Genomic DNA, 105,850 nt, shown 5'->3' with positions numbered 1-105,850 from the left:
GGCTTCGCTAGATTTTAGCTCAGATTCAGTCTGAAGAGCTAACGCTTATTCTCCACGGCTTTCGTTGGACCTATGCGCGTGGCATCTACTCAGAGAATTCTTCGTTGAATGGCAGGGATCCTCGTGTGCACCTGGTAGAACCTCTTGCTCTGGCGCCTCACGTTTTCTTCCTGTCTCCTTTTTGGGAACCAAACCTGTCATGACCAGGGCCCTGGGCTCTTCTTTGCATAAAAGGGAGCGTTTCTGCCTGCTGCCGCCAATTCCTTTAGGAATTGATTAATAAAACTAAGTTAAGGCTGGACTCAATGGCTCACGCCTGTAATCAGCACTGGGGGAGGCCGAGGTCGGCGGATTGCTTGAGACCAGGAGTTCGAGACCAGCCTGGGCAACATAGTAACAGCCTCTCCCCCTGCCTCCCGCCACCACCACCACCACTGCCACCCAATCTCTAGCAAAAAAAGAAAAAAAGCTTCCAACAGCTGTTGTTGCAGAGCGGCCCCTGGCTAAATGTCTCACTCCTAGGGCTGATGGTGCAGCAGCGGGAGTGGCTTCTGCTCTTGCAGGGTCTCACCACCGCCCCAGAGGTGACAGGTGAACTCAGGACTTGAACCGCTGCTGGGCGGATTCCCCAGCCCAGGCTCCTGCCACTTCCTGGGGAGGCTTGGGCAGCTTGGGGAGGGCAGCGCTCCTTTCTCCCCTGTAACATCCTTTAGGTTAAGCTCTGAGCAACCTATGGTTATGGATTTTATTTTTATCCTCCACTTTTATTTCCAACCTCTCTACAAATGTCTACATTTTATTATATTTGTTTCCCCAGAATTTAATAACCACACGGCAGAATGTAATTGCTTCATGCTTATTATTAGAGAGCAGCCCTCCTGAAGAGAAAGAGCACTTCGCCAGGAGCTTTGCTTAGAACTTATTTAACTTCCTTTCTTCCTCCCTCCTGGCCTTCCATTAACAAGCTCAGGCCGAGTGCCTTCCTGGGGGTGCTGGAGATACAGGAACCAATAGACCCTGCTGCAGAGAGATCACAAATACCGTAATAGCACTGAAGAGTCTTTTGAAGAAACCGAACTGCATCTCTGAAACTGTAAATGTGTCGGCATTCTAGCAGTGGGAAAGTAATTGGCAGAAGCCTAATTTTAGATGCCTGAAGGTCAGATCTGATCTGAGAATCACAGGTGCTTCAGCTCCCACCTGAGAAGGACTTTCCCATACCTCGGAGCCTGGCTTTGCCACCCCTTCCCATCTCAGGCAATGCCTGTCTGGTCTTTTCTATCCCACTGCTTCTCCACAAGCAACCACCCTTTCAGCCAAGCCGAGGGGCCTCTTCACGTAGGAGGCACTTTCTGCCCTCCAGGCATTGGCTCTGCTGTCCACTCTGATGCCAAGTGCACCTGGTCCTTCAGAGCTCAACTCCCACACCCCCCCTTTTCAGGCAGGACCCTTCACCCTTGACTTATGTCGCTTGCTACTCATTCAGTGGTTCCTTGCAGTCACCTCTCTGTAGGCTTTGTGGAGGTGTTTAACTTTTCATACATGTGTACCACTCTTTTTTAAAAAATTATTTTAATTTTTGTAGGCCAGGTGCGGTGGCTCATGCCTGTAATCCCAGCACTTTGGGAGGCCGAGGCAGGTGGATCACCTGGGGTCGGGAGTTCGAGACCAGCCTGACCATCGTGGAGAAACCCCATCTCTACTAAAACAAAATTAGCCAGGCATGGTGGCGCATGCCTGTAATCCCAGCTACTAGGGAGGCTGAGGCAGGAGAATCACTTGAACCTGGGAGGTAGAGGTTGCAATGAGCTGAGATCATGCCATTGTACTCCAGCCTGGGCAAAAAGAGTGAGACTCTGTCTCAAAAAAAAATTTTTTTTTATTTTAGAGACATGGTTTCCCTATGTTGCCCAGGCTGGTCTCGAACTTCCAGGCTCAAGGGATCCTCCTGCCTTGGCCTCCTCAAGTGCTAGGATTACAGGTGTGAGCCACTATGCCCCACCTTACTACTTTTCCTTGAAGGCAAGGACGGGGCTCAGCATTCTGTGGATAAGTCTTGAAGTGCCGTCCCCATCTGTATGGTAAGTGTTCAGTGCTAACGTTGCAGTATGATTTGGCTGGATGTGGCATTGAGATCACTCACTAGATAAAGGGGTGGAGGGAGCGAGGAATTCAGGGAGGGATAGAAGAAGGCATGAATGTGCCCGAAGCAGTGTCTGGCATGTAGTAGGTTCAAAAACTATTTGTTGAGTGAATGACTGGTGCTTCTCCGCCTCACTGCAGGCCCGACAGGACAAGGACAGACACAGGAGGAGGAGCTGCACCTCCCTTTTGGCAGCGATCCCAAGGAGACAGATGTTCACCCTCTTGAGCTGTATAATTTAACCGTAGATGTGTAGTATCAAAACACAATGGCAAATCTGATCAAGTACCAAAGACCTCCAGCTCCCCAAGGGGGACAAATAGCAAAATAAGCTGCAGCCACTGAAAGGTGAGGCGAGGTGCACAGAGGGCATGCTTCCCTGCTCCATGGGAAGATGAGCCCCAGATGTCCTGGAGTGGTCGGGGACTGTCAGAGACCACGGGGGCCAGAGCCCTGGCCCTGGGTGTCACAGCCTGCACCCTGAGCTGACGCTGCTCCAGACGTGAGCCTCCTTGGTGACTCCCATACACACACGAGATGAAACTCTCCAGGGCCCAGTGGGTGCTGCAGGAGGGGAAAGCCCTGGAGAGTGCCAGGCTGCCTGTTACGGTCACTCTCGCTATTGGTGGGCTGGAATGCCCAACGCTGGCACTGGAGGGATGGTGAGGGCTATTGCCATTGTCAAGAGGCGGCGGGGAGGGTCTCAAGCAGGGTGTTACCGCATGGCTGGAGGGGCACAGAGGGCATGTCTGGAGCTGCAGGGCACAGTCCAAGCCTTTCTCCTCCTTCCCTTCCCACACTCTGCTGGCTCTGGGCAGAGAGGGTCTCAGAAGGCACAGGGCCTCCCCTCCTCCCTCTAGCAGCCCCACTCCGGACACCCCTGAAGGCCAAACGGTTTAGAGTTCTCTCCTCAGTTTTCAGGGACACATTGGAAAGAGGACCAGGGTGGGTCAAAACCCCAATGCCCCAGCTCGCAGGTGGGGAGAGCGCTGGCAAGGCAATAGCTGGGAAGACCTCCCAACCTCCAGGATTTTCTCCCATTCAATCCATTCCATTTACATGATGGACATGACTGAGCTCCTCCTCTAAGGCAGGCACTGGGCTGGGCCTGGGGATAAGCAGAAGGTGGCTCCTGCTCTAAACATTCCCAACTGGGATCTCATAATAGCTGTGGAGGATGCCCAGAGGCTGGGAGTGTTAATTCCTCCTGAGGGAGGCCTGGAAGGCTTCATGGAGGAGGGGACATAGCATGCAGCCTCCGAGAGGGGTGTGCAGCAGCTTGCCAGGAGAAGGACTTCCAGGCAGAAGGAGGGAGGGAGGGAGCTAACATCAGCCAGGGGTCAGGAGAAGGCAGGGTGTTTCTGAGAATTATTGTGAAGTTCTGTGTGGCAGAGGTAAGGTGGCTTGGGGAGAAGAGGTTGGAGGGGGAGTTGGGCTTGAGTCCAAGGCCTTCGGGGGTTCCCCTTGCAGCCTCACTGATGCCCACTGTGGTCACTGTAATGGAAGTGCCCATCCCTGGGGTCCATAGCACCTCCTTCACTGCCCAGCGGTGATCTTCCTAGCCTTGGTTTCCTGGTTTCCAAAGCTGTGTGTGTGTGTGTGTGTGTGTGTGTGTGTGTGTGTGTGTGTATGCGCGCGCGCGTGCAAGTGTGTGCATCTGTTGAGGGTGGGGTGCGTGTGCTGTCATCTCTCTCCCGCCTCGAAGGCTACAGCGAAGCTTCCATAGGGTAGTTTGCGAAGCTCCAGCCCGCACCTCCCCGGTAGGGCCCGCCCTGGGCGCTGTGTCCACCGGCGGCCGCACGGGGGCGCCGAGGCAACGGCTGGAAACGGAACAGCCTCTTCGCGCGACTCCTGGGAGCCCAGGCGAAGAGGAATGTACATAAATTTTCGGGAATATTTGTATGCGATTTCATACCTGGTGGAGTGCTTTCATATCCACCACCTCACTGAATCTCCAAGAGGCGCCCAAGAGGCTTCTGCCTTTGCCTGCCAGCAGGGCTGGCCTTTAAACCATCTCGGAAGGAAGTTGTTTATTAAACCTTAAAGGTTGTCAGGAGGCGGGAACTCTGGTCCCTGGCACTGAACTCCTGTACCTGGGAAAGGATGGGGAGGGATGGGACGGGGGAGGGGAGAGTTGATGCCCCCCCCCCCGCTTTTTTTTGAGACAGGGAGACAGAGTCTTGCTCTCTTGCCCAGGCTGGAGCGCAGAGGTGCAATCATGGCTCACTGCAGCCTCGACCTCTCCAGCTCAAGTGATCCTCCCGCCTCAACCTCGCAGGTAGCTGGGACCACAGGCCACAGGCATGTGCTACCACGCCAGGCTAATTCTTTTTTATTTTCTCTTTCCCTTTCTTTCTTTCTCTCTCTTTTTTTTTTTTGTTCTATCTTCCTCCCTCCTTTCCTCCCTCTCTCTGTTCCTCCCTCTCTTTCTTCCTTTCCTTTCTTCTCTTTTTGTCTCTCTCCCTCCCTCTTTTCTTCTTTCCTTGCTTTTCTTTTCTTTTGGAAATGGGATCTTCCTATGTTGCCCAGGCTGGTCTCAAACTCCTGGGCTCAAACGATCCTCCTGCCTTGGCCTCCCAAAGTACTGGGATTACATCTGTGTGTCACTGTACCCAGACGACTGGTGTTTTGGAAACCAGAGATGGTGAGATTAAAGGGATGCCTGTTACCCACCCCTGGCTCCCAAACAGCCCGGGAGCCCCTGAGAGGTAGAAGGGTTTAACATTCTCCCTGCTGCTGAGCTAGAAGCCACGAAGCAAAGCCAGGCCGACTGCAACAGGGGTTGTCACGCCCCGCACGGTTGACCTTTGTAGATGGGGTCACTTTCACTTTCTGTTTGAGGCTGGGGCTGCTCTGAGCCTTGCAAGCCTCCCAGGCCCCTATCCAGTTAAGGCTAGACCCTCACAACTGTGAGAAACGAAAATGTCTCTAGACATTGCCAAATGTCCCCGGGGAAGCAGGGCAGTGCCACTTCTGGTTGAGAGCCACTTGACGAGAAGGCCAAAACCACGAGAACATTCTTTGTCATGATGGGTATCTCGGTTCTGTGCCTATGGCTGAGTAACTCATGGGCTCAGGCGACTGTCTTATTTGCACCTAGCCTGGGGTTTCAAAGCTTTCCCGTGGGTGCTCTAAGGAGGACCGCGCTGGGTGCTGCCTCTGCCTGGGCTCTGTGGTGGCAAGGTGGGGTGCAGTCAGCTCTGGTCATCAGCAGCATCGTGGTAGCCCCATCGGCTGGGAGCCTCATCCTCACTCTGGGAATCAAAGCAGCTCATGTCAGCCGGGAGTGGTGGGAGCACCTTTTCCAGTGGGAGGCCTTGGGTTGGGGTGGGGAGCTGGAGTGGGAGAAGGGAAGAGAGCCATGGGGCCCATTTTTAAGGTGTCTCTATGTACCTGAGTGGTGAAGATGCAGAAATAAGGTCCTGTCCCTGTTCCCATCTCAAGGGACTCACGGACTAGTAAGGGGGAAGTCACGTGATTGAGCCCTAGATATAGGAAGTGTTTGGATTTGTGGGTCCAGATGGAGCCTTGGGGGTCTGATGCAGGCTGGAGAAGGGCTGGGCCAGGAACATCCTGGCATTGATGGTGATTCACAAAGAGGAGTAGACTATTGCTTTATCCTGAAAACCCATCCAATACATCCAGAGGAGCCTGCCAGAACATACAAGCCCTCATAGTAAATAAGTTCCAGGCTGACAAGAACGAAAGAGCCATCCAGTTGAGTGGCATTAATTCAGGTGGTCTTCCTGGAGGAGGCAGTGTGATATGGTGGGAGGAAAACTGTTCCTGGAGACAGGCAGTCTTAGATTCAAATTCAGTGTCTGGCTGGGAGCATTGGAATGAGTTGCCTGAGACCTCTGAGCCCCGGTTTCTGTTAAGTATTAATTTCCTGCTAGGATCCAATTGTGTGCAGCCTGAACAACTGTCTGCTGCCACCCTGCTTATGAGAAACCAGAAGGCACAAAGAACAGAAAAATGCTTAGCCCAGCAGCCGGCTCTGTGGCTGTTAATTGAAAGTAAGTACCAGGCAAGAGCTGCCAGTGGATTTGGTGGAAAAAACCTGCAGCCAGGAGGAGGCACGGGTGGGAGCGGAGAGCAGCCCCCCTTGCCCAGACCTTGCTGAGGCAGGGGAGGGCTGCTCCAAAAGCCTCTCGCTGTCTTCTCCATGGGGGGCAGAGTCAGTTTTGACAGATGACACATCCCCAGCTCCCCACTTTCCCCTACTGGCCCCTTTCACTCCAAGAGCTGCTTCCTGGGTGTCCAATCTGCTAGCGCAGAAAGGACAGCTGAGGCTGCGTCCACCACCAGCGAGGAAAATAACACTGAAGCAGAGGAGAATGCATCTTCAGCGTGAGGGACAAACACCCTCCTATAGATCAACATATGCCGGGTGAGGGGACATCAGAGTGAGAAAAAAGGGCACAGTCCCTTCAGAGAGGGCCAGCCTATCGGCTTGTGTATATCTAGTGTGATGCGGTGGGAGAGAGGAAATCAATAGAGCTGTCAGCGGCTTCATGCATTCAGCCTCGCAGACGTCCCCTCCTCGGGATGCTCCAGACGGATGCTTCAAATTAAAAAGCGGGGAGGGGGGTGCTGGGGGGTTGGGAGACAAACACCCTGACAGGCCAGAGGGAAAGGAGGGACGCCACTGAGGATCTGGGGAAATTAAAGTCCATAAATCATGAGCGTCTCGGGTGTGAATGACAGCAGCATCTTAGCTGTAGGGCTGGACGGGTTGTAGGTCCTTCTGCCAGGCGGAGTCCCCCTGGGGGAGGCTGTTGACCCAGTGGGCGGGCTTCTCTTGCCCAGGCTTGGACCCCCTGCAGAAGGAGAGGGGAGGATGGGGCAGGCCTCTGGCCTTGCTGGGTCAGTGCGGGTATGGAGGGTGTGGCTGTGAGCTGGACTGGGGCATGGCATGGGGTGAAGGGTGAAATAGAGGTGATCTCATCACCTGGGTTGTGTGACTGGGTGTCCTCTGGGTGGGCGCAGGTGGATAGGTTGCAGGATCTCCACAGGAGACAGTGCTTTGCTCCCTGGTAACTGCTCCTGGGCAGCTCTGTCATCTGAAGGGTGCAGCTGTGTCCCTGACCCTCTCCCTGGGCCCCAAGAGTCCGCCCCATGGAGAGCCCCACAGCCTGCACTCAGCCCTGCCCACCTCTCCTCTGGCCGCTGCTGCTGCCTGTCTGTCTGCTCCTCCCGCTCTCCCTGTCTGTGAGACCATCCTGCTGCCGGGCACCTGCTCTTCCCTCTGCCACAGACGCTCCCGCCTTCTGCCTCTCTCACTTTGCAGCGGAGCTCCCAGGCGCTGCTTTGTTCCCTTGTTTCTTTCTTTTTTTTTTTTTTTGAGCTGGAGCTTCAGTCTTGTCACCCAGGCTGGAGTGCAATGGTGAGATCTTGGCTCACTGCAACCTCCGCCTCCCAGGTTCAAACAATTCTCCTGTCTTAGCCTCCTAATTAGCTGGGATTACAGGCACATGCCATCATGCCTGGATAATTTTGTATATTTAATAGAGACGGGGTTTTGCCATGTTGGCCAGGCTGGTCTAGAACTCCTGACCTCAGGTGATCCACCCACCTCCACCACCCAAAATGCTGGGATTACAGGCATGAGCCACCATGCCCGGCCTGCTTTGCCCCCTTCTTCCAGCTGTGGGCCAGTGGTCCTTATGGGGAGGCCTGAGTGGTCGTGGGCCACCTCTGTGTCTGCCCAGGGCTGGCCAGCCTGGCTTGGGTGTGAGGGAGCTGGTGCAGAGCCTCGGGAGGGAAGTGTTTGAGGGGTTGAAGGGCTGAGTGACTCTCCCTATCTCCCCGAGGTAACTTTGTGCCTCCCTCACCCTGGGCATCTGCCCATGGGGGCCCAACAGAGAAGAAAACCAAGGAAGAAACACCCGGGAGAGGAGGGGCTGCGTCCCCCAAACGCTGTTTGCCCCCCACCTGAGGGATCCTTTGAGGTCCTAACAGGAAGCAGAGGCACAGCCAGACTCGGTGCTTTGAGGCTAATTTTCATAAAAGGCCTGTTTGCAGGTGTGGGCAGGAGCACGCCACCACAGAGGAGAGTGCAGTGCTCCAGCGAGTGTTAGCGGGGACATCACTACCGTGAAGGAGGGGAGGGGTCACCAGACCCAAGACAGCTATTGCTGTGAGGAGGGGCCTGCCTGATGGAGCTGGGACCTTCAGCCAAGTGATGCCCTCAGCCCGTGGCTGCCTCTTGGGGGAATGAATACGTCAAGTTCACAATCTCCCCTTCCTCCTCTCAGTGTCCTGCCTGGGTGCCCCACTGGCTGAGCCCAGCAGGTTCAAGGTGCTCTTCCTTGGGCACAGAGCAAGATTTCCAGCCCACCCCTCCTCCACACAGGGCAGGGAGCCCATCAAAGGCAGTGTCTGGATGGCATTGTGAGAGATCTCCTCTCTTCTTTCTAGTCCCAAGGTGGAGAAGTCCCCCAGGGCTTGGACTGGTGCTCTTCCATCCTGTGCCATCAGCTCTCAGGAGCCCTTCACTCCCTTATCCCCCGAATCCTGGCCACGCCTTTAGCTGAGGTTGGAGACACACTCTAGCTAGCCTGCACAACACGCAGGTGACTCCAATGCACAGGTGAGCCCAGACACATTTCTCTAATGCACAGGTGAGCCCAGACACACTTCTCTAATGCACAGGTGAGCCCAGATGCTCCTCTCCAATGCACAGGTGAGCCTGGACACTCCTCTCCAGTGCACAGCTGAGCCCGGACGCTCCTCTCCAGTGCACAGGTGAGCCCGGACGCTCCTCTCCAGTGCACAGGTGAGCCTGGATGCACCTCTCCAGTGCACAGGTGAGCCCGGACGCTCCTCTCCAGTGCACAGGTGAGCCTGGACGCTCCTCTCCAATGCACAGTTGAGCCAAGACGCTCCTCTCCAGTGCACAGGTGAGCCAACACTCCTCTCCAGTGCACAGGTGAGCCCAGACGCTCCTCTCCAGTGCACAGGTGAGCCCAGACACACTTCTCTAATGCACAGGTGAGCCCGGACACTCCTCTCCAATGCATAGGTCAGCCTGGACACTCCTCTCCAGTGCACAGGTGAGCCCGGACACTCCTCTCCAGTGCACAGGTGAGCCTAGATGCTCCTCTTCGATGCCAGGTGAGCCCAGACATACCTTTCCACTGCGCAGGTGAGCTCGCATGCATGCACAGTCACATGCCTTCCAAGGCATCTGGAGAAACAGATAGGCCCGAGGTTGCTTGGTGGTGGTACACCGCCTAGGACAAGTTCTACAAATTAAACTCGTACCATGTTTCCAAAAGCAATTACCAGCGTGCTGCAATGCCTCCCAAGTGAGGAGATTAAAGAGACGGCTCCTGGCTAGAAGCAGGGATTTGAGGGGTCTGTGCGCTGCAGACATCAGAGGCACCACGAACAAGCCCATGAGTACATGTCTGTGAGCACACACGTGCTTAGAGTGACCAGACTTGGGAGGGAGTTGCGAGGAGACACACCAGGAACGCACCTGCAGAGACCAGCAGCCCCTCAGCACAGGTGGGGCCTGGGCCACGGTGTTCCTTCTTTTTTCTCCTGTTTTCTTCCCTGGTGTGTGCAAACAACAACAATAACAACTAAACAGTTTGATGCTGGGAGATGAGGAGATGTACCTGCTTGTTAAAAAGGGAGGAAGTGGCTGCCATTGGCCTAAGTGGCAAGAAGCCACCTCCTCCTCAGATTTCACCAGCAGCTGTCGGCTCCCATGTCACAGGAATCCCATGATCTTTGGAAAAAGAGGGATGGAGGCAGAAGTGGCCCTAATCCCTAGCCAGTCTCCTGCCTGGCCAGGTCTTGGGGAGGAAGGGTTTCTGCAGTGGGCATGGCTGCTCTCCACAATCTGGACCTCCAGGCAATGGCTCTGTCCCTAACCCCCACCTGCTGTCAGGAGCACCTTGGGGGTGGGCCTGGGCTGTTGCCATCATTCGGTCACCTTTCCCCTTCTCTGTAGCCTGTGGCTTCTGGAAAGTCAACCTCAGGGGTAGAGGGAGGAGAAGGGGTAAGAGGAGGGGTGGAGGTGGAAGAGCAGGCTGGACACCACTGCGTCACATGCCTGGTCCTGTCCACTTCCTCCTCCTCTGCCTCCTCCTCCTCCTCCGCCTTCTCCTCCTCTTCCCCCCCTTTTTCTTCCTCCTCCTCTTCCTCTTCTTCTTTCTTCTGGAGATGGAGTCTCAGTCTGTCACCCAGGCTGGAGTGCAGTGGGTATGATCTCAGTTCACTGTAGCCTCCACCTCCCAGGTTCAAGTGATCCTCCTGCCTCAGCCTCTGGAGTAGTTGGGATTATAGGTGCATGTCACCACACCTGGCTAATTTTCGTATTTTTAGTAGAGACAAGGCTTTGCTGTGTTGACCAGGCTGGTCTGGAACTCCTGTAATCTGCCCACCTTGGCCTCCCGAAGTGCTGGGATTATAGGTGTGAACCACTGCACCTGGCCCACTTCCTTCTTACCTTTCTGTTCACAACCTCCCTGTCAGCCCTTGCCTGACAGGCTGATGTGCTATTAATGGAGCAAGACAGCTGCAGTTGGCTTGTTAATTACAGCAGATGAAGTCTTCAGCCCAGGCTCCTGGGGAGGGCGGAGGAAGCGTGGCTGCAGTTGGTTGTCAACATGGCCTTCCCCTTGCATTTAACACCTTGAGAACAGAGGTCTGGCTGGGTTGGTAGAGGGTCAGCGTGCATGGCTGGCTGGAGTCACATCAGACCTGGGGAGGAAGCCTGCCAGTGGAGCAGAGAGGGACCCTGTCCTGTGGTTTCAGCATAGAACAGGGAACAACGGCTCTCGGTGTATTCAGTGCATGCTATGCGCCAGGAGGCACACCAGCTGCTCCACAAAGACCCTCTGTAATCCTCACCATGGCTCTAAGTTAGGCACAATTGCAACCCTCTTTTATAGATGAGGCCTCTGATGCACAGAGAGGTTAAGTGACTCGCCCAGGGTCACACAGCTGGTAACTGGAGGGCAAGGAAGCCTCATGACCAGAGTGCAGTATTGACTTATTGAACGCCTCAAAGCCTTTTGCCTCCTTCTCCAGGGAGCAGCTGGGTTTGTGTTGCTCAGAGCAGGACCCAAACTGTGAGGTGACTCATTTATTCTACAAACATTTACTAAGCACCTTCTCTTAGCTAGTAGATGACCTTCTCTTAGAGATGAAGAACATATTCCCTGTCCTGAGGGAGTCTGCCCTCCAGCCTGGGAGATGGGCTGTTTTCCCAGCTCCGCACCCTGCCTGATGGCTTCAGGTGATTCGACTATTCTGGGACAATCCTGGGGTTGGGACCGAAACTCAGGGACTCTCTGGTTTGTGGTTGATTGGCCTGAGATTTCATGCAAACCAGGGGCAAAGGCACTAATTTCATGCAAACCAGGGGAAAAGGCACTACTTTCATGCAAACCAGGGGCAAAGCCACAAGGGCGGTTGCAGGCAGAATCCAGAGAGTAGGTGGCCCTAGAAAAAGAGCAGCTGTGGCCTGGCATGGTGGCTCATGCCTGGAATCCCAGCACTCTGGGAGGCCGAGGTGGGTGGATCACCTGAGGGCAGAAGTTCGAGACCAGCTGTCACTAGGCTGAGTTCAAGTGATTCTCCTGGCTCAGCCCAAGTAGCTGGGATCACAGGCACCCACCACCATGCCTGGCTAATTTTTGTATTTTTAGTAGAGACGGGGTTTCACTTTGTTGGCCAGGCTGGTCTCGAACTCCTGACCTCAAGTGATCCACCTGCTTCAGCCTACCAAAATTTAGGTGTGAATCACTGTGCCTGGCCTAAAATCCAAATTTTGGACCAAGAAAAGCCAAAAAGCCTTTAATTGGTGGCATTTGCAGATTCCTGTGGTATAAACTCTCATCATGGCTGATTTCAAGCTGTCAATTGCCTTGCAAAACTTTTGGGTATGTGAAAAACAGCTCTCACGAGCTGGGTGCTGGTATGAGCCAGCTTCAGCATGCCACAGCATCAGGTCAAAATGCAGAGGCAGATGGGGAGGATAGGAGAAGAGGCTGGAGAAGTGGACTGAGAGAGGATGGGGAAGGGTTTGAACATCACATTTGGGAGTTTGAACTTTAATATGAAACAGCAAAAACCCAGAACCTGATGGGGTGGCTCTGGGTATATATGTGAGCCAACAGCTGTCCTGCTATTTGTTTTTCTGCTGTGCCCTGGCCATCCCTTAAGCTGGTCCTCTGAATAACCCCAAGGGGCCTGTTTGGGCTTGGTGGTAGACCTGCAGAGGGGTGCACAGAATGTGAGGTGCATTGTTTTCTAGTAAGGAGGGAGAAGGAGAGTTCTAGCTCATCTCAGCCAGCTGTGCTGTGAGGCCATCCTTCATCTTAATGGGTTCATCCAAATCTCGTTTGCTAATGAGGAATTTAATGGTCACAGACTGACAAGCGAGATTGAGAGGAGAAATGGGAAGGTCGTTATGAAAATGAAGTGTGTAGCTAAATATCACCTCACTTCCATCCCACCAGCCCACCCCTGTGTGCCAGCCTAGAGTGGGTTGGTTGGTGGGAGAAACAGGGACTGGCTTGATCTCACCTCAAAACTGGGCTCGGGGTGGGGCCTGTGTATCAGCACCACGGACAGGGACAGCGCTTCTCTTCAGTGTCCTGTCCCCTGGAATGCCTTTTCCTCTCTGTTTGGCCCCAGCCAGTTTATTTGACCAAGACTCAGATGGGGTGTCACCACCCACTACAAACCTTGCACGCAGCCCCAGGTGGATGAGGGCCACAGTGTTTGCATGACTTCTGCACATTCTCATAGTGCCTATGCCATGGTGCTAAAATGATACATTTCCTTGGCTGTTTTCCCTGCTAGCTTCTGAGTAACTTGAGTGCAGGGTCTGTGCCATTACCTACATAACTGGAATGCTGACCACATGCCCGGCACTGCGAAAGACATAGGAAAAGAATTTATGAGGATAAATGAATGCACTAGTGAACAAGTGAGTAGGTAGAGGAGTGAGGGAAAGAATCCATGCATAATGGGTTTGATGAGACAACCAATAGCAGTGGAACCATAGGTCAGGGTATTGAAAGGGAGGATAAGGATCTGGATTCAAAAGAAACATTCCATCCCTTAAGTTGCATACACGAGACAGGCAGAGGGAAGTTAGAACAGAGATTTCCAGAAATCTCCACATCCACTCCTCCATCCACCCATACAGGGCTATTCATAATAAAACTACATATCCCAGCATTCTTTGCAGTCGTTTGTGACCACGTGACTAACTTATGACCAATGAGGTGTAAGGAGAAAGGCCCGCTGTCTTAATCTGTTCTCTGTTGCTATAATGGAAAATCTGAAACTGGATAATCTATAAAGAAAATGAATTTATTTCTTACTGTTCTGGAGCCTGAGAGGTCCAAGGTCAAGGGGCTGCATCTGGTAAGGGCCTTCTTGCTTGTTCGGATTCTATGTAGAGTCCCGAGGCAGCACAGGGCAGCACAGAGTAAGACGACAAGAACGTGTCAGAATAACTTTTGTAATAGCCCGCTTGTGATAACTAACACATTCCCAGGATAACTCATTAACCCATGAATTTATCCCTCATGACTCAATCACCTCTTAAAGGCCCCACCTCTTAATACTGTTACAATGGGGATTACGTTTTAACATGAGTTTCGGAGGGGACAAACATTCAAACCATAACACGTGTCCTTCTCCTTCCCTTCCTCCTTCCTGTTGGCTGAATGGTGGGAGTGATGACTGGAGCTGAAGCAGCCATCTTAGACTTGGAAGCCAAGCAACAACGTGATAGAAGTGTGAATCTTTTGAGGATAGTGGGCTTCCGTCCTCATCCACCCTGGAAGAGCTTAGTTGCATCTCACCTTGTGCTCAGTATTCTGAGAAGAAGGAAGGTAACAGGTCAAGGCTGCTGGGTCAGGGCAGCTAGGAATCCTGGCTGGTGCTTGGGACATAGAGGAGACCATAGCTCCGTGAGAGTACACCTGGTCTGCTCTTAATGAAGGCTGGCTGCTGGATTATTCATTGGGGTCAGTTCACAAAGCTGGGGCTAGGGAGGCCTGTGGGGGTGAGGATGGCTCAGGAAGGGATGTCTTTTCAAGGCCTGGCTCTGGGAATATGGGCAGCAGTGGCTGGAGAGAGTGTTCTGATGGAGGATGAGTTGGGCAGAATTGTAGAATTGTAGGAGGCAGGGAAAGAATGTAAGATAAGCCCCAATGACTTACACACCATTGTATGATTCCCTCCCCTTGTGTGTGGGTGAGACATGTAATTTGCTTCTAGTTGATGGATTATGGCAAAGATGACTGGGCATGGTGGCTCGTGCCTGTAATCCGTGCACTTTGATCCGCTTGAGTTTAAGAGTTTGAGACAAGCCTGGGCAACATAGTGAGACCTTGTCTCTACTAAAAATAAAAGAAAATTAGCCAGGCATGATGGCACACACCTGTGGTCCCAGCTACTTAGGAGGCTGAGGTGGGAGGATTGCTTGAGCCTGGGAGGTCGAGGTTGAGGCTGCATGACAGAATGAGATCTCCTCTCCTAAAAGAATATGGCAAAGTTGAAGGGGTTTTGAATAATTACAAGGGAATTATTCTGTGTGTGCCTGGCCTAGTCAGATGAGCACTTTGTTTTATTTTCTTATTGGAGACAGTCTTGCTCTGTCATCCAGACTGGAGTGCAGAGGCACGATCTCAGCTCACTGCAACTTCCACCTCCCGGGTTCAAGTGATTCTTATGCCTTAGCCTTCCGAGTAGCTGGGATCACAGATGTGCATCACCATGCCTGGCTAATTTTTGTATTTTTAATAGAGATGGAGCTTCACCAAGTTGCCCAGGTTGGTTAAGTGATTCTTCTTCTACAGCCTCCTAAGTAGCTGGGATTACAGGCACAAGCCACCATACCCAGCTAATTTTTTTTTTTTTTTTTGAGACGGAGTTTTGCTCTTGTAACCCAGGCTGGAGTGCAATGGCACGATCTCGGCTCACCGCAACCTTCGCCTCCTGGGTTCAGGCAATTCTCCTGCCTCAGCCTCCTGAGTAACTGGGATTACAGGCACGCGCCACCATGCCCAGCTAATTTTTTGTATTTTCAGTAGAGACAGGGTTTCACCATGTTGACCAGGATGGTCTCAATCTCTTGACCTCGTGATCCACCCGCCTCGGCCTCCCAAAGTTCTGGGATTACAGGCGTGAGCCACTGCGAGATGTGGTTTCACCATATTGGCCAGGCTGGTCTGGAACTCCTGACCTCAAGTGATCTGCCTGCCTTGGCCTCCCAAAATGCTGGGATTACAGGTGTGCACCTCTGCGCCCAGCCTGTGAACCACCACACCCAGCTCAGTAAGCACTTTGAAAGAAGCTTGGTCATCAGAGACTCTCTCCTGCTGGTTTTGAAGAGGCAAGCTGCCATGAGTCTACAGCTGTAAGGAAGTGAATTCTGCCAACGACCCCACGTGCTTGAAAGAGGACCCTGAACCTGGGACCCAGTCCCAGGAGGCACGCTGAGGCCTTTACGGACCCTGAACAGAGCACCCAGTTGAACCATCACCAGGCTTCTGACCCACAGAAACTGTGAGACAATAAACGAGTATTGTTTGAAGCCCCTAAGTGTGTGGTCACCTGTTACACAGCAATAAAATGTTCGGAAGAAGGTCAGATGTGCCCCGACTTCCCTGCTTTGTTTCAGCCCTACCACCTGCCTCTGTGAAGCTGGGAGGTGGGGCTGGATCACAGCTTAGGGTGATGTGACAATGAGAAAGAAAATTAAAATCCAAGATGGAGCGATTCAAAACTGTAATCTCGGCAAACAGTGGCACTTAGGTTTCCCATTATTGATCCCCTCCGCGGATATTCTCCAATCTCGTAATTACAGGAGGACTTTTTCAATTTGGGCTGAAATGCTTCCCCTCCCCCCTGCCCCTCCTTTATTTCTTTAAACTCGAAATAACAGGCAATAGATTGTATGCAGCTGTGGAGTCTAAATAAACAGAGCTAATCATTTTAATTGAAATCCGATCTCAGCAGCAGGAAGGCCGTTCGGCTGTGATATTCTTCCCCTTATCTCCCTAGAGCAGGGAGGAAGTCCTGCTCCTGGCTTGGGACCGCTCAGGGGTGCACACACACACACACACACACACACACACACCCCTTTCTCCACCTCTGCTTCACATCTGTTCATCCTCCAGGACTTGGTTCAGACATCACCTCCTCCTAGAGTCTTCTCCATGCCGTCGGCTGTGTGACTTGTCTCTCCTCTTTGCTCCCAGTCCTGGGACTGACCCCCTTTAAACTCCTAGGTGGCCACTGGTTGCTGGGAGATGCTGACCGGTGCTGAAAAAGTCCCCCTGCCTCCAGGCACAGGGAAGGCCAGTCTCTGCCAGCACCCTCCTCACAGCTCATACACATCCTTTATTCACCACGTTTTTGGGCACTGGGTAGGTCTCCTCAGCTAATCTGGAGTTCTCAGACAGAGAAGAGCAATTTTGTCTCCCACTCCCAGGAACATTGGGAGACATTTCTAGTTGTTACAACTTGGGAGGAGAATTTCCGCTGGCATCTAGTGGATAGAGGCTAGGGACACTGCCAAACATCCTACAGTGCACAGGATGGCCCTGCAATAGAGAACGACCTGGACTGAGATGTCAGTAAATAGCGTGGAGATTGAGAAACCCCAGGCTAACCTAAGTTGCTGCTGTTTTTGTTCTTTTTTTCTTTTGAGATGGAGTTTTGCTCTTGTTGCCCAGGCTGGAGTGCAATAGTGCAATCTCAGCTCACTGCGACCTCCACCTCCCTGGTTCAAGTGATGCTCCTGCCTGCCTCAGCCTCCCGAGTAGCTTGGATTGCAGGCGCCCTCCACCACGCCTGGCTAATTTTTATAGTTTTTAGTAGAGATGGGGTTTTGCCATGTTGGCTAGGCTGGTCTTGATCTCCTGACCTCAGATGATCCTGGCCTCCCACAGTGCTGGAATTACAGACATGAGCCACTATGCCCCTAAATTCTTCTTGAACTCATTTAATTTTGTAGAATGGAAAGAAGATTAATAGCCAGAGGTGGAAAGTGGGGGGTTTGGAAGCAGTATACCAGGATGATGACACACACTACACACACACACATGCGCGCACGCACACACATCCACATACGCACACACACCCTTTCTCCACCTCTGCCTTCACGTCTGTTCATCCTCCAGGACTTGGTTTAGACATCACCTCCTCCTGGAGTCTTGTCCAAGCCGTGTGTTGTGTGGCATGTCCCTCCTCTGTGCCTCCAGAGTCCCTCATGCATGTGATTTCCTCAGCATTGACCATTTCCAGTGGCATTACCAAGTTTTCATGCAAAACTCACATGATGACAAAGGTCAGGACGAGGGTCACCTTGTGGGTGGGGAGTGGCTGGAAGGACTCCTGGGCTTCTGCGGGGGCTGTTCTCTTCTATTTCTTGCTCTGGGAGCTGGTTTGCTGTAAGGTTCACTTTGTGAAAATTTGCCTTGGTAAACACTGTGATCTGTGCATTTTAGTTACGTGTTTTATAAACATAAAAACTGAAAAAATTCTTTCTTGTAACCTCATCCAGGTAGAGACCCAATAAATGACAATGATCAAACCTGAAGCACTGACACACAAAACACACCCCTGCCTTGGCTGCCCTGAGCCCTGGCCCCTGGGGCGCTGTCATCCTGGGTTGGTCCAGGTGTGGGCGCACCTGTATCTCTTCCTCCTCCCTCCCTTGGCTTCCTCCAAGAGATGCCCTTGGCCACAGCTTCCTGACCTGGTCCCTCTGTCCAGAGCCCCTCCCTACCTCCTGCCCAGGAGACTATTAAAGAGAGATTGTCCCACTGAAGTAATTACCACCACAAGCACCAGGGAGACATTTAGCACTCACTAAAAAATATTTTCCCTAGCACGCCCATTAAACCCTGGCATTTAACCAGGAACTATAAATCTCAGCCCAAGGGAGACCCTGCCACTTAGTAATCCAGCAACCAGGGGAGCCACTGGCCTTACACGGCTTTTGCTTCTCATCATTTTTTTTTTTTTTTTTTTTTTTTTGAGATTGAGTCTCACTCTGTCACCCAGGCTGGAGTTCAGTGGCACAATCTTGGCTCATTACAACCTCCACCTCCCAGGTTCAAGCAATTCTCGTGCCTCAGCCTCCCAAGTAGCTGGGATTATGGACGTGTGCCACCATGCCTGGCTAGTTTTTCTATTTTTAGTAGAGATGGGGTTTCACCATTTTGGCTAGGCTGGTCTCAAACTCTTGACCTCAGGTGATGCACCTGCCTCGGCCTCCCAAATGGCTGGGATTACAGGCATGAGCCACCGTGCTAGGCCCTTCTCATCACTCTTCTTTTCAAGTTTTCAGCAGGAAAAGATGACTCCTTGGCTGACTGCCTCTGGCCAGTGACAAGCTCAAGACTCTTTGGTTTCTAGGAAATCCAATTGCCTGTTGTTACCGGGGTGTTGAGGCATTCATTCATTCATTCATTCACTCAACCAACACTCATGGAGTACTCACTAGGCTGGGTGCTGGGGTACAAAGACGAAAACCTCAGTTCTAGTATGTGGAGTCCCGATAAGTAAGCAACAAGGAGGAAGGGGTCTGGGGTGGGGGGGTGGAGGGGTGGGTGGTGGGCTGAAGGGGTGGTGGGGTGGAGGGGTGGTGGGTGGAGGGGTGGGTGGAGGGATGGAGGGGTGGGTGGAGGGGTGGGTGGTGGGGTGGAGGGGTGGGGTGGAGGGGTGGGTGGTGGGGCGGAGGGGTGGGTGGAGGGGTGGTGGGGTGAAGGGGTGGGTGGTGGGGTGGAGGGGTGGATGGAGGGGTGGGGAGAACAATTGTTCTAATCACTGACAACCTGTTAGCACAACTAGCTCACTCCAAACTTAGCATCAAAAACATGACCCTGTGAAACGTCCCTGCAGCCCCTGCTGCTTTTCAGACAGCCCCTTCTCTGCTGTATGTTGTGTTCTTGCAACATACCTCCGTACTTTCTCTAATAAATCTGCCGTTCTTTACCTACGACAGCCTTGTCACATTCTTTTACTGCCTGCAAGGCCAGCCCCAGCCAGTCACACACACGACATGGCAGACAGCCCGCAAGACTCGAGGGTACCTGATCCACTTGCGTCGCCTTGTGAACTGAGGCAATGGGATCCCGGCTTCTCTCATCTCGTACTCTCCACAGCTCTCAAAACTTGGCCATGACTGTTGGAACCCAGGATCAACATCTAAGCCAAAAGCAACTGTGTAGAAGGACAAGAGAAGGCCATCTTCTTGGGATGTAGGGATGGGTGAGATTGCTCAGTGGGGTGGTCCACCTACTGCTGGAGAAAGAGGCCATGGCACTGGTGTCTGAGGAGCATGAATGGGTCCCCAGGGCTGCAGAGGACCACTTGCGTCCTGAGTGAGGGGATCTGTTGCTCTGGCCTCCCCAGTGCTGGTCACTTCCTGATCTCTTCCTGTCCCTGTGTTTTTCTCATAGATCCCTCCCTGGGACTGAAGTTTCTGACAGAGTGACTGCACATCCTTGTTTGCCCGGGACAGCTCTGGTTTATGCCTGCTGTCATGGCATAATCATTAATAGCTCCCTCTTTCACTCTTTTAAAAAAATATCCTGGCTTGGACTTTAATTTACACCGTCACCCATGACACGGTCGCCCTTTGTCTTGGATGCTTCTCTTTCTAGGAAGAGCCTCTGCCCTAAAGGAAGCTCTAATCCTGGAGGAGAGAGAGGCCAGTCAGATCATTACAAAGCAAGTAGGGTAGTAAAAGCGTTAAGCTTTGTAACTGGGAGGGCTTTGAGGGGGCGCCCAACCCAGATCCAGGGTGTTAAGAGGGCTTCCTGGAGGTGGCGATTTGGCTGCCAACTGGAAAAAAGAGGGATTAGGCTGGGCGCGGTGGCTCACACCTGTAATCCCAGCACTTTGGGAGGCCAACATCAGGAGTTCGAGACCCACCCTGGGCAACATGGTGAAACCCCGTCTCTACTAAAATACAAAAAATTAGCTGGGTGTGGTGGTGTGTGCCTGTTATTCCAGCCACTCTGGAGGCTGAGGCATGAGAATCGCTTGAGCCCCGGAGGCAGAGGTTGCAGTGAGCTGAGATTGAGCCACTGCACTTCAGCTTGGGCAACAGAGCGAGACTCCATCTCAAAAAAGAAAAAAAAAAAAGAGGGATTAATCAGTCCAAGTGGGCAGGAAGGGAGTCCTGGGGATAGCATGACACGTGGTGTGGCTGGTGTGCAATGAGGCTGGAGAGGCTCTTGTTGGGTGGGGTTGCCCTTTATGCTGGAGGCAGTGGAGGGGATGCGGTCGGTCCAGGCTGCTCAAAGCATGGCCCAAGGGCTGGTGCCATCCGAGACCTGTGTGTTACCCGTCACTGACCAAGCAAGTCTAGAAGCTGAGAGGAAGCATTTAGAAATGATCGCGGCAATTTGACAAGGTAATTTTTATGCCTGTTGATTTAATAATATAAATCAGGCTTACGTCTTGTATGTTATTTCAAATTTCATTATTTCTAATAATTAATATTCATCTTGTTTTTGCAAATGCAGTGATGGTAACACCACTTTGGGAATTCCTAAAAACGTTAAACCTGGAATCACCATAGGAAACAGGAATTCTGCTCGCAGGTGTATACTTGAGAGAATTGAAAACTTATGATCACGCTGAAACTTGCACGTAAATGTTTGTTACAACATTATTAACAATAGTCGAAAAGTAGAAACAGCCCAGATGTACATCCACTGATGAATGGATCAACAAAATGTGGTATTTCTAGGCTGGGCGCCATGGCTCAGGCCTGTAATCCCAGCACTTTGGTAGGCAGGTGGATCATTTGAGGTCAGGAGTTTAAGACCAGCCCAGCCAACATGGTGAAACCCCCTCTCTACTAAAAATACAAAAATTAGCTGGGTGTGGTGGCGGGCACCTATAATCCCAGCTTCTCAGAAGAGTGAGGCAGGAGAATCACTTGAAACTGGGAGGTGGAAGTTGCAGGGAGCTGAGATTGTACCATTGCATTCCAGCCTGGGTAACAGAGCGAAACTCCATCTCAAAAAACAAAACAACACAAAAAATAAAAAACCAATGTGGTATATCTACGGGATGGATTTTTTTTTTTTGAGACAAAAGTTTCACTCTTGTTGCCCAGGCTGGAGTACAGTGGTGCAATTTTGGTTCCTGCAAACTCTGCTTCCCAGGTTTAAACAATTATCGTCCTGCAGCCTCCTGAGTAGCTGGGATTATAGGCATGCACCACCGTACCTAACTAATTTTTTGTATTTTTGGTAGTGATGGGGTTTTATCATGTTGGTCAGGCTGGTCTCAAACTCCTGACCTCAAGTGATCCACCTGCCTCAGCCTCCCAAAGTGCTGGGATTACAGGTGTGAGCCACCATGCCCAGTCTATAGGATGAAATATTATTCAACTACGAAAAGGAATGAAGTTCTGATCCATGCTATGACATGGCTGAACCTTGAAAACTTTGTGCTGAGTGAAAGGAGCCACATATTGCTTGCTTCCATTTATATGAAATGTACAAAATAGACAAATCTACAGAAACAGAAAGTAGCTTAGTGATTGCCAGGGGCTGGGGGAAGGAGGAAATGAGGAGGAACTACTAATGGGTGTGGATTTCTTTCTGGGCTGATGAAAATGTTGCAGAATTAGGTGGTGGTGACGGCTGCGCAGCGTTCTGAAACACATTGAAAGCCACTGAATTGCACATCTGAAAAGAGTGAACTGTAGAGCGTGTGAATCATATCTTAATAAAAATATTTTAAGGTATTGATCTGTCACAGACTGATAATTAAAAAAAAACCACAGGTCCTGCACTCGGGCAGCTGCAGAAGCACTGAATTAGTTCATTTGTCCTGCGAGAAGCTGTGTGCCAGCCAAGGGGAGGAGTGACCAGCGTCCGTGGTGAGAAAGGCAGACAGCCCAGGGCTCAGGTCTGACTCCCAGGCAATAACCAGCACTGGGGAAATCAGCCAAGTGTCTGTCATGTTCTGCAATGGGGTGGTTCTAGGCAGAGGTCAGCTCATGAGAAACGGGCACTGGGGATGTTGTGACGATTCTAGAAGTCTGTACCTCACAATAAAACTTTGTTGTTGTTGTTATTGAGACAGAGTTTCACTCTGTTGCCCAGGCTGGAGCACAACAGTATGATCTAGCTTATCGCAACCTCTGCCTCCCAGGTTCAAGTGATTCCACTGCCTAGGTCTCCCGAGTAGCTGGGATTACAGGCACTCACCACCACATCTGGCTAATTTTTGTATTTTTAGTAGAGATGAGGTTTCACCATGATGGCCAGGCTGGTCTGGAACTCCTGGCCTCAGGTGATCCGCCCACCTCGGCCTCCCAAAGTGATGGGATTACAGAAGTGAGTCACCACACCAGGTCATCAAAATAAACCTTCTACAATACTTTATCTGGGAGGAGGTGGGAGCAGACTGGCCTTCCTGACCTTGTCTCTCCATCCACTTCAGCTGGGAGTTGGCCACTCCGGAGACCGGGCCTCCTCTGTCAGTCAAGGGCCAGTCTGCTGGGATCCAGGGGACCAGGAGCTGGCCTTTCTCTGCCAGGAGGAGTGGAGACCAGGGGCTTGTTTTCTTGCCCTGTGGAGGATCCATTATTTTCCTGTCGAAATCCAAAGAGGTCTTCGGCCAGGAGCAGGTGTGGGCGGCCCCTGTAGCCAGCTGCCTGCCTCTGATCTGCACGGGGGCAGCCGGTGTACTGGACAGGAGGTTGGCAGGGGCTGGGGAGAAGGGACCAGGTCCCGGGGATCTGCCAGGAGCAAAACTAAACCAGCCTGGAGCTGGGGTACATAATGACAAACCATGACCATGCTTCCCTAGGGTTGAATAGGTGCCCATCCTGTGTGTGCCTCGGTGCTCACTGCTTCACCAATGCTGCTGTTACTAAATAGCGCAGGCCTCTCAGGTGAATGTCATTGTTTTCTGTAAGTTACTGCTCGGGAAACAGTCTGAGAGAAGCCGGGTGGCAGCACCCTCATGGAGGAGATGGTGTAGGCTTGCTTGCCTCCACAGCACACAGGCCGTGTTCTTGAGGTGCTGCACACAGAGTGGAGAGCTGGCAAGCAGTGAGGAAGGACAGCCTGAACACGGCAGGGTCCCCAGCCCTGGGAAGGGTCACCGGCATTCTCCCTATCACTGCCGGCCATGGGGCGAGGTGGGGAGAGCTGGTGTTGGTGCTGAACAACTTACCCAGGGCTCTGGAGCTCCTTGTTCTGGAGCTGGGAGGGAGGCAGGGGGATGGATCAGGTGACCTGTAGCCCTTCCAGACTCAGGACTCCGTGTGGCTGAAACAGGGAAAGTTCTGGGAGAATCGGAGGCTTCAGACACGCTCTGCCATTTCCAAGCTTGGAGTCTGGCCAAGCGTGCTGGGCGGGACCTGGGGTTTGTGATCCAAATGTGTGGAAGCAGGAAGGCCTTTCAGCCCCTTTTTGGGGTTACAGGGAAACAGGAGGGCCTGCTGAGGCCCTATGCAAGAGGCTCCTCAATACAGGAGGGCCCCCCAAATGAGCAGACCGAGGCCTCTGGGGCCAGGAGGAGCAGTTACATGGAGGAAGCTTCTGGAAGGCAGCGCTCTCGGGCAGGGTCTAGAAGAGAAGGGAGGGAAGCCTGCCGGAGGAGGGAGGCAGAGGCTGGGGGGCAGAGGGCATTTTGGGACATCTCCACCATTCTTTAACTTTCATTTTGCAACTCCACCATCACTCACTCCGAATGCAGATCATAAAAATTACAATTGATGTTTCAATTAGTTATAATTTACAGAGCGATTACATTTAATTCCTCTTTTATTGTATTTTAATGGCTTCAAATTTCTTGTTGATGAGATTCAGCCCCATGCTCTGAAGCTACAGGCCCAGGGTGGGGAGGGGGCTTGGGTTCTTAAGGGGACAGGTAGGCCACCTGCAGCTCTGGGGACACTGGCCTCGGTCTCCCTTAGCCAACCTAGCAGTCTCTCACCAGTCTTCCCAGCCTCGGGTGCGGAATGGGGAGCATAGAGAAGGAAAAGCTGCAGGGCCTGGGGTGGGGGAGGCTTCGGGGCCTGCCCCGCAGCCGTCTGTTTAAATGATGCTGCTAATGGAGAAGGAACGTTTGCCTCTTCTTAACTAAGGATCCAGGAGAATCAGGCAGAGACGGGGAGGGGCCGGTGAGGAGCGCAGGAAAGAATCAATGATCTGTGCCCCTTTCCCAGGCTGGAGGAGCTGGAGACAGCCTGGGCAGGGAGCTCAGCAGCTCAGAGCCTAAAGTGCAGAGGAGAGAAGTTGGGGAGAACAGAAGTTGAGCCTTTGCATAACTTCCATTTTCTTCACATGCCTAGCTCAGTGTGAGACAGCACAGGGGCACCTGGCGCTTAGTAAATATCAGATCGCTGTTCACGGGAACTCCTCAGGTGCCGTTCTTCGGGAGAAGTTCCTTGCAGACTCCCCTCTCTCTTCCTGCTCTTGGGTGATGGTGGGCCCTTGCTGCTGGCTGCAGAGGAAGGGGACACCAAGGGCACCGACAGGGTGACGGTGGGCTTGGTAATTAGAGGTGGCCCAGAGCTGCGGGGACTTTCTGCTGCATGGTGGCTGCTCACATCACAGTTGGCTTTGAAGAGACTTCAAAGTGTCTCCCAGGAAGGTCACCAAATCACCTGAAAAGTAACTTGGATTCCGTCAACTCCAGGAATTGGGAGAGAGGTGACAGCTTTGCTGGGATTCCCAGGTGGGAGGCAGGAGTCAGTACATCAAAGTCTCAGGAGCTGGGGGCTTGGGGGAGAGCCGAGGTCCTGAATCAGGCTGTGGAACCACCTCCTGCCTAGAGAAGCTGCCTGGGAATAGGCTCTGGATTTCTGTGTGGAGGGGGCTGGGAGGGTTGCAATCTTGCTGGAGTGAGAGCTGGGCTCTCCGTATTCTGTATCCACTCTTCGGCTTGGGGGCTGATGGAGAAGATGCAGGAGAGGCCTGATCTTAGCACGTCTCTCGCCTCCCTGAGCCTCCGGGCAGTGGCCATCATCCTGCCCCAGCCCAGTTCTCCCAGCAGGGGCAGAGTCGCAGGCAGCCAGGCAGAGGCTGCAGTGAGCAGCCTGAACATGTGCATAGATCGCTCAGCACCGGGGCAGAGGCCCTGCAAACCGTATCAAGGAAAGAAGGCTGTTTCAAGGAATGAAATCTCAGCCCGGAAAAGAGGAAACTAGAAAGCCACTGCACTGTCTGACTTCCAAACAATTAAATTAGACAAGGAGAGTGAAGGCTCAGTGAGGGGTTGAACGTCCTCTTGACCCTGTCAAAATCTTAGGCCAGAAAAATGCCCGCTTCATCTCTAGCGCTTTGCCCGTTGCCCAGAAGCGTTTAGCTTCCCGACGATTCCACTGTTCTCAGCAGCGACTATCAAACACTCCAGCTTTTACTAATTAATCAGATTTTTTAACAAAGAAGAAAGAGGTCATGTATCAATTTTACTGAAGAATTTTCCCTTTATCCAGAAATTCTTCTAACTATCTGAAGGGGACAGGCTGTTTAGCTTCTCTGGGCCTCAGTTTACTCATAAGTGGGTTGATAGTCGGGGAGGGGTCCTAACATCTCTGGACACTTTAGCGTCTTCCATGTCACACATGTGTGCAGGCTCTGGACAGACAGCCCAGGGAGGAGTCATCCTGAGCTGAGTCTCTGCAGCAGAGCTGGCAGCCTGGTGGGTGTGGCTCTGGGAAGTGAGCTGGCACCTCTGCCAGGCACTTTCCAGTCCCCCGAACCATCCGACACCCCAGAAAATGGCACGGTGGACGTCTTTTGGTCTTGGCCTCCTGGGTTCTCTTTCTAGGGCTGCCATCACAACTGATCTTGCACTTGTTGGCCTAAAACAACAGAAATTGGTACTCTCCCAGTTCTTCAGGACGGAAGTCTGAACTCCGGGTGTCTACAGGGCTGTGCTCCCTCTGAGGCTCTAGGGGAGGGTCTGTCCTTGCCTATCCCAGCTGCTGGTGAGGCTCCTGGTGTCCCTTGGCTGTGGCCAGATCATTCGAGTCTCCACTTCCATCTTCATGTGACCTCCATCCTGTGTGTGTGTGCCTCCTTTTCTGTCTCTTACAAGGACATGCTCACTGCATTTAGGACCCACCCTGAATCGAGGATAATTTCTTCTTTTTTTTGGCCCCAGGCTAGAGTGTGGTGGTATGAAATTGGCTCACTACAACCTCAGCCTCCCGAGTTCAAGTGATTCTCCTGCTTCAGTCTTCCAAGTAGCTGGGATTACAGGTGTGTGCCACCACACCTGGCTAATTTTTGTATTTTTAGTAGAGTTGGGGTTTCACCATGTTGGCCAGGCTGGTCTCGAACTCCTGACCTCAAGTGATCCACCCTCCTCGGCCTCCCAAAGTGCTGAGATTACAGGTGTGAGCCACCCAGCTGGCCATGATAATCTTTTCTCAATCTTCACCCTAACCACATCTGCAAAGACCCTATTTTCAAATTAGGTCACATCCCAAGGATCAGGTGGATGTGAATTTTTTTGGGGACACTGTTGAAACACTGCACTTTCTCAGCTTGTCTCCCTCCCTCTTCCTGGTGAGATACCCGCCCTCATTTGGGAGAGTCTTCTGTCCTGTTCCCCACTGCACATGATTCTGATGGGCAGGCAATGGCAGTGTCCTTCCCCTCCCCTTGACCACAGGGGCAGACCTGTGCCCCTAGAACACTGTACCTGTTTCTCAGGCCTTGAGAATGGATGGGAGGTTGGGCAGTGGGGGCTCATGGATCGGAGCTGGTTCAGACAGATTCATCCCTGGGATTCAAATATTTCTCAAGGTATTACTGGACGAGGTGGCTCACGCCTGTAATCCCAGCACTTTGGGAGGCCGGAGCGGGCAGATCACCTGAGGTCGGGAGTTTGAGACCAGCCTGGCCAACATGGCAAAACCCCGTCTCTACTAAAAAAATATAAAATTAGGCCAACAAGGCTTGGTGGCGGTAGCCTGTAATCCCAGCTACTTGGGAGACTGAGGTGGGAGAATCACTTGAACATGGGAGGTGGAGGATGCAGTGAGCTGAGATTGCATCATATTCCAGCCTGGATGACAAGAGCGAAACTGTCTCAAAAAAAAAAAAAAGATGTATTCACCAGGAGAGGGAGAGGGATCCTGTGCTAGGATTGTGCAAGCCTGGAGAAGCCCGTGGCCACCTCCCTTCCTCCTGCTGCATGAAGGCAGCTGGCATGCAGAAGGGCTGGCTGGGGCCAGCAATGCACAGAAGCAGAGCCTGGAGATGGGAATATGGGTGTGGTAGGGGGCTAAGGAAGACAGAATGAGGATGGAAAATGAGATATGTTCATCCAGGCCTGCCAGCACCTGACTTGGTTCTCTCTCCTGCCCTCAATCCATGCCTGCCAGCCTGAGTCTGCCTTGTCTCCCTGTGTGGCTCCCTTCTCTGCTCCAGTGAATCCGAGCTGCTCTTCTGTCCCCTGCCACAGAGCCCTGATGGATACAACAGCATATGGAATAACCAGTGGCCCCTGTTGGCAGCATTTGAGGGGGTGCTGCTGGGAGGGCAGCCATCACTGACGTTATCGAAGGTATTCCTGCTTTGGGCAGGCACTGGACTGGATTAAAGACCTCAGTAAGCACATATTAGGCCTATTCTGTGTGCTAGCTCATGGGGATGCAGAGATGCAAGCCAATGGTAAAACTGTCTTTAACATATGCAAAGTAGGTTAACTGGAGGGTAGGAGGGCGGGGGAGACTATTTTCAGGTAGCTGTCAGGTGGCAGGGTGGGGGTGAGCCCTGGGCGGCTTGGGAGCAGCTCTCTCTGGTGCACAGCAGGTGTTGGGAAGTATTTGTTGAATAAATGAATTTAGATTATTTTATGGTTCACTTGCTTGTGTCTGCCAGTGACTCATGCTGTGTGCATCTTCCTTCCTCTGCACACATCTCTCCCCGTGCTCACCCATGCACGCACACACACATGCGCGCACAGTCCACAGCCTGGTAGGACAGTGGGCACCTGGGAGTGCTGACTCAGCGTCTGGGGGTCACATGATGGAGTGGCTGGCAGATGGATGATTGGCAGCTGCCGTGGTAGGAAGCTGCCCTATTTGCCTGCCCCTCCCTGCATTGGGGATGGAGGGTGGGGCCCCGGGTGGCTCCTGGAATTTGGGGTTGTGCTCAGCTCCGAATGACTCACTTTGTGGATCGGCCATGGGGTGTTTCATCCTCCCCTTGTCACCAGGATGAGTCTGGGTGGTCTTCTGCAAGGACTGGGTCACATGCCATTTCAAGACTGGTTCTTGACTCCCATGTTGTCTGGGGGTTTTGGGGGTTCTTGGGGGAAGAGGGAGGGACGCTGCAGAGGGAAGCACGAAACAGGGGGCAGGCTCCCTGTTTCTAGATAGTAGTGTCAGAGGCTTCTTCATCGGTGGGCCCTGTCCTTGGAAGCTGGGTCTGCACTGCAGGTCCCCAGTGTAACCACTAGATGTCAGTGTTTCTTAATGGATGGAAGGGGGAGCCTGGGAAGGGCTGATGGAGAGGGACCGTCTAGATGGTCTAACGGATGAGAATAGTGAGTCCTGGGAACTTAGCTGAGGCACAGGTAAACTTCTCTGGACACCATGCAGTGCATCTGATGAAAGCCCCAGGGTGCCGTCTTCCACTTCCTCCTTCAGCCTCTTTACTGGGGATGTCTCTCCTGTGCTGACCCGGAAGGGCTTGCAGACAGGTAAGTGGGGAGGGGCTGGAGTGGGTGAGGGTGGTTCTGGAGAATCCAGCTTGGGAGGAGTGGGGCCTGACAATGAGAGAGGGGGTGAGAGGGAGGACTTGGGGGAGCAACAGCTGTTCATCCCCTTCCGGCATTCCTCTTTTCCTTCCTGCCTCTCATCCTCCTATTTTAGATTGGTGTCTCAGAAGGCAGAGAGAGACACACACAGAAAGAGAAGAGGAGAATCAGCCAGGTGAGGAGGCTCCACTGTTTTTTTTTGAGACAGAGTTTTGCTCTTGTTGCCCAGGCTGGAGTGCAATGGCATGTTCTTGGCTCACTGCAGCTTCTACCTCCCAGGTTCAAGCGAGTCTCCTGTCTCAGCCTCCCAAGTAGCTGGGATTACAGGCGCCCACCTCCACACCCAGATAATTCTTTTGTATTTTTAGTAGAGACAGGGTTTCACCATGTTGGCCAGGCTGGTCTCGAACTCTTGACCTCAGGTGATCCACCTGCTTCGTCCTCCCAAAGTGCTGAGATTCATGGGAGAATCCATCCTGTGCTGAACTGAAGTGCAGGCTGTGGGACTTCTGTGCTGTTCCCGTTCCTAGGCCCAGCTCCCTGTCCCTTATTCCTGGTGGAGGGCCAGGTGTGCAGAAGGCCCTTGGTAAGTGTGTGGCCCCAGAGTGTGGCCAAGGACAGGAGATGAAGGTCCACCAGTATAGCTCCTTCTGGCCTCCCATAGGGCAGACCTGGGGATTCCAAAATGTGAGGCAGGAATTGATTCCTGAGCCCCTAAATATAGTACCAGCAATGTCAACACCACTCAGGGAAGTCACAGTTAAACAAGGGGCCACGGCCTCTACTCAACCCCACTGGAGGGGAGGAGTGGGGGTCAGGATGGAGGGCAGACCAAGAGAGATGCTAATGTGGTTTAACCAGCGATCAGAAAGGCTGCCTGCTGCCTGCAATAATTCCCTGTGAGCCTAGAATTCCATCATTAGAGACTGATTTATTTAGGTCAAGCCATGACTCCCCTTAGGAGTTTTACATACTTTCTTGCATGTAATAGACTATTCAGTAAATATTTGTCAACCGAGTCTCCTTAAAATGAAAATACCCCGAGGAGGGATAAACCAGTTTCATTTGCTAACACTTCTCTGTGAATTAGTTTATCACACTAACTAGTGCCCTAACAAGGTTTCTGAGGGCTAATCTCAGCACAGATGTGTTCTGAGGAGGCACCCGCCTGGGAAGAGGGGGAGAGATTTGGAGCTTGGGCAAGGGCTGGAGATGATGTTCCTTGGCTGAGAGCAAGGGCCAGTGTGCTCAAGGTTGGCACAAGTTCGCTGGGTGTCTGCCGCCGGCCAATACAGTCACGCCTCTTCCCTGCTGAAACTCTCTAAGATCTTCAGAGTCTCTGGGGAAATGCCCCAACTCCTCACTAAGGTTCAGAGGTCCTTTCTGATCCAATCGCCTCTCTCCTCCCCAGCCTCCCTTCTTGACACTATCAATGCTTCAGCCGGACTTTTCCCAGAGGAAGTGACATCTAAACAAAGTGTGAGCAATCCGTTGGAATTAACCAAGCAAAGAGGGTGGGATAGTTTTCCAAGATTAAGCTGGTGTGGAGGGGCCTCTTGTTCTAAATGACCAGGCAGCACTCTGTAACTGCAGTCTCCTTGCCATTACATTGCAGAATTGGAAAACAGTAACAAAAAGCAGTATCCGAGCAGAATTTAAACAAATTCCAACTGTATAGGATGCTTATGATAAAAAGGTACAGTTGCCTGTTTGTATCAGTCAGAGTTTGGTCAGGAAGATAGAAACCACAGCAGTAATCTTAACAGAGAGAATTTAATATAGAGAATTGGCCAAACAGGTATTGGAGGACTGAAAAAGCCAAAGAGGATACTGAAGCAACATGGTTAGAGGAACGATAGAAAGAAGCCGTCATCCCTTGAACTGGCAGAATAAAAGGGAGACACCGTGGTTATCTGACTCTACAAGCTTGAAGAAGAGGCCCCATGGAGCTGGGTTTGGGCCTCAGATGCTGTGGCCTGGCTGACTGGGGCTGCTGTCTCTGCAGGAGTGTGATGAGATTGTGGAGTAAAAAACTGGCTATTGGAATGCACTGCTGCTGGGGAGAGCTGTTGCTGGAGAGGCAGGGACAAGAAGAACAAGCCGGCAGAAGCGCATGCCTCTTCTCTCCTCCAGTCTTTGGGTTTCTCTCTGGTCCTCCTACGGGCAGAACCCAACAAGGAGCCAGTTGACAAAGGAGAGATGTGATGTGCAGAGCCCCACCTTAGCATCATAAAGCAGAGTTTCAAAGAATGAGCTTGGGCTGGGTGTGGTGGCTCACGCCTGTAATCCCAGCACTTTGGGAGGCTGAGGCAGGCAGATCACCTGAGGTCAGTAGTTCAAAACCAGCCTGGCCAACATGGCAAAACCCTGTATCTACTAAAAATGCAAAAATTAGCCAGGCGTGGTGGTGGACACCTGTGGTCCCAGGTACTCTGGAGGCTGAGGCAGGAGAATCACTTGAACCCGGGAGGCAGAGGTTGCAGTGTCTGAGATTATGCCACTGCACTCCAGCCTGAGGGACAGAGTGAGACTCCACCTCAAAACAAACAAACAAACAAATAAATAAAAATAAAAATAAATAAATGAAAAAATAGAAGGGCGAGCTCAGAGTTGAGAGATGATAGCTTGATATCTGACACAGTCCACCCCTTTGGCTACTTGGCATCATTTACGTGTACTGAACTCCACCTAACGATAACAACAAACGTGTACCTTTACCTTAAAAGATGCAATTATCTTTTGTGCAAAGACACATTGTTCTCAAGGAGAGGAGGCACAAAATCCCAAGAGCTATTATATCCCCCTCTGAGTGACAGTCATGGTATTCGTTTCTGGATGATGTTGATCACCCCTTAAAATTAGTTATGGTCCCATCTGAATATTTTGTAACTAAAGATGAAATTGTGAAGTTAACCACTGCTAATAATCTTTACATAAAATAAAAATGGCAAAGGAGAGAGAAGAGACATTCGTTAATACGTGCAAGTGCAAACATGTACACATATACAACAGGCAAGGAAGAAAATCTTCCTGCTTTCTATATTCTTGTTTTTATGAGGCCATGTTGATTGTAACTTCCTTCTCTCATTGCTCATTCCACATCCATTATACTTCCCGTAGATGAGGAAGAACTACATGAGTCACCAGAGAATTTCCTGGGTTCCTTGTCTCCCTTATATAGTAGCTACCTAGTTTTTCTTTGGTAACTAGGAAAGTAATTCTCTTCTCGGCCTGTTTATTCAGCAGCATGAAGAGCCTATAAAATGTCCAGGTGTCAGCCTTGATGGCCAGTTTGGTGGAACCATCACCGGGTCTCTGGTTGAACCATTCCTCCCTTGGTTCCTTAAACCTCCAAACCAGCAGAGTTCAAAGGTAAAGACGGGATAGGAAACAAACATCCATGAGAGTCCTTAGGTATGATGGTGAGAGGTGGCTGGGTGTGGTGGCTCAGGCCTGTAATCCCAGCACTTTGAGAGGCTGAGGCGGGAGGATCGCTTGAGGCCAGGAGCTTGAGACCAGCCTGGGTAACATGTGAAATTCCTTCTCTATAAACATTAATTTTTAAAAATAGTAAAGGAGTCACTTCCACTTCCACTCCTTGTCTCCCTGGCCTGTGTATTCTGGTGTGGGAAAAACATGGCTGTAGATGGGACATGAATTCACAGCATATGTTGCATCCTGTAAAACAGACCAATCTTTTGGAATATCATTGTCCAGCTGGCAAACTGAGATTTCAGTGGGCCATTTGCTTGTTCTATCAGACCAGCTGCTTTTGGGTGATGGGGTATGTGGGGAGACCAGTGATTTCCAGGGTCCAGGGCCCATTGCTTTACTTCTCTTGTTTTTATTTTTTCGAGATAGAGCCCTTGCTCTGTTGCCCAGGCTGGGATGCAGTGGCACAATCATGGCTCACTGCAAGCTTGACCTCTCCAGGCTCAGGCATTCTACTTCAGCCTCCCAAATAGCTGGGACTACAGGTACACGCCACCAAACCTGGCTAATGTTTTTTTCTTTTGTAGAGGTGGGGTCTCACTATGTTGCCCAGGGTGGTCTCAAACTCCTGGCCTCAAGAGATCTTCTTGCCTTGGTCTCTCAAAGTGCTGGGATTACAGGTGTGAGCCACCTCGCCCAGCCCCATTGCTTTACTTCTACAAAGTGAGTTTCTTGATCAGAAAGAAACTAGTCTGTTTTCATGCTGTTGATAGAGACGTACCTGAGACTTGGGAGAAAAAAAGGTTTAGTGGACTTACAGTTCCTTGTGGCTGAGGATGCCACATAATCATGGTGGAAGGTGAAAGGCACGTCTCACATGATAGCAGATGAGAGAAGAGAGTTTGTGCAGGGAAACTCCCTTTTACAACCATCAGATCTCGCGAGACTCATTCACTATCATGACAATAGGTTGGGAAAGACCTGCCCGCATGATTCAATGACCTCCCACTGGGTCCCTGCCACAACACATGGGAATTCAAGATGAGATTTGCGTGGGGACACAGCCAAACCATGTTCGTGGACTATCATGATGGTGGATATCCTTATCCTCACAGGATAGGACACCCTATGAGGTCATGGATGGTAGTACTGGCAGAAACTTTGTTGGCAGGGAAGGTACATCTATATCCTGAATACATGTTACTCTAGGGAGGGCAAATTGCTGCCCCTTTCAGTATAATGAACCTGTTACCACATGTCTGGCTAATCCTCCTGAAGAATGGTAATATACAGAAGGCTCAGCGTTGGTCTCTGCGGTTGTCAGGTTGGGCATTTGGTAAAGGTGGTAGCCAGGTGGATTTTGTGAGAGGAGTTCTTATTACTAAGCCTACACATGGACCCTGTCACTGGCACTGTGACTGTTTTGTATACTCTCTTATTGCACAACAACCAAGGAGCTTGGGGGGAAATGCAAATGGGTATCCACAAAATGTGTCATCTTGTTGAAAACCTCCTCTACAGTGGCTAAACTTTGGTGAGTATTCAGACAACACGCAAGCATATTTGTCCCTGTGCCTACTCCAAGAAGTCCATCCACATACCTCCTTCCCAGATCTGCTCGCCTTCATCTACCAATCTGGTTATTCCTAAATCCCTGAGCATCCAGGCCAGCCATTCACCAGCGCCCAGCCATTCACCAGCGCCCGTGAATAGAGAGATGATCAAAAGTGTGAATTAGTGTAGATCCACCCTTTTGATCATCTCTCTATTCAGCCCAAGTAGACAACCCAAGATAATGCTTGAACTTCTGTCTATTGGGAGGATTTCTCTTAACTACTGCCTTTAAGAGATGCTCTTAATTGCAGTGATAGCAATATTCTACTGGTTGATGCCAATATACCATGCAGAACCATCTGTAAATTAGATCTGTTTTATTTCCTTTTGAGTCAGCTGATCATAAGGAACTGCCCATGAGTCCATAGGTGTAGTTCTGTCTTTCAGAGGCAGCCACTGTAGTGTGTGTGTGTGTCTGTGTGTGTGTATATGTGTGTGTGTCTGTGTGTGTGTGTCTGTGTGTGTGTGTCTGTGTGTGTGTGTCTGTGTGTGTGTGTATGTGTGTGTGTGTGTGTGGTCTTTGGTGGCCTTTAATATTGTTATACTTCCATTTCATGATTTGTTAAGTTTAGACCCATATTGGTTCCCTACTGTCAGATATAGAGACTTTGCTTATTTCCCCCATCTACGTCCTATTTTGGTAATTATTTCTTCTACTGGTTACTTTAACAATTTTAATTAATATACTTACAATATTCAATTCTGTTGGTGGCTCACATCTGTAATCCCAGCAATTTTAGAGGATAAGGTGGGAAGATCACTTGAACCTAGGAGTCGAGACCAGCCGGGACAACATAACAAGACCCCATCTCTACAAAAAGCAAAAAGTTAGCCAGGTGTGTGGTGGCACATGCCTGTAGTCCCAGCTACTCAAGAGATTAAGGAAGGAGGATCACTTGTGCTCGGGAGGTCAAGGTTCCAGTGAACCATGATTACACCACTGTACTCCAGCCTGGGCAACAGAGTGAGACCTGGTCCCAAAAAAGAAGTCCAATTCTTTTTTTTTTTTTTTTTCGAGACCGAATCGTGCTGTCACCCAGGTTGTAATACAGTGATGTGATCTCAGCTCACTGCAACCCCTGCCTCCTAGTTTCAAGCAATTCTCCTGTCTCAGCCTTCCGAGTAGCTGGGGTTACAGGCACCTGCTACCATGCCTGGCTAATTTTTGTATTTTTTAGTAGAGACGGGGTTTCACCATACTGGTCAGGCTGGTCTCAAACTCCTGACCTCAGGTAATCCGCCTGCCTTGGCCTCCCAAAGTGCTGGGATTACAGGTGTGAGCCACTGCCCCTGGCCTAAAACATTAAGGGAATTCTTATTCCCTTAATGTGAGACAGTAATTCTGTGTGCTCATTCTGTAACATGAAGACATTAGTAGATTCTTATTCTTCCTTTGTCCTCTTCTCCCTGCCCCTTTTAACTCCGAAACTTCTGCATCCTTATCTTTCACATTGTCAAAATTGACGATGTTGAAAGTCTGGTGTTTAAACACATTTATGTCATTCATATTTTTATCTATACAACGATTTTAAAAGTTGAAATCCAGTCAACAGCCTTTACATTTTGATGACACATTTATAAGTATTGTTTTCTGCAGTGAACCAGTAGTATAGTATAAAGGGATTATGTTATTTTTCTCTCTCAATCTTATAACCCTTGTACAAAATCCAACTTTTTTGCATTCTCCATCACTTGTTCAAAATCATGGCATACTTTAATTTGCCTCATGCTTCAGATCAGGATTGTTTGGTGCAATTTTTTCCTGGCATTTTTAAGTGTGTGTGTGTGTGTGTGTGTGTGTATATATATATATATTTTTTTTTTTTTTTTTTTTTTGAGACAGAGTGTCACTCTGTGGCCCAATTTCTTTCACTCTTTGCACTCTCTCAGCTCACTGCAACCTCTGCCTCCCAGGTTCAAGTGATTCTCCTGCCTCAGCCTCCCGAGTAGCTGGGATTATAGGTGTGTGCCACCACGCCCAGCTAATTTTTTGTATTTTTAGTAGAGACGCAGTTTCACCATGTTGGCCAAGCTGGTCTCGAACTCATGGTTTCAGGTAATCTGCCTGCTTCGGTCTCCCAAAGTGCTGGAATTACAGGCATGAGTCATTGCACCAGGCCTCAAGTATATATTTTTATTCTTTTTGTGGAAGTAAAATTATGTTCCTCATCATTTCACAAACATTTTCCAATTTCTTATTAAGTCCACATATCATTTGGAATTTATTTATTTATTCATTTATTTGAGACACAGTCTCTGGAGCGCAGTTTTGCAATCTCGGTTCACTTGCAACTTCCACCTCCCAGGTTCAAGCGATTCGTGCCTCAGCTTCCCAAGTAGCTGGGATTACAGGCACGTGCCACCATGCCTGGCTATATTTTGTATTTTTAGTAGAGATAGGGTTTCACCATGTTAGCCAGGCTGATCTCAAACTCCTGGCCTCAAATGATCTGCCCGCCTCAGCCTCCCAAAGTGCTGGGATTATAGGCATGAGCCACCGTGCCCAGCCTCATTTGGAATTTATTGTGCTCTTCTTGAAGAACTTCTCTTTAGAGTACACTGACCTTTTGTTTGAACCAGCCATTATCCCGAAATTTCCTTTTTAGTGAGAGTTCTGCTTTTTCTTGAATCCAACTTTCTCTCTTGGTATCTTGTTCATATCGTTAGAGTGCCTTTTCCAGTAATTTCTTCGGAAATAATGCAGAGGAGATAATTTGTCTACATTTTTGGATGTCTGAGACTTCGTTTTCCCTTCATTGTTAGTTTGGGTGGGCATTGATTTCTAGCTGAAAAAAAGTTCTCCCTGGGAATGTTGAAGGCCCCACTTTACTCCTGGATGCTGTACTGCTGATGCCTCATTCCTTTGTAAGTAAGTTCTTCCCTCTCCCTGGAGACTTTCAGGGTCTTTTTGTTTGAGGAACTAATGTTTCCCACTATTATATTCTGAGAGCTTCTTTCTGCCTTAAATAATAGAAAACCTTCTGCTTTTATTTAATAGTTTACTTATAGCTGTTTTTCTCTCTGCTCTCTTTCTATAGGGTCTATTAGTCAGATGTTGGACCTCTTGGATTGATGTGCTGTCTCTTATTTTTTCTTTTTTTTTCTGCATACATAGGTTTTCTATTTTTAAAAACATTTTGGAAATTCTCTCAACAATACATTCTAACCCTTCTAATGTATTTATATTTCATCCACTATATTGTTTCTTTTTTTAAACTACTTTATTGGGGTATGATTGACACATAAAAGCTGTACATATTTAATGTGTACAACTTGATTGGTTTGGGGATAAGTATATACCAGTGAAACCATTCCCACTATCAAGGTCATAGATATAGCCATCACTTCTCCAAATTTCCTCTTATTGACTTTATTTTTTTTGTATGTGTGATATGAACACTTAACATAATATTTACCCCCTTTGTTGTTCTGAACATATTTTAGGATTGTTTTAATATTTTTGTGAAAAATGACATTGAAACTTTGATGGGGATTGCATTGAGTCTTAGATTCCTTTGGGTAGTATGGCCATTTTAACCATATTAATTCTTTCAACCCATGAACATGGGATATCTTCCCATTTATTTGTGTTATCTTCAATTGCTTTCACTAATGTTTTATTGTTTTCAGCATAGTTAAATTAACTCCTGTGTTTTTTGATGCTGTTGAAAATGGGGTTGTTTTCTTCATTTCTTTTGCAGATAGTTTGTTAGCAGTGTATAGAAATGCCACTGATTTTTGTAAGTCAATTTCGTATCCTGCAACTTTGCTGACTTCTTTTATCAGTTCTAACAGTTTTTCGATGGAGCCTTTAGGATTTTCTATTTATAAGACCATGCCATCAGCAAACGGAGACAATTTTACTTCTTTCTTTCCTATTTGGATGCATTCTGTTTCTTTTTCTTGCCTAATTGCTCTGGTTAGGGCTCCTAGTAATATGTTGAATAGAAGTGGCGAAACTGGGCATCCTTGTCTTGTTCCAGATCTTAGAGGAAAGAGCTCTCCACTTTCTGCAATTGAGTATGATGTTAGCTGTGGGCTTGCCATATGTGGCCTTTATGGTAACAACCATATGGTTTAAATTCTAAGAACTTTTTCTCGTTCTCTGATAATTCCTTTTTCATTGCAATCTGTCCTCTTTTTTTGGACGTAATCGGCTTCCACATTTCTTTGATGATACATTTGGATTGCTGTTCATTTTCTTTTTTAATCTTAGAGTTTCTCTTTCATTTGTCACATGTCTAGTGAATCTCATTTGTCTGTTTCTATTTAAGAATGAAGGAAGGGGGTAATTATTCTAGGAGGTTGGCGTGGGTTTCCTGATTTTTATATGTGGTCTTATTTTCCCATTGAGTACCTTCCCTATATGGAGATGCTCCCGAGGAGCTCTGGGTTCATGCTCAGGGCTGGCCTACTATCTGGCTTTGCTTTGTGAGGACTGGCCAGGGAGGTGGCTGTGAAGCTAGCTTGTGGGGATGCAAAAATGGCAGAAAGAGATAGACTTTACTACGGAACACCAGCGGCCACAACAGCCACTCCATTCTCTCTCTCTTTCTGTTTTAGAGACAGGGTGTTGCTCTGTCGCCCAGACTGGAGTGCAGTGGAATGATCACAGCTCACTGCAGCCTCGAACTCTTGGGCTCAAGTCTTCCTCCAGCCTCAGCCTCCTGAATAGCTGGCACTACAGGCACACATCACCATCCCCAGCCAATTTTTAAAATTTTTGGTAAAGATGGGTCCCCCTTTGTTGCTGAGGCTGGTCTTGAACTCCTGAGCTCAAGTGATCCTCCAGTCTCGGCTTCTCAAGGTGCTGGGATTACAGGCATGAGCCACTGTGCCGGCCTCCCCTTCTCTACTAGCAGTTTCACTGATTTAGCCAGGAGTCCTTTCTTGTTTTTGCTGCGTTGCCTATTGCTCTGTTAGGTGGGAGTGGGGTTGGAGGGTAGTGAATGACAAATTTGTTCCACAGAGTTTCAATTAACCCCTGTGTTTTTAGCACCACCTCCCCGTTCCCCTCCCACCACAGGTTGTATTTGACAACTGCAAGCCCCAATCTCTCCAGTGTTCTTTATGCAAATTCAGCAGCTGACTCAACCCAGCCTCATGGGAGCATATTCCAGCCGCAGCTTCCTCCATCCACACACTTCCATCACTTCTCAATTTCCACGTATTTGTGGCACTTCTTCATCCACAAATGACCTTTTTTTTTTCTTAACAATGTTTGGTTGATTACCCTTTTTGCCCCTTTACTATGTATGATTTTCTTCTGTTTTGTTAAGTGCTAACTATGTGACAGGCACTGTTTTGGACATGGGATAGAAGAAGAAATGAGTTCCTCCTCTCGTGGGGATTGCATTTTGGTGAATGGCAGACCACAAGGAAATAAACATATTAGAAAGGACAGATGCATAATCAAATACACACATTTGAAAAGCACCGATTTCTATGCAGAGAAATCAATAGGTAATGGGTACAGATCCACTGGCAGCTTCCTCTTTTTTTCTTTTTATTGGAACAGGGTCTTGCTCCGTCGCCCAGGCTGGAGAGCAGTCGTGCAATTACCACTCACTGCAACCTCGACCCCCAGGACTCAAGCAATTCTCTCACTTCTCCCAAGCTGCTGGAAGTACACAGGTGTTTCCCACCACACCCAGATTATTAAAAAAAAAACAAACCAAACACCCTTTTTTTTTCATAAAGTGATGGGATCTCATGGCGTTGCCCAGGCTGGTTTTAAACTCCTGGGCTCAAGCAATCCTCCTGCCTTGGCCTCCCAAAGTGTTGGTATTATAGACATGAGCCATCATGCCCAGCCTTGAGCAGTTTCTTTAGATAGAGCAATCAGGGAAGACCCACTGGAGGGGGTGATTTTTCGGTCAAAAGCTGAAAGATCAGAGAGCTGGTCCCATAAAGATGGGGCTTTAGGGTTTGGTGAAAGGTATGGAGGGGGAAAAGCTGTCTAGGCAGAGTGGGTGGGTGCGAAGGCAGGAATAAGCTTGGTGTCTTAGAGAAACAGAAGCTGTTTAGCATACCTGGAGCAGAGTGTGGAAGGAGGGGAGGGCGTGCAGTAGCACCTGAGGGGTGGGCAGTGGCAGACCCTCTGGGACCTTGCCAGTCAGAGTAAGGAGTTAGCATGCTGTCCTGGGTGCTAAAGAAAGGCATTTCAGCAAGGACATGACATCATCTGGCTTACACATTTGAAATCATTGCTCTGCTGTTCAAATGGAGAATGGATTGTAGGGGACAGCAGAGAAAGCGAGGAACCAGTTAGGAGACTACTGGGGTAGGGCAGGCCAGAGGTGATGGCTGCTCGGTAGCAGTGGAGATGGCTGGAGAGAAGTCGATGAATTCAGCCTATGACTGATGAGCAAAGCTTGGAGGACTTGCTGATGGATTGGAAGTGGGGGGTTAGGGAAAGAGGGGAATCTGAGATGACTCCTATGTCTGTGAATGTTGTTTCAATGGCATAGGGAAGTCAGGGTGGAGGGGGCTTAACTCACTCTGCTGAATTTACAACACCCACGTGAAGATACCATGATATGCAGGCCTTGGATAGAGGTGTCTGGAGATCTTGGGGGGAGTTAGGGATGGAATGGAGATGTGAAAGTCATTGGCCGTAGTTGACAAAATCATGGAAGTGGACGAGGCCCTTGGAGAGTTACTGGCTAGAGAAGCAGATGGGGTAAGGGCTGAGTCTCGGGCACGCCAGCACAGAGAAACAGAGGCCGGCAGAGGCGGAGGAAAACTGGGAGGAGGCGGGATCCCAAGCACCAAGAGATGGATGTGCTTCAGGAAGGACAGAGTGGGCAGTCATGCTGAACACTGTTGAGAAATAACACAGGAGAAGAACAGAAACGTTACCTCTGATTTTGGTGATCTGTAGGAAGATGGAAACTTGGGAACCTGGATGAGCGTGACCACGGAGATGCGGTTTTAGTCCTCGTGGAGCATCAGGCAGGGAACGAGACATAAGGAAGTGAAGACTGTGGCCCTGAGCTCTAAGGAAGTTTTGCTGGCGATGGAGATTTAAAACATGGCAGGTGTCAGGTCATAGTCGCTGGAACCCTTGATTGCTGTTGCTGTGGGTGCTTCGCCAACATGATCCCATTTCAGGGGCTAGGTTTTGTGGTGCTCTGTTTGTTAACTGCCCAGCTACAACCTCCATTGCTTTTCTGGGAAGAATGTCTCTCCTTCATTCAACACACACACACACACACACACACACACACACACACGCGCGCGTGTTCCAGGATGGGGTTCTGAGAGTGGAGTTGGCACATCACAACCTTGCCATGACTGCAGGTGCTTGGTCCAGCTAATCTAAGTCACTCAGGCTTCTCTCCCTAGATTATGGGAGCTGATTGGCCCACGGGTGTCGCTTGACCCTCTGGGCCACATACTAGCAGGAATTTGGAACTGGGACAGAAGATAGACAGACAGATACACACACATCCACACACACCTACAGAAAGGAGTGAGAGAGAGACGGACACTGATGTCTCTCTAAAAGAAAGCCAAATCTTTTTTTTGTTTGTTTGTTGATTTGCGATGGAGTGTCACTCTTGTTCTCTGTGGAGTGCAATGGTACTGTCTGGGCTCACTGCAACCTCCACCTCCCAGGTTCAAGCAGTTCTCCTGCCTCAGCCTCCCGAGTAGCTGAGACTACAGCTGCACACCACCACGCATGGCTCATTTTTGTACTTTTAGTAGAGACGGGTTTCACCATGTTGGCCAGGCTGGTCTCAAACCCCTGACCTCAGGTGATCTGCCCGATTCGGCCTCCCAAAGTGCTGAGATTACAGGCTTGAGCTGCTGCGCCCAGCCAGGAAGTCAAAGCTTAACATGTAAACTTAGGCTTTCTTTTCTCTCTTCTTTTTTGAATCACATCTCCCTCTGGAGTGCAATGGTGCAATCACGGCTCACTGCAGCCTGGAACTCCAGGTTCAAGCATTCCTCCCCTTTCAGCCTCCCAAGTAGCTGGGACTACAGGTGCACGCCACCGCGCTCGGCTGATTTATTTTTATTTTAATTTTTTTGTGGAGATGAGATCTTACTATGTTGCCCGGGCTATAACCTAGGCTTTCTTTTAGTTTTCTGGACTTTCCCCCTACTGGCTAGAGACACAAAGAGAGGAGAAGAAATGAGCCCCTGTCTTGTTCGCTCTGGAAGACTCCTGGTGTTCTATGAGAGCAAATTCCCCTCCTCATCTTAAGGTAGTTTGTGTGTGTTTCCTGTTAATTGTGACCAGGAGTCCTAACGAATTCTGTATTATTGTCTTATTTTGCTAAACACTGAAATTGAGTTTTGGCGAGGTTAAGTAACTTGCCCGTGGCCATTCAGCTAGTGGTGGTGGATGCTGGAGAGAGGCCAGGTGTGTTGGTTGCAAAGCTCAGTGCCTCCTCACACTGCCCATCTCTGAATTCTTCTCCTCACATCCTGGAGACGGAAATTCCTTCTTTGTCTGACTTTTGCAATTTGGATTCACCATGCAGTCATGGCAAACATATGTCTCAGAACACTCTCAACAGCTCCAATTTCAAACCTTCAAGATGTGAGGTTTGGCTTGAGGAACAGTGGACACTGGTTTCTCTGGTCGCTGGTGCCCTCTGAGGGAAAAGAGCTCACAAGATAAGGGCTGGGTCTGCTGCGTCCGCTGGGTTGGCCCACGTTCGGCTGTACTAGGGCACAATCAGTATTTGTTAAATGAATGAATGCATGGAAAAAGACAGCAAGAGGGAACACTCCTGTAGGTGCACTGAGTCTCACAGACTGAGACCTCTGTCCTGGATGGGTTCAGAAAATACAGTCCCCATTACGATGCTGCCTCACCTTATTGCCTCACTCTTCATGGTGTCCTTGATGGGATGTGAGGGCTGGAGAGGTCCAGGGAGTGTCTCCAGAGGTGAGAGGGTGCAAGGAGTGGGAGGGGGTCAGGTAGGCACAGAAGGTAGAGGGAATGAAAGGTAGAGGAGAGCCAGGTTAGGAAAGAAAAAGGGAAGGATGTAAGACACCCAGAGACTGGTTGGAACGGACACAAGCCACGGCCTTTTTCAAAGCCGTTTTGAGTTGTTCGAATTCTCTTGATTCAACCCTTTGATAGCTTCTGGTTGCCCTCGGAAGTCCCAGCTCTCTGGCCTTGTTCAGAAGGTCCTTCGAGGGCTGATGCCTGCTCCCTCCCTACCCTCAGGCCACTCTGGCTGCCCTTCTTTATTCCCCAGACACATAAGCCCCTGGGACCCCCAGGGTCTCTGCTTCCACTCATCCCGGCTGCCCGGGGTGGTTTTCCTTTCTCTCCTCTCAGCTTCTGCAGCTCAGTCCAGCTGTCACTTGCTCAAGGAGGCCTCTGCCTCAGCCTTGGTTCCCCTGAGATGAGGGCTTGCCGGCATGTTGTTTATTTGGGAATATGATTCTTGGAATTGGGAGTGAGGAGGACGGGAGTGAAGCAGGGAAGGAGGAAAAAGCAATATTGGAGGTAGCTGCAGCCACAGGCACTGGTGCTCCACCCATGGGGTATATGGTATACATCTCAGGCCTGACCCCCAGGATGAAAGGGAAAAACATCTATGCATGGGCTCCTGTCCCCATGGGTTCATTGGTCAGGGGTGCCTCCAAGGACTTGAAGTCGCCCACTCTCTGGGATTGCATGGGAGTGAGAGTTCTCAGGTGATTCACTTTACAGTGACAGGGGGACCTCAGAGTCACCGTGTAGGCTGAGATGACTCAGGCATTGCCCTATGGCACCTATGAGAGGCTGGTCTGTGTGGGACTGTGAGCAGCAGCAGATGATGAGGTAGGAGGTGAGACCGAAGTGGCTTTGCAGGTGCTGGAAACACCTTCCCTGATTTCACCTGTCTGTGCCCAGGCAGTCCTCTATGAGTTTCACAGCTCAGCACCTCACTTGCCGCCCATATATAACCTAACACAATTGGTGTTTAGTTTACGTTTGTTCACCTATTTTACATCTGCCTTCTGCTCACGTTGGCTTGCCATCTTGTCTCACTGCAACCTTGACCCACCCAGGCTCAAGGGATCCACCCGCCTCAGTCCCCAAGTAGCTGGGACTACAGGTATGCACCACCATGCCAGGTTAATTTTTGTATTTTTTGTAGATACGAGGTTTTGCCATGTTGCCCAGGCTGATCTTGGACTCCTGGGCTCCAGCGATTATCTTGCCTCAGCCTCCCACAGTGTTGGGATTAGAGGCGTGAGCTACTGCACCTGGTGAATTGGCCTTTTAAGATCGCTTTCACTGCTGTGTGGAGAACAGACTCCAGGTGGGAAGAGTGGGATGAGGAGACCATCCAGGAGCCTCTCTAAGGGCCCAAGAGAGAGGTGAGGGGACAGGGGTCATCCGTGGTGGAGGGGGAAGTCAGATTCAGCATGATTTTGGAGTGGAGTTGATGGGATTTACTCATGAATTGGATGTGGGCAGTGAGGAAGAGAGGGATCAAAGAAGATGTGGGGTTTGGCTTGAGAAATGGTGGACATGGGGTTTGCTTGGTTGCTAGTGCCCTCTGATGGACAAGAGCTCACAAGATGAAGCTCACAGCTGGGTCTGCTGTGCCTACCAGGTCGCCCCACATTCTGCTGTACTAGAGTGCAATCAATATTTGTTAGATGAATGAATGCATGAAAAAAGACAGCAAGAGGGAGAGGGAGAAGGAGTGAGCAAGAGAGAGCAAAGAAGAGGCCCACCAGGGAGGAGACAGGCCCTGGGTGGCTCTGCCCTGTGGAGGCCCTGACCCTGGGCCGAGGCTCCTCCCTTCACGTTAGGCATGGTGGTCTTCTGTGCTGCTTGCTCTCTGTGCATGTGAAGGATTGCACTTTTCCACATCTTTTAAAGTTGGGGATCACTGTGCTGCTCACTCTCATCAAGAAAGTGTGAGCACACACGTTTCCCTTCTGGGTGGCAACTCTCAGAGCCCTTGTCTGACCTGTGACACGACCTTCCCACTGGTGTGGGTGGGGGTACATATGTTGAAATAATGTCATTGTCAGCTTGGCTTCCTGAGAGTTCATGATGAGCTGAGCCCCTCGATGATCTGTGATGTCCATGTAGTATAAGAGGCAAACTCTTATAAAGGAAAAGTCCCCCTTTAATTCTAGTGCCTGCTATTTCATCCTTCTCCCGAGGAAGCATTTCCTATTCTATTTCTCAGTGACAGCTGCCGCTTCCTTTCCTGAATGAGATTCCTTCCAGCTGAAGGAAGGAGGCTGCAGATCAGTTGTCAGCTTTGCTTAGGCCTTCAAAATCCTGTTGAGTTCTTAGCTGTGTGTGTGTGTGTGTGTGTGTGTCTGTGTGTGTGTGTGTGTGTCTGTGTGTGTGTCTGTATGTGAGAGAGAGAGACTCCTTCCAGCTGACCAGCCTAAATCAGTGCAGACAGCTCCTGTAAACATCTCTACAGTCTAGGGCTGGTGCTGAGAGCTCACACCAGCTTTGCATTCTGGTGGAGGCTGCTTTAGGAAGAGCTCAGGCCTGGCCCCTTAAAGAATAGTTGGGTGCTTATTATCGTTGAGTGGGCAAAGCTACTTGAGCCCCTCAGTCACGACCAGTTGACCAATCATCAAACGTAGACTTAGGGGCTTTCAGAGCCTGGTAGCAGGTACTGTGGTCCCAGAAAAGACCCTGTCTTCTAGGTTCTCATGGTTCAAATAGATATATGATGCCCATCCATGGACCCAAGTCTGAGGCCTGGGGGCAGCTTGTTAATAAGCTCAGGCCTAGAAGGTGCATGAGGACCTTCTAGGTGGGCGTTCAGTGTAAGAGGAGAGATCGGCCGGGCGCGGTGGCTCAAGCCTGTAATCCCAGCACTTTGGGAGGCCGAGGCGGGTGGATCACGAGGTCAAGAGATCGAGACCATCCTGGTCAATGTGGTGAAACCCCGTCTCTACTAAAAATACAAAAAATTAGCTGGGCATGGTGGCACGTGCTTGTAATCCCAGCTACTCAGGAGGCTGAGGCAGGAGAATTGCCTGAACCCAGGAGGCGGAGGTTGCGGTGAGCCAAGATTGCGCCATTGCACTCCAGCCTGGGTAACAAGAGCAAAACTCCATCTCAAAAAAAAAAAAAAGAGGAGAGATCATCTGTGTGGGTGGCATAACCAAGAGAACCTTCTGGAGGCAGTGCTTTTGGGGCAGCTCCCTTCTCTTACTTATATGGGCTCAGCTTCCCCTAGTGATGGGGCCCTTGCCACAGGGACAAGGAATCTGTCATGGTCAGAAAATACTATGTGGACGTTATGTATGAGGTGTAATCAAAATAAAATGGAACCATATTCAGAGGGAAACAAACAGGGGGAAGGGTCTGAAAATCAGGCCTTTGAAGGAATCAGGGAGGTTCATGAGGAAGAAGATTAAAAGCGGGCTTCGGACCCTTTGGAGGTTATCTAGTATATCATGTGGAAGAACGGGGATACAGAAAACGTGGCTTAACATCATGTATTAAAGGTTCCCCAGAGAGATGGAACTAATGGCATCTCTGACTATATGAAAGAGAGTTTACTAGGGTGAAGTGGCTCACATGATCTCAAAGTGAAGTCCCACCATAGGCTATCTGCAAGCTGGGGAAGAAAGAAGTTGGTATTGGCTCATTCCAAGTCCAAAAGCCTCAAAAGCACAAAAGCAGGGCCCTTGGCCAGCCATTGGTATAAGTACTAGGCCCAAAGGCAGAAGAACTTGGATTCTGAGATCCAAAGGCAGGAGGAGCGGAAGAAAGCACCCAGCACAGGAGAAAGAGGAAAGCCAGAAGATTCAGCAAGCAAGGTTATCCTACCTTCTTCTGTCTGCTTTGTCCTAGCCGTGCTGGCAGATGAATTGGACGGTGCCCACCCACCTTGAGGATGGGTCTTCCTCTCCCAGTCCACTGACTCAAATGTCAGTCTCCTCTGGCAACACCCTTACGGACACACCCAGAAATAATACTTTGCCAGTTATCTAGGCATGCTTCAATCCAATCAAGTTGACACCTAATATAAGTTGGTGCAAAAGGAATTGGGGTCTTTGCCATCACTTTTAATGGCCAAGATGGCAATTCCTTTTGCACCAGCCTATATGAACTATTACACACGGACAGGCAGATTCCAGCTCAAAATCAGGACAGAGGAAACCTCTTACGGGGTGCATTATCATTCCTGCATCTTTGGGCGTTCCTTTTGTCACATGATCTTGTGGGGTATATTTCTCTATCCCATTGTCATTGCTTTTGGCCGTGTGACTTGCAGTGGACTTCTGTTAGATGTGATGTGAGCAGAGGCCTCTGATGTGCATGTGGTTAGGCTCATCCTCCTGAGAGCCTATGATCTGTCAGAAGGGTGCTCAGATAGATTCTTGTCTCCAGAGAATGTGTAGACACATGGAGCCAACTTGAACCCGATTGGAGCCAAACTCTACCAAGCCCTCAGATTGAAGGAGAAACACCTGAGCCACCTGCAGACCTATGAGCAAGAGAAATAAACTACTTGTTATTTGAGGTGCTGAGTTTTGGGGTGGTTTGTTACACAGCATAATTGCAATAGCTAACCAATACACTGTCACCAAAGGTGATTAGCCCAGGCTTAAGATCATCTGGATTTTTCAGTCTCTGGACCCTGTGGTTTTGTGTTCCAAAGGGAGTTGTGGTTAACTCTGCTTGTTGGAGGCTGGTGCTTGGCATTCCAGGAGGCAGGATCGATATAAGATTAAAATTTTAAGGTCCACATGGGCCAGTTTTGCACCTCCCACCTCACCCAGACATTTCATGTATCAGTCAAGGTCCAATCAAGGTTATATACACCACTCTAAGATTTCAAAGGGAATTGTGTATAGGAATTTGGTTACACAGGTGATGGAAGAACCGAGAAACCGAACAAGAAATGATGAAGAAGCCCAGAGATTAGTAAAGACAGGAAGTTTAACTGTGTGGATGGAGGAACAAGGAAGAGAGGTGGGTCCTTAACCCCAGGGGTTGGGGAGACCCAGCGGGAACCACAGTTGGGCGGGGGGCTGCCTCTCGGGAGCTGGAGCCTCAGAGGAGACGACACCTGCTTCCTGGACTCTGCTTGAGGCAGAGAGGGAGGGAGATGTCCCAACTCCTCTCCTCCTGCCCTTCCATCCCCTGCCAGTGTCTCCCACCGGCTGAACCACACTGACACAGGAGCCTGGGAAATGCCGAGGTCATCACCCCCCTGAGACACAGAGAAGGGCAAGGGCAGCATAAGGGATGCATTTAGCAGCAAACAGGCTGTGGACCAGCACTTCTTTCCTGTATGTGCCTTTAGCAACCTTGTCCTCCTTGGCAGATGGCCTCCCCATGCACCCTCTGCTCAGCCAGACCCTGGGAGCATCTGCTCCATCCCCTCCCCATCCCTACACCTCTGTTATCACTAATCCAGCTTGTGGCCACTTCCCAAAAATTCACATGGCTAAATGTCCTTCTCGCCATTTCCTGTTACCTCCCAGGTCCCTGCAGCAGCCTCTGCTGGTCACCCCGCCCCCATGTTCTCCATGTTGTCCTTTGTCCATTCATTTTTTTTTTTTTTTTTTGAGACAGAGTCTCACTCTGTTACCCAGGCCAGAGTGCAGTGGCTCGATCTTGGCTCACTGCAACCCCTGCCTCCTGGGTTCAAGTGATCCTCCCACCTCAGCCTCCCAAGTAGCTGGGATTACAAGCATGTGCCACCATGCCCAGCTAATATTTGTATTTTTTTTAGTAGAGACAGGGTTTTACCATGCTGGCCAGGCTGGTCTTGAACTCCTGACTTCAAGTGATCCACCCATCTCGGCCTCCCAAAGTGCTGGGATTATAGTCGTGAGCCACCATTGCCAGGCCTGACGATTCATTCATTACCCGGCAGCCGGATTGGTATTTTCCAAATAGAAATCATATCATTTCGTCCCTTTGGTTACAACCTATCAATGGCCTCCGAATCCAAACTCTTCTGTGCCATGTGGCACCTCTTCCGCTGCCGTGTCAAGCTCACCTTGTGTAATCCTCTTCCATTCTCACTGTGTCTGGGCTCTCGCTGGCTTTTGCACAGCACTTAGGGCCCAGGAAGATGTTTCCTGCCCCGTGGCCTTTGCACCTGCTGCCTGCTCGCCTTTGACCATAACAAACCACCCGTCCTCACTGTCAGTGGGCATGTCACCTTTTCAGAGATGCCTTCACTGACCTCCCTAATGTGTCCCCATGTGTTGCTACTCATTCTGTGCCCTGTAAGCTTTTCCTTTTTTTTTTTTTTGAAATAGAATCTTGCTCTGTCATCCAGGCTGAAGTGCTATGGTGTAATCTCGGCTCACTGCAACCTCTGCCTCCCGGGTTCAGGCGAGTCTCCCGCCTCAGCCTCCTGAGCAGCTGGGACTACAGGCCCCTGCCATCATGCCCAGCTAAGTTTTGTATTTTTGTAGAGATGGGGTTTTACCATGTTGTCCAGGCTGGTCTTGAACTCCTGAACTCAGGTGATCCACCAGCCTCGGCCTCCCAAAGTGCTGGGATTACAGATGGGAGCCACTGCCTGTTTTTAAGTTTTTTTTTGTAGTTCTGGTAATAAACTTTTGTATTCACAGGTTGACCTGTGTACTCTCGGTCTCCCTGACTGGAATGTAATCGCCATGAGGGCAGGGCCTTGCCTGAGTTGTTCACTGCTGTGTTATTTGCTCCTCTCTCCATGGCTGCTATAGAGGTGACACTCCACAAATGTGGTTGAATAAAAGACTAAATTTGGATGAGAGCGAGGCACTGAGAGGGGCCAGGCAGCCCAGTAATGCTGAGCCAGACCTCTGGGGAAAGAAAAGAAGTTGACATTTCCATGGGCAGCCAAGGCTCAGTGGCCTGATCTTTCTATGGAAAGACTGTGGAAAGGCTGTGAGTATTTGTGGAACCTGGCTCCTGCTGTCACATCACGCTAGAGGGTTTGAGGTGGAGGAGTGGAAAGGGGCTAAATAAAGCCAAATTCTCATTGTCTGCCGTCTTCTGATTACCAGGCACTTAGGCTGCAGTTACACAGTCAGCAGTGATGAGCTGTAATTGCAGGCGTTTTCCACGGTTATTTTTTCCCCTGGAAAGATAAAGTGATACCTGTAATTTGCCAAAAGATGCGCCCCAGGCTTCCATCCCCAGGCAGAGGCTGAGTGGCCCTCATTACCTGAGAAACAGGAGCTTTTCTTGCTCCTTCCTGGTGAGTAGGTGGGCGGTGAGAGGTTCTGTGTCCTGGATTAGATTCTGGCACTTACTTCCCGGGTGACGCTGGACCTCAGATGGCCTGTCCAGATGATGGAGGCTATGTTGGGCCCTTGGAGAGAGTGAGCTGGGGTTCGGGGATTGAGTCCCAGGGGAGCTCATAGACGTTGAAGGAAGAGCTTCCAGGAGCTGTGGTCTGAGCAGCGGGGGAGAATCCAGGAGGCTGGGAGTCAGTCTTAGCCACAAGGTGCCAGTGACTTGCAGTGACTTCCATCTAGTCCTTGGGCAGAGGCCACCCTATTCAACCTAGGACACAGCCATAAAGAGAGTACAGAGCCACCTTCTCCTGGTTCTTCCCCTGTGCCTCCTCAGCTCCTATCAATCTGAACTGCAGAAGCCCCTCAAGCTCCATCAGCTTCATCCCAGCCCTGTTCACTGGAGTCCTCACTCTGGCTATAAGATTGCCATCAGAGCCAGGCGCAGTGGCTCACGCCTGTAATCCTAGCACTTTGGGAGGCTGAGGTGGGTGGATCACCTGAGGTCAGGAGTTCGAGACCAGCCTGGCCAACATGGAGAAACCCCATCCCTTTAAAAAGGAAAAAAAGATTGCCATCAGAAGTTTGGAGCTTGGAAACTGCCCCATGGCACTGCCTAGCAGTTGAGAGGTTGGGAAGAGGAGGAGGATCCCCTGACCTCACTGCCTAGGGGACTATGGTCCTAGCTCCCCGAGTTGTGACTGTGACTGTGCTTTCCAAGGGGACCCTATGATGTGCTGACCCCATTGATTGCACAGTGTTTTGGTGGCCCACACTCAGTGGGTTTCCTGTGAGTTGAGCTGGGGCATGTGGAGCTGTGCGCATTCTTATTTCAGCGAGAAGGTGCTTTCCAGCTCCAAACAACAGATGTTTTCAAACACTTTTTGGAGCTCAGCCTATTTCCAGGCTGGGGACAGCCTGTGCTGGCTTCTGGACTCAGAAAGATGGGCAGACGGAGGTGAGCGGGGACGTCTGGCTTGCTCCTCTCCTGCCGGCCACTCTGGCTGCTGGGTTCTCTGCTCCAGACCACTTCTGAAGCAGACCACGATCCCCGATTACACTGTGCTCTGTCCCTGAGCAGGCCTCCCCATCACCAGAGGGAAACATAACATCAAAAGGCTCTCAATCATCTACCACCCTCCCTCTTTTTTTCTTAACCTGGACCTGCAAGGGGAAGACAAATTTCCCACCTGGGTATAAGTGATGAGTTATTCCTCAAAGGTCTCCAGAAAGATTTATCTACTGAGCAGGCAGTCTGCTGCCTGACCTGCATCTGCTCTGCCCCACCCTGATCCAGGCCAGCCAGGAGACTGTGTTCTGCAGGCTCCCACTGCGTCCATACTGATGCCACCTTGCCTCAAGCAAGGGCACACATTTCCCATCTCTGCCCCCGAGCTCCTCCAACCTGGAGGATGCTGGTGGGAGCTTATGGGGTGCTTGTTTGGTCTATGAGCATCTGCAGCCAGGAAGTATGGGGGGTGGGGGGTTATTGCCCCCGTCCCTAGTCCTGCAGGGCACAGCTCTGGGCGGCATTCTGTGCTATTCTTCAGAGTCCTGGAGGAAGGAGTTCCTGCCGTTTACAGAGGTGACCTCAACAGCACTCTTGTATTGGCTTTCTTTTTTTCTGAGATGGAGTCTCACACTGTCGCCCAGGCTGGAGTGCAGTGAGGTGATCTCGGCTCACTGCAACCTCCACCTCCTGGGTTCAAGCCATTTTTCTGCCTTGGCCTCCTGAGTAGCTGGGACTACACACCACCACACCCAGCTAATTTTTGTATTTTTAGTAGAGACAGGGTTTCACCATGTTGGCCAGGCTGGTATCGAACTCCTAATATCAAGTGATCCACCAACCTCAGCCTCCCAAAGTGCTGCGATTACAGGTGTGAGGCACAGTGCCTGGCCTGTATTGGCTTTCTTCTGTCACTATGTCGCCCTCTTATTCTTTCGTTATTGCTCCCTGGGGTTGCCTCCCAGATAGGACAACCCTACTACATGTCCTTGTCTCAGGCTCTGCCTTGGGGAGAACCTGGCAGGCTAAGACACCTATTTTTCAGGGGATCTCCAGGAGGAACACAGAAATAAAGTGGGGATATGGTTTCCAGCTGCCAGGCCAGTTCTGAGGCCTGCATAGTATCCTCCTGGGTACTAAGCAGGGGATGAAATGCCTGCAGCCTGATCTTACCTTTCTCTTCCATTTGGAGTGGGAGGAGGCAGAGAGGACTCGACACTGACCTGAGTCCCTGGAGCTGGCTGAGTGGGGTCAGGAGGTGGCCCATGGCCGGCCACTTTGAAGTTACACAAAGCAGGGGTATGGATGGAGCAAGGCAGCACTCTGACCTGGACGAGCACGGGAACGGCTAACATCCCAGACCCTGCGCAGCCCTGGAGCCAGGGTGATCCACCTCACTCCCACTCCCTCTTTCGGTTTCAACTTTCCTTGTGGTTTCTCAGTCTGATCCGCTACGTCACCCAGAGTATGAGTTTCCTGTGGCTGCTGGAACCACGGTCTGCAAGTGGGTGGCCTCAAGCACGGAGATGCCTGGTCTCACAGCTCGGCAGGCTGGAGTTTGAGATGAAGGTGGCGGCAGGGCTGTGCCTCCTCTGAAACCTGCAGTGCGGCGTGCTCCCTTGCCCCCTCCTATCTTCTGGTCTTTTCTGGTCATCGGTGGCATTCCCCAGCTCCAGAAGGACACATGTATAATGTATCATTCCAATCTCTGCCTCCATTGCCCTATGGCTGTCTTCTCTCTGTGTCCAAATTTCCCTCTTTGGCTGAGGACACTGATCAACTTAAGGCCCCGTCTTCACTTGATTGCATCTGCAGCAACCCTGTTTTCAAATATGGTCCCATTCATAGGTACCGGCGTTTAGGAGTCTGACATATCTTTTTGGGGAACATAATTCAGCCCATAACACCCAGTGTGTTCCTGGTGCATTGACACCTGGGCTGCGCTGGGCTGTCCCAATCTGTTTGCCCTGTTTCATCCAGCCCAGGTGCTCAAGATAGTGGCACTGCAGGGTGGACAGAGGTGGGCACAGAAGAGAGATGGGGAGTACATGGGACAGGTAGGGCATGGATGTTGGGGAGAGGGCAGGGAGTGAGAAGAAAAGTCAGGATGCCTTGCCTCAGGATTTATGTCTGATTAATTGTCTGAAAGTGCTATCAGCATTGAAGTGGAGCAGACGGGTTTGGTGACAAGTCATAAGACTGGTTCCTCCCTGGGCAGGTGGAACCCTCATATCACAGTAAGTGTTTCGGCCTTCAGGATGGTGTCCAGCTGTTTGGGGAAGGTTCTCCCATAAGCCTCTTGAAACCTTCTTAGAAATAGAGTGGCCCACCACCCTGGCTTTCCAGGATTTTCCTGGTTTCAGCACTGAAAGACCCGCATTCCAGGAATCCACTCAGTCTTGGGCAAACCAGTCCTTTTGGTCACTCCTGTGGGGAACTCAGGGAGCTCTGGCAGGGCAGTGATAGGAAAAGCATCGGGTCAGTAAGAATCCCACCCCGATTACTGAGGAATGTGCATGCAGCAGCCTGTGTTCCCAGGAGAGACGGGTTGTTAAGGGGAAGTGGGGTCGGGGGTGCAGGGAGGACTCAAGGCCAGGGAGCAAGGGGTACACCCCCTTCCCTCTCTCTTAGGCAAAAGGCAGCCTGGTCTCATCGATCTGAGCTGCTGCTGATTTCTCAGTCTCAGGCACTCCCGCCTGGTCTCTGCATGTGTGAACTGGCAGCCAGCCCTCCATCTACCCTCAGTGCCCCTCTTTCTACCAGGCTTTCCCGGGCAGGGGCCTTGCCTGGGGGAGGGAAGGTGGGTTTTCTCTTTCTGAATCCTAATTTCTCCTTTGTTCTCAGACCCATAGTCTCTAAAGTACCCTCTGGGTGATGGGGCCAATATTATGGGGTAGTGGACCTTTTGGGTCTGAAGAAGCAGCCCAGACCCTGGAGGCCACCTCAATCCCTGAGTAGCTCCAGGCCCATCATCGCTGGAGAGCCCAAATAGAACCCAGTGTGAGCGTGTGTGAGTGCTGGGATGGGGTGGGCTGGGGGAAGGGCGCTGAGGACAATGGCTTTATTAAGATGCTCCCACAAAATGGAGATCTTCCAAGGCTAATGTTAATTGCAACCTGCAAATGCAAACATTTCTGGGATGATGAGAAGCCCTGCAGGAGGGGAAGCTGAGGACCTTGTCAGTGGAGCGCAGCCAGGGAGTTGTGGCGGGGCTGCCTGGCCCCCAGCAGGGCCATCCCTTTGCCCATTTTATCCCAGAAGTGCCGGGGCCTCGAGCAGACCTCTGAGTGTGGGGTGGCCCCACAGCTGCCCTCTCAAAACCCTAGGTTTGTCTTAAGTTTTCCCATTATCTTCCAGAAGATTTTCCTTGTACTGTTTAAGCTGGGGATATGGTTTAGGGTTGGGTTATCATACACCTGAACAGATTCCCGGGGAGACTGGGGAACAGCATGTGGAATGGGAATAAATGAGGTGGGACAACAGCCCACTTCCTTCTCCCTCCTTCCCTCCCTCCTTCTCTCCTTCCTTCCTTCCCTCTTTCTTCCTCCTTCCTTCTTCCTTCCCTCTTTCTATCTTCCTTCTCTCCCTCCCTCCCTCCCTCCCTCCCTCCCTCTCTCTCTCTCTCTCTCTTTCTCTCTTTCTCTCTCTCTCTCTCTCTCACTTTCTCTCTTTCTCTCTTTCTCTCTTTCTCTCTTTCTCTCTTTCTCTCTCTCTCTCTCTCTCTCTCTCTCTCTCTTCTTTCTTTCTTTCTTTCTTTCTTTCTTTCTTTCTTTCTTTCTTTCTTTCCTTTCTTGTTTTCTGAGACAGGGTCTGGGTCCGTCAACCAGGCTGGAGTACAGTGGTACAATCATAACTCACGGCAGCCTCAACCTCCCAGGCTCAAGTGATCCTCCCATCTCAGACCCTGGGTAGCTGGACTACAGGTGAGCAACACCATGGCTGGCCAATTTTGTTTATTTTTTTGTGGAGATGGAGTCTTACTTTGTTGCCCAGCTGGTCTCAAACTCCTGGGCTCAAGAGATCCTCCCGCCTTGCCTCCCAGAGTGCTGGGATTACAGTCATGAGCCATGGCACTTGGCCGCTCCTTTTCTTAAGAGCCTAATCTGTGCTTTCACTCAAGAAGCACTTATAGAGCATCTTCTCTGTTCCAGAAACAGATCTAGTCATTTGGGATGTATCAGCAAACAGAATCGACAACCATTGCTGCCCTCGTGGGGCTTACATTCTAATGTGCAGCTCAACCTAACAATGATCATAACAACTTAGGAGGCCATGTGGTACATTAGAAGGCTACAGTGATATTGAAAAAAAAGTAGAGCAGAGAGTAAAAGGAATAGGATGATGGGGAAGGGACAAAATGGGGAGTAGGTTGCAGAGTTAATAATGTAGTCGGGGAGGACTCCATGGGGAGGTGAGATTGGAGCAGAGCCTTGGAGGAGGTGAGCCATGGTTCCCTGTACAAGCCCTGTGGCTGGCCCCTCTCTGGCTTGTACCAGGTAAATCACGCTTCCTGTTTCTCAGGTACCAAGCCCTCCTCATTCAGGACCTCCTGCGAGAGGAACTCAGGAAAAGCTTCCCTACAGGGAGATGAGCCTGTGACCTGTCCACCTTGGTTTGAGACCTCAGATGGAGACAGTCCTCTAAGGCGTTCCAGAATGGGTTCTTGAGGTTTTTGGAAGCCACTCGCTCTTCCTGGCTCAGGGGGCTTTGCCTTCATGCCCTGGCATGGTCTCCTTCCCCTCCATTTCCCCTACCTCCCTGCTGCCGACCGATATATGAGGACATCCAGTAATAAGTGCATTGAGACTTACGAGTTCATGCAAACACATTCAAATAGCTGCAGTGACTTAAGGAAGCGGCCACAATCCTTTAGTGTGCGATCTCTGCCTGTGCGATCTCTGCCCCAGTGGCCTGCTCCAGCTTAGCTGCTTTGAACAAACCTTTATGCAGAAAGGAGGTGGGGAGGGCAGGAGCGGGGAGAGGCTCAGGATGGGGCACCAGCTGCAGAGGTCAAACTCACAGCCAGCGGGGTTCTGTGTCCCCACTGCTGCTCCATGCTGGGGATGATGGCAAGGCCTCGGGGCCTGATGTCTCTCCTGGGAATGAGGGTTCTTGATGAGGTTGGGGGGCGGTTACATGGCTCCTAGTCTTACTGGAAGGCATCCAGGTCTCAATCTGGCCAGCAGCCAGGAGGCTTCTTTCCTCCTGGGAAGGGCCATCCTAGTCCTGGGGCTAATTTCCCAGGCAGAATGGGACAGAGTGAAAATCCACTCAGTGCGGGGGAATAGATGACGCTTTTCACTTTACTCAAGATCACACAGACAGTGGGGAGTGGGGCTGGGATGTGAACCCAGGTTTCTCTAAATGAGGAGCTTGCCCATGTAACCAAAGCCTCCTGTTACTTCCAACCACCATCTGGGGCGTGGCATCTGTTGTACCCCAGCTGTCTGAAACATGGCTGGGGACCTCCCTGTTACCCACGCCTGCACAGGGTGGGATCTGTGATGTCACAGCCATCTGTCATACATGGGCAGCTTCCCACTTCCGGAATCCTTCTCTACTCCCCATTCTCCTGCATCAGGAATCCCCTGCCCACCCCCAGGGCTCTCTGTCCACCGCCTGCCGCGCATGCTGGGCTCTGTGCACACAGGGGAATTGCCCTTTTCCCTCCCCTTCCCCTTTTCTGCTTTAGGCCCCACTTCAGCCCTTCTTATGAACCAGGGAAAGAAGTAGCCTCTCCTGGTAGGAAACATAATAAGATCTATGGTATTTAATAAGATCATCCAAGACTCGGCGCTGTGGCAGTTTTCCAGTGACATTCGTTCTTTTGGGAGGTAAATTTCCTTCTCCTTAATCCGATGTTTCTTAAGCAGGTGACCCACTCTGTGTTATTACAGGCAGGTGATTATTTCCATAAATCCTTCTGCCTCTGCTTCTTCCATTTACATTAAATATAGTCTCTGTTATGGCGCCTAAATTAGCTTTCATACACGGAAATCTCTGTATAATTTAAAGGGGATGAGGACGTCGAGTCAGGCTGGGGAAGGGGAGGGCAAAGGAGGGAATGGAATGAAGGTTTTTATCCCAAATAGGGGAAGGAGCCTGCGCTCGCTGCTCCGTGGGATGCTCCAAACCCCACAGAATGTGGCACCCCTGAGTCCTTTCATCTGTCCACTTTTGCATTAGGTAAATATTTGTGGAAGATCCGTAGTGCCAGGACACAGGGGTCAAAATGATGGAGATACTGTGTGATTCCTACTATCTGCTGTTCTGGACAAGGCAAAACAATGAAGATGGTTGAAAGATCAGTGGTTTCCAGAGTCTCATGTGGAGGGTGGAGGGATGGATAGGTGGAGCACAGAGTTCTTTTTAGGGGAGTGGAACTATTTTGTATGTTATGGCAATGATGGACACATGTCATTTGACATTTGTCAAACCAATGTAACACAGTGCAAACCCTAATGTAAAATATGGCCATTGGTTGATCATAGTGTATCAATATCGGTCCATCAATTGTAACAAGTGTTCCATACTGACGCCGGGTATAAATAGCAGGGGAAATGGTGGGGGCAGGGAGAAAGGGGATTGGGGAAATTTGTACTTTTTCAATCTTTTTTTTCTTTTTCTTTTTTTTACAAACTTAAAACTGCTGTAAAAAAAAAGTGTGTTAATTACCAAAAAAAAAAAAAAAAAAAAAAAGACTGGAGAGAATGTGCTAGCTTGTGTCTGGCAGCCTGCTGGGGAGGCAGTAATGTACCCATCTGTTCATTTTCTCAAAGGATTTACAGCACGCTCTGCATCTGTTGTAAGTACAAGGCACTGCTCTAGGCACGAGGGACACAGTAATTTATAGGACAGTCCCTGCATTCCTGGGGCTTATATTCTAGAGGAGGGGCATTTGGTAACCAGTAAACAACCAAATAAGAAAGTTAATTGAGTTTAGGGACCGGTAAGTACCATGAAGAAATTAAGAAGTTAACGGGACGGAATGACTGTGTAGGTGGGAAGCCAGGGGCAGTGTCTGCCTTGAATACTGTGTTTGCTCCCCTAAATTTCTTCTCCATATTTCTCCACTCTGTGTCCAGGGGCTGACTATAGCAGAGGGCTCCCTTGCCTTCTGAGTTCCTCTTCAGTTTGCCAGTGGGGAGCACTGGCAGGTACAGGAGGAAGGAAGAAGAGTGAAGCTGGGTTTGATTTCCTGGCTCTCATCCTGACAGATCGACAGTTTCTGGGAAGGGCGTCCCCTTCTTCCCCGCCCCTTTCAGGCCCAGGAGCACCAGGCACTGCATTCTCTCTGGTGGGCTCCCTGCACTCTGGCCTCAGCTTTGGAAGTGGTCTCCTTCTGAATTCACCTCCATTTTCCCTGTTTCACCAGCCATCCCTTTTCTGCAGGGAATCTGATCCATGGAGCCTCTCTTAGGAACACGGTCATGCAAGGATCTGGGAAAGAACTCTGGAAATGGGGTTGGGGGGCCGGGGAACACAAATGCAAAGGTTCCCAGGGGTATGAGCTTGATGTGCTTGTGGAACTAAAAGAAAAGCTGGCCAGGCAAGGTGAGTACAGGAGTGAGCTCTGCCAGATAGTGTCTGGTCTAGGTAGGGCCAGATCTTATAGGGCAGGCAAGCCAGGCAAAAATCCTGAGGTTTCCCATTGTGTTTTGTTTTTCTTTCTTTCTCTTGTTACTGACAGGGTCTCACTCTGTTGCCCATGCTGGAGTGCAATGGTGCAATCTTGGCTCACTGCAGCCTCCACTTCCCTGGCTTTGGTGATCCTCCCATCTCAACCTCCTGAGTAGCTGGGACTAAAGGCACACGCCACCATCGTGTCTGGCTAACTTTTGCAGTTTTTTGTAGAGATGGGGTTTCGTCATGTTACCCATTCTGGTCTCCCACTCCTGGGCTCAAACAGTCTGCCCGCCTCAGCCTCTCGAAGTGCTGGGATTATAGTTGTAAGCCACGGCATCAGGCCTGGTTCTTTTTAAACTTGTGCTTCTGTAGCATTTTTAAAGGTAAAATTAACAAAAAAGGAAATGCACAGATCTTAAGTGTACGATTTGATGAGTTCTGACAATGGAAACACCCATGCAACTGAACCCCTCTCCAATCAACGTATAAACACCCCCTGTGCCTTTTCCCTGTCAATCCCACCCTTTCCAGAGGCAATCACAGCTCTGATTTCTATTACGATTGATGAGGCTTGCCTGCTCTTGAACTTGATGTAAATGGAACAGTACAGCAAGTACCATTTCTGTGTTTTTCTTTTTACTCAACACAGTATCTGTGAGACTCATGCAAGTTTGTACCTATCAGTAGTTTGATTCTTTTAATTCCTAAGTAGTATTCCATAGTATCAATATACATATATTTAATAATGTAGAGGCTGGGATGCAGTGGCTCATGCCTGTAATCCCAGCACTTTGAGAGACCGAGGTGGGTGGATCATCTGAGATGAGGAGTTCAAGACCAGCCTGGCCAACATGGTAAACCCCATCTCTACAAAAATACAAAACTTAGCTGGGCATGATGGTGGATGCCTGTAATCCCAGCCACTTGGAAGGCTGAGGTGAAAGAATCACTTGAACCCGGGAGGTGGAGGTTGCAGTGAGATTGTGCCATTGCACTCCAGCCTGGGTGACAGAGCAAGACTGTACCAAAAAAAGAGAAAGAAAAATGTACATACATACCTATAATACACATATACGTATAATCAGTACATGTTAGTGTATATATTCTCTCTAGGTTAATATATACTAATATACTGTCTCTTCTTCTGTTGATAGATATTTGGGTTGTTTCTGGTTTGTGGCTCTTGTAAATAATGTTGCTGTGCATTTTCTTGTGCAGGTGTTTCTTATGGATATTTGCTTTCCTTTCTCTTAAGTAAATACTGCTGTGGTTTAAATGTTTGCATCCCCTCCAAATTCACATGTTGAAACCTAACTCCTGAGGTAATAGTATGAGGAAGTAGGGCCTATGGGAGATGATTAAATAATTAAGGTGCCCTCATGTTACCTATTCCCTTATGAAAGAGGCCCAAGAGAGACCCATGTGAGGAGACAGCAAGATGGTGCTGTCTGTGGTCAAGAAGCCAGGGACACAATCTGCCAGTGCCGTGATCTTGGACTCCCAACCCTCCAGAATTGTGAGAAATAAATTTCTGTTGTTTATAAGCTACACAGTTTATGGTATTTTGGTATTTCCACACACTCAAATGGACTAAGACAATACCTGGAAGTGCAATTGCTGGGCCATAGGATAGGTAGAAGTTTAGCAGTTTTCCAAAGTGATTGTATCACTTCACTCTCCACCAGCAATGGATGGAGATCCATTTGGTCCACATTCTTGCCAACACTTGTTAGTCCTTTTGATTTTAGACATTCTAGTGAATGTGTGGTCATAACTCATTGTGGTTTTAATTTATGCTTCTCTGATGTTGAGAAATCAGACTTGTATAATTTACTGTGATGTTGAGAATCTTTTCCTATGCTTCTCATTTTTATATCTTCTTTTGTGAAGTGTGTATTTCAACCTTTTGTTTATATTTTATTTTTTATTTCTTTTACTGAGTGTATTGTTCTCTGTATTTCATAGATAGGTCTTCTGATATACATACATACATACATACATACATACATACATATGTGTGTGTATATATATATATATATATCTCAAATATTTTCTCCCTGTATTTTGTCTTTTCATATATGTATATTTAAGATGGAGTCTTGCTCTGTTGTCCAGGCTGGAGTGGAGAGGCATGATCTCGGCTCACTGCAACCTTTGCCTCCTGGGCTCAAGCGATTCTCATACCTCAGCCTCCCAAGTAGCTGGGACTACAAGTGTGCGTCACCATGCCTGGTTAATTTTTGTAGTTTTGGTAAAAACAAGGTTTTGCATATGAATCAGGCTGTTCTTGAACTCCTTGCCTCAAGCAATCCACCCACCTCAGCCTCCCAAAGTGCTGAGATTACAGGCATCTGCCATGGTGCCTGGCCTGTCTTTTCATATTCTTAATGGTGTCCTCTGATGAGCATTTTTTTTAAATTTTGTTAAAGTTAATTTTAAAAACAGCTGACGCTTTTTGTGTCCTTTCTAAGAGATCTTTGCTTATCCCAAGTCCACAAAGCTATTCTCCCATACATTTTCTCAAGAAGCTTTAATAGTTGTATCAGTCGGTTCTCACACTGGTCTAAGGACATATCTGAGACTGGTTACTTTATAAAGGAAAGAGGTTTAATTGACTCACAGTTCTGCAGGGCTGGGGAGGCCTTGGGAAACTTACAATCATGACAGAAGGGGAAGCAAACATGTCCTTCTTCACATGACAGCAGCAAGGAGAAGTGCAAAGCGACATGGGGAAAACCATTTATAAACCATCAGATCTTGTGAGAATTCCATTATCATGAAAACAGCATGGAGGTAACTGCCTCCATGATTCAATGACCTCCTACCAGGTCCCTCCCACACACAACACATGAGGATTATGGAAACTACAATTCAAGATGAGATTTGGGTGAGGACACAGACAACCATATTAACAGTTTTATCTTTTATGTTAAGGTCTATAATTCTTCTCAAACTAATTTTACTGGTGGTGTCAGGTAGGGGTTAAAAACTTTATTTTTTTCTATATGAATACCAAGTCCTTCCAGCACCGTTGAAGATATTTTTTCCTTAAATTGTCTTGGTGCCTCTAAAAAGTCAATTGACATGTGTGTCTGTTTCTGGACTCACTATTCTGTGTCATCGATTTGTTTGTCTCTCCTTACACCAATAACATACTGTCTTGCAGTTTATAGCAAGCCTTAAAATCAGGTAGTATGAGTCCTCCAACTTCCTCCTTTTTTTCAAATTGTTTTGGCTATTCTAAGTCCTTTGTATTTTCATACAGATTTTCTCTTATTTTGAAAAAACTGTATGCAGCACTATTCTCTGTTTATTTTCAGCACCAACAAGGGGAGAACGTGCCTTAAAAGTAGCTCTGTCCAGGGCTTGCCCAATGGCTGCTGTGAGGTTTCCTATCAGTCCATGCAGTCATCTTCCTCATTGGTGCAGTTAATGAGGCTTTCCACTCTCCTAGTGAAGGGCTCCTGAACTCTAGTTCACAAGTTTATTTTGTGCAGAGAAGAGGAATGAATTAGATATATTGATTGTTCTTCATTTAAAGCATAACTTGATTAAAATAAAAAACAATGGGAGGGGGAGAAGGGCCAATAGAGAATACAATGTGCTGACCTAGAGACTTCACAGTTCAGTCGGAGTTAAGACTCATTAAAAGCCAACTGATACATTTTAGAATCACATTGTTTTCTACAAAATGCCTGCTGGGATTGTGACAGGGATGTTGAATCTATGGGTCAATCTGGGGAGGCATTACATCTTAAAATGCAGTCTTCAATGCATGAACATAATATATTGCTTCATTTATTTAGGTCTTCTTTAATTTTTTTCAGTTGTGTTTGTAATTATCAATGCAGAGGTCTTGCAAATGTTTTGCTAGATTTATTACTACATATTTTACATTTTTGGATTTATTGCTATTTTATTTTCTAACTGTTTGCTGATAATATATAAAAAACAATTAATATTGGCCTTTGTCTTTCAGTTTGGTTAAATTAACTTTTTAGTTCTAGTAGATCTTTTTCTTTGGTAGATTAGCTTTTTAAAAATGTAACCTATCATATCATGTGTGAAAAAGAGAGTTCACTTCTCTTCCAATAAGTACACTTTTAATTTCTTTTCCTCATTGCTCTGGTTAGAATTCCAGTACAGTTTTAAGTAGAAATGATAAGGACAGAAATCTTTGCATTTTCCCCGATCTTAGGAGAAAAGTCTTTCACCATTAAGTATGATATTAACTATCACTTTGTTGTACATGCCCTTTATTTGATTGAATAACTTATCCTTCCATTCTTAGTTTGCCTTTTCTGAATCTTTTGAGATCTGTGCTTATTCTGCTTTAATTCATTAATATACTGAATTACATTCCTTGGAAATTGTAGTGTTGAGCCAACCTTGCATTCCTGGGATAAACTCTACTTGGTTGAGTTTATACATTCATATGTTTGAAATGTGCTATACATTTTATATATTGCTGGATTTGATTTGCTAGTTTTGTTAAGAGTTTTTTTTTAAACTATGCTTATAAGGGATATTGGTCTGTAATATTATTTGCCAGGTTTTTGGTACAGAACACCATAAAATTAATTGTGAGTATTCCCTTACCTTCTATTTTCTGAAAAAGCTTTATGTCAGTTTGATGTATTACTTCTTTCTAAAGTGTTTAATGCCATTACCTGGGCCTGGCATTTTCTTTGCTGGAAGACTTTTGTTTAAATTAGGGTTTGAATTATTTAAATAGGTATATAGCTATTCTCATTTTCTGTTTTTTCTTTTTCTTGGGTCAGTTTTGGTAAATTGTGTTTCCCAAAGGACTTGTTCTTTTTACATAAATTGATAAATATTTGGCATAATGTTGTTGTTTTATTATCCTTTGAGTTTTTGAAGAATTTGTCCCTTCTTTCACTCATTATACTCATAAATTATGCTTTCTTTTGTTTTCTTTTATTAAAAGAAATTCCATTACTTATATAAATCATTTTTTTGTTTTTTGTTTTTTAGAGGAAGTTTTGCTCTTTTTGCCTAGGCTGGAGTGCAATGACATGATTTTGGCTCATCGCAACCTCTGCCTCACAGGTTTAAACAATTCTCCTGCCTCAGCCTCCTGAGTAGCTGAGATTACAGGCATGTGCCACCATGCCTGGTTAATTTTTGTATTTTTAGCAGAGGTGGGGTTTCTTCATGTAGGTCAGGCTGGTCTCAAACTCCCGACCTCAGGTAATCTGCCCGCCTTGGCCTCCCAAAGTGCTGGGATTACAGACGTGAGCCACTGTGCCCGACCATATCAATCTTCTACAGGAAGAAAAATTTTGAACTTTGTTAAATTTCTTTATGGTTTATCTGTTTTCTATTTCGTTTATCACTGCTCTTATCTTTTTTTTTTTGAGATGGAGTCTTGCTCTGTTGCCCAGGTTGGAGTGAAACTTCTGATTCTTGTGCAAAGCAATTCTTGTGCCTCAGCCTCCTGAGTTGCTGGGATTATAGGCATGCAACACCACGCCTAACTTTGCATTTTTAGTAGAGACAGGGTTTCACCATGTTGGTCAGGTTGGTCTAGAACTCTTGACCTCAGGTGATTCATCCACCTCAGCCTTCCAAAGTACTGGGATTACAAGCATGAGCCACCATGCCCAGCCACTCTTATCTTATTTCCTTTCTTTTGCTTAATTGGTTTCAATTTCCTCTTCTTTTTCTAGCTTCCTAAAGTAGAAGAAACCTAGATATTTGATTTTTAAAGCTTTCTTATTTTCTAATAAAGGTATTTAAAGGTAAAAATCTCTCTACAATCACTGCTTTAGTGACATTCCACAGATTTTTAAAAATGACTTTATTGAAGTATAAATTGTATACAACAAAATTCACCCATTTTTAGTATGTGATTCATTGGGTTTTGACTCATGCTATTACTCATGAGTTCACCACAACATCCAAAATATAAAATATTCTCATCCCCCCGAAAAGTTCCCTTGTGCCTGTTTTAGTCAATCCACTCCCACTGCTATGCCAACCACTGGTTTGTTTTTGTCACTACAGTTTTGCCTTTTCTAGAATTTCATATAAATAAATTATGCAGTATGTAGTCTTCTGTGTGTGGCTCCTTTCACTTTGAATAATGCTTTTAAGTTTACCCATGTTATTGTATGTACCACTAGTTCATTCTTTTTATTGCTGTGTAGAATCCCATTGCACCACAATTGGTTTATTTATTCTCCTGTTGATGGGTATTTGGGTTGTTTCTAATTTGGTGCTATTATAAATAAAACTCTTATGAACATTCATGTGCAAATCTTTGTGTGGACATACGCTTTTATTTTATATCTGGTAGGAAAACGTATTAGAATCACTGGGTCATATGGTAAGCATGTGTTTGACTCCTTAACTTTCCAAAGCAGCCATACCATTTAGCATTTTACAGTAAATCCATTTTCTGTTACGCCATCTTAACCAGAAGTGGAATTATTATGTGGATTGAAGCAGCCAGTTATCTTTTGAAGAGATTGAAACGTGTATATTATAGATACTCACATATTAACCATTTCTGACATTCTTCCTTTGTGTAGATTCAGGTTTCCATCTCATATCCCATTTCTTCTGCCTGAATATCTTCCTGTAACATTTCTTAAAGTTCAGAACTGCTGGCGAGAAATTCTTTCAGCTTTTGTATGTCTGCAAAAGTCTTTGTTTTACTTTTGCTTATAAAGGTATTTTCACTAACTAAAGATTACTGGTGTGACAGTTATTTTCTTCCCTACTTTAAAGATGTCATTCCACTGTCTTCTGGTTTGCACAACCGTTGAAGAGTCTGCTGTGATTCTTATCTTTAGTCCTCTACAAAATGTGTCTTTTTCCCTCTGGCATGTTAGCACAACTTTTAAGCAATTTGATTATGTGCCTTGGTGTGTGTGTGTGTGTGTGTTTTAGTGTTTATTCTGTTTGGGGTTTACTGAGTTTATGGATCTGTGGGTTTATCATTTTCATCCAATTTGAAAAAAAATTGATTATTCTCTCTCTCTCTCGCGCTCTCTCTCTCTCTCTCTCTCTCTCTCTCTCTCACCCTGGCTAGAGTGCAGTGGTGCTATCTCAGCTCACAGAGGCCTCTTGAGTTCAAGCAATTCCCCCACCTCAGCCTCCCAAGTTTCTGGAATTACAGGCATGTGCCACCATGCCTGGATAATTTTTTGTATATTAAGTAGAGACGGGGTTTCACTATGTTGGCCAGGCTGGCTTTAAACTCCTGACTTCAAGTGATCCACCCACCTCAACCTCCCAAAGTGCTGGGATTACAGGCATGAGCCACCATGTCTGACCGATTATTATAACTTCAAATATATTTTCTATCAGTTTTTTTTTTGGAATTTCAATTACACATAGGTTAGAACATTAATACAGTCCTGCAGGTCACTGATTTTCCAGTTTTTCTCTCTTTTCAAAAATTCTTTTTTAAAAAAATCTATTCCTCCATCTTCAAGATCTTCTGCAGTATCTAAACTGGTGTTAGTCCCCTCAAATGCATTTTTACTTTTTCTTTTGTATATGGCATTTTTTTGTGTGTCTAAAAGATATTTTGGGGATTTACGTATATTTCATTTCTCTATTCACTATGTTCTTGTTTTCTTTCATAGTCTCTAGCCCAGGGATCCCCAAAACCGGTACTGGTCTGTGGCCTGTTAGGAATGGGGCTGCAAAGCAGGAGTTAAGCAGTGGCTAGCGAGTGAAGCTTCATCTGTATTGACAGCTGCTTACCATTCCTCACATCACCACCTGAGTTCGCCTCCTGTCAGTGGCAGCATCAGGTTCTCATAGGAACATGAACCCTACTGTGAACTGTGCATGTGAGGGAATCCGGGTTGGATGTTCCTTAAGAGAATCTAATGCCTGATGATCTGTCACTGTTGCCCATCACCCCCAGATGGGACCATCTAGTTGCAGGAAAGCAAGCTCAGGGATCCCACTGATTCTATGTTATGAAGAGTTATGTAGTTATTTCACTATATATTACAGTGTAATATAATAGAAATAAAGTGCACAATAAATGTAATGCACTTGAATCTGCCTGAAACCATCCCCTGCAGTGTCTGTGGAAAATCATCTTCCACAAAACCAGTCCCTAGTGGCAAAAAGGCGGGGGGATGCTGCTCTAGCCTATTGAAGTATTTGTCATCATTTTAAATGCTTTCATGTCTTAATACCATCATTTCTGTACTTTCTTGCTACACTTTCTCTTCGTCATGGGTTACATTTTTCTGCATCTTTTCATGCCTTGTTATTTTTGATTAAATGTTGAACATTGTGAATTTGTGCTGGATTTTGTTTCTTTCTTTAAAATGTTTTGGATTTCGTTCTGGCACACAATTAAACTACTTGGATCAATTTGATCCCTTTGAGGCTTGCTTTTAGTCTTTGTTCAGGCTTTTCCAGACCGCCACTTAGTCTAGAGTTAATTGATTCCCACCACTAAATCAATACCTTCCTGAGGACTCTATGAGATAGTGTGTGGTATGAAGTTCTGCCACTCTGGTTCCTGGGAAAACAAACTTGATCAACATTCCCAGACCTGTGTCGGCTTTAGGAACGATTGAATTCATTGCTTTCAAGTGATTCTTTCCCCTGTCTCATGGAATTTTACTCCCCAGACAGGCAGATCGATGCTTAGCTAAAAATCTGCAGTGACTCTTTAGTACATCTTCTGCACACTCTCTTTGTGTCTCCTTTCTGCCCAGTGTTATGTGCCCAATTTCAGTCCCTCAGCCTCCACAAACTCCAACATTTCTTTTCTTATCTCAGCCAGACTCTTTGCTCTGTTTGAGTTCCTCCTCACTTTGCTGAGGCTTGGAAATCCTCTTAACTATAAGCTGGGCTTATCTTGTTTGTTCTTTTATTTAAGGGATCACTGTTACATTCTGTCCATAGTCCATTATCTGAAAACAGCTGTTTTACACATTTTCTCTAGTCTTCTGGTTGATTACAGAAGAGAGCAATCCTTGCAGTGGTTACTTCTCCATGAGTGAAAACAGAGTCTTTCCTATAGATTTTCATATATTTTCATTATCATTCAATTCAACATGTTTTCTCATTTTCCTTCTATGGAGAAGTATGCTGTAATATTTTAATGTTTCAAATTTATCAAGACTTGTTGCAGAATGTAGTGTATGTTGCTTAACATTCTGTGATAATTTGGATAATATCACTATTGTGTGCTCTGCAATAGTTGGATAGAATGTTCTATCGACATTGATTAGGTCAAGTTGATTGATAGTGCTATTCACATCTTCTCGATCCTTTGATTTTTTTCTAGTTGCCCTATCAAGTATTAAGAGAGAAGTATTAAAATTTCCAATTATAATAGCAAACGTGTCCATTTCTTCATATAGTTTTGTTAGTTTCCTTCCATATATTTTGAAATTCGGTTAGTAGATACACACATTTTGAGACTGCTCTATCTTTTTGATGAACTTATCCTTTTATCACTATGGAATGGTCCACCCTATCTCTGGTAATATTCTTCATCGTGAAGTTTGCTTCATCTCATAGTCATGATGTTTATTGTTTGCATGATGTATCTTTTTTTATACTTTCATATTTAACCTAGGTGTGGTTTGTATTTAAAGCACACCTCTTGTATTTTAAATAGTAAGTAACCCAATCTGATAATCTTCCCTCTTATTCTGAGTTTTTAGTCCATTTATACTTAATGTGATTATTGGCATGGTCTGATGTAGGTCTGCTGTTCTGTTGTAATAGTTATCTATTGCTTTATAGCAGAGTACCATACATGCAGTTGCTTACATAGCACATATTTATTATCTCACCGTCTTTGTGGGTCAGGAATCTGGGCATGACTTAGCTTCTTCAAGATGTATTCAGGGCTGGTACAATCAAGATGTTATTCAGGGCTAGAATCTGACCTAAGTCTTGACCGGGGAAGAGTTTATTCCCAAGGTCATGAGGTTGCTGGTAGGATTCGGTTCATCTCAGGCTGTTGGAGTGACAACCTCAGTTTCTTGCTGGCTGTTAGCCAGAGACTACCTTCAGTTCCCTGCCCTGTGGGCTCTTCCGTAGGAATGCTCACAACATAGAAGTTTGCATCAGCGAAGTCAACAAGGGAGAGAATCTGGCAATAGAGTGGATGTCATGGAAGGGACATCCTGCCATCTTTCTGTATTCTATTATTTAGAAGCAAGTCATAAGTCTTGCCTACATTCCAGGGAGTGTCTTACACAAGGGTGTGAATTCCAGAAGGTGGGGATTTTTGGAGACCATCTTAAAGTCTACCAACCACACCTACTCTTTTGTTTTCTGGTTGTCTTGTCTCACTTGTTTTTTGTACTTTTCCTGCCTTCTTCATTTTAAAAAAAATTTAATTGTAAGACCTCAATTGGCTTTTTATCTACATTACTTTGTATATTTTTAGTGGTTGTTCTATGCATCCTTAACCTATGACAGTATACTTAGAATTAATATTGTAACACTAAACATGAAATATAAAAACCTTAGTACAGGAAAATTCTATTTACTCCTTTGTGCTACTGTTATAATGTATTTTACAACTACACATAAAGTATATCCCAACTAACAATGCTAATATTTTTACTTTAAACAATTAACTATCTTTCAAGAAATATCTCTCTCAAAATTCTTTCTAAGGGAGCAGATAAGCAACCTTTCTGTGGTTGGTGGTGGAGGCTTGTCTGTAAATATTATCTGAATATGGCATTTTGGTCTTTTAAAATCTTATGATTCAAAAGAATTCTCCTAGAGGAGATGGGTGGGTGTGTGTGGGGGGGGTCACTGAAACTGCTGGTGAACTGGGAGTAGAAGTTTATTTGAGTAAGAAGAGACTACCCATGACACAGACTCAAATATTTGAGTCACCTCTGCTTTATGGGTGAACTGGGAGCTGAGGGTAATATAGCTGTATAGTCAGCAGCCTGGGATCTGGAATCAGACAGTACAGTTCGATCTTACCCATGCTGCTTTCAGGTATGTGCTGTTGGCCATATTCCTTGGCTGGCTAGAACCTCAGTTTTGTTATCTATCAAATGGGTATATAGTGTGAGGATTAACCAACATAGTACATGTAAGTGTCCAGAACAGTGCCTGACATACCATAAGCACTTAATAAATGTCAGCAATTTTTGTTCTCGTTAGAGCTGCTTTTACACTGGAATCAGGAACTCAGTTCCTCAGGGCTCCCCACATCAAAAGGAGGAGCCAGTCCTGCCTTAGCTGAGGCCAGGAGCTGATCTGAGGTGGAGAGAAGGTTGGCATCTGGGCTTTGCTTCAGAGGCCAGAGACCATTGCTCAGTAGAGGCACCAGGCCCTGGCGTCTGCCTGGACCAGGGGGAGGAAGAGTGGAGCCTTCCCTGCTGGAAGGGTGGAACCAGAGAAAGCCGAGGGATGAAGGCAATTGTTGCAGCCTGGTCCTTAGAAAGTGGAGCCAGGCGAGGACACCAGCAGCATTTGATCTTTGTTACATCAGGTCAAGGATCTGGAATAGTCACACCTCTTTCAGTTGTACTTTAATCCTCATCGAGTAGGTTCTGGGTTAGTGGATCTCCAGATGTATAGAGTTAATATGTGGTGTGGCAGTTGGTTTCCAAGATGGCGGCCAATAAGTCTCACTTCCTATTCACACGTTCATGTTGTCTCTTCCACACCAAGTATGGCTGACCAATAGGATATTGTGGAAATGATGGTGTGTAACTTCCAATAATGTCACAAAAGACACTAAAGCTTTTCTCTCTCTCTCCACTCTCTCTTCTGGCTCCATCTGGGAAATGCCAGCTGCCATGTCATGGGTTTACTCATATAACCCTAGGAAAGCCCACACAGCAAGGCACTGAGGCCCTCTGTGAACAATCGGCTCCATGTGAGTGATTGAGTCCTCTTGGAGGCAGACACTCCAGCCCTAGTCAAGCCTTTCGCTTACTCCAGCCCCTGACAACATTTTGATTGTAGCCTCATGAGAGACTCCAAGCCAGAACCACCAGCTAAACCACTCACAGATTCCTGACCCTCAGAAACGATGTGAGACAGCAATGTCTGTTCTTTTAAGCTACTTAGCTTTGGGGATAATTTTTATTTATTTATTTATTATTTATTTATTTATTTTTGAGATGGAGTCTCTCTCTGTTGCCCAGGCTGGAGTGCAGTGATGTGATCTTGGCTTACTGCAACCTCTGCCTCCCAGGTCCTAGCTATTCTCCTGCCTCAGACTCCCAAGTAGCTGGGATTACAGGCGCTCACTACCATACCTGGCTAATTTTTCTGTATTTTTAGTAGAGATGGGATTTTGCCATGTTGGCTAGGCTGGTTTTGAACTCCTGACCTCAAGTGATCCACCTATCTTGGCCTCCAAAAGTGCTAGGATTACGTGTGAGCCACCAGGTCTGGCAGGGGGTAATTTTTAAATGTAGCAATATATAAATAATATAGGTGGCATAGAGGAAAAAAGGAACTCATGCTTAAAGAAATTTTGGGTTAAATAAAGATAGCAGGCTTCTTTACTGTAAGACTTCTCAAAAACCTTTGACCTGAAAGTACAAGGGAGTGACAGTATTTGGGCCTTCCAGAATTTACGTGACTGCTGGTGCCCTGGTCTCTCTACACCACCCCTTCCCTTTGCTTTTTGCAGAGTATTTCTGGGAATCAGTTTGCAGGAGGCACACGAGGGTCGATGCTACCTGGGTGGCTGTGGGAGGAGGAAGGATACTACTTCACCTCTTTAAGGCTCAGTTTGCTTCTGTGCAAAGAGAAAGAATTGGATTGAAGAACACTGGGACTCTATTTCTGCTCTATCATTTTAACGCTGAGGCTGGGTGAGGCGCACGCTCCCTTACATCGTGGTCATTCCTCAGCCTATTAGGTGCAATTGGGAGAAACATCCAAGTCAGATTAATCAAGGTATACAGAAGTTATAGCTATGCTAATACTTTATGCTAATGTCTGATGAGAGCGGCTAATTGGAGACGGCAGGAAGGTGCAGAATTGTGAAGAAATTTCAGTTCTTAGAGAAAATATTGTATTCAAAGAGCTTAAGAATGATTAATGGAGGCTCTGAAATTACAAAGAGCAGCTGGTAGAAACTGTTTGGTACAGAAATTGCTCAGGGGGAGTAACCTTGAAGAGTCTGCAGGACAGGCTGGGAGGTTTTGTGAACAGAACCCAGGGGAGGGGTGGGTCTGGGCCTTGAGTATCCAAGGGCAGACATGTGACTGGAAGCAGGGTGGGCTGTGGCTCAGCAGGTGACCCAGGAAGATCTGGCTCAGTGTGTGGTCAGGGTTGGAGCTGAGGGGACACAAGGGATCATAAAAACGGGACCTGTCTATGCCACTGTCCCCCACCTCATTTGGATAGGGTTTGTGACCCATGATTACTTCCTGCTGTTGTTAGTGGCTGGGAGACTGTCTGCTGAACAAGACCCAGTGGAGAAAGACACCACCAGCAAATAGCCACATCTTGAAAAGACACCATTTCTAAATTCTGATTGCCTGGTCCCTTGGGTGTTGTTGAAGGGAAGAAATCAGGTTGAAAAGGAAATGGCAGAGAAGCCCTCTGCATCCTTGATAAGGTGTCCTGTATCTCTTCCTGTGAATGGGGAGAGTTTCTGGGAGGGCTGAATCCAGGCACACTCCAGGGTGTGCTTGTTCTCTTGTAGGAAACCTGAACCTGGGTCCCAGAGCCAAAAGCTCGGGGCACTGACCTTGCCTCTTCCTGCTGGGACCAACACAGTTAAGATTCTAGGTACCGACTCTCCTTATTTATAATCCTCCTGATGACAGCTGATGAGGGATGAGGAAGTGTGTCCACTCAGGGAGGTTCTGCCCTGAACCAGATGCTGTGGTTGAGGCTGTCTCTCGGCCTCTCCATCTTCTTCAGTGCCCACTGCAGAACACTTGCCACCTTGCCTTCCTTCTTGCTGGGTCAGTATTCTCCTCCCAGACAGTCTGGCCAGAGAGTGGGTGCTGCGTGGCACCACTGGCCTTTCCAGCTCCCTGTGTGATGGATGAGTGGGCTGCACATCTCCTGCCCCTGCTCCCACCCCATCCCCACCCTCACTTTCAGTGCAATGGAGAGTCCCCGGTTTTCTGGGTCCCCTGTGGCCTGAAGTCAGGATGCCAAGAGTTCATGAGGGAGGGAATTGGTTAAGGCCTGGGAGGAGCTTGGATTCCTTGGGTGAGCCCAGCTCATTTGGGGGAAGCATATTTTGTCCTGCCCTAGACCCAGATAAGTAGGACCCCATCCTCCTTGCTCATGGGCAGAACTTTTCTTTAGAAAAACTGAAGCCCCTCAGCCAGTCCTTCCAATCCAGGTCTTTCAGATGATCTCATCCAGTCATTTTCTGACTTCAAAAAATAATCTTCAGAGCCTTATACTCAAATAAAATCAAATCCAGAAGCCTAATAACTTAAACAGATTAAAACAGAGCTCTGCTTACTCATCTCTCTGCTACCTGCTCCTGCCCTTGGCAGCCCTCTAGGGGCCCGAGATGAAACCCCGGGGCTCCATGGAAACCAGCTTGGAAACCAGGGATACAGGAGAAGGGGAATGGGGAGTGTTCAATGGGTGCAGAGTTTTGGTTCTGTAAGATGAGAAGCGTTCTGGAGATGGATGGTGGTGACAGTTTGGCAGCAGTGTGACTGTACCATACACATGTGAATGGACTATGTGAATGTAATATCACTGCGCTGTACACTCAAAAATGGCGAAGATGACAACGGCATTCAGGACATGCTATGCCCAGATATGCACCTGGGCATTTGAGGAAGCAGAAGTTCTCTCTCACCTTTTCTGAAACTTGCCCCAAAGCGAGTCATAAGACCCTCATGTGAGATGTCCCCTCCCTTATACCCAGAGGAAAGGAACATTCTTACTTATCTCGGAAGAGCCAGAGATGCAGAGAAGAATCTGAGCAAGCAGGCCTTGCTAAGTACCCCTCCGTTTATGACCATTTATTTACATATATGTCTTTGGAGTTAGAGTCTCCCTCTGTTGCCCAGGCTGGAGTGCAGTGGTGTAATCTTGGCTCACTGCAACCTCCGATTCCCAGGTTCAAGCAATTCTCGTGCCTCAGCCTCCTGAATAGCTGCAATTACAGGCACGTGATGCCACACCTGGCTAATATTTGTATTTTTAGTAGAAATGGGATTTCGCCATGTTGGCCAGGCTGGTCTTGAACTCCTGGACTCAGTCAATCTGCCACATTACAGGTGTGAGCCACGGTGCCCGGCCTAGATCATACTTTTTTATCTGATCTCTTAATCAAATCTAGCATAAAAAATATTTGTTTCTTTGGATCTTATTTGTTTCTTTGGATCTTCATTTCCTTATGAAGTCTTCTGTGCAATGGAAAACATATTAAATAAATGTATATGCTTCTCTCTTGTTAATCTGTCTTGCTATGGGGGCTTTAGTGGTGAACCTAGGATGGTGAGAAAAAGATATTTTTTTCTCCCTTACTATGGTAAGTTTTGTGATGTATATTTTACTCCCCCTCCCCACAAAACGTAGTGGTGTGGTCCCATCTGCTGATGGGACACAGGCTGAGAGAGGGGAGTGATGCTGCCCGTTTCATGAGCTGCTCTGCGACCAGGTTTAAAACCTGAGTCTTTGTTGGCTGGAGTCCTGGGCTCATCCCACGCAGGCCCTCTCAGCCAGACCGGGCTGAGGTCAGCGAGGCATCGTGTTCAACCAGGGAGAGTAAGAGGGAGAGTCAAGCAGAGCGCGCCACATTCCCGGGGAGGAAGGTGAGACGAGGAAACCCCGCTCTCCCAAGTTCTCTTCGGGAGGGCCCACCAGCCCTGCTCATTTTGGGTGGGTTGCTACATTTTCACCAAATGAGTTTTTTAATTGCTTGATTTACTTATCTCGTCTCAGATCTGCTGATATACTCTGCTGCCTTTTAATTGCTTGAAAAGTTGAGCAGTTTTTCATGTTTTAAGGAGTGCTGAATTGTATAATTAAAACACTAACAGTGTAAATCAACAGTGCAGAAGAAAGACAGCAGAGAATTAAGCAAGTGTGTTGGCATTGTAATAAAATCAGACCAGCATGAGGAGGGACCATTACTGAGAAGACGCTGAATGCCAATGGTGCCCAGGCCTGGGGGGCAGGGAGCAGACCCTGACCTGCCGCCTCCACCCTACCTAGAATGGCTGGCAAGGGAGGGGAGTTGAATAGAGATTGCAAACTGCGAAAGGCTGTGTGGCTGAGGCTCAGGGGAGGTGCACAGCCTCTGTCATGGAAATGGCCTTTTTATTTTATTTTATTTTTTTGAGGCAGAGTCTTGCTCTGTCACCTAGGCTGGAGTGCAGTGGTGTGATCTCAGCTCACTGCAACCTTTGCCTACCAGGTTCAAGCCATTCTCCTGCCTCAGCCTCCCGAATAGCTGGGACTACTGGCACGTACCACCATGCTCAGCTAATTTTTTGTAGAGACAGGGTTTTGCCATGTTGGCCAGGCTGATCTTGAACTCGTGGCCTCAAGTGTTTCACTAGCCTCAGCCTCCCAAAGTGCTGGGATTATAGGTGTGAGCCATTGGGCTCGCCTGGAAATGGCTTTTAATTCATGTGTGACTGGTGGTGTTTGTGGGAGGGGGGGCAGTTTGGAAGGGGGTGGAGGTGGGAACTGAGTGAGGAAGATGAAGGGGGCACCTGGGAGGGGATGCCTATGCCTGCTGAGCCTGCTCTCATTCCTGAGATTTCCTCCAGCTCGAGGGTGGGCTTGTAGGAGATACAAACTCCAGGACCACGTTCACTCTCCCCACTTCTGTCTCCTCTCCCTCCTCTCCCTCCTCCTTCTCTTCTGTTCCTTTTCTCTTTCCTCCTCCTCACTCCCCTCCCTCCCTTCTTTCCTCTCCTGTCTTTTTTCCTCTCTACTTACCCGCTGTTTGGTAAATGCACCTGATAGCAGTAACTTTAGCACAGCCTGAGAATGACCTCGTCTGGCAGACACACCTGAATGAGGCTTGGAGTTCTGAGCTCCGGATTCTGAGGAATCCGGAGGGGCCAACCCAGAGACTCATTCCTTATCCACGAGGAGCATCTGAGCCGAGAGGGTGCTAAGTCAAAGTGCTGTAGAAACTGCATGACTTTTGCAAGCAGTTGGGGTTCTTCTGCCCAGCCTGCTGCCACTGGACTCTCTCCCTTCTGTGTAAGCCCCCAGTAAAACCCCGTGTTTCATTTGCTGGCCCTGGGTTTCTTCTTCAGCCTCTTGAAATTGGTGCAATTCCCATTGGAGCTGATGGGCGTTGGCACAGCCCTCCCCTCTTTCCCTCCCTCCTCACAAAATAACTCATGTGCTGTGTGAGACAATCAGACAATCTAGAAATAGTCAATATAGGCCGGGGGCAGTGGCTCATGCCTGTAATCCCACTTTGGGAGGCTGAGGCGGGCAGATCACGAGGTCAGCAGTTTGAGACCAGCCTGGCTAATATGGTGAACCCCCATCTCTCCTAAAAATGCAAAAATTAGCTGGGCATGGTGGCATGCACTTGTAGTCCCAGCTGCTCAGGAGGCTAAGGCAGGAGAATTGCTTGAACCCAGGAGGCGGAGGTTGCAGTGAGCTGAGAGCACACCATTGCACTCTAACCTGGGTGACAGAGCAAGATTCTGTCTCAAAAAAAAAAAAAAAAAGAGAAATAGTTCATGTAAAATCTGAAAGTCCATCCAGGGCTTCTCCTAAAGCCCCCCTCTCCTCTTCCTTCCTCTTCCACCAGAGCAGGCTAGTTGGAAAATGGAGTACAGAGTAGAGGCTGATGGGGTTTAGGAGCCACTACCCTAAAATATGGCACCTGGCATTTGAGGAACAGCGGAAGCAGGAAGGTCTCTGTGGCCTTCTCCTTCCCTTCTCCCCTGAAACAGGCCATAGAGGAATTATCTGCCCTTGCTCTGAAGCAGGTCATAAGACCCTAACGTGGCCGGGCTCGGTGGCTCAAGCCTGTAATCCCAGCACTTTGGGAGGCCGAGGCGGGTGGATCACGAGGTCAAGAGATCGAGACTATCCTGGCCAACATGGTGAAACCCTGTCTCTACTAAAAATACAAAACATTAGCTGGGCATGGTGGCGCGTGCCTGTAATCCCAGCTACTCAGGAGGCTGAGGCAGGAGAATTGCCTGAACCTAGGAGGCGGAGGTTGCAGTGAGCCGAGATCGCGCCATTGCACTCCAGCCTGGGTGACAAGAGTGAAACTCCGTCTCAAAAAAAAAAAAAACCAAAATAATAAAAAACCCTAATGTGAGAGGCACTCTTCCTGTAGCCAGAGAAAAGGAGCATCCTTAACTCTGAAGACCCACGGACTTGCTAAGCCCACCTATGACCATTAGATCAGACCCTCTGTGTCCAATCCACTTCTGTGAGACTGTCTGCTCTTCCATGAACCTGTCTGTTTTTTTGGGTCTTCATTTCTGAAGGCTCAGGTGCCACATAACACATTAAATACATTTGTATACTCTTTTGTTAATCTGTCTTTTGTTACAGATGCCTCAGCCATGAATCTATGAGTGAGAAAAGAAATCTTCTTGGATAAATCTGGAAACCATCATTCTCAGAAAACTGACACAAGAACAGAAAATCAAACATTGCATATTCTCACTCATAGGTGGGTATTGAACAATGAGAACATGTGGACTCAGGGAGAGGAGCATCACACACTGGGGGCAGTTGCGGGGGGTAGGGGAGAGACAGCAGAAGGTGGGGAGGGAGTGGAGGATGGGGAGGGATAACATGGGGAGAAATGCCAGATATAGTGTGCACCTAAAGTAAAATTAAAAAAAAAAAAAGAAAAAACCCATTCACTCATGAATTCAAATATTCATGGAGTAACTACCACGAGACATGCACTATATAAAAAAAAAATCTTCCCTCCCCTACAAGGTCAAGCTTCAGGTATGGGTCCTGCCAGGACCCATTTGGACCTGGCTGGAAAACTCTTATGCTAAAAACAGGTCGGTGTTTCTTGACTGTATAAGATGGACAACTGGCGCGGGGCGATGTTTCATGAAAGAGTCTTGGGGTCAATGAGTTTGCAAAATGCTGAGTTAAAAGAAATGAAATTTTTATTTTTATATTTTAACTGCAGAACTGCCTAGAATCTTTGACGTCTTCCTCATCATGGCCTTCCATGCACATCTGCAGGTCAAGCTTCTCCGACCATGAAGCCGGTCCTTTCAGGTCTCACAAATACACAGCTCATGGAGTATGGGTTCCAGGGATGACACTCTGGGAAATGAGATCTGGTGAAAAGAGCGTTTTGCTAGAATCACATCCCAGGTCCATCACTGCTCAGCCAGCTGTGTGAATTGGGTGAATCCCACAACCTCTCTGGGTCCCAGGTTCCCCACCTGACAAAGGAGGGTGATGGTGCCCACCTCTCAGGACTGTGTGGGGGGATTACTAGACAGTGCCAGAGAGTGTGCAACTTGGGGCTGATGCAGGTGCTCCCTAGGGGGGAGGCCTTGGTGGCAGGACCTCCTCTTCCTGCACTGCCTCTGCCACCAGATGCAAAGGCTGATTGTCACTGAGGTGTGTCGTGAGACCATGGGGGCTGGGGTGGGGAGTGGGGAGATGGAGTTAGAGTCTAGAAGACCGGGAAGGCCGAGTTGGAGCCAGCTGAAAGCAGGCTGGATAACTGGAAGCCGAGAGCTGGGGAGGAGGCAGAATAATCCCAGAAAGTGCAGTCACTTGCAGAACTGGGGATAGGGTAAGGCATCACCCTGGACACAAAATTTAAGGGGGCGCCAAAAATGTGCAAGATAAATAACATTTTAATGCAATATAAAAAATAATCAAAAGCCAATATTAGTGCACAAAAATTCCTGATGACTGAAGTGTCCTCCGGGCTTGGGCATGATGCTCGTAGTCACAGGGCTGAGCTCCCTCTGGGTTTGCTAAGAACAGGAACCTCCCACCCACCTCCTGCTCTGCACAGGGCCCAGGCTGGCGGGTGAGCTCGGATCCACTCCTTCCTCTTGCCGCCCACTCTGGGCTCATCTCCTGGAAGCCCCTCTCGACTCCTCTCAGCTGGACCTGTCCTTGCTCTGGAAGCCCTTGGGGCACTGAGTACCCCTCTAACAGCACTTGCTCAATCTTGGGTTTTAGGTGTTCTGGTTCGGTTCCCTCCCTTACCATAGCTTGAAATTCCTAAAGGCAGAGAATGTGTGCCTTCACGAGCTGTGTGGGTGCATTCAAAGTGAAATCCACCAGGAAAACCAAACTGGGGCATGAGAGGTGTGGCTGGGGTTAGGCTGCTCCTTCCTCAAGTGTGATGTCACTTTACTGGCACATCTTCTAGAGGTAGTGATGAGATACCCTGGATTGGAGCTGTTCATCGTTGTGCCTCTGATATGGTTTGGCTCTGCGTCCCCACCCACATCTCACCTTGAATTGTAATAATCCTTATGTGTCAAGGATGGGACCGGGCAGAGTAATAGAATCATGCTGCAGGTTTTCCCCACTTTGTTCTTGTGTGAGTGAGTGAGTTCTCACGAGATCTGATGGTTTTATAAACATCTGGCATTTCCCCCGCTAATACTCATTCTCTCTCCTGCCGCCCTGTGAAGAGGTGACTTCCGCCATGATTGTAAGTTTCCTGAGGCCTCCCCAGCCGTGCAGAACTGTGGGTCCATTAAACCTCTTTTCTTTATAAATTTCCCAGTCTCTATAACTCGATCAAGACAGTTGCAGGTGGGCAAATGAAAAAAAATAAAAATAAATTACCCAGTCTCAGGAATTTCTTCATAGCAGCACGAGAACAGACTAATACAGCCTTTCAGAGGACTAACACAGCCCCAGTCTAATGGCACTGGGAGCCCCTGGCCACTCTGCCATGGTAGTCATAACTACCATGGACACTGGTGGTTATAGACATTGTCCCGTTTAATATTCACAATCTTGCTGATTGCTGTCCCATTTTACAGGTGAGTAAACCAGTGCTTCAGGCAGTTACATTTGTGAGGTTTGTGAAGCTGATAAACCGTGGGCAGGGCAGGATTCCATGCCCAGGTCTCCCTGACTCCACACCCACGTGCTAAACCTTAGGCTGTGGGGGATACGTGGGGATGAGAACCCTCTCAACACCGGGGTGGAGATTTTGGGAGCTCTGATGACAGCTTTTCCTGTCCATGGTAAAGGAGAAAAGGGAAGACTCTCTCTCTCTAGACTCTCTGCATAGGAATATCTCTGTTCTATTTGAGGGGTCCTCTGTCTCTCCCTCCCCATCACAAACCACACACTGTGGCAGGGGCTGGTGGTGGGAGGTTGCTGGAGCTGCTCTCATTATAAAATTGCCTTGGAGATGGTCCCAGCCTCAGCCCACCTATATTGATAAGTCTTGGGCTGCAGACTTATTATTTGATATTTATAACACCCTGTTCTGCACCCTCATGATGGATGGTTCATACGTTGGGATCAATATGGGCCTGGTAACATTTACATATTTATATTATTAATAAGCAATAAGTCACCCAGGCAGCCCTGCTCTGGGTGTTCCATGCCTTCCCTGCAGACAGCTAACCTTGTCCTCCATCTCTTGCCTCAGCCCTGATGGCTGGTATTGATCTGCTCAGCTGGAAGGGGGCACAGAACAGAGCATGGAGCCAGGCAGTGTCGGAGCCGGGGAAATGACACTGGTGTCTTTTGCCTTCTGTTTGACCCACCAGCTCTTGACACTCCAGCATGGAGGGGGACCTTCCTGTGTGGTCTTCTGCAGACAGCAACCACCTGGCTGGTGGATGGCTTTCTCCTTAATGCCTCCTCATCCAGCTTGCCATCTCTGTCCTCTCTGCCCTCCCCCCAGGTCCTTGGTGGTGCATACCTGGATGCTGACCTGCCTCTTCTCTGCCTCCAGCCATCCACACTCCTGTGTCCCACCTGCTCTGCTGCCAGAATTTGCTTCTCACTGCCCTGCCGAGTGCCTGCTTGGGGTCACCACTCTGCTCTGAAATCTCTCATGCTTTTCACCTGCTGACTCCTCTACCCACCTTCAAGACCCGTGGTCATCTACCTGCTGGCTGACCTGGTGTCCTGCCTTTTCCCAACCTGCATCTCTGCTAGCCTGGCCCATGTCTTGCCATCATCCAACACATGTGCGTGCACACACATACACATGCACACACATGTGCACACACACATGCACACACACACTTGTTATACTCACCTCTTGGTTTATTCTGGTCCACCCTCCTAGAATGCCCTTCCAGATATCTCTGTCATCACAAAAGTCTACTCCTCCTGTGAGGTGACCTCAAGTTCCATCCACCCTATAAAGTGCTGCCCAGGTTTTCTAGTGAGTACCAACCGTCTTGCCTCTCAGCAGCTCTCCTGCAATTATTTTTGCCTATTCCAAAACATTTATTTTTGAATTTTAGTTTTTAAATATTTATTATTTGTTTATTTCGAGATAGTATCTTACCTTGTTGCCTGGGCTGGAATACAGTGGCACAATCATAGCTCACTGCAGCCTTAAACGCCTAAGCTCAAGCGATCCTCCCACCTCAGCCTCCTGAGTAGCTGGGGCTACAGGCATGCACCACCCTACCCAGTTAATTAAAAAAATATTTTTTTTTTAGAGACAGGGTCTTGCTATGTTTCCCAGGCTGGCTCCTAACTTCTGGACTCAAGTGATCCTCCTGCCTCAGCCTCCTAAAATGCTGGGATTATAGGCATGAGCCACAGTCCTCAGCCTACAAGTATTTATTGAGTGCTTACTATGAGCCAGGGTACTGAACTAGCTTTTTGGGTTATAGCAGTGTCAGAACAGTCATAATCTTCAAGAGCTTAAATGTAGCATGAAAGAAAGGCATTTATCAAAGAATCACACAAAGGAATGTAAAATTAAATGGAGATCTGTGTAGGGAAAGAGGGCTCATTTGGTAGCAGTGGGGCTGGTCTGATCAGAGAGAGCAGAAAAGGCTTCTTAAAAGTGTTGGAGGCTGAAACAGGTGGATAATTTCAGGTCAGGAGTTTGAAACCAGCCTGGCCAACATGGTGAAACCCCATATCTATTAAAATGCAAAAATTAGGAGGGCACTGTGGCAGGTGCCTGTAATCCCAGCTACTCAGGAGACTGAGACACTAGAATAGCTTGATCTTGGAGGGGTGGAGGTTGCAATGAGCTGAGATCATGCCACTGCACCCCAGCCTGGGCGACAGAGCGAGACTGCACCTCAAAATAAAAAAGGTATGCGTTGGTTAGCTGGACGTGGTGGTGCGAGCCTTTAGGCTTGGCTATTGGGAGGCAGAAGCAAGAGGATTGCTTGGGCCCAGGAGGTTGAGGTTGCAATGAGCCAAGATCATGCCACCCTACTCCAGCCTGAGCAACAGAGCAGGCTGCTTCCCTGTCTCAAAAAAAACCAAAAGTGCGTGTTGGAACGGGGTAAGTCGAGTGCATCTTAGGCTAAGGGAGCAGCACGTGCAAAGGCCGGTGGCAGGAGGGAGCACAGAGTTTGGCGAGCTGAAAGAAGCCCATGCAGCTGAAACAGACAGCAGTGCAGGGAGTGGGAGGTGGATATGGAGGGGGTGGAATGGGTGGGTGCTACAGGGGCTGGGCCTGGCAGGGCCCATCCTAGACAATGACAGGACATGGGCCTTTAAGCACACCAGGAAATTAGTGGGAAGTTTTCAGTGGAGAGATGATTTGGTATTTTACAAAGCTTGCTTTCGCTGTGTGGCCAGGTGAGAGGGGAGAGGCCATGGGGGTGGGGGAGGCTATTAGGGAGCCCACTGCGATGGACAATGCAGGAGACGGGGGTGGAGACGGCTGTGGGGATGGAGAGCAGTGGACCAGTGTGAATGGTATTCAGGAAGCAAGACTATCGGGACTCAGTGACATTTAGATGTAGGTGCGGGGCGGGAGGAGGAGGCAGCAGCGTGGCCAGCTGAGGACTGTGGCCTTGGACAAAGCTGCTCTCTGACCTGGGGGAGCAGAATAAGGTAACCTGATGTTGGGAGGTGGGGGTGGGCACAAGGTTGGATCTCGACTTGTTGAGGGTGAGGGTCTTCGATGCACACAGGAGGTGATTGTTGGATATGCAGGTGGGGAACTCATGGGAGAGACTGTCTTGGGACATAGACAAAAACGAAGATGTGGCTTGCAGAGATGAGAATGCCAGGGAGAAAGAAGAGAGAGAAGAAAGAGGCCAGGATGGAGTGTGGGATTTCCCCCTCGTCTGCTTCCCGCAGTTGTGTACTTCCTTCTGCTCCTCCGCGGGCACATGGTAGAGCTCCAGGCCTCATTTCTGAGTGAATGCATGCTTATTCCATCGTCTTTTGGTTTCACATCTGTGTTTTCCTCCAGCTGTATTAGAGGCACGATGTGTTTTGGCTTAGTGCCCGCCTTCCTTTGCAGCCATATCAAATACCTGCTGGCAGAGGAGGCCCTTCCCTGTGCCAGGCCTCCATGGACCCCTGAAGGCTCACAATTCAAATAAGGAAACTGAGTCTGGGAGGAGCTGATTGACAGTTATTTAAATGTGTTTCAGTTATCTATTGCTGTGCAACAAGCCAATTTAAAACTTCCTGTCTAAAAACGATAAGCATTTATTTTGCTTAAGAATCTGCAGTTTGGGTAGGTGTGGTGGGGACAGCCCATTCTGCTTCTTGGAGTATCACTTCAGGAAGCTGGACTGGGGCCGGAAGATTCATTTCCAACATGACTCATTCACGTGTCAGGTGGGATCTGGTTGTCGGCAAATGCCATCGATTAGAACACTTTCCCAGCCCAGCTTGGTGGCAAATATCTGTCATCCCAGCACTTTGGGAGGCTGAGGCTGGAGGATAGTGAGACCCTGTCACCACACACACAAAAGCCAGACATGGTGGCAAATGCCTGTAGTCCCAGCTACTCTGGAGGGTAAGGTGGGAGGATTGCTTGAGTCTGGGAGGTTGAGACTACAGTAAGCCATGATCGTGCCATTGCGTGCCAGCCTGGGAGACAGAGCAAGACTCTGTCTCTAAATAACAAATGAACAAACACCCCCCTACCCTGCCTTTTCTGTGAACAGAAAATACAGAAAATAAGATCCTTTCCTGGGGGAGGGGTTTTGACGCCCCAGCCTCTGTCCCTCTTCTCCCCAATCTGCCCCTCTGGAGGGTGGCCCTTCTGGGTGACCCACACTCTGCCCCACACATCATCCGGCTCATACCTGCCTGGTTTTGGCATCTCGCCAGGCCCTCATGCTCCGTTTGAACGATTTCCCTCCAGGCGGGTGTCTGCCTCTCTGTGACGCCATCTCCATGAATATTTACCCTGATGGCAGTTATTTATTTAGCTCTTTGTTCTCTCCCTTCTTCTAGAAAAGGTTTAGGACAGATAAAAAGAATGCATAAAATATAAGAAGACTGGCATAAATGAAGAGTTTGGTCAAACAAGAATGATGTAAAATGGAGCAGACGTAAGACTAAAGATGCGTGTCCCTGTGGGATACACGTTGAAACAACTTTGATTCTAAGTTTTCCAATAATCACAGTGAAATGGGTCACATGGTAAGTACATGGTTCACGGTGTCTAGAAGATGAAAGGGATCAGGAGCTATTACTGAGCCAGGGGAGAAAACTTCAGACAGATCCAGAACTGAGAAAATACTGCAAATCATACTTTAAGCATCACTCGAACCCAGTGGTTCTCATCCGGGGGTTATTTTGCCCCCAAGGTGAAGGCTGCTGATGTCTGGAGGCATTTTGATTGCCACAGCTGCAGAAGGGTCAGGGGCTTGCTGCTGGCATCTAGAGAGTGGGGGCTGGGGTGCCCCACGCATCCTATAAAGCACACAGGACTGCTCCCAAATATACAATGATCTGACCCAAAATGTCGACAGAGCCCCAGTTAGGAAATCCTGACCTGCCGGGCGCGGTGGCTCACACCTGTAATCCCAGCACTTTGGGAGGCTGCAGCAGGTGGATCACCTGATGTCAGGAGTTTGAGACCAGTCTGACCAAAATGGTGAAACCCTGTCTCTACTAAAAATACAAAAATTAGCCAAGTGTGATGGTGCGCACCTGTAGTCCTGGCTACTGGAGAGGCCGAGGCAGGAGAAACGCTTGATCCCAGGAGGCGGAGGTTGCAGTGAGCCGAGATCGTGCCACTGCACTCCAGCTTGGGCAACAAGAGTAAAACTCCATCTCAAAAAAAAAAAAAAAAAAAGAAATCCTGATCTAACATTTTCTTCGGGCTGGAGATACAGCACGGCCTTCAAAGACAGTCATTTGGGTGTGTGTCACTTATCCCTCTGGGAAAGTCTCAGCACACCCTGGCCTGATAGTGAATATCTTCTCTGGGGAATAGTGTGTTATCCTTATGGAATCTTACAATGAGAAAGCTACATGATCTCTGGAAGGTGGTGTGATTTAGAGGAAAGGAGCTGGAGCTCATAGTGAGCTCTGGGTTCACAGGCCAGGCCAGAGGCACACCAGATGTGTGCAGCTCGTTATGATAGAGCACACGGGCAGCCGGTCCCCACGAGTTGATGACTGCAAACTTCCTACACTGAGCTCAGCACAGGGGAGGGGCCTGGGAAAGATTTTCTTTCTTTTCCTTTATGTGGGGGTCTTAAAAAAGTGACCCTAAATTCTTTGTTGTTTCTCTCATTGAAAGGCGGAGTCTATGTCTCCTCCCTGGAATCCAGGCTCTGTGACCACTTCATTGATAGAAAAGGTGGAAATGATGCTGCGTTCATTTCTGGGACAAGGACTTCAGAAACGAGAAACTTGACCTACTTGCCTCTCGAAGGAGTGCTCTTAGAACTCGCCATATTGTGAGGAAGCCAACAGCATATGAAGAGGCCAAGGTAGCGTTCTGGCTGATGACCCCAGCTGAGGTCACAGGTGACAGCTAGTAACAACCACTAGAGAGCAATGATGGCTTTGAGATGACTTCAGTCCCCACCGTTGGGTCACCCCCGCCTTTGAGCTGCCCCAGCCTGTGTCATGTGAGCAGAGATGAGCTGTCTTCCCTGGCTCTGCCCAAATTGCAGATTCAGGACCCAAGTACATGACTGCTGTTGTTTTAAGCATCCCAGTTAAGGCGGATAGGTATGAAGTGGGAGATAACTGAAATATCTTTCTTCATGTTCCCTTCTGATGATTCAATGATTTTTTTTTTAGCATCCAGAATGAGCTGGCCACAATTCTAGATGCTATGAATAGAGTAGTGGAAAAACAGACAGGAATCCTCAGGGAGCTTACATTCTGTGGGGGAAACAGACAAGTAAGAGAAATAAATAAAATAGATGGCTTGGAGGTGGCAAAACATACTAAGAAGGAAAAAAAGGCAGAGAAGGGAATAGAAAGTTGATAAATAGGGCGGCCAGGGAAGGCCTTCCAAGCAGGGGGCATGGCATAAAGACTTGAAGGCAATGAGGAGCCAGCCAAGGGCATGCCTGGAGGAACAGCTTTCTAGACGGAGGGAACAGCCAGTGTAAAGGCCCAGAGGCAGGACTGTGCCTAGAGTGTGCCAGGAATATCCAGGGTGGCCCAATGGGGGATGCAGGGAAGTCATAGGATGTGAAATTAGGATGGTGGTGGTGGGGTCAGGCAGTGAAGGGGCCCATAAGGACTTTTTGCCCTCATGGGAGGGCTTTGAGTAGAGGAGTAAATGCATTTTAACAGGATCACTATGACTGGGTGGTGGGGGGCGGCTCAAAGACGGAAGCAGGGAGACCATTTGGGAGGCCATTGCAATAATCCAGGTGAGAGCTGATAAGCCAGGTCCGTTACTTAAATCAGGATGGCAGCAGTGGGGGTGGTCGAACGTGGTCAGAATCCCAATATATTTTAAAGGCAGAACTACCAGGATTTGCTGAAGGATTAGATGGATGTGGATGGAAGGAGAGGAGTCGAGGACGTCTCCAAGGGTTTGGCCTGAGTAACTGGAAACACGGATTTACCATTTCTCACTGAGATGAGGAAGGCGGTGACGCTGGCTTTGGCACAAAGGGAGAAGCTTCAGAAGTTCCATTTTGGGCATGTTTAGTTTAAGATCCAGCCTGTGGTCACCAGCCTTCAAGATAACCCAATGACTACAACTCTTTTTTTTTTTTTTGAGAGGGAGTCTTGCTCTGTCACCAAGGCTGGAGTGCAGTGGCACCATCTAGGCTCACTGCAACCTTCCGCCTCCTGGGTTCAAGCAATTCTCTGCTTCAGTCTCCTGAGTAGCTGGGATTACAGGCATGATCCACCCACCTTGCCCTCCCAAGGTACTGGGATTACAGGCATGAGCCACTGTGCCTGCCTGGCCTTTTTTTTTTTTTTCTTTTTGAGACAGAGTCTCACTTTATCACTCAGTCTGGAGTGTAGTAGTGTGATCATGGCTTACTGATGGGCTTAAGTGATCCTCCTACTTAGCCTTCTGAGTAGCTGGGACTATAGGCATGTACCACCACATCCAGATAAATTTTAGAAAATATTTTTTGTAGAGATGAGGTCTCACCAGGTTTCCCAGGCTGGCCTCCAGCTCCTGGGCTCAAGTGATCTGTCCATCTCAGCTTCCCAAAGTGCTGGGGTTACAGGCGTGAGCCACTGCAACTGGCCAGGCTCCACTTCTTGGTATTCACACCTGTGTATAGTCCCCTCCCATGCTATACCTGGGTTGGTCAGTGTGGCCGATAAAATATGCCAGTGTTGAGATTAGGTTGTAAAAGACTGTACCCCCTGCCTGCCGCATTCTCTGTCTCTCTTTCTTTCTTGGGTTATTTGCTTTAGGAAAAGCCAGCTGTCATATGATGAGCAGCCCCATGGAGAGGGTGTGTGGGAAGAACCTGGAATCTCCAGCCAGCAGCCATGTGAATGCATCATCTTGAAAGCAGATCCTCCAGCCCCAGTCCAGCCTTCAGATGACTGCAGCCCTGGCCAATATCTCAACTGCAGCCTCATGAGAGAACCCAGACTAGAACACCCAGCTGAGCCCTCCTGGATTCCTGACCCTCAGAAACCATGTGAGATCATAAATGCCAGTTGTTTTAAGCTGCTGAGTTTTAGGGTTGTTAGCTAGCAATGGATACCAAATACAGGTCTGCATGAAACATACAAGTAGACAGAAGTAGGCAGTCAGGTCTACAGTTCTGATATTCAGGGAAGCAGTTCAGGCTGGAATATAAATTTGAGAGTTATTAACATATAGGTTATATTAAAAGCCACCAGGAGCAAAGGTTTCTCTTTTCTTTTTCTTTTGAGGTGGAGTTTCGCTCTTGTTACCCAGGCTGGAGTGCAATGGTGCAATCTTGGCTCACTGCAACCTCCGCCTCCTGAGTTCAGGCAATTCTCCTGCCTCAGCCTCCTGAGTAGCTGGGATTACAGGCACGCGCCACCATGCCCAGCTAATTTTTTGTATTTTTAGTAAAGATGGGATTTCACCATGTTGACCAGGATGGTCTCGATCTCTTGACCTCGTGATCCACCCGCCTCAGCCTCCCAAAGTGCTGGGATTACAAGGTTTCTCTTTTCATGGAAGCTTTCTCAGCTTCCCCACTCCCTCTTCCATGCTCTTATGTTGGCTTGCCCGTGCTGTGAGGTTGCAAGGTGATGGCTTTTCTGTATGCCCATCTGACTATTAGGTTCTTTTTTGTTTTTTTGAGATGAAGTCTTGCTCTGTCACCAGGCTGGAGTGCAGTGGCATGATCTCAGATCACTGCAACCTCTGCCTTCTGGGTTTGAGCAATTTTCCTCAGCCTTCTGAATAGCTGGGATTACAGGAGCATGCCACCATACCCAGCTAATTTTTGTTTTTTCTTAGTAGAGATGGGGTTTCATCATGTTGGCCTGGCTGGTCTCGAACTCCTGACCTTGTGATTCACCTGCCTCGGCCTCCCAAAGTGCTGGGATTACAGGTGTGAGCCACTGCACCCGGCTTGACCATTCGGTTCTGAGATAACTGAGTCTTCTTTGGATCTTCTTCTAAACTTGGTGCAAACTGGAGGCGCTTAATAAATGCTTTTGGGATGCATGAATGCATATTGGACACCATATCTGACTGTGTCCCTTTTTGCATGATTGGGCTAACTTCCAACTGCCAGCTTTGGCCTCTCAGAGCCTTGGGAGGCCCCTCAGCCTATATGTGCAGCAAGCCAGAAAAGCCTTGAATGAGCATCACCCAGAAGCAGCCTCAGCTGAAGATGATCATGAGTTGACATGCAAACATCTCAGCTTACCCCTTATGTAGGTTTGGGAGTGGATGGTTTCAGATCCTGCGTTTTGTGTCATTTTTGAGTTTCCCCACAGGATGCAGCCCTAGTGCCCCTTTTGGCAGTGGGCTTATGACAGCCCTTCCCTGAATGCCTTCCCTTCTCTGGGTCACTTCCTTGTTCTCCTGCTGGGGCTCCCCCCATAACCAGTACCTCTCAAATAGACGATTTGTGCTCAGCTCCACTCAGGGTCTGCTTCTTATGGAACCAAGCCACGATTATGGAGAGGCAGAGCCTGGATATGTGGAGAAGCAAGGTGCCCCCAGCCCAGGCCTCAGAATTGCACAGAGGACATCTGGAGAGCTGAGCCCCTGGTGATGTGACCTTGCCTGATGTGCAGAGAGGACACTGGGCCTTCCAAAGCTGGACCCAATTTTAGAGCGTTGCCGAGCCACACCTCTGATCCGGGAGCCCTGTTCTTGGTTTGAAACTTTCACCTCGGCAGGGCCTCTGTCTACCTTGGGAGGGGAGAGCAGGTCCAAGGGTGATGCCAGCTGCCTCAGCATAGAGCCTGCAGCTGGCACTGCTGGGAGGCATGGCAAGCTTTCTGCACAGAAGAGGCTGTTACCAGGCAGATGGCACTTTGCTAACATGTTGGTGGTGTGACCGCATGGTTTCCAATGCTTAGAGTGTTTGTACCCTTCACAGGGGCTTCCCCTGAGGGGTTACAGGAGGGAGTCAGACCGCATCTGGCTTCTGGAAAACCCCAGTTTTTACCAGCCTCACCTTCCACCTGGAGCCCCTTCAGCTCTGCCTTTTGTTCTCCCCCTTCGATCCTAGTCCCTTTCTTCAGCTCTCAGGGTCCGGCTGTTGTATCCTGTGGGGCTTGGCTTCCACCTGACCAGTGAGAACTGGAGCTTGGTGGGTGGGCACTGGCCTGCTCGGTGTCTCCCTTCTTGTCCCTGTTCACCAGGGAATGAAGGTTCCAGGGCAGCACAGGATTTACTGTGAAAGATCCTGAGCCCGTGGCTCCTACTCAAAACCAGATTCATTCGTGACTTCCATTACCCAGGCACTGGCTGTGTTCTAAGCTGGGAGATGCCACAGGCGGTGTAAAGACCCAGTGGGTCCACCCTCAAGAGAGTAGGCAAGATAGAGCAGAGGAACAAGAACAGAGCAGGGGAAACCATCAGTGCCCCATGAAGAAGCCGGATAGCTCTCGTAGGGGCCTCCTTGTGCTAGATGCCTTCATGAACAAGCATTCCTGAGGTCCTTCCAGCGGGGCGGAGAGCTGCTCCTCCCCATAGCCACCCTCAGCCTTTCCTGACTGCTGCTCTGTGCTGGGAGGCAGAGCTCCGTAGACTGCTCACTAAGCTATCGACTCAGGTCACAGAGAGAGGGTGGGGATTTTCCCAGCCTCCGACTCCTGTCAAAGCCCTGTTCCCATTCTGCAGCCTTCTACAGCGAAGGGACAGCTGTGCTTTCTCCAGGCACTCACTTGTTGCACAAAAATATGGTTTCCCTAAACCCTGCCCACATCTTGGAATAAAGCCGCTTCCAGGGCCAGCTGTGTGGGCCTGTGACCCACGACGTCATCCTGTTCCCGGCGCTTAGAAGGGTCCATGTCTGCTCTAATGCCCTGCTGTTATCATCTTGAAATTCTTAACAGTTTTTAACCAAGGGACCTGCATTTTCCTTTGCTCTAGATCTGCAGGTTATGTAGCTGTTCTTGGTCCCTTGTCTAAGGCTCCCTGGTCAGCCTGTTGGCAGGTGCCATCTGCTTGCTGCCGGCTTCATTTTTCATCAGCAAACAGAGGTTGAAGGAAGCCTAATAACTTGCCTGAGACCATAGAACTAGTAAGTAGCAGAGCCGGGATTTGAATGTGCAACTTCCACCTTGGTAGCCCCTGTTTGAGTCCCCAGATGAAACGCCTGTGATGTCAGTCTGCAGCACTTTGCATATAAACTGATTGCTCCTCCCTGGTGGGAAAGTCACGAGGCTTCCGGTGGCCCCTATTTCTCTCCTCCTGATTCTGGTGGTTTTCCTGATTGTCTTGGCCCAGCCGTGCTCAAAGCCTCCCACTGGCCTGAATCACAGATGCAGCTGCCCTGACCTCCTGGTGATGGAGAGGCCAGGCCTCTCCCTGATCACATGAGCTGGGTTCCTCCATCCCTACCAGCCTCCCCTCCTGTCTGCCACTTGCTGCTCCCAGCAGAGAGACCTTCACTCCTCAGTGCAGCCTTGAAGCTCAGGCCTGGACATGATGGATGAGAAAGGGAAATTTGGAAAGGACTTAACGTTCTTACCAGCTGCCTCTAATTTTATTTTGAAGAGAAGAAAGAGAGGGGCATTGGCAGACAGGAGACGCTTCCCCTGATGGAGCTGAGCTGGGAGTCAAGATAAATGAAGGCTCCTTTTGGACACTTGTTCCAACCCTCAAACTCTGTTTTCCTGGCAGACAGGCATGTGATCACACCCTGCCGGGGGGCCCTGGGTGAAGCTGCTGTTCAGATGCCCATTGGATGTTGGAGGTCTGGAAGGTTTCCACCCCTTTCAGCCTTTGATCTTGGCCTTTCTGGTCAGGCTAGTCCCTTTGGAGACCACTGGACCTCCAGAAAAATGGGAAGGACTCCGACTCTGGATTCAGACAAATCTGGGTCCGCTGCTCTTTCATTTCCTGCAGGCCAGCAGGTGCAATACTGAACCAAACCCGAAGGGCCCTGCGGTGAATGAGTTTGGATGCTGTCTCTGCCACGTCCTAGCAAGGCGACCTTGAGCAAGCTCCTTAACTCTCAGAGCTTTGTTTTCCTTCTCCGGGACACAGGGGAAGTCGCACCGGTTCTCAGCATAAATGTGAGCATGGAGTTTTTGCATATAAGAGCTTTGCTGTATGTTTGACACACTGTTCTGACTCCAGTGTACTAACCACTGGCATTATTTGGCAAAGGACGGTAGGCAAGACACAGCTTGGAGGGTGGTGGTCTGAGGGGAATGGTGTCTGGTGTCCCAAGTTTGTGCCCTGTTTATAAATGCCCAGAATCCAGTCCAGCACAGAGGAAACAATTGAAAAAGAAAAAAAAAAAAAAAAAAGAAACATTCAAGTGACAGCATCCTCTTCCAGCTGCAGGTTTGTAGCTCCAGGGGGGACCCAGCCCTCCTTCCTCCCTTGTTATTTAAAGTCGAAGGGGTGTGTAAATCAACCAAAATAATTCACGAGAATCATTAGCGACTTTAAGGCGGCATCTTTTTACCAGCAGCATTAAATTAAAAACAGCGCAAAACTGCGGCTTTTTAAAACACATCAGCTCTGTTTCCTCCCTCCTGCCTGCTGTAATAGAAAGCTTCTGGGATCTAATGAAATGGAATTAGCATCTCCAATCCCTCTCTGGCTACTGGTTACATAAAAGCATCTCTCTGAATGGAGAGCTGAAGGGAGAAGTCAGAATTGCTGTCCACCCTTCTCTGCCAGTGCCCTCGCTCCGTGGTGGCCACCTGTCTAGTTCAGTGGCCAAGCTGCAGTGACCACGTTGCCGAGGGGCCCGAAAGGCACGGTCGTTCTGTTTGGCCATCTCTCGTTTCTGCCTCTGCAGAGACCCTGCCCAGCTCAGCAGCGCTCACAGCAGCTCCTTCACAGTTTCCTGTGATAACTGCCCATGAAGACGGTCTCCCCCTAACCCCATTTTGGGTACTTCTCACCTGGTGTCCTCTATCACACCCCTAAACCCTCAGCCAGTTGGGCACGCAGCCTGTACACTTTGTGGTCATCCCTCTCCGTTACCTGCCTCCCTCTCCTCTTCCTGGCCGTATGAGAAATCCTGTAACCCTGCTGATGAGAAAGTCACGAGGCTTCCGGTGGCCCCTATTTCTCTCCTCCTGATTCTGGTGGTTTTCCTGATTGCCTTGGCCCAGCCGTGCTCAAAGCCTCCCGCTGGGCTGAATCACAGATGCAGCTGCCCTGACCTCCTGGTGATGGAGAGGCCAGGCCTCTCCCTGGTCGCCTGAGCTGGGTTCCTCCATCCCTGCCAGCCCCCTCATCTACCACTTACTGCTCCCAGCAGAGAGACCCTCACTCCCCAGTGCAGCCTTGAAGCTCAGGCCTGGACATGATGGATGAGAAAGGGAAATTTGGGAAGGACTTAACGTTCTTACCAGCTGCCTCTAATTTTATTTTGAAGGGAAGAAGAAGGAGAGCCATTCTCCTGGGCTGTTTCTAAGTGTTCTTTTAGGAGTGTTCAATGGGGGAGCTGTGGCATTTGGATCGTGAGGATAGTAACAGAGGCCCCCAGAAGCCTGGTGACTTTCCCAGGTGGCTGGTGCCTTGTAAAGAGCTGGTAAACAATCCTTTCTCCTATGGTTATGGTTCCAATAGGCTGTGAATTCTATGAGAGCAAGAGTGAGTGTCTCCTACCCTCCACTTCCTCTCTGATACCCTGAACTCTACTGAAGTCAGCAAACCCTTGCTGAATTGTTGTTGAAAAAGGAATGAATGAACACCAAGTTTGGAATCAGGGTCTGTCTTTCATTTACCAACTGTGGGACCAAGGGATGTGCCCCTGCCCTGAGCAGCCACCGTTGCTGCTGGGACTGTCGTGTGCATCACAGGATGCTTCTCTCGTGCCCACTTGATTCAGGAGTGCCCTCTCCAGTCACAGCACAAAGGAAAAACGCCCAACACCTTTCAAGTGCCCTGGGAGTTTGGTGCCATCCTAGCTGACAAACACTGACTTCCTTCCCTCCTCCCAGACATGCGCTTGTTAATTCTCTGATTTTTCTAAAATAAGATCATTTCCATTTTTTCCTTAGAAACCTTGGCTGACTCCCAGGGACTTAATTCCCGGTCTCACTGTCACAGCCAGGATAAGGGTGTGTCTGCACAGCGAGTGGTGGGGTGGGTGGAGGGAGCGGAGGGGGCGTGGGCATTACCTCTCCTTGGCGGGGGCTGCCCCTGACCTGCAGCCTGCCTCCCCCAAGTCACAGACTATAAATCTTGGAGTTTGCTCATAGCAGGATGTCCCCACATGCCTGTGTGTGGTAGAAAATAAAGTCCTAACTCCTTAGCGTGGAGCCCGAGAGTTGCAACTCCTGGTTGAGCCATTTCTCCTGCTCCCAGAGCCTCCTGCCTTCTTAGCACGACCCTGCTGTCCTGGCTGTGATGCTCTGCCTGTGTCTTTGCATCGTCCCCTCTCCAGAGACAACGCTGAGGCTCACGCAGAGGTTATCACAGGCAGAGAAGAGGCTGCTTTTCCACTCCCAGGTCCACGCTCTGAAACTGTCTTAAAGTTACTCTTCACTCCATTCACTCACCCATCCAGGCTCTGAGTCTGCATGCCTCAGCCACTTCTGATTTGTCTGTCGCTGTGGGGGGCAGTCCATGCATGCTAAAACCACTCTCTGATCTCAAGTGCACCCTGAATCTCTGCCTGGGACTGTCCCCAAAGTGGGAAGGAGTATTCCTGCAGGTACAGTTGGAAAAGCAGGAGAATCAAACCTCAGCTGATGGGCAGGGAGCCGATGGGGAAATGCCTTAGTCTGCAGTCTTCCAGAGGAACCATCACAAGGCACCCCATGCCTGGCTTTGCAGAGGGGCCCTAGTGGGGTTGAGTCCTGTTGTCCGCAGGAGTGACAAACCCAAGAACGCACCCCTCCTTGCCTTTCTCCCTTCCAAGTCTCTCCCTGTCACCTCACTCCTGCTTCCTGGGGTCACCTCCCAAATAAACCACTTGCACCCAAGTCTGGTCTTCAGGCTCTGCTTTCAGGGGAATCTAACTGGGACCAGCTTAGAGTCTCCAGTTTGGGGTATGGAGAGGACTCTATGTATGCTGCAGGATGAGAAGGCCAAGCACTGTTCCCTCCAGCATCCATTCCCTCCTCACCACCCCAACCCCAAATAGACAGTGACAGCATAGCTGGACCACACGCCTGCCTGGGGTAGGCCTGCTAGTGACAGCTCAAGGACGTGCAGGAGACCAGCTCCACCAACTCCCCAGCCTCCCAGTTTGGAGCCAGCTTTGCTCTGCTATCTTGCTTTGCAGAGAAGTGGTGGGTTGTCTGGGGAGGTGGCGGTGATGGTGGGGAAGGCTAGGAAGAGAGCCCACTACTGCGGGGAGCAGGCCCTTTCATGGTGCAGCATGGGGTCTCCAGGAGCCTGGGAGGCACTGTGCAAACTCCGGGTTGGCCCAGGGGAGGCTGAGCACCAGCCTGGAGATTCACCGCCCTGGCCAGGAGTAGCTGGCAGCAAGAGCATACCCTGATGGGCAGGAGAGGCAAATGAGCCTGGAGACCCCAAGGCTGGGAGCTTGACTGAGGTGGGGGGGGGCGGCGCTTCAAGCGCCTGTTGAACTGCCACACCACTGGAAGTGGCTCATCCACCAGGCGATTCCCTCCTTAGCCTACTCAGTGCCTTTCAGGTGGCAGGTACCGAAATCAGTGCAGATAGAAATGGGAGTACCTCAACTACTGGGGAGGCTGAGGCAGGAGAATCGCTTGTACCCAGGAGGTAGAGGTTGTGGTGAGCCAAGATCGTGCCATTGCACTTCAGCCTGGGCGACAGAGCGGGACTCCATCTCAAGAAAAGAATGGGAGGACCCCCAAATCAAAACCAGTAAATATTCCTGCCACTCAGCAGCTCCCCTTCTTCCCCTCTCCGGAGACATGTGGGGGACTCCTTATTATTGTCTTTGTGGCAATTGATCCTGGGGCAGAGGAGGGACAGAGAGAAAGACAGCTCAACTTGGTGTGGTAGATCACAGATTATGTCCTGATTGTAAACGTCCTGACTCCTGGCCCGCCAGCTCTCCATGTGGCCCCCTTCCCCAGACAACCATCTCCGGAATCTCCTGCCGCTTCCTCCCCTCCACCTCCCAAATGCCCCTGCACTCACCCGCTCCCGGCCCAGGCCTGGAGGCCTGGATGGCGACCATATGTTTAAGATGCTCCCTCGCTGCTGCTGAGAGCCAGAAGAGCTGTTTGGGAGAAGGCACTCGGTCAAAGCTGTGTTTATATACACAGGGCCACATCTTTTTATTATGCATAATTACACACTTCTTAATGTACAGCCATTGCGAGCCATTTTTCCTTCCTCTGTGAAGTCACAGCATAGGCGGGTGTGAGTCTGGCTGGTTGGGGACCGGGAGATAGCTGCTCTTCTCTCCTTAACTCGGGGGCACTGAGCCTGGAGCAGGCCTGCTCCCTCTGACAGATAAGCATGTGAACTTATTCTGACCCAGAGAACGAATTCTTCCAAGGGGATCAGGGGGGCCGGGACACAATGGTACAACGTGGAAATGTGTGGATCATGACATGAAACCCTCTGTCTCTTGTCTTTGAGTCAAAACACTCCTGCCCTCATCCCGAAAGGAAATGTTAGTTCCTTCCTACAAAGCATTGTTTCACATCTGTGCTCAGCGGTTCTCTTCTTTCTAAATTTCACAAACTTAGACTTTGAAAACCTGACAGGGTAATGCATGGGGACCGTATCCTTAGAGTAAAAATTAAGCTTTAAATAACCATAATAAAAGCTTTCTGTTTATCTAGCATAGAAGTGAGGGAGATCAAGACCTCTGGGGTCCAGGACCTGGGTTCAAATCCAAGCTTCACAGTAACTGTGTGACCTGGGTTTATCATTTCACCAATCTGAATTTCGCTTTTTTTCTTTTCTTTTTTTTTGGAGATGGAGTCTTGCTCTGTCACCAGGCTGGAGTGAAGTGGTGTGATCTTGGCTCACTGTAACCTCTGCCTCCTGGGTTCAAGTGATTCTCCTGCCTCAGCCTCCCAAGTAGCTAGGATTACAGGCGCATGCCATCATACCCAGCTAATTTTTGTATTTTTAGTAGAGACAGGGTTTCCCCATGTTGGCCAGGCTGGTCTTGAACTCCTGACCTCAGCTAATCCACTCACCTTGGCCTCCCAAAGTGATGGGATCATGGCGTGAGCCACTGCGTCCGGCCTGAAGTTGTTTTTTTTCATTGATAAAATGGGAATAACATTAGTTCCTATATCATGGAAAGCACTCGGCACAGTGCCTGGTACCGTATAAATGCTTGGAAAATGATCCCTTCTCCTATGGTTACGGTTTCAATAGACTGTGAGTTCTATGAGAACAAGTGTGGGTGTCTCCATCCTCCACTTCCTCTCTGATACCCTGAACTCCACTGACTTCAGCAAACACTTGCTGAATCGTTGTTGAAAAAGGAATGAACGAACACCGAGTTTGGAATCAGGGTCTGTCTTTCATTTACCAACTCTGGAGCCAGGCAGTATGAGACCTCTGAGCTTCACAGATGTGAAGTGGTGAAGTCATGCATTTACCCCACAGGCCTGCGATGATGAGATTAACTGAGAGGCGCTGAGATACTGCACATAAAACGTTTAGCATGCTGCTCCGCGTCAGGTCACGTCCAATTTTATTAGGAGCTTATATTCCAGTGCGTAGCAGCTTGCTATTTAAAAGCATTTTTATTTCCATTACCCCACGTGATCCTCAAAATATCCTGTGGGCTGGGCAGGCCCCTGACCAGTCTTCATCCCACAAATAAGAAAGACAGTTTCAAGGTGGCCACTGGAATCCCAGCACTTTGGGAGGACGAAGCAGTGGGATTGTTTGAGCCCAGGAGTTTGAGACCAGCCTGGGCAACATAACAAGATCCTGTAACCATAAAAATAATAAAAGCCAATTTCAGAAAGGTGAAGTGACTTTCCAGCTACAGTGTCAAAGCCCCGTGGCTCAACCTGCCCCTACCTATACCACCTCCCTGTTTGTCACTTTTATTCCAATACAACTTATTTGATCCTTTGAGAGTGTCCCAGACTTCTAAATGTAGGAGAGGCTGGAGCTCTGTGGTATATGTAAATCTCCTTTCTCTGATGCCTGCTTCTACCAGGAAGGCCCCCTGGGATGAAAAGAGTAAGAGTCTAAAATGTTATCAGCCCACTTTTGAGACCCCTTCTCTTCTGGGCCCCTACCACAGTGAGGAGGCAGACACAGACTGCCAGGATGACATTCACGCGGAGTTCACCCCGGGAGGAGCAGACAGATTACTCCTTGCTTGGGGTTTGGAGTGGGGAAGGTGGCCAGAGGCCCTGTGTATACACATGTTTTACTGTTTTGCTTTGATTTTTGACACAGGGTCTTGCACTGTCTCCCAGGCTGGAATGCGGTGGCGTGATCATGGCTCACTGCACCCTTGATCTCAACAAGTAGTCCTGTCACCTCAGCCTCTCAAGTAGTTGGGACCACAGCTATGTGCCACCAGGCCCGGATTTAATTTTTTAAAAATTTTTGTAGAGACGGAGATATCCCTGTGTTGTCCAGGCTGATCTTGAACCGGGCTCAGGTGATTCTCCCACCTTTGCCTCCCAAAGTGTTGGGATTACAGGCATGATCCCCCTTGCCCAGTGGACACATGACATGCTCTGTGCTGACCGAGTTCTTCTAAGCTAGCAGATGTTGCCCTTTGACCCAACAGACCCTGTCGGAACACTCTAAATGTTCTTATTTAGCTTTTTCACCAAAACATTACAAAAGTTAGGCAGTTAGAGCTATTTTTTCAGATTTACCTGGCAGTCCTGACTTTTCTTATTTTTTTATTTAAAAAAATGTTTTTTTAAATTTTTTGAGACGGAGTCTTGCTCTGTCTACAGGCTGGAGTGCAGTGGTGTGATCTCGGCTCACTGCAACCTCTGCCTCCCAGGTTCAAGTGATTCTCCTGCCTCAGCCTCCGGAGTAGCTGGGATTACAGGCATCTGCCACCACAACTGGCTAATTTTTGTATTTTTAGTAGAGACAGGGTCTCGCCATGTTGTCCAGGCTGGTCTTGAACTCCTGACCTCAGGTGATCCACTCGCCTTGACCTCCCAAAGTGCTGGAATTATAGGCGTGAGCCACCACACCTGGTCCATCTTTTATTTTCATCTGCTAAACCCGGCAACCCTGATGATTGGAGACTTTCCAGGGTTGGGCCAGCTGTGGCTCCTCCCAGCTCTGCTTTCTGGTTTCATGGGGAGCAAGGGAGATGCCAAGTGCCTTGAATGCTGCTCTGAGAAGCCTGTGCATCCACAATAAAGGAAGCGTCCTTGGTAATGGGGAGATTTACCATCTGAAGGGCACCCCTCCCATTCCTAGGTGTGATTAGTTCCTAAGCACTTTTCTGGCAAGTGCTCTGTGTTTGTTCAGGGACATGGGAGGAGGCCTCCATCAATTCTCTCCCCTTCCCACTGCCCCTCGTCCCCCAGAGATTTAGAGTCAGGAGGTGATCTTCCCGCTTGCTTCCATTACTTTAGCGCCTGAGTTACTGAGCCATTATCCCTTTAAGAGTTCTTCATTTGACCTCAGGCAACAAAATCCAAGGAGCTGCAGAAAAGACTTCCCTCTGCTCCCAGGCGGTACCTGCCCACTGGACTCTTCATTCATTTAGCTCCTTTATGGGCTGCTTCTGCCACTCGTGGCTAAACAACCTTGGGTGAGACCTTAACCCCTCTGAGATTTATTTTCCTAATCTGTAAAACAAGGTGGTTGAAATAGATGATCTCTTAAGGTCCCTCATTTTCTGTGATTTCTTGCAGCCAATCTGAAGACAAAGCCCCCCATCCCAACAGAATGGAGTAAAAAGGCCATAGTCCAGCCCAAGGGGCCGTCAGCTCCCTGCAGCTCACCTCCCCAAACCTTGACCTGCCTCATCATGCAAAGCCAGCAACTCAGGAGGTGGGAAATTGACAAAGTTAATAGAAGACAGGAAAGGACAGACGAGCTTCTTTCGTTCAATGAACAACGTGCAGGAGGAATTGATTTCCCCCACCCCCTGTTTACTGTGGTCTGCCCCCTCTGGTGCAGGGAAGAAAGGCTTTGCCTGGAGATCAGCTGTTCCACGGTGAGACAGCAATTTGCCCAACACGTTTATTATTTTGGGAGCCCAAGCACTGTTCACAATAACTCGATTCCCTCTCCTTTGCTTTTCTTTGGCTTGTTTCTTTTCTCCTATAGACAAACAGAGTCTTGGGGGAAGATCAATTCCTCCTCCTTTGTAGGTTCTGGGCTCTGCGGAGGTCTCGGGTAGGGGCAGCAGGTCTTGGCAGGCCTGCTCTGGTGGGAAAGCTGCAGGCGCCTCTGTCTCTCCAGAGGGGCACTTTTTTGGCTGAGGACGTGAGCCTCCCAGCCAGGAGTCCAAATGGCTGAGGGGCCCTGAGGAGCCCCAGCGACACCTTCGCAGGCTGGGGTACCAGCGGTTCCTGCTCATGCCTTGGTCTCTGAGTAATCAAGATGGCCCCTGTCGGGGAAGGGAGAGCAGGTGGCTCTGTTAAGGATGAAACAAAATGAGCGTGTTTTCAAAGTTTCCCCCCAGGTCCCAGCAGGATTCTGCAAAACTCGAATCCTATTTTGTAAATAGATGAAATTGCCTTCTCTTTTTTAACCCATTGGAGATGCAAACCCAGCTGTTCTCTCTGTGTCTGAATGCCCTGGGTGAGAGGGGGAGGCTAAGCTGTCGATTTGTCCCGGCTTGTGGATGAGGTAAGGGAGGAACAGCGAGGTGAAGGCCCCAGAGACCTGGGCTGTTTGTCTCTGAAGCTTGACTAGTTGATATCCAAACCAGTGGTTGGTTCGTCTGATTCGGAATTAGACTTCGCAGACCCAGCGGGACACCGTGAGGAAGAGTACTGGTGCCTCCTCTGAATCCGTTCTGAGTCTTTTCTGACTAAGGATCTGGGCTGATGTTCTTGGGACAGAGACTGGGGCCACCTATAACTGTTGCATTTCCAAAAGTGACAAGGCAACCTCAGCCAAACACCTGGCAGCAGAGCCTCAGTGCAGGGACTGGGCATTGTCCCGGGGCAGTGGAGCTGCTGAAAGATGTGAAGTCCGGATTCAGTGGCTCACACCTGTAATCTCAGCCCTTTGGGAGGCCGAGACAGGTGGATCACTTGAGCCCAGGAGTTCGAGACCAGCCTGGGCAATATGGCAAAACCCAGTCTCTACAAAAAAAAAAAAAAAAAAAAAAATTAGCTGGGCCTGGTGGCATCCACCTGTTGTCCCAGCTACTGGTAAGGTAGAGGTGGGAGGATCACTTGAGCCCAGGAGTTCAAGACCAGCCTGGCAAACATGGCGAAACCCTGTCTCTACAAAAAATACAAAAGTTAGCCAGGTGTGGTGGTGCATGCCTGTGGTCCTAGCTACCTGGGAGGCTGAGGCCGAAAGATCACTGGAGCCCAGAAGGTTGAGGTTGCAGTGAGCTGTGACTGCACCACTGCACTCCAGCCTGGGAGACAGAGTGAGACCCTGTTTCATAAAAGAAAAAAAGAAGTTAAGCAGGGCACAGCTTGATGGCATGTGTGTCTTAGATGCCTTTGTAGGATGGAAGACCAAGTGGCAGCTCTGTGGGAACCCAGCTCAGAGTGAAGGTGGTGGCCTTGGCAGGTGTTGCCTGAAAACTGGGCATGGGTTTTAGGCCTGTTAAGGATGGTGGGCCATGGCTGGGTGGTGTCTGCTTGGGCACTGGGTGGGCGAAGGTGCATCTGCTATCGTAGGGAGTGCAGAGGAGGAGTCAGTTTGACGGGTAGAATTTGTGACGTCCAACATTTGAGGTCCCTGGAACTCAGTGGCAAGGTCTGGACACCTGTGTCATTGCCAACACAGAAGGCATGGCACGAAGACCAGCACTTTTCCAGAGGCAGAGAAAGAGGGTCATCGAATTGGAGCGATTTTGATGACACATTCATTAAAACCTGTTGAATTGTTCACTTAAAGTGGTGAATATTGTGTTGTTTAAATTAGACCCATTAAAGTTGCTTTCTTTTTTCTTTTAAAGAAAAGACAATGAGGACGGAGCAGCCAGTGGGATGGAAACAGGAGCACGTGGTCTTGCAAGAAGCGGGGAGAGTCTGCCCGCCTCTAGAGCAGGTGAGCGGGGTCAAAGGGCTGGATGCTTTTGTTTTACTCAGCAGCAGGCAGCTGCCATAAGCCTCGCTCGGCCAAGCAGTCCCAGGGAGGAGGTGAGAGCAGGAACTTGATCACGGTAGACTTGGGGGGTGTAGTAGGGGGTCAGATTGGGTCTTTGAGATTCTTAAGTCATTTCCTAGACCTTTGCCATCTCCTGCCCTCAACGACTGAGCTCAGGAAAGCAGAATGAATTACTGGTGTTCAATAATTCACCAATAATTAGGGACATCTACTGGCTGGGGTTTGGGGACTCTCAGTACTAATTGTGAAGGGAAGTACCATGTGTCAAAAGCTATTTATTTTTATTTTTAGTTGTGGGGTACATGTGCCAGATGTGCAGGTTTGTTACACAGGTAAACATGTGCCATGGTGGTTTGCTGCACCTGTCAACCCATCACCTAGATTTTAAGCCTAGCACACATTAGCTATTTTTTTTAGCTGTTTTTCCTAATGCACTCCCTTTCCTCATCCCAAATCCCAATAGGGCCCCCCTTGTGTCCATGTGTTCAGCTCCCACCTGTGAGAACACACAGTGTTTGGTTTTCTGTTCCTGCATTAGTTTGCTAAGGAGAACGGCTTTCAGCTTCATCCATGTCCCTGCAAAGGACATGATCTCATCCCTTTTTATGGCTGCATAGTATTCCATGGTGTATATCTACCCCATTTGTCAAAAGCTATTTTAAAGAAACAACGTAATTCGTAGAACAAGGGTTGTCATCGTACAGAGAGAGGGATACCTTGCTAGTGGGCCAGGAGCACTCCCTGACTTGTGTCCCTCACCTCCAGGCAGCGCCCTGACAACCCTGTGTGATCAGGCAGGAAAAGAAGGGCTGAGGACAGCTGGAGCTTTCTTGGGGGGCTGCTGCTGCAGGGAGGCGGTGTCAGCATGTGGTTTAAATAGCTGCTGGGGGACAGTACTCACTGGCTGTCCTCAGCCTTCTCTTCCTTCCCCCTCTATTCTTTGAGGCTCCAAAGTCTTTTCTGAACTTCTTCAGTGACTCAAGCCTGAGTGCAATTGACAGCTGGAATGAGGTCTTTTCTGGGAAGCCACATGGTACAGAGCTGAGTGAGGAAGACAGCACCTGCCTGGCTTCCAGAATGCTGGTGGGACTTTGCCCAAGACACCCCCTGCAGCCTGTCCCAGGCCAACAGCCACCTGGGGCTCCATGGAGCCTGGTGGGAGGTAGACTGATTTCCCAAAGGTCATTTCCCTGGAATCCAATTCACCCCATGTGCGGTCCTCCAAAGGGTCCATTTGCTGAATTGACTTGCTGCCTTTACCTCTTCCGTTTTTGTTGACTAGTTTTCATTTTGTCTTCATACTAGCATTTTAAGGGATTGACCTACAGCCGATAAGATGTGCTTTAGGTTGTTAGACCCAGGGGCTCACACAGGCTATTTCATGTAATGAGGCTTACGGACAGACAAGGCAATATGAAGACAGAAACCTCATGGGGATCTGGGAGCAGCCAGACTGTCAGGAAAGAACAGGAAAAGAAATGTAGCCAGGATGCAGCCTCATCCTGGAGCCCAGGATGAAGGCCATTAGGGATCATGGTGGCTCTGGGAGCCAGGTGTCCTCACCACCCAACAGGGAGGACGCATCCTGGTCCTTACTGATGAGTGAACACATCTGCAGCAGGTTGACCAGGTGGCTGTTGGGTGGCACGCAACACGAGGGCAGAAACATTGCCCCATTCCTTACTGCATGCCCAGTGCTGGCACGCAGCAGGTGCTCAAGGATGTTGGTGCACATAAAGCTGGCCGCCTCCTCTCCTGGGCTCTTCCCCTGTATTCTGAGGTTAGTTCTGATTCAGATCTGCCTGGCCACATGGGTTTCAGGGCAACACACCCACATTCTTCTGCAAAGCCTCCTTGCATCCCAGGAATCAGACAGGTGGGGACAGCCTGGACGTTCCTGTCTCCTCTCTACCAAGCCCAAGCCCCTAGAGTTTCCTGGGCACACTCAGGATGACAGGCCCCTGTGGAAAGGTACTCCATGCCCACTTCCACCCCTGGGCCCCTGCCCCTGGGGTGGTCTGTCGGCAGCAGGACTGCTGGGTTTAAGTTCTTTTTCTGAGAAATAGTTGTGGCTTTGCCCCTCAGGAGGCTGGTATCTTTGGAGCCCTGATGCCCCCTACCCACCAGCCACCAGATAATGGGAAATCATTTCTGGTGGGCGGAAGCAGCGTGGGGCCTTCTGTGCACCAGAGTTGTTGCTGCGTGACTGCAACAAAGGGAAATGTAGGGCAGCAGCCCTTCCGGCTCGCCACTCATGCTGTTGAGAACAGCACCAACCAGAAAATACCCGCTAATGGCCTTCTCCCAATCTCCTTCTAGATAATGATAAATTATGTGTATTTTTAGTTTGGAATTGAATTTCATCTCTCCATTGCTTGTGTGTTTCAGGTGTTTTTTTTTTCTTTCTCCCTTGGGGTCGGAAAACTAGACGTTTGTGCATTTACTGTGTGCATTCATTCCTTGCCAAAAATTGACATATGGATTTATTAATTCCTTCACTCTTGTTCTCACCACCCCGCAGATATGCATCTGGCTGGACCAGGAAGGGAGTCGTATCCAAGAGGGCTCTTCTGAAGGAATCCCACAGACCTGGGGAACAGGTGTGTCCTGGAAGCAGGAGACTGGCCCCCCTCAGTGACCATTGGTTCCCACACTTGAGAGTGCCTCCGAGTTCCCGATTCAGTGGGTTGGGATAGAATGCAAGAAGGTGCATTTCTAATGAGCTTTCAGGTGATATGGATGCTGCCAGGTCAGGGGACCACACTTTGAGAACCACTGACTTAAATCCTTCCTCCCGAAAATGTGTTCCTAGAACCAGCAGCATCAGTATCACCTGGGAGCTTGTTATACATGAAGACTCTTGGGCCCTCACCCCAGTCTAATGAGAATTTTCATTGTAACGCAATCCCAGGTGATTTGAATGTATATTACAGTTTCAGAAACACTGGCCTAAATGATATCTCGACGCCTTTTAGCCCAGTGGCCTTGACCTTGGTTGAAAGATTAGAATCACATGGGGGAGATGTTAGCACGTCTCTAAGCCCAGGCTGCACCCCAGACCAATTAAGCCAGCATTTCCGGGGCTGAAGCCCAGGTATCTGCGTCTTTAAAAGGCTTCCTAAGTGAGTCCATATGCAGCCATATCTGAGAACCACTGTTCTAGCTGGAGGAATCAAATCAGAAGGAAATCTCATCCAGCCCTGACCTTGAACGGAGAAGGGAAGAGTTATTCCTCCATGGCCGCTCATCCATACCTGCGTTTCTGGTCCAGAGAGAGTTCAGCCTTGCTTGAGTCACGGTTGCCCATGTTTCCATCGTGCCTCGCGTGGGTTTTGGGAGCCAGTGGCTGCGGAAGTGCATCCTTCTCTCTGATTTCAGTTTAGCCGACTACGGTGGGTGGGGAGCTGGAGAAACAGCCAGGGTTAGCCAAGCCAGCCTTTGCTCACCTCATTGACCTAATTTAGAGAAGGGCCCACTTGCTGCAGTTCTGAATTTCACTATGTTAGTCCTTTTGAATTAAATCCAGAATCTCAAATACCAAGCGAATCTACTAGGACTTTCCCCATACTGTGACCATGGCAGACATCACCAATTGATCAGAGCACTCTCTCTCATTGAGCCCAGAGGTGGCTTTAGAAGACTTTCTCCTGGTCTTCCTGGGGTGCTCTAGGCAGCCGGGGTCAGCTAGACTTGGCATGGGAGATGGAAGCCATTTGCCTTCCCTGGGTGGAAAACATTAGCCTCTCTCACAGGAAGACATACCTGGGGTGAGAGTATCATGGTCTCATTGAGTAATCCATACTCTAGTAATACACATTCTAGTAATTCATGCTCTAGTATGAATTCATACTCTAGTATGAATTACTTATCTGCTCCTTTCCAGGGTTAATCAAGAGCAGGGTTCTAAGTGGGTGGGAAGGTGGCAGCAGGGTGGGAGATCTGAAAGGTGAGCTGCTGTCGGAGGTGGTGCTGGGGAGGCCCAAGTCAGCACTGGGTTTGGGGGAAGAGGATTCCTTCTTTTCTGTCTTCCCCTCCTCCTGCC

The 105,850-nt window shown here is 49.0% G+C and overlaps 1 long non-coding RNA gene across 6 annotated transcripts; it reads left to right on the top strand.

The window, feature by feature from the left end:
- Nucleotides 1-28,665: 28,665 nt before the first annotated feature.
- Nucleotides 28,666-88,699, top strand: LOC118153869 (uncharacterized). Of its 6 annotated transcripts, none has more exons than XR_004743534.3 (9): nucleotides 56,695-56,962; nucleotides 58,521-58,682; nucleotides 77,226-77,346; nucleotides 77,827-77,918; nucleotides 80,932-81,030; nucleotides 84,039-84,227; nucleotides 85,336-85,528; nucleotides 87,441-87,673; nucleotides 88,474-88,699. It is a non-coding gene; the product is annotated as an uncharacterized LOC118153869 (long non-coding RNA). The 6 variants fall into 6 exon arrangements; XR_013536411.1 differs by having other exon boundaries at nucleotides 88,471-88,699; XR_013536410.1 differs by lacking the exon at nucleotides 58,521-58,682.
- Nucleotides 88,700-105,850: the final 17,151 nt, after the last annotated feature.

The sequence above is a fragment of the Callithrix jacchus genome, chromosome 5 (genome assembly GCF_049354715.1).
Source record: "Callithrix jacchus isolate 240 chromosome 5, calJac240_pri, whole genome shotgun sequence".
In the NCBI taxonomy this organism is placed as follows: domain Eukaryota; kingdom Metazoa; phylum Chordata; class Mammalia; order Primates; family Cebidae; genus Callithrix; species Callithrix jacchus.
This window is presented reverse-complemented; position numbering and strand designations above follow the sequence as displayed.